A 115,348-nucleotide genomic window follows, 5' to 3' on the forward strand; every position below is an offset into this window, starting at 1 on the left:
TGACCCAACTCCGGCAAAAAACACTTTAACCTGCTAGTCGGAGATATCCTTCTAAGAGAGACTCTAGCTCAAAAGAGCTCAACAAATGATTGAAAGACGAGAGAGAGAGAAGAGGTTTGCCCCTACCACACTAGCCAAGATGGCGGTGAAGAAGATTCCAGCTATAGCTTTCTAAAATTGCTATAAGGCCTTAAAAGAGCTGAAACCTGGAAGCCTAAAAGACAGCTCGAACATGAACACATGCTCCAATCAAAATCAAGTCACCCCTGGCCATTTTGCCAGGAGTTTGCTCACAGATCATCTCAAAGGTCCTTGACTGGTGCATGGTTAAAAGCCTGCCTTAAAAGTGGCAAGGCAGACGTGTCTTACACCCCCTCCCCCCCCCCCCCCCCGCCTTCTGGGTTGAGCCAGCTTGCTCCAGAAATGTTTTTCCAGAGATTACTCTCGATAGTCAGATGCCTGCCTTAAAGGCAGCAGGTCTGACTAGCCTTATGCCCCTTTCGGACTCTGCATACACTTTCAAAGGCTGCCCCACCAGATTCAAAAGTGTACATTCCAAAGGATTTTGCCTCGTAATAAAAGGGATGTACGAAACCGATCAAGGCACAAAATCTACACCGGCTCACTCTATGAGCTAGTCCTTCTCCAAGAGACTACATCGTAAAAAGACAGTCCATCCAGTTTCTAATCGACACTGAATGTACTATGAACGTGCTGAGTAAACAAGTGCTCGCACAGCTTGTTTGCTCAGCAAGTGTTCGGGAAGCTTCTTCAAAGCATGAGGGACCTGCTTAAGGAAAGTGACAGTCACGATTTCATAGCCAATAGGACCCAACTACCTTGCTACGCAGTTGTACGTCTCCCCATCTGGCTCCATGATGTAAAGACCAAGGAGGTCTTTGTGGTAAGCCACATTAGCGAGTATGCTATCCCAAAGATGCCCTTAGTAGCGCACCCGTGCGCTATGGAGCTCTAGCAGCTAGTGGTTTCTGTGGATGGTCAGCTCCTGACCTGAATGGATAGACACGGGCAGCTGCTGCTCAGCAAAATGCAGGTAAAGTGCAAATAGAGAGAGATATGTTATTGTAGGCCCAAACAGAGATAGCTGTTCCGCGTCAAGTCACTACACAGAACTACTGCCCATTGAAATTGATAGAAGGTTGCCCAAAAGGTCTCCATTTGTTATGAGCTTAAACCAGCCTTTGGTGAAAAGAAACTTAGTCACGCAGCACCTGAACCAACCTCTACATCTTCATGCCATCATCATGCTCGGCATGTTCACAAAGTGGAGCACCATCAGTTGAATGACGAACCATCCTTTACTGGCTCAAGTATTACATCTTAGAGTGTGAAAATGTCAGAGACAGGAGTGCCAGCTCCACTGGAGGACCAGTTCCTAGCAGCCTGGAGAAACTGTACAAAGCCGGACAAAGCCAAGCAACTAGCAAGACTCCTGATGCACTACCAGAGCACATTTAGCACCGGTGACATAAATGTGGGATAGACCTCCAAGAGGAGCGCTCCATTTCCACTAAATGAAGGAACTCGACCTATTCAGCAGTCTCGGCACCAACCCAAACCGGAGAAGGAAACCGAGGCCGAGCGACAAGTCCAAAACCTGTTCAACAAAAGACTCATCAAGCCAACTGGAGGCGCTTGAAGCTTCTCGGTAGTGTTGGCTTAGAAAAAGGATAGAAAGTGGTGTTTCTGTATCGATTACAGTAGGTTGTATGCCATCACCGAACAAAATGCCTACCTCCTTTCCAGTATTGATGAAAGCCTCAGTACGCTCTCTGGTCGCAAGTTTATTAGCACATAACCTAGTCAGTAGCTATTGGCAGGTGCCTCTAAAAACCGATGCACAAGAGAATTCGGCGTTTGCTTACACTCTGGCAATGGAAGGTTTTGCCGTTCGAACTCACTTCCATACTGGCCACCTTCTGCAGGCTGATGGAGCATGTACTACACGGCTTGCATTAAAAAAACGCTGTTGTTCTAATTAGATGGCATCATCGTCATCCCTTCTGACTTTAATACCCACCTAAGCCGATTGAAGGAAGTGTTCGAGAACTGAAGGGAGCTGGACTGAAGCTAAAATCGTCCAAGTTCGAGCTACTCCAGTCACAGGTGCGTTACTTAAGCCATGTGGTTACTGCTGAAGAGATAGCTACTGACCTAGAGAAAATGAGGGCGATTGGAGAATGGCCAATCTCCAGGGGGCTCAGAGAGTTGCAAGGCTATCTGTGCTCGGTAGGATATTATCGGCTGTATACACCAACCGAGCTTTGCTACCACAGCACGGCCTATGCACCAGCTGACAAGAAAAAAAAAGTGGATGTCGGGCGAGGAGTACTAGACAGCCTTCAAGTAGCTAAAGGAGCACAAGTCCTGGCGCCGTGCTGTCACAAGTACAGGATAGGACCAAGAGAGTCATCACTTTCTTAAGAAAGAGATTATAGCACTTACACCCATCAAGGCACCTGCCGAGGGATTAGCTCAACTGCTAAAAGGTCCTACCGCCAATGAGCCCTCAATTCTCAGCAGGAAGAGAAAGTCCCCAGCTATGAGATTATAGCCGCCCTAGCAAGAGATGGCTTTTAGGACAGCCAACTTGATATGGCCTCAGGGCTCACTGTAGAAGACCGGGCATTTGCGGAGACTGAGGTCAGACGCTTAGAGTATGGTGCGTGACAGCACAAGCTCTGATTTCAGTTGTTCTCTTCTCCTGAAGCTGAGTAGACAGCCCCCAAAGGTCTTCACTGGTGGAGAGTATGGCGAATGATGCTCAAGGTCTGGGCCGGCTGCCAAGCCAATATCGAGGTGGCCGACATCACAACCGGGCCGAGATTCGGTCAGCAGAAGACGAGGCCATCAGCCAGACTTCTCATCGGTTGCAGGTCGGCTGCCGAGGCAGACGTGCTAGCGATGAGGCGGAGCCAAGTAAGACGAAATGATATAAAAAGAGTGCCTGAAGTGATGAGCAAGGATCTCTGGCAGCCCCTTGCATGCTGTTCATTGTACACACACACTTTGAATTGCCTGTATGCTTATATACATTGCGAAAAATACAGAATATGTCTGTATATTTCTTATTGGAGCAGTAAATGGAACATGGCAGTTACCTTAGCAGTTAGCAGTTGAGCTGTGCACAAGCGTTTCTGAGAGCTCCTGCGAATTAAGCATTTGCCAGCAAAGAGCTTATATTTCTATATACGCAACACACAATACACATACTCGACCGCTGATATATACCCTATCAAGGCGTTTACAGAATACAGTATTTACCAACTACAGAACACAAGAGAAAGAATTCAAGCACAGGACTGCAATAGGGGGGCGTAATTGGTGTTAACTGTGAAACCCCCCTGAAATTGGTAAGTCTTCCATTACATTTCTGATCAATATGGGACCAAAACGTGGAGAATCTGCTTCACACTCTGGAGACCTCTGGTGAAATCACTCTTGCTTCTATTGATCTAAAACTAACTCAGCTGATATCGGATGTCACCAAAATACACAAACGTTTGGACTTAATTGAGAACAAGCAAGCAGAATATGAATTGTCGCTAGAAAATTTTCAAGAAGAGATCAACGATGTCAAATCTAAAGTTAGTGAACTCGAATCAACTAAAACAAAAATGCAACAATCAACTACACATAATAATTTGCTAATGCGTGTTGAAGCTAATGAACATCTCAACAGAGCTAAAGCCATAGAGCTAAACGGAATTTCATTTAAAAGTGGCGAGAACTTAATGGAAGGTTTTTCAAAACTTTTGAAGGTAGCAAAACTTGATGACATCAACCCTACACGAGATATTGACAATATTTATAGGATTAGACAGACTCCCAGAATTCTTGTTAAATTCATCCAGACAACTAAACGAGACAATTTTTTTCAATTATACAGAAAAAATATTATTGATACTTCACTCTTAGGATTTCAAGAGAAAAACAGAATCTACATCAACAAAGTTTTAAGTAGAGAACAAAACGAACTATTCTGGAAAGCTCGAAAATTTAAAACAAACAAAAACTTCTGGTGTATTTGGACTTTCAATCAAAGAATTTACCTACGTAAAACTCCTGAATCAGATGCTGTTCAGATAAGAACCCAAAGTGACTTGGATGATTTGGAAGCTTCGCAGTAATCATGATTTGTTTTTATTACTGGTGCTTATATGTATTTATGGCAGAGTTTTGTGTAGACTGTGTACCACAATCTGTATTTTCTTTCAACCAGCTTCGGTTACCCACTAATAGTTTTCATGTCTTGAACTTTAATTGTCAGAGTTTAAAGAATAAATTTACCGACTTTGAATATTTTCTTTCAACAGTTAACACTAGTTTTGATGTGATATGTGTTACTGAAACTTGGTTCTATGAGAATGAAGCTTCAAATTTTACATTGCAGAATTACTTTTTCTCAGGTACACAGCGACACTCCAGGGGCGGTGGTGCTGCGGCTTATGTGCGGTGTGGCATGGCTGTTGAGACGGTGAATATCACAATGAGAGGGGCAGATGTACACGCTTTTAGACTAGTTGGTAGCGCTTCAGTTCATTCCCTTACGGTAATTATAATTTATCGTAGGCCTAGTTCCGACCTTGATTTATTTCTAAATGACATTGACAAGTTTCTTGCAACTACCTCAGAGTCTAAGTACCTCATTTTAGGTGATATCAATATTGATTATCTAGATAAAAAGCAAGTAAAAACTATAAAAACATAATTTCCTTATATAATTTTGAAAACACTATTACAATTCCAACAAGACTATCAAAGCAAAAGCATTCCTGTTTAGATCATATTTTAACAAACACAAAGGAATACAACATATTTTCAGGAACTATTAAATGTGATTTAAGTGATCATCTACCTACTTTTTACATACACGTAAGTACAAAAAACTCTAATTTTAACAATCAAATCAGTAACCTTTCAACCACAAATAAACAATATATTCATTACAATAGATTAGCACAATATATAACAAATACAAATTGGGATAATATTTTTATTTCTGAATTTCTCAACACAAATTACACCCTTTTTATTAAAACACTTCAAAATCTGATAGCAAAATGCACTCTTGAGAGGTCTGGGTCCTTCGGGAACAAGAGATTCAAATATACCAAACCTTGGCTGACCAATGCTGAATAAAATTAAAAAGAAATACAATATTTACCGCCAGTTATCTAAGTCTCCTCTTAATACGAAATTAAAACTTAAGTACAACAAATTCAAGAATCAACTGTCAACCGAATTGAAGAATGCAAAATTTTCTTATTTCAAGGACAGTTTTAACAATTGCTCCAATGCTTCAGAAACTTGGAAAGTAATTAACACACAAATATTGAACAAATCAACATCAAAAATTTGCAGAGTGCCAACCCAACTTGAAGCTATTTCCAACGCTTCCAATTTAATATGTTCAGATATAGAAATAGCTAATGAACTAAATACATATTTTACTAACATTGGACCCTCACTAGCAAAAAAGCTTCCCACTGAAATTTTGAGCTACAGACTACCCGATTACAGTCCAAGCTTTGAATTACATCCAGTTACCAGCCAAAAGATTATAGACACAATAAATTCTTTAAGCGAAAAGAAAGCTGCTGGCTTAGATGGTATTACAAGCAAAGTTATTAAACGCAATGCTAATTCTTTAAGCTGTATACTCTCCAGCATCATAAACAAAAGCATAACTACACAAATTATTCCAGATGGTATGAAAATTGCAAGAATTAACCCTCTGTATAAAAAAAGAAACATAAATAAATGTGAAAATTATAGGCCTATCTCAGTTCTTTCGATATTTAGCAAAATCACAGAAAAACTTATAAATTTCCAAATCATGGACTATCTTGAACGCAATAACATTCTAGACTCTAATCAATTTGGTTTTAGAAAAGGTATTGGAACAAGAGATGCAATTATTTCCTTTACAAACAAAACATTCCAAGCTTTTAACAAGGGAAATTGTGTTCTTGGTATATTTATAGATTTCAGCAAAGCATTTGATACCATTGACCATGATATATTGTTATTAAAATTGAAGTCTATTGGTTTCAAATCAACAGCTATTAAATGGATAGAAAACTACTTAAAAGATCGGAGTCAAAGAACAAAAATAAATACTACCCTTTCAGCACCACAAACTATAAAATGTAGTGTTCCTCAAGGATCTGTATTGGGTTCAACTTTGTTCCTAATATATATTAATGACTTAGCATGTCAATTAAAAGTACTTTCACCAATATTGTATGCAGATGATACTAATCTTTTTTTTTAATCCAAAGACCTTCACAAGCAAATGCATTCGATAAATGAAGACCTAAAAATCCTTCAGAGTTGGTGCAACCAAAATAAACTAACAATTAATTTCAACAAAACTTGCTACATTTTATTAAAAAACCCACAGAACTCGTACCACTTTAATGAACATTCCCTACTAATTAATTAATGGTCATGCAATAAATAAATCTGACAATATAAAATTTTTAGGAGTACTTATTGACCCTCAGCTGAATTGGAGCAATCATATATCCAAACTGTTAAAATACTTTAGACCTTATGCTGGGTTGTTTTTTCGATTGTCTCAGTACCTCTCTAAGGATGTTTTGCTAATTCTGTACAATTCCTTCATCAATTCGAAACTCTCGTATTGTGTTGAGGCATGGGGAAATGCTCCAGACTGCTACTTAAACAAAATTAAAGTTTTTCAAAACCGTTTACTCAGAATAATTAGCAAGAAAGCTTATGACTTTTCAGCTAATCCGCTATTCAATCTAAATAGAATTTTAACTATTAAAAAGTTATACAAATACAAATTACTGATAAAAGCACACAACACATTTTACGAAACAAACAATAACAGGACGATAACACATTTAACTTCTCGTCAAACACACATAAACCTAAAAATACTATTGTTTAAATCAAAAGCTGGTCAATGTTGTTTGGATTATCAAGAGTCATTGCTATGGAATCTACTACCGGTTACACTACGTAAAATTGTAAATGCTAATTCTTTTAAAAATGAACTGAAGCGCTACCTCAGACAACCAGACGACTAAACCAACTAGACATACTTCTGCTGACTCTACTTTCAGGTTCCGCGCCTTGATTAGCCTTGCTATTGCGCACAGGGACCTCATCATCACCTTCCTTGGAGTGACATTTTTTTCTATTTCTCTTGTCTTTTTATACTGTTAGAAACACTCTTCATGTTATTTTTTGTGGTTATATTATAGATGAAAATAAACAAACAAACAAACAAAACCTTTATAACAGTTGATTGGTTAATTGACATCACCCCTGATTAATGCCTAACACTGACTGCTAAATACCTTTGTGTTTGTTCACAATTTTAAATTCCATGACCTTCACACTAGCTGGCATAACTGATACAGCTACCTAATCAGTCAGCTAGCTCTAAATAGTGTAACCAAGCGTCAAACGGTATGTTTGCTCATAAACAGAGAATTTTATAAAATGACTGTGAAAGTGAAATTTGTCTATAAAAGTGCGGTGTCTAGAGATCACTCCTACAAGACATTATGCATATAAGAGGTGACTATGAAAGTGAAACCTGTCTATAGATTTGCTACAAAAAAAGCTTACTAAAACATTCTTTTTGGTTTCATATTAAATTCTTCTATTAGTTAGAGCGCAATAATTTAAACACAGCACTATAAAAGATAAACTTGGGCAAAAACTTTAATAGATTTTATCATAAAGTATCAGGATTTTTTATTATTTGAGATTGCTTTTGATGTTTGAGATGATCTGACTGGCAAGAAGTTTTAAGATTAAAATCGACAAAACTTGATCGGGGTTTAAAGAGTCAGATCAGATGGAAGTGTGACTATGGCATCCGTAAATTATTGCAAAGAGACGAACCAAATGAAAACCCGTAAATCTGCTACTTGAATGCAACAGCTGATATCAACTACAGCAATGATAGCAACTAGTGACATCATTTTGCACAAATTTTTGTTCTGAGCGTTTTAACTGTAATGAAGTTTTATCAATTTTAATCTTGAAATATCCTGGAAGTCAGATCACCTCAAACATCAAAGGCAACTGCAAATGATAGAAAAATACCGATATTTTCTGATAAAATTTCTTAAAATTTTGTGTAAGTTCACCTTTGACTGGAGGTGTTATACATGTATCTATTCAAACGCTCTCCTCAAGAATATTACTAGACCGTAAGTTTGTGGCAGCTATTTGCAATTGGCTAGTTTGAGTATATACAACAACATACTTCAAACCCATATCTTTTACTGACGCATAACGGGTGAAAGCTTCACCAAGAAAAGCCCTGCACTTCTCCCGCTCATTAGGCATGCAGTCCGGTGCTTTGTAACTTCTCAGGTGCTCGTGTAAATGTACTGATTGTACCAAATTTTTTTTAGTGCACTACATTAATAATTTAAACTTAGCACTTAATTTGCAATTATGTAAAACTTTTTATCGGTGTTGGTAATCATCAACCAAATGATTTTTTTGGCCAAAACAAAAAATAAATCAATAAAAATTAAAAGAAGACAGAAATCAAGAATTATTGAGTGAGTTGAAGACAAGTGTTTTAAAGTTGGTAATCAAGTATTATTGCGGAAGGGCCGGGATAGTGAATTGTAGGTAGTAGAAAATTTGTGTCAACATCTGATATAGCGCTGTTCTACCTTTTTATGCAGTCATATATAGTTAGCCTAATTCAACTCAATATCTACACACTCAGATTAGCTTGTACGTACTTGAGATAATTTATTATTTAGTATCCTCAACTATGCCACTTACACGGAACAAACTTCCAGGTTGATCTTAGAGCAACCAGTCATATGTTTTATGTACATGTAGAAGTCAATTGTCCATAGTCATAAACCATTGGGTTAAACAACAGAAAGAGCATGTGTGAAAGTCTGTTACTGTTTACTGTTGCTTATATATCATAAACCTCTATTTGAAGACCACCTTTATTTAAACGCCACCTCTATTTAACCACCACTTTGACATTCTTTGATCTTTACGAACCATTTTCGATTCCAAAAAGTGGTACTAATAATTTTATAATAATTACAACAATTCTTACAACTATTATGATAATACCAATAATGTTACATCAATAACAATTGATTCTTTCGTTGTTGCTGTAGTTGTTGCCATGATTTTAGTAACGGTGCAAATAAGCCGGTTGATTGTCACAATCATCAAAACTATCCTTTAGTTTGAAGTCACGAAGGTCTAAACCATTCAGATTCGTTCATAATGGAGTTTATAATCTTACCTGAAGACTTTAAAGCGTTTTGATGAGTGGTGAGAACACTTTTCAGAAACACTATCCAAAACAATAGCAGTTAATAATAACGCTTGTTGATATGTCTGTATTGCACTTAGTAGCAACGATCCAATGTAGTTATTTGAAGGCTTATTTATGTTTTGTAACAATATTTAACAATGTTGCATAAAAGCTCATTGCATTCATTGGCATGTTTGCTACAGTTTTTAGCCAAAATGGGCTTTTTGGCGCAATAGAAGATGAGTTATGAGTGTTGATACATTGTAAGCTGAGTTAGCATAATCACAAAGATGCCATCAAATAGTATGCTATAAATATACAAATTAATAAATTGTATAATAATAATAATAATTTATCAACGCATCACTTGCTAATCATGCTCGGATTGATTACTCTTGATGATCTCTCACAGTGCACAAGCAAGGCAAGTGTATGAGTTATCATATACATAATTTACCAAATGTATTTGGTGAACCATAAAGACAATTTTAGTGTGGTTTATCTGACACTGGTTGACAGTGCATATAGTTAACATGGTTGTTAGGTGATTGAAGACTCGGAGAGAATTTGTTGATTAATACTAAAGGTATATTGAGGTTTCACTTTAGTAGTAGAATGATTACCCTACAGTTATACATGTGTAAAACTTAAACAAGTACATGTATAAGTTTTTAATATTATATCCTTTCTGAAGAGCTTACCGTAAAACCTCTAATTGAACGCTATGGCGCTCTCTTTTTCAACCCTTCCTCTGAAGTGGCAGTCAATTGGAGGCGGTGTTCAAATAGTGGCTGGCGGTCTAGTGTATTTTTCAAATAGCTCGTCAGACCTTTCGGAAGATAAGTTTAGCCCGATTACGGAAGGGGCGAAGCAAATATTGCCTATATTTTGCCCTCTTTTTCTGGTGGACCAATATTAAACATTTTGAATGCAATAAATATGCTAACTTACCTTTAACTTTTCAAAGATATCTTAATAAATATGCATCAAGAAACCGATAAATACCTCTACCAGTTGATATCTATTGCTTACAGTTGATCTGCAATTATATTATAGCCTGTGACCTTCTTTGCAATTTGTTGGCATTTTATTCTAAAGTTGAAGACATATATTTATTTTATATCTATTTTTAACAATCTTGCATTAAAGCTCATTGCACTCACTGATATGTTTGCTACATTTTGCAGTCAAAACTAGCTTTTTATGTGCAATAGAAGTGGAGTTATGAGCATCGATACTTTGTAATCTGTTTTAAGATAGCCGCAAAATGCTATTAAATAACATGCTATAAATCTGCATATTTATAAGTTATACAATAATAATTTATCACATGATACAAATATATATTCATGAACAAGTGACATAAACAAACCACACTTATATTACATGCAGAAACAAAGATTAACGTTTTTAAAAAGAAAAAATATTTCTATCATTTGCTCGAATAACTGCGTTCTGATTATTGCTTTCGATGGAACTAACATCTTTTAGTTGTCCAATACCTTCCACAATATTTTCTGACTTCCATTCTTCTTCTACACCGCTGAACCAGTCAATATTAGCGTCCAAACATTTTTTTCGGCAGAGCAAACTTTCACATGCTGCATTTAGCACTGATGCAGTGCTAAGTTTCCTCGCTAAACGTATAACCTTTATTTCAGAACTTGCGAACCGGTTTTCATATGCATGTCCTTTACAGTATTAAGGACCGCGTTAAACAAAGAGCTACTATTAGCCTGAGATAGTTAATAATTATTTCTATGGCGTTGCTTTCCTAGTTCCATCTACTATCGTAAATTTAAGCCATTTTTTTATATATATGTAGGTCACTTCGAAGTAGAAAGACCGCGTTAAACAGAGAGCTACTACTAGCCTGAGACCATTATTGGTTATTGCTACGGTGTTGCTTTCAAAGTTTTAACAAAGAAAAACGAAAAGCTTAGGAATTGGACAACGAGAGAATTAACTGCTATTGATATAAACGATTCATTATTAATATGATTTTGTGGACACTTTTCAAATATCTTAATTTAACTTAATCGAATAATGTCAAAGTGGCGGTCAAATGGAGGTGGCGTTCAATTAGAGGTTTTACGGTATCTTTTATAAATTTTAGATCTGCTCACTAAGGGGTTATCTGTTCATGTTAAGACTAGTCTCGTTTAATGTTTTGTTGATGATCTGGTTTATTATACCATTTTGCTGCCGAAGCTGGTTAGCCTGAGAACATTGTTTTACACAAAATTTTACGTAATAATAATAGTTAGATAATGCAAATGACATACTATAAAAACTTGGGCAGTTAACATATATTAGCAAAGTAGAAAAAAATGAACAAGAATGATTTGCTTAATAATGAGAGTTAGAAAAATATTTTGGTGAATTACAAGAGCTTAAACTTAAAAAATGTGTTTCTTCAAGATGTCACCCCAGTAAAGAGGGGCAGGAGGTTTGAACGACTGTTGGTCACAAGTACTGAGCATAGTTTGATGTGCTGTCGCAACTGATATGAAAGTCTGTGTAAAAAAATACTTTTGAAACAGCATCAAGAGAGCGGAAGGAGGCATGAAAGATTTTTAGTCACGAGTAATGAACACTATTTAACGCAACTGATGTGGGACCCTTCTAAAATACTTTTGCAAAAGCATCAAGTAAATTGGAAAGTCCGAATGGTACTTTTGCCCCTACAGGAGTCACTATGGGATGAAGGAGATGGAAAATTGGCTAGCAGTTAAATAAAGGGTCAATTTGATCTTTAGCAAAATTAAGAATAACAACCAACATCGTAATAAATTTCATCTCAGTGAAAATGGTGATAGCACTGCCATTGTGGTTTGACTAGTAGTTGTCTTCTCTTTTTCTGTGTTTGTTAAAAGAGCAGATGAATGCTGTGCAAAAGTACATGAAAGTGAAAGTTAATAGAACTTAATAATTCATTTTTACTAGTTTTTTTTGGTAAGGAGATGTTGTGCTTGTCGATGCCAATGGCTGTGGTACAGAAGGCTGTAGTAATATGTATCATAAGCAAATTACCTGTGTACCGGTATCGTAGTAAAAGTCGGAGCTTATCGGAAAGACAAGGACTGGCCGGCTAGAGAGAGGGGTACTAACTGCTAAAGCGTGATCAGAATCTCAATCCAGTTTGTGTTTGTAGTCTACTTGTTTATTGCCGCTTCCACTGCGGCTGTCTTTGGCGGTCTCACGAGAGCAGAGCGCAATTACGAGCATTAAAATGTCACATGCACTTAATTAATACCATTACAAAGGCAAGTGTGGATGATACTGAATGACTTTTTGATCTCATAAAAAGGCTAGATTTTTAAGGATCTCTAGAGTGGCATATTTGTGAAAACCAATATCTACATGTATATTGTTTCTAAAAAAGTCAAACCAATACAACCGGCTATATAGTCAAGTCAAGCACTTGACACAGAAGTTAGGGCTATCTTCTCATGGTACAATAAATCTGACTTGAGTGTGAGTAGGCATAGTTATGCATAAATCTAATTCGTTATGCATACATCTAATTAAGACTTATCTTATCTGGGGTAGACATGTCTTAATTAAATTTAGGCCTGGTCAAAAAGGTTACTGTTGACATCAATCAGCATGTCATTCTGATGTCAGTTGTATAAAATATGTCCATGATTCCAGCCTAATATACAGTTACTACTTGTTTTCAGTATCAACATTATTCTAATAATAGATGCTGCCAATAAATCTCCGATTTCTAAAAAGTTCTATAAATCTCTCGCGAATAAAAATACAAAATATATTCATTTTATAAAAGTCTTGTTACGAACAGCGAGTTTTATTTTAATCAGAAGTTATTTTTTCATGAAAAGATTTATAGCCATTCATCAGGCTGTTCAGTCAGTAGCAGGAGTCCAAATGCAATGTCAATTATTGTTATGCAGTCGACCATTTACTCAGCAGACTAAAGGAACTTAATGCTCTGTGCATCAGTTTTTGTTGTTCAGGAACTCTGTAAAATATTCTTTAAGATATCTTGACATTTTACATGAAAATAAACCTATTACAAAGTTAATTATGGGTGTGTTTTTATCACACCTAGTTCATTGTACCTAATTGCTAAGGAGTATGTTTAATGCTTGCCACTGTCTATTGATATAAACATTATTTTATCACTATAGCAGAAGCTCAAGTGTCTGCACTGCTTAATAAATTATGCTTGTCGCTTTGTCTTCATCCAATTTGTTTAGATCTACGAAAAACTGCAAAATATTACAGTTCAGTAATTGTTTCAGTAATATTGCTTTAAGTAGATTACGGACACTAATAGTTTAGGATTGTTACTGTTTCTCACATGATTGTTCTTGTTTAGTCACACCTCGTGTTACTAAACAGCAAGTTTTATTTTAATATTACTTTGTGAAATCTTTCCACATCTTTCTTCTTTTGGAATGTTTGTCTCATCATACGAAAACTGTCTGCAACGTAATATGGTAAATAATAGATGGTAGGACACAACTACGAAAATTCGTGAGAATTAACACATTCATATCGCAATGTTTGTTAAATATGAGTAGTATATAGAGAGCAGATCTACACACAAAAGTGACGGATCCAGCGGGGGGATAGAAAAAGGGGGTTGTGAATTAAATTGGCTAGGGGTGTAGATTGAATCGTGTGGAGTTGAATGAGATGTTGGGGTTTGGGGGGGAAATTGTGGTGTAGAGTAGGGGGTTGAATTCGAGGGGTTACGGATCCGCTCCTGGCGTAATCGGCGGATTATCTGTGGCTGAGTCATCCGATTAGCGGGGGATGAGTCATCCGATTAAACGCGGATTATCGCGGGATTAGTCGGGGGAATCGTCGCGGATTAGTCGGGCGAATCGTCGCCGATTATCGGTGGAATAGTGGGGGTGAATATCTGGGACATCGAGGGCTGGATGGTTTTCTGGAGTGGATCTCGCGGATTATCGAGGAGAGTGAGAGATTACCTACCGGATGAGTGAGGGGGTTAATATCTGGGACACCGAGGGGTTGATTTTCCGGAGATTGTTATATATTTGGTTGAATGAGAGATAAGTTTTTATTATAAAATATAAACTATAAATGTTACAAAAAATTCAAAATCATTCTGTCATTCGTTTTAAAAAGGAAAGTTTTGGAATACATCTTTCATCAATTTCTGTGTCACATCGAAGAACTAAATTAAGAGTTGATTTTCCCAAAGAATTGAGAAACTGAACAGGAAGTAACAAATCTAATCCTTCATTATTTCCAATATTATCATATATGAAGGTATCTTTAGGTGTAGTAGAATTTGAAATAGGTTGAAGATTACAGATAAAGTCAATATCTTGAAAATTCGATCCTGGAGGACATTGCAACATTGAAAGAGTAGAGTTATATCCACATAATTCTCCTCTGTAGAATAATTTGAAATCAATTAGAATATCGATTGTGGAATTTTGAACTGAATATTCACATTCAGAATATGTTAGAACTTGCTCCGATGAAGCTGACACTATAGGATTAAGGTATAGGTTTTTTCCATCTGTTTCATCTTCATTTAGTAGTTCTTTACACGCAAATCTGTGATTGCCTGGTAATGGATAACCACAATGAAAGTAGTCCAATGGAAATATTCTTCCGCATGTTTCATTATTCTTGTGATATAAAGTAGTTTCTTCGAATGGAAGTAGTAATGAAACTTCAAATTCATTGAGTGTTCTGCTTAAGCAGTTATTCGCATCGGTAACATATTGAATTCTTTGATTTCCATTTATTATTCCCGTAAAGCGTAAAATGAGAAATATTATAATGTGCAAATTCATTATAGTCATAGTGTCTTTTTAAAATACTACTCTCTTGACTGAAGTAGGCAAAGAAAATGCATAAAAAAGTATGTCAATATAATATATATAGTTCATTCTTCAAAATTATCTTGAAATACTATACAAAAAAAGTTATTCAATTCTATTTGATGAGTCAATCCTTCTTGGATATAAAGTGATTAAATATAAAGAATTATGCAAAGTCTAACTGTGATGATTATCAATTCTTCCCATTGATATGTAGGAGTTCACTGAAGTAACGATTTGTAGCATGTTGATCATTGGCTTCTCCTCTCAAATATGGATAAAGTCTTGTTTCGGTTAATGTTATGTTTGAAGGTGTGTTCCAATCAAGTGAGGATAATAATGATAGTTGGACTTTGTCACTCCTTGGTCCGATTTGAGCAGATTCCAAACACGTTCCAATATCGAGTTCGGCAAAAGTCTCATGAAGTTCTTGTCGAGTCAATCCTTCATTTCCATATCGTATTTGCATTATTCTAATACAATATTGACATCCTCGAGCTCCCTCGAAGCATCCACACCGACTTTCTAAATATGTTACGAAACAATCATAGATATAGAATCCGATAACATAGTAAAAAGTTTCTTCAGTAACTCTTCTGATGAATTTTTTTGTGTTTTTCTTTACAACCACTCTTGATAATTGTCCATCCTTAAGATGAGCTGGAATAAACTCCTCTAGAAATATAACCGACATTGTTTCTGTTTTCTTCGTTTTTTTTTTGGTTCCTTCACCAACAGAGCTAAATTGAAGAATGATGGAGAAATCTAGAGGAGTAGACTTAATATCATTCCGAATCTTTTTTTTTTTTCATTTTCATCCAACAGATTTTTCATCTATAATTACATCATCAATTTCATGCTCGATTTCCTCTTCCACTCTTTCTCCGATTAATGGAAATTGTGCTATATGAATGAGTCTTCTGAAGAGCAGTTGTTTCGTTTCATCACGTTGAGTAGGATGAGTCATGTAGTGCCGAATTCTATTCCAAAACACGGTTTCAAAAATCGTTTCTTCCATCGTTTTAAAATCGGTCGCGATAAATCTGTTAATCCATTCTAAATCAACCTCTTTTCCAATTTTACCTTCTCGAATGGTAGCTTCAAGATCAACCCATTCAAAGGTCATCTTCAAATCTGAGGGTGTTATCGATATTTCTTTTACACATAATGTTGATTCCAAACATTCCCTGCATTCCAACGCACTGCAGACACAGTTGGACTTTAATCTTTTCAATGACACAACTTTTCTAAAAGCAGCTGTTCCTAGAATGTAGTATAAACATTCCTCGGTAAGATGTGTACGAATTTGTTCATTTTTGTCAAGATGAACCAAGATGTTATCTGGGATTATTTCTGCAACCTCGAATGGAACAAAATCTTTAATCAGAATGTTTTGAGTCATGTTACTATGAGAAAGTCTACATTCGAAATGATTTTACATTGGATAGTATATTGAATTTATATGAGCTTAGTTATATATTATTGATATTGTATATACGAAAAGAAGAGCCAATGAAGAAAATAAAATTTTATAGTAATAATACATCGAGGAGCAAAACTCTACTATCATATATACTTAACAACAAATTCACTTCTAAAAATTATGCTAAAATATATTCTGTGCTCACTCCATCGTTACATACTCTTCTTTTTGAATAAAAATATGTTAATCCAGTTCTAAGTTGAGTGTATGAGAACACTCTATTGTCTTTTTTTACAAAACCTTTGTTTACCCCTTCCTTAGGAGATCTTGAATGTAATACTTTTAAAAAAGTGTCTTTTGTAAAACTATTCATAGTTTTACTTAATCCTTTATTGCTATGCTTTGTAGAATGAGTTTCATCATTCCAGCAAAAGTAAGTCTTAGAATTTAAGGCTACTATTCCATGACCTGAAAATTCTACTTTGAATAAGCCAGGAGTCCTTATATCATATTGATATACTTCTTTGCAACAATTTTGTAATTCCCACAACTTTGTAGGAACAGATTTACAGAGTTGGAAATCATCCGCGTGTCGATCGCAATACATCCTAGGAAACCATTTTCCATATTCTTTGTAGTATATATCAGCGATCTCTTTTTTAACGATATTATCCATAGGTGCTGAAAGAGCCATGTAGGCACTATCTGTATCCATCGCCACATACTGGAAGTCCTTTCTGTCGAAGTATCTAAAATAAAAAATTTCAATCCTTAATTCTTGTTATCTTAGTATTATAATACTCCCATTTCAAAAATTATCATTCAAATGTTTACCATTATACATATTTTTTCTAAAAGATACAAATGAGATTACTTACCTATCCATGAAGTCATAGTAGAACTCCAACATCCGAAGTTTAGCCAGTTGTAATATGGAGAATCCGATATGTACAGGTATATCCATTTTCATCTGAATAAATATATATACAGTCCTATTAGATTCCTTTACATATATTAGCTCAAGTAAATTTTTCATTATGATTCAATTATATCAATAAGATAATAAATATATACTACTAACCGAAGACTTGTGTTGAGTCAACTCATAGAAGCTATCATCGATTTCCTCCAAAGATTCAAATCTGTGTGATCGTATTCTCAAGGATGCTTCATAATCTCCTTGAATATACTTGACATTTCGATGTTTTAATTTCTCAGTGATTGTTTTCCCGTACGATGAATTTCCAATGAGTTTATTGGTTGTGGCTATCAACTCTTGGTCAGGATCTTTGTCACCAGCTCTTCTAGCATTTGAGACAGATTCTCCAAATGACTGGAAAACTCTTCTAGGGGTGTATTCTATGACTTGATATATTTTGATTATAATCAATCCATGATTAAGATACCATTTTGCTAAAGTGGAGAGTAGTAAAATTTTTTCTCCAAACATACTCCCCACCAAAGTTCGTTGTTCTTGAGGTAGCATTCCTTCCTTTTCAGCAAATTCTTTCATACTTTCACTAAGATGATTTCTATTCAAAGATGTATTCTTGAAAATGGGGCTCATTTCTGAAAACTTTTCGTATAAGTTTTCAGGAACAGATATATCGCATTCAATGAATCCATATATCTCCCCTTTTATAATCTGCTGAATAATCTCATCCTCGGTGGCAAAGGAATTGGAAGGATAAAACTCTTCGTTGAAGATACTAATAAAGTTCTTAATCTCGGTGTTATCCTCAATCATCTTGTTCCATTCACACTCCCAGATTCTTACTAAACGATATCCAAGTTCTTTAACATATTCTTCCTTCTTTATCGTTTCCTCCAGAACTTCACTCATGGGTCGATTCTTATATGGATGTATACTTATTCCTTTGGTCTTGTTACAGTTATGTCCATGCCAGAAACATCCATGAAATTGAAACACTGTATTCGATTCTTCACAATATCCATCAACAGGAAGATTATGTTGTCCAATTCTAAATTCTTTATCGTTGTTTTCATGTAAGATTTGAATATTGTCCTTCCAAGTCAAAAATTGTAACCATCCATGAGCAGCCATGCTATTTTTTCGAGAATGAGTGTATGCAAATCCATTTTCGAATCGTCTTATTCTAGGGTTTCCAGTAGGCATTTCTTGCATCATACTCCACAAATATAATGCATTTGCATCAACTCCTAGAATAAGTTCACAAAGTTTGGATTCCTTTCCAAACTTTCTTTCTCGAATCAGTGTTTTCTTCGACTCATGAAGTCTGTGAAAAACAATGCTAGGTCCACCTACGATATTGTCCTTGATAGTAAAGTAAATATCTTTATCACTTTCCTTGATCAGACAGACAGATTGACAAGCTTTGAAATGATGTGATGAGATTGTCTGATGATGAGAACTCATAGGATGAGGAGGCGAATCTGAAAGTTTCAACATCCATTTTACTGCCAATCCAGGAAGTGAAATGGCATCTTTCAACATATCGATTCCCATGGTTCTGTAAACTTCTTTTTGTTCTTCTACAGCTTCAACAAATGGTACTACATCGAGATTGTTGTACCATACTAGAAAATCCTTTAACTTTTTCATCTTCTCTTGTTTCCAAATGTTTAAACAGATTTCATAATCAGCATCCGAAATATGTTCATCTCTCAAAGAACTGTAAAAGCATTCTTTAGCTGGTAGAAACGGTTGTTTCAACTTCTCAAGATCATCCATATATTCATAAGGATAGAATCCTTTTTGTTGAGAGCATTTGAAAGCTTTGAGATACTTTGCATAGGAAAATCCTGGAGCAATGAAGTTGGAAATATCCAAGAATTTGAATCTTCTTGATTGAATACAGCTCATCTTGTTTGTTCTTTTCACTACAAAATCAAAATCTTCGTCTTCTGTGTCTTGAAGACATCGAAGTAGAGGTCCTTTCATCACATTCAGGTCGTAGTTTTGTGAATTAAATCCTAGAATCGGAATACATGAGATGAATTTGTCGAAACGATTAAATAAATGACAAAATTCCTCTCTTGAATGGTATACTCGAGGATTGGAAAATTTGCAGGATTTAAATCTTTCTTCAACTTTTCCTTGCTTTTCAGCTTTTGCCTTCATCAACTGTCTAATGTAGTAAAGTTTTTTTTCAAGGATATCCCGGGCTTCATCAGCAATTTGGGAAATATACTGAACAAAAGAAGATATACAAGAATCAGTATCTCCCTCACTTACAAAACACTTTGGATCCTTAAATCCGGGTACATTTGAACAAACTGATATACTCATCAATTCGTGTCTCGATGTGAATGTAACCGAATTGGAATTTGGTGGAAGGTCGGATTTTGGAAGATAACACTCGATATCATAGGTGATTAAAAAGGGATAATAAGTATCTTCCTCAGCCACGGATATTCCTATCTCTCGTTTCAGTTGTTCGAAAATTGTAGGTGTTGCCTTAAACTTTCCTCCTTCGAAGATGAAGTTTGTTACTACTTCTTGACTACATTTATGTCTATTGAAATTTCCTCTTTTTGTAAAGCTCACTTCACAGGAAGGACAACTAAACCCTTTAGTATAAGCATTAACATCCTTGATGAAACTGAAATGAGAGTTCTGCAAATCGAGGAAGAGTTCCTTTCCCTCTTTTTGGGACGATGTCCAGATGACTGTTGAGGTTTCATCAGCATTCAGAGAAAATACGGTTATACGGAGGTCAAAACATTTCTCAAGAGAAATTAAGTCTCCTAACTCAATTCCAGGAAAATTATTCATCAGATCTTTGTAGGATGAGGAAGAAGAAATGTGATTCGAGTACTTTTGAAATAGCACCTTCACAAGTTGCTGTTTTGGTCTTTGTCTGGTGCAACTACATCGGTTTGAACACTTACACATTACCTTCAATGCTAAACATCTAAAGAAACAGAGATTGTCTGTGTAAGGAGTGCAGCTACGAGGAATGTTATGCATAGTGATTACATGTCGATTGTTAAGAATGTGAGTCGGAAGATCTGAAGCCAATCCTATTTGCCCCATTCCAATCAATTTATAGAAATAGAATGAAATATTGGTAATTACATTCAATTTCCAAGCTGTATTCGGGCGTTCTCGAATCGCTATAGCAGCAAGATCTTGTCTTGTCAATTCTTCAAAGAAATTCTGTAGTTCCTGTCTTGTTGTAATCAGTTTTGCTTTTTTGAAAATTGTAGCATTATTCGATGAAGCATGAAAATATTTTAATTCTCCTGAAGTTTTATGTTCAAGAATGCATCCCACACTACAATTTAACTTAGCTCTTGTTTGTAACCCATTCCAAGTTGTCAACATCTCGTTCCATATTCTTTCCGAATGGTTTGGAGTTGGAAGTTCTGCTTGAGGAATATTTCCATTCCATAAATTTACGTTTAACGTTTCAACAACTCTTCCTCGTCGTCTTTTTGTTTTCATAGCATTCCAATATCTTCTTATTAACTCATCCCATTCCTCATCATCATTAACAGGAATGATATCCTGATTATCTTGTTCTCTTTCATTTTCGATAAGAACGATGGGCTCGACTCTATCATTAATACCAACTAAATTGTCATCATCAGCGTCCACTTCATTTTCATTTCTTTCGATTTGATTTGTAGGTTGATCAGATAAATAACTATTTTCTTCGATTTCATTTGTATTTTCTTCTTCTGATACATCTGATTCATCGGTTTCATCATCAGCAAGATTACGAGTAATAGGAGTTACTGTTATCTCAGATCGAGTAGGATCTCCTCTTCCAATTTGAGTTGAAGCAGAACGAAATGAAGAATGATGCGAATCATTCTTTACTTTTTTGAAAATGAAAGGGTGATCGGAAACTTGTATAATAATTGAGCTATCATCATCATCATCATATTTGCGATATTGTTCCAAAGAATCATTAGTTGATGATGTAAACGATTCTGAACTTTCATTCGATTGGAGATGAATGTGCTTGACATGTCTTTTGAGGATTGATTTTTTGTTAAATGAAGTCGAACATTCTATGCAGATATATTTATTAGCTGAAACGGATGATGCACTTCTTTCCCTACTTCTGCTTCTTTCTCTATTATCAATTGAAATGGAAGGAGTAGAATTTTCCAAAGAAATTAAATTATGCTCTCGTGAAAGTTTGAACATCTTTGAGGAAGAATTCCAACTGTCAAGATTTAAAAAACTCATTTTACTATTCTCTCTACATTTATTCATTCATTAAAAAATTTTTCCACCAATTATTGTAAATCAACTTACCTCATCAGATTTGCTCCACTCTCCTTCTGAATGGGGAGTTGCCAGATACATTTCCTCGATGTAATCAAATTTCGGAGATATATAATCCATTGAAACAGAGATAATCCAAAGTTCTGAGAGAAGATTATACATAGATATCCAAATTGTAGAATTAATCCAAACTTTTGTGAGAAATATAATCCAGTTAGTTCGGAGAAATATAATCCAGTGAAACAGAGATAATCCAAAATTCTGAGAGAAGATTATACGTAGATATCCAAATTGTAGAATTAATCCAAACTTTTGTGAGATATATAATCCAGTTAGGTATAGAAATAGTTCGAAAAAAACTCTCGATAATGGTGAGTCCATCAAACTTGGCTGTATTTATACTAGTCAAGTTCAAGGAGGTGGAACCTGCACAAAAGCTATAAATCACTTCTAATCCAACTTGTCTCACTCAACTTTCGCGAAATTGGATTTCGCGAAAGTGAATTTCGCGAAATTGGATTTCGCGAAATTACACATTATATATATTATATAGTCAACTTTCGCGAAATTGAATTTCGCGAAAGTGAATTTCGCGAAATTCCATTTCGCGAAATTACACATTATATATATTATATAGTCAACTTTCGCGAAATTGAATTTCGCGAAATTACATATTATATATATTATATAGTCAACTTTCGCGAAATTGAATTTCGCGAAAGTGAATTTCGCGAAATTGGATTTCGCGAAATTACACATTATATATATTATATAGTCAACTTTCGCGAAATTGAATTTCGCGAAAGTGAATTTCGCGAAATTGGATTTCGCGAAATTACACATTATATATATTATATAGTCAACTTTCGCGAAATTGAGTTTCGCGAAAGTGAATTTCGCGAAATTGGATTTCGCGGAATTATACATTATATATATTATATAGTCAACTTTCGCGAAATTGAATTTCGCGAAAGTGAATTTCGCGAAATTCCATTTCGCGAAATTACACATTATATATATTATATAGTCATCTTTCGCGAAATTGAATTTCGCGAAATTGGATTTCGCGAAATTACACATTATATATATTATATAGTCAACTTTCGCGAAATTGAATCTCGCGATTTTCAATTTCGCGAAAAGTCTTCTGATATTATGGATGATGCAACTAAATTTATCAAAACTCATTAATCATTTGATGAGGAGAATTGTATATAACCAGCAGAATTTTACTAAAACGATATCAGTTGTTCATTCAAACTCGGAGAATTAACACACTACACAACTATGGAGGATAATACTCAATCTGGAGTGATAAAACCTGGATCGAATAGTTCAGTGAAGATGTCGAAAAAGAAAATGTCACCTGTAACTCTTTCTAACACGACTCCTCCTACGAAGAAGAAGAAATCCAACCAAATCGAAACGAATTTGGAGCAAAGGGTAAAAGATGTGGCAGACAAGTTAAGATCATTAAGTAAGGCTACTTTAATGGAAGCAAAATCACTGCAGAGAATGTCAGATCTTTCAATAGGATTGATTATGGAGGTGACAAAAACGGAAGAAGCTCATTCGATCCATGGAGCGTGCTGTATCATTCACTTCAACTATGTGGAAAATGGGATTAGTAAATCTACTGCTGTATTTGCTCCACAACGATTTCTGGATGGATCGCTGTCTTATCCAAGTATTATGGTATATCTTGGATTAAAACCTAAGAGTAATGGACAGGGAAGTTACCATGACTTAAGAAGAGTAACAGAAGGAACCTCAACTCCCTCGGACATGAAACGTACTCTAGCCAATCTGAGATCGAAGAGACTTGAAAAACTTATACAACATTTCGAGATTCGTCATCTCAAGGAGTTCAAAGCACCATCTATTTTCCACTATCACAATGTTGGAGCAAGTGAATACAAAGATGGTGAAGGCAATGTGGATGTGGTACCAACTGTAGCATTTTCAACCAAAGTTGATGGAGAGGAAGTTCAAGGAACTTTAACGATGCCTTCGAGATGTGCCCTTTCGTTGAAAGAAAATTATCCGGGTATCATTATATACAAGGGGCTAGTAACATCTCACAATACTCGCGAATACTACGATGTAGTAGTCATGGGACATGAAGAAGCAAGCAGATTTTACGAGAGTTCGGTACAATGCAAAAAGGATCCTGCTATCTCACTTATTTCCGATGACGATGAGTGATTGATGAACAACTCGATACAAACTTCGTTTTAAAGAATGTACATGAACATTTTCTTATATATATTCAATGTTTCATTTATACTATATTATCTTTATTCTGACTTATCTACTTGTACACTTCGTTTTAAAGAATGTACATGAACATTTTCTTATATATATTCAATGTTTCATTTATACTATATTATCTTTATTGTGACTTATCTACTTGTACATTTCATATATTTCAAGTTAAACATAAACTATTTTATTTTTATTGAAACGAAATGATGATGGAAATAATGAATAATACATATAAATATATCTTTTAAAGTGAATAATTTTGTAATAAAACTGATCTTTCATTCAACATATATAAAAAAACCGAAAATAAAAATCCTTAAAATTCTTAACCATTCAAGAGCTTCAACATTACAAAAACATCAAATCTTCAAAAAAAATAACTTTGTACATAAACACTTTCTCATATATATTCAACGTTCTCAAATATATAACAATCTCCGGAAAATCAACCCCTCGGTGTCCCAGATATTAACCCCCTCACTCATCCGGTAGGTAATCTCTCGCTCTCCTCGATAATCCGCGAGATCCACTCCAGAAAACCATCCAGCCCTCGATGTCCCAGATATTCACCCCCACTATTCCACCGATAATCGGCGACGATTCGCCCGACTAATCCGCGACGATTCCCCCGACTAATCCCGCGATAATCCGCGTTTAATCGGATGACTCTTCCCCCGCTAATCGGATGACTCAGCCACAGATAATCCGCCGATTACGCCAGGAGCGGATCCGTAACCCCTCGAATTCAACCCCCTACTCTACACCACAATTTCCCCCCAAACCCCAACATCTCATTCAACTCCACACGATTCAATCTACACCCCTAGCCAATTTAATTCACAACCCCCTTTTTCTATCCCCCCGCTGGATCCGTCACTTTTGTGTGTAGATCTGCTCTCTATATACTACTAATATGTAATCAAATAGCGGAACTTTGGGTTACGTTGACCCTGTTGTACGATTCTTATGCCTTACGAAGTGGAACACAATGATTTTTCATTCTCATCATCTGAATCCTATTTCGCCATACGAATTTAACGAAAAGTTGCTCGATATTCAAATTTAGCTGTCGGTGTGCTTGTTACGTCGAAATAACAAACATGCTGATATTCTGTTTGTCAAAAACCTCACAACCCCTGAAAGAAATACAATGACCGATTTCTCTCAGTTCGGCATTTGTCGGGTGACAGAAAGTTGGTACGTAATATCTCCTCGCAAATTAGTTGTAAAGTTGGAGTTGCAATCTCTTAGAAGAAAGAATTAGAGGTTAGACAACTTCTGTTAATCTGCTAGCGAATATACACTTCATCACGAGAGCAGCATTGTTTGGGCTTTTTACCGAATTAGGTTGCAAAAAGATTTTAATGAGGTCAGCTAAAATTTATTGTGGAAATAGCCAGAAACCCATAGGTGATGGAATGTTAGCGATGAAAAAGTTGAAGTTCAGTAAAATAGTTGAAAATGATGTACATACATGTACTAAAACTCACTTTTAAGTGTGTATGCATGTGTGTGTGGGGTATGGATATGTGCATGGGGTGGGTGTGTGTGTGTGTGTGTATGTGTGTGTGTGCGTGCGTGCGTGCGTGCGTGCGTGCGTGTGTGTGTGTGTGTGTGTGTGTGTGTGTGTGTGCGTGCGCACGTGTGTGTACATTTGTGTGGGGTAAGGGTGTAGGGTGTGTGTGTGCGTATGTGTGTGTATGTGTGTGTGGGGTAAGTGTGTAGGGTGTGTGTGTGTGTGTGTGTGTGTGTGGGGGGGTGCAAGTGAGGGGGTGTGTGGGAGGGGTGTGTGTGGGGTGGTGTGGGTGGTGTTGGTGGTGCGTGGGTTTGTTTAGTTAGCTGAATTCATTTTAAGTTGCTAATTTTTAATATGTACAGTAATTATATGAAATTTTGATGATTTTTACCGTGGTATGTTTGCATTACTTATTTACTATAGGTTTCTACATGTATAACCCTTTATACGACATTTTTGCTATACGATGTCAACTCTGAAATGGATTAAAATCATATAGCGAGGGTGCACTGTAGTTCAATAGTTTGCAGGAATTAAATTATTGACAACCTGAGAAGCAATAGTCATATTTTCTGGTGGTACGATCACACTGTATCAACCAAAGTCCTTTTCGCGATTATTCATCGACTACGTGCACCATAAGCCGATGATATCAACAAGGCGACGGGGTATGTTGAGAAACATTGCAGCTGCCAAACTTTCTTGACATTTCGCCGAGCATTCACAACAATGTGTGCAATGTGTGCTACTTCAGTGATGGTGATTGACTGGGACGGATTGCTTAATATAATATATTTCCCCGTCATGATAGTTGCTGCGGGACTAGTATTTCATCATTTCAGTGATAGCATTCTGTAGTGAGAACAATATGTGGTGGACTATTTGCTGATGTAAACCGAATAGGTTTATGATAGTGTGAACAATTGTTATCACAAGCGATCACTGATGCATCATGAGGTTACTGCTGGTATAATGTAAACCAACCTTTAGAATTTTTCCACGCTTCAAGTGTTCTGAAATTCATGATAGTTTTGGTTTATTTTAAGCAAATTTACAAATCTATGTAATTGTTTATCTGAAATAGGCGTCACTCTATATTTTCAAATACAAAATGTTATTTCAAAGAAAATACTATGCTAGAGCATGTACATGTAGATTACAGTAATGGTTTATTCTACGCAAATCTAATTAAGGCAGAAATCTATTACATATGCAACAAATAGTATGCATAGTATATAAAATGACAGAATAAAAATAACTATAATATCTATCAAAATGTTAAATTGTTGGCATATCAAGCAGTAGAGACTAAACATTATTTAAAATATAACAGAAATGTAGTGTAAAGAATACTCATGAAACATGCCACAAGTAAACCAACAGTTTGAACTCATGATCCAACTGAGTCTCCAGATGAGCTCTCATATAGAGAGCTTATAAATCTCTACCATTTTGTTGCCAGATGTTGTTACTACCAAAGTGTCTGCTTCACAATGGATACGCTTACTGCCTTGCTTCAGCCAAAATAACTCATGAACCACAACTCCTAAAATGAGCATGACTAGCTGCCAGGGATTATACGTATTTGCAATAGAATTTACTTAAATGGAATCTATGGAAAAAGCATGTGACTTTATTTGCTTCCTTTGTGTAAGCAAATAGAGCCGGTGGCCTTTAAGAGAAAACAATAAAGTTTAATGTACATATACAGTACATGTATGAGGCCATATAAGACATTCCCTTAATACTTACACCAAGTGCATGATTTACAGTTGTCATATTTACAGGTTTATAGAAACTGAGGCTAACTAACCTGTTTCTAAGTTAAGTACTCTCAGCTTCCATCCACTATCAGCTAAAAGAGCATGTCCTCTTCCATAGCCTGTGATGGCTGGTAGCTCCGTCTCCTTCTTCCTCCACATGACTTCTTTGGTATTTAGGTCTATCTTAATGAGATCTTTGAAAATTGAATCAAACGCAACTATAGAAGTGTTATCTGCAGCCATGAGAATTCGTAATGATGATTTCATAGAGTCTAAGACATTTTTTACGCAGACTCCATTAAGTGTGTAGAGAGCTGGTGTAGACTGAAAACTTGTCTGATCAGTAAGAAGAAGCTGATCAGACACAAGTGTCAGCGAGCTGTATGAACCTTTGACAGCAGACGGCCAGCTAGACATCAGCTTGCCAGACAAATCATACAACTTGACATTTCGTGTCACTGTATGACCAGAATAACTTCTGATGTTAGTAGGAGTCGAAGTCAAAACATAAATTGTCTCCTTATAAATTGCAACAGATAACACTGAGTATTGCAACTGAATGAGGGTATTGACAGTTTGAAAGTTGTCTACCCTTAAAACGGAATTATCCATTTGTACATAAATGTTTCCTTTGTGCTGTTCGATGCTTTTACCAAAACCCTTTAGACAGACGGTCTTTGGAGGAGACAGAGATTTAGGGTATGTAGGGGTTGTCATCAACTTCTCACTTTCGATTGCGATAGAGCTGAAAGTTATTATGATTTCAGCATTTCTATTTTTATCTATAAAAAAAAAGTGTTGCGATACGAGTGTCATGCAAGTGCCAAGTATTATTGGTACTTTGCCAACAAACATTATGCTTTTTAGCTAAAGCTTTATACAAGCTAATATTATATAGTACTGTCTCATTATAGCTATTAATAATGCTTGTAGCTTTTTACAAAGCTTTTCTATGACCAAACATATAAATACTTGGGTTTTCTGTTATCAAATCAGTTGTCTCTGGAGTGTGCAATAAACCATTCCTCTAATTTAATACTCTATTTAATTGCTTCTGTGCAGAAACATAACAGAAGCTAATTGGCGACAAGGATTTCTCTTTTGAACAGTTACAAAGAGTTTTGTTCAGATTTTATCATTGATAAAATCGGTACAAAGAGTTCTAGTTTATTACAAGAGTAACTGTCCAAAATTGCACCACTACAATGGCAGAAGTAGCAGACCTGATCAAGCTAATGCAGGAGCAACAAGAGGAATACAGACGTCAGCAAGATGAAAGAATGGAGGAGAATAAGAAACTGATGGAGCTACTACTACAAAACCTACAACGGAAACAAGAAACAGCTGCAACCGCTGTTCCAGCCTTCCCAGGTTTTGACCCAACAGCAGAGCTACTAACAGATTACATAGACAGATTCAACACATTCATTGCAGCAAATTCTATTCATCAAGACAAGATTGCTGGCACTTTTCTCACCAACCAACAGCCTACACTCTACAAGCAGCTTAGTAATATGGCAGCTCAGCTTTCAACACCCAAGCAGATCAACGACCTCGACATGGATGAAATACTGGAATTTCTCAAAGACCAGTATGACCCTAAGCGCTTCATTGTTAGAGAGCGTTACAAGTATTGGAGTGACATGCAGAGGAAACCTGGAGAAACTATTCAAGAGTTAGCTGCCAGAATTCGTCAAGATGCAACTACATGTGCCTTCATAGACATTACAGATCCATTAGATGAGGCTCTCAGAACAAGATTTATCTGCTCTGTAAACAATGAAGCAGTTCTCAAATCTCTCTTCAAGGTCAAGGACAATGAACTCAACTTCAACAAAGCTATACAGGTAGCACAGGAAACAGAAGAAGCAGCTAAAGTTGCCAAAGAGACAGTTTATGGAAACTCGTCTAAAGTCAACAAGGTTGCTCAACAGAAATCAAGATACAAACCAATCCAGAAAAACAACTCTACACCTGACAAGCAGAAGGAAGGAAAGCTATGCTACAGATGTGACCGAACTAACCATACAGCGGATGACTGCAGATTCAAAGCAGCCACCTGCAACTTTTGTTCTAAACAAGGTCACATAGAAAGAGCATGCAAGAAAAAGAAATCATCTGCAGCAGAAAAACCAGTAAAGATGATAGAATGCACATCAACCAAGATGGTGAAACTTGCTGAAAACATCAAACTGGAGGGAGACAACTTCACACTTGAACTGGACACTGGAGCATGTGACAACTTCATCTGTAAATCAATATGGAAGAAGCTAGGAAAGCCAAACCTAAAACCTACTACAGTTAACTACAAATCAGCCTCAGGACATCTCATAGAGACGCTTGGCAGATGTGAGCTAACTGCCCAATTGGATGCACAGAAAGAAGTCAGACTACCATTTGTGATTAGTGCTGTACAAGATCTCAACCTACTAGGAAGAACTGCTATACAGCAACTAGGCATCTCTATTGATGACAAGCTACAACAGAACCTTGTATCAACAATCACAGAGAACCAGCCAGATGGGAGGTTACAAATCAAGTGTAAGGAGATGTGCAAAGAATTTCCAGAAATATTCAAAGACGAGCTAGGATGTCTCAAGAACTTTGAACTAGAGATAAACTTCAAACCTTCAACAAAGCCAGTCTTCTGCCGACCCAGACCAGTTCCTATTGCCTTGACAGAAGAGCTCAACCAAGCATACGAAGCAGGTGTAGCTAAAGGCATATGGGAACCAACTCAATTCAACCAGTATGGAACACCAGTTGTACCTGTACGCAAATCTACAACAGGTCAAGCTGCAGGGAAGATCAGAGTATGTGGAGACTACTCCAAGACTATCAATAATCAGCTAGAAACACATAGGAAACCCATCCCACTACCAGAAGATCTAATCAGAAAACTAGGTGGAGGCTATTGCTACACAAAGATTGATTTAGCAGATGCCTACAATCAAATATTGTTGGCACCAGAAAGTAAACGACGACTAGCACTATCAACACACTGAGGAGTACTACTACAGAAGAGGTTGCCCTTTGGCATAAGCTCAGCACCAGGGTATTTTCAAGAAATCATGGAGCAACTGACACAAGACCTCCCAGGAGTAGCAGTATACCTAGATGATATACTAGTGAGTGGAGCCAATGCAGAGAGCCATCTACAAAACTTACGTCGACTTCTTCAAAGATTAGAAGAAAGAGGGCTCAGATGTAGAAAAGACAAGTGCTGTTTTGCTCAACCTACAGTAGAGTATCTGGGACACAAACTCACTTCAAAGGGAATCACTAAAGGAAAGAAGGCAGATGCAGTACAACAGATGCCAGTCCCAACAGACTTAACTCAGCTAAGATCTTTCTTAGGAGCTACACAATTCTACAGCAAGTTCATACCCAATCTGTCACAACTCACAGGACCATTGCACAAACTGACACGCAAAGGAGAGACCTGGAAGTGGGGCACTGAACAAGAAAAGAGCTTCAACAAACTGAAAGATATGCTATCAACTGATAGTGTCTTAGCACACTTCAACCCAGATCTTGACATTGGAATCTCATGTGATGCTTCAGAAACTGGACTGGGAGCTGTACTATTTCATCGTTATCCTGATGGAAGTGAGAGACCAATAGCGAATGTTTCAAAAACACTGACCAGCACACAGAGGAAATATGGACAAATACAAAAAGAAGCTCTCTCAATCATATTTGCTCTAAAGAAGTATCACCAGTACCTGTATGGTCGACGGTTTATCTTGGTAACTGACCACAGACCTCTTCTCACACTTCTAGGACCTACCAAAGGAGTTCCAGCTCTAGCAGCCAACAGACTAGCAAGATGGGCACTGGTACTAAATCAGTATGACTACACCATAGAATACAGATCTACCCAGCATCATCAAAATGCAGATGTCCTCTCAAGACTGCCAGTTGGACCTGATAAAGAGTTTGATGCAAGAGAAGATGAGGATGATGTTGATACAGTATGCACTATTCACACTATTGGACAACAGCTCAACTCTACAGACTACAATGTTCTAGCAAAGGAGACAAAGAAAGACCCAACACTAGCCACAGTAATGCGCTACACAGCAGAAGGATGGCCTGGTAACAAAGAGATGAAGGAGACTCAGCTGTCACTCTTCCACAAGATCTCAGATTCACTTTCTATCACTGAAGGTTGTCTTCTATATGGCAACAGAGTAGTCATTCCTGTCAAGTTACAACAGGAAGTATTAAAGATCCTTCACCTTGGACACTTTGGAATGGAAAGAATGAAGAAGCTAGCTCGAACTGCTGTCTATTGGCCTCGCATTGACTCTGATATAGAGGAGACAAGCCGACAGTGCACTGCCTGTGCTGAACACCAGAAGCTTCCACAGAAGTATCCTATACATCCCTGGATGCTACCTGAGAAGCCATGGAGTCGTCTTCACTTAGATCATGCAGTGAACTTCATGGGCAGCCAATGGCTAGTGATGATAGATGCCTACTCAAAGTATCCATGCATACACAGGACGTCATCTACTTCTACCAGAGCTACCACAGACATCTTAGAGGAGATATTCGCACACTTTGGATACCCTCACACCATAGTCACTGACAATGCTACCAGCTTCACCTCAGGAGAGTTTCAGCAGTGGTGTCAAGAGAGAAGCATTGTTCACCTCACTGGAGCACCCTACCATCCAGCTACAAATGGCGCAGCTGAAAGACTAGTACAATCCTTCAAACAAGCCATGAAGAAATCGTCACTCTCACCTAAATCTGCACTACAACAGTTCCTGATGCACTATAGAAGGACACCACTTCCTACAGGATACTCTCCCAGTCAGCTGCTGAATGGAAGACAGATGAGATGCAAGATTGACACCCTATTGCCATCACCCGCACACATAGCACAGTTTCATCAATCCAGAGAAGTCAACCGATCGGCAGAAAAGACAGTTAGCAAGATACACAGCTACAATCTTGGAGCACCATGCTATGCCTTGTATCATGGACCTAGACGCAACAGACAACCTAGATGGGTTCCAGCCATTGTTACTAAGATATATGGAACTCGTAGTCTCAATGTCAAAGTGGTACCAAAGGGACCTACTTGGAGAAGACATGTTGAACAACTCAGACCAAGATACTCAACAGAAGAAGATCAAGACCCTGGAGATAAACCTGATATAGCAGAGGAGACAAAACTGCAACTACCAGCCCCTACAACTGTAACAGAGCAACCTCCGTCTAGAAGAAGACCACGCAACCCTCGTCTACCTGATGGAGATGAGTATAGCAGAGACAAACCCCGAAGGTCTAAGAGAACCAGAAAGAACCTTTAGCTTAGTGAGGAGGTGTCATGCAAGTGCCAAGTATTATTGGTACTTTGCCAACAAACATTATGCTTTTTAGCTAAAGCTTTATACAAGCTAATATTATATAGTACTGTCTCATTATAGCTATTAATAATGCTTGTAGCTTTTTACAAAGCTTTTCTATGACCAAACATATAAATACTTGGGTTTTCTGTTATCAAATCAGTTGTCTCTGGAGTGTGCAATAAACCATTCCTCTAATTTAATACTCTATTTAATTGCTTCTGTGCAGAAACATAACAACGAGGTACTGCAAAACAAGAATATTATAAACGGAAATTTCTAAACAAAAACAACCTTTTTTTTCTATCTCCTGGATATTAGACAACTTGAGAGAAGGGAGTCGTTCTCTCCTAAGCCTCTCCGTTGTTTTATACAGCTCATCATAAGCTCTTACCATATCAACCTACATGTATATAAAGAAGGCTCCTTTTACATCACTTAAAATGGTGGCTCATGATAGATTGGTTATTATATGCACAGTATATTAGTGTACATGCTATTATAACTGGTATAGTCATTATATATGTCAGTGTACATGTTATTATAACTGGTAGTCATTACATATGTCAGTGTATATGTTACTATGACTGGTAGTCATTATATATGTCAGTGTATATGTTATTATAACTGGTAGGTATTATATATGTCAGTGCATATGTTATTATAAAAGGTAGTCATTATATATGTTAGTGTATATGTTATTATAACTGGTAGTCATTATATATGTCAGTGTATATGTTTTTATAATTGGTAGTTATTATATATGTCAGTATATATGTTTTTATAACTGGTAGTCATTATGTATGTCAGTGTAGATGTTATTATAACTTGTAGTCAATATATCGTGAAACCTTTATTTGAATACCATGGCGCTCTATTTTTCCACCATTCCTAGAACTGGTGCTTTATTGTAGTTTAAATAAAGCTTGGCCTCTATTTTGCCAACAGCTCATCAGAATTTCGGAAAGCTAAATTTAATCTTTTTATGGTCAAAATTTTTCACTCTTTTGGGAGTGAAAAATAATAACTCTTTTGGATGCAAGAAATCTGCTAACTCACCTGTAGCTCGTCATAGATCTGTTGATAAATATGCATTTAGAAGCTGAGAAATATCGCTACCAGTTCATATTATTGCTTGCATTTACCTTACGAGATATACAATTATAGCTGGCGCCTTGTGTTGCAGTTTGTTGGAACTTTCAGCTTCTTATTTTTTAGAAGGCATATTTTTATTTCATAACTATATTTAACAATATTGCATAAAAACTTATTGCACTCGTTGATACGGTCACAGTTCCAGCCACAAATGGCGTTTTATGTGAAATAGAAGAAAAGTTATTGTAAGTGTCAATCAATGAAAAGTCGAGGTTAGATAGCCGCAATGATATGATGCTATCAAATAGTACGCTTTAAGTCTGCATAATTTCTAAGTTGTATAGTAATAATCCATCAGATGCTACAAATATATATTCAAAAATAAGTGACATGAACAAACAATATTTATAATACATGTGGAAACAAAAACTAACATTTTTTAAACAAAAATATTAGCATCGTTTGGTAATATTTTGCAGTCGATTTTTGATTGTTGCTTCCATTTAGAACCATTTCATCTTCTTCTGGTTGTCCAATACCTTTCACATTGTCTTTTAATCACAACTCTTTTACTGTACAGCTGACCTAGCCAATATTATCGTTCAAACAATTTTTTAACAGAGCAAAGCTATTATGCATTGTCATTTAGAATTTACTTTTTGCACAAATAGAGAAATACATGTGTAACTTTGCACATCCGGCTAAGCAGTTTTAGCCTCAAAATAGTAGTAGATTCCATCGTAATTTCTAAATCGTTTTTCATACACGAGGTATCACGACCTAAACAAAGAACTACTATTAGCCTTATACAGTTATTACGTAATTATTGTTATCATGATGCTTTTAAATTTTTAATAAAAAAACTGCAAAGCTTTCAAGTTAGAAAATGGACTTCGATATGACCAGAACCAATGAAAGAATTAATTGTCATATATTAGTGATATTGACTGAGTTAGTATGATTTTGTGGACACTATTCTACCTACCATTTGCTATTGTGGGTTGGTAAAGATCAAAAAATGTCAAAGTAGCAGTCAAATGGAGGCGGGGTTCAATAAAAAGGGTGGCGTTCTATTTTCCAACCATGTTACTACAGTGGCGGTCAAATAGAGGTGCCATTCAACTAAAAGTGGCATTCAAATACAGGTTTTATGGTAATGTAAAATCAGGTTTGGACTAAAAGTAAAGAATAAATATCAGTAAATTAACCTCGTGGCTGTATTTGCACTTTGCCTCCAATCTGTGTCTTGTGTTTCTCACAGAATTCCATTTGCTCATCACTGTTCCTTCCATGTATTCAGCCAACTTTGTCTTAGTACGCTGCCTGTCTGCCAAGAACTCTCTTTCTAGTTCATCGTATTTCTGTTTTATTGCTGCTAGCTATCAATAGACACTCTCATAATGTTAGTTATACTATATGGCTCAGATCTAGGTCAATACTCACATTCAGTGCTATCTAATGTTGAACTCCTTGAGAGATTTTGCTAGTATATCATGTACTTTGGCAATCAGTCAGAGATGATTACAATCAAAAGGCTGTGGGAACTTTAAAAGTCAAGATTTAAACAGATGCTCAAAATTTAAATCTGAAAGAGAGGGACATGTATGGTTTACTACCCCCTGTTAGCACCTTAGCATCAGACTACAGCTACAATACTTCATTTACTTACCATATGTTCATGCATATAAGCCTATTCTAGAATGTAAAGATTTTTTACCAAATTAAGGGGTCTGGCTTATACGAGTCATTGAGTGAATGAAATGCATAATGTCATTTGATTTACTTTGATCGAAAGTAAATGAAACGATGTTATGCTAACCTAATTTTAACAGCTACAACTCAAACCTTTATTAACTCAATTTTCTTAATAAAAGTAAAACAACAATGATGGTTACCACTACCATTAACCCTTTCATACAAAATAATGTTTTTTTTATGGAGACAATTAAATATTCGGTAAACCAAATGTTTGACATTAACACATATAAGTTGCCACAATATTTGACTAAATTAACTAGCATAAAATTTTCCATCATCTGGTACAATAAAAAGGCCACAAATATAATGCAGGATCAGTTCAGACATGTTGGTTCTCTTCAACTTGTCAACCGGGGTTGACAAGTTGATCATGTTCCGAGTCGGACAAGTTACCACTATTACTATAGGTTACGATGTGATATTTACTGTTGAAAATAAATACTCACCGTCACTGCCATTATTTCCCAATAAATAATCATTGATCTACAACTTGTAAAACCTGCACAGCTGTAATGCTTCTGATCATCGCAAAGAAGTAGCTATAGAAACAGGCTTTTGCAAAGTGAAACCAAGGTTGCTGTATATTACAAACAGATTTTTATTGGCTTAACGCAAACTGATGGTTGTTTCCTTTCAATTAAACAATGACACTATAGGCTAATTATACAACTATTCATCAATCAGAAAGATTTTAGTCTAAACTTGCTAAAGCTGCTCCATTTCCGCTACCTTTTGCTCTGATCGGCATGTACAACAATGTCAACATATTACAATTCAAAGGATCGGCTTATATGTGAGTTTATATATATTTCCTGATTTCTGATAGGGCTTTTTTAGAGTCGGTTTACATGCGAGATAGGCTTATATGCAGAGATATACAATAAATGTTATCAACGTGATGCGAACTGTTAGATTGTATTTACTACCTGTACATTATTATTAATATTGTATTTATTACCTGTATATTATTATTAGTATTGTATTTACTATCTGTACATTATTATTAGTATTGTATTTACTACTTGTACATTATTATTAGTATTGTATTTACTACCTGCACATTATTATTCTACTATTGTATTTACACCTGTACATTATTATTAGTATTATATTTACTACCTGTACATTATTATTAGTATTGTATTTATTACTTGCACATTATTATTAGTATTGTATTTAATACCTGTACATTATTATTAGTATTGTATTTACTACCTGTACATTATTATTAGTATTGCATTAGTTACCTGTGCATCTCTAGTAGCGTTTAGAGACTTCAGCATTTTCACAGTTTCAGTATCGAAGTTTGAGATGCACTTAGAGATGAGTTTGAAAAGTTTCTCCAAATCAACTTCTCTTTCCATAATATTTTCAAACTTGTTTGAGTTCTCTAGATAAGTTACTAATTCATCTAGTGGCAGCAGTTGATGACTTTTCTCTGTAAATAAAATAAGTATTTTGTAGCCAACATCTTAAACTGTAATTTCTCAAAGAAAAAATTAGTGTAATTGATTTTTTCATTTTTACGTTTTCTTTGTACATGTATATGTACAAAGACAATGTACCTGTACATTACAATGTACATTACAGTACATGTACAATGTACATGTATTGTACATGTATTGTACATGTACAGTACATGTACAATACATGTACATGATGCAAATAGTCAGGCAGTTGTCATAACTCTATCTCACTAACCACGCTCATTCTTGCATACGTGTGCCTTTTTATTATTTTCTTATGAAAGCATTTAAAAGCTTGTATAACTTTTTGCTTTTGGCAAGATTTAGAGATCGGTCTTATAAAACATATGTTTAGATATCAATGTTTAGATATAAGGTTAGAGATCAATTTTGTGATACATATAAGGTCAGAAATCAATATTGTTAAACACGTAAGGTTAGTGATCAATGTTATTAGACATAAGGTTAGAGATCAATGCTGTGAGACATATAACGTTGGAGATCAATGCTGTGAGAGATATACGTTTAGGTATCAATGTTGTGAGACAAGGTCAGAGATCAGTGTTGTGAGACATAAAAGGCAACGGCACATATTCATTTACTTTTGATTATAATGTTTCTTTTGGTTAGTCATGCTGAAGTCTCTCAGAAAACAATATTGTAGTGTTAACTTACCACCTTGACATTTTGTCAATCTGGAGAAGCAACGATTACAAATAACCATAAGGCAAACTTTACATCCCAAACTGTAAGGATGTTCTTCATGTTTGTCACATGTTTTTATATCAATCTTCCGTTTCTGTAATTTGTATTCTTTGATGTCTATGGATGTGTGGTCAATGTGAATATCATCATGTGTCTGTAAAATGAACTAGTCGAAAGTGCACAAAGAAGGAGTTGTCTTATCTTGACGAAATAGAGGTCCATGCATGCTACTCACTTACCCCCTTATGTTTAACACAGTATTTCTTTCTGCAGTCTGTACAGTACATATCAGCTGTTAGCGCTTCTTGCTCTTTGCTGACACACACATCACACCAGACCTTGTCTTCAGTTGAGTAGTAAGGAAGGTTAGCAGCTGGTATCTCATACACCTCTCTAAATAGACAGACAGTTTACATTACAAATTCATTTAGAGAAGTGCATAAAAGTACATATTTTCTTATATGTTAGGGTTCTCATAAGTTGAGTTATGACTACAGACTTATGGCTGAGTAAAAAACACAACTTTAAAGTTGATGAGAAACATAATTTTACACACCTGCATTCTTCTATTGGACACTGTATGAGATGGTTTATAGCATAGAAGTCAGAGAGACACTCCAGACAGTGGACGTGTTTACATGGAAGAATCTTTGGTTCTTCCATCCCCTTACCTTCTCTCATACAGAATCCACATTTGACTTCTGCCTCAGAGTCCGCCATCGTTTTGCACCTTTCTTAAATCTGATATAAACAAAGTATCGTTAGATGAACAATTTACTCATAGGCACACCAAACACCATTTCTTTAGCAAACTGCAGTAAGACAAGCAACCTTTAAGGAAATGTGAATGGAGTATTTTCAAAGATGTGAAAAAAACAATAAGTATTGCATCGTAACCCAAATATGTGTGCTTCAATTCTACCATTACTTATTGACATTATGCTGTACTTGTTGTCTTATTATTCTGTAGTTTAAAAATATGTGAACAATTTTCTCGACTTACTGAAATGCTCAAGCGTGTGAAAATTCAATACCAACATACCGTAAAACCTCTAATAGAACGCTGCCTCTATTAGAACGCCACTTCTATTTGACTGTCATTACGAGATAAGGGTTTAAAAATAGAGCTTCACCCTCTATTTGAACCGCTCCCCCCGCCCCATCTATTTGACCGCCACTTTGACTTTTTTGATCTTTGAGAACCCATAATATCAAGTGATCAGTAAAAGTGCTCACAAAATCATATTAATAATGAATCATTTACATTACTAACAATTATTTCTCTCGTTGTCCAACTCCAAAACTTTTCGTTATTTTTTCGTTAAAATTTTCAAAGTAATACCATAGAAGTAATCAATAATGGTCTCAAGCTAATAGTTGTTCCTTGTTTAACGCAGTCTTAATCCTCCGAAGAACATGCATATGAAAACGGTTTGCAAGTTTTGCAAGGTTTGCAAAGGTTACGTTTAGTGAGCAAACTTTTACACATTGTATTTGTGCTAAATGCAGCGCGTAAAAGTTTTGCTGTGCCAAAAAACTGTTTGGACGAAGATATCAATTAGTTCAGCAGTGCAGAAAAAAATTTTGAGACCAGAAGATATTGTAGAAAGTATTGGACAACTAGAAAATTTTTGTTCCATTGTAAGCAACAATCAGAACGTAGCTATTCAAGCAAACGATGGAAATATTTTTATTTTAAAAACGTAAATTTTTGTTTCTACATGTTATATAAGTATGATCCGCTTATGTCACTTGTTCATGAATATATATTTGTATCATCTGATAGATTATCACTACATGTATATAACTTATAAATATGCAGATTTATAGCATGTCATTTAATAGCATCCTCGTGACTATCTTAACACTGCTTACAATAAATCAATGCTCACAACTCAACTTTGATTTCACATAAAAAGCCAGTTTTGGCTGCAAACTGTAGCAAACATATCAGAGTGCAACGAGCTTTTATGCAAAATTGTTGAAAATAGATATAAGTAAATATATGTCTTCAAACTCAGAATGAAATAAAAATTTTAAACGCAAACAAGTTGCAAAAATGGACACAGGCTATATCATCGCAGGTCAATTGCAAGCAATAGATGTCAACTGGTAAAGATATTTCGTGGTTTCTCGATGCATATTTATTAAGAAATCTCTGACAAGTTGGAGATAAGTCAGCAGATTTTTTGCATCCAAAAGGTTTAATACCGCTCTACTGGAATAACAGAGCAAAATACAGGCGACATCCGATTCGCCCGTAATAAGGCTAAATTTATTTTCCTAAAATTTTGATGAGCCATTTGAAAAATACATCGCCAGCCTCTATTTGAACCTCGCCTCCAATTGACCACCACCGTAGAGAAAAGGTTGAAAAATAGAGCGCCAGCCTCTACTTGAACCCCGCCTCCAATTGACCACCACCGTAGAGAAAGGGTTGAAAATAAAGCGCCAAGGCATTCAGTTAGCAGTTTTCCGGTATATAAATCTCAATCTCTTTTGTCATTCATTCGTTGGTCTGTCGATTGTATGTTCAGTTATAGCAATAGATGTTTAGCAACAAAAATTCCAGTTTGCACTGGATTTGAACTCAGAACCTCCAGGTCTCTAGACAGGCACACTAAACAGCTAGACTACATCTCCAACTAGCAGTATCAATGAATAATTGTGAACATATTCATTACATCAGTTGAAATACGCACAATAAACTTTGTGTGATGCGTAATATCACATGAGCTGGCTTCACTGCTCACAGCTTAACAGCTTTTATTATAGTAAGTTTATCAATATATGCAAGCTTATGCTACTAACTGAAGTTACTCAAATTAACCAATGTGCCAATTTTGTCATTGGTAAATTAGTCAATTTACCCAATAGCAACTACATTACCTGCCACAGTTTATAAGCTGTTTTTAATACATGTGCAACGCCCGCAATTCACCTAGTTAAACACTAAAGCACAACAGATCACACTCACCTAGCAGTTCAAAACAGCTCTAAAACATTTACCTGTATTATACGGTGATGCTCTGATGTTTTGGGTGGGAAAAACTTAAATTAAGTACTTTATGCTATTGAACAAGACTTTAGTACAAACCAGCTTATGTAAAGCTGTTGACAGTCTGTGTAAGCTGACACAAGAAGCAATATCTAGCTACGCCTTTCTTTCTTTTGTTTATAGGGATACTTACTCAAACACATCAATACTAATCAATACACTTCATACCCAGTGAATGGCTACTATTATATAGTAGAAAATCTCTTTATTGATTTCTAGTCTTTTCGTGCTCTGCGCGTGATTATATATTTGGCATCGCGAAAAGACTGAAGAAAGACTTCATTGTGAAACATCTGACGCAGGCTGTCATTGCTTAATATTGATTTTTTCAGCTGACTGTTGAGTTATACTGTGGTGTTGATATCTGTAATTTGTTATGGCTAGATATCAATAAAATATAAAAGTTCTATAAGACAGTATTCGAGGTTTAATTTCACATGTGTTCAGTTGCATAACGATTTGAACTGAACAAGAAGTTGATTATAATGATTATGATTGTCACAATAAATGTGATTAGCCGTGACCAAAATTATTAGCAAGTAAAAAATAAAATAAGAATAGGACATATATATATATAAATGTGTGAGATAGAATACAGTGTTACGAAAGATGTTCGAGGCCAGAGCTGGCTGCCTAGCTGACATTGAGGTAACCGACATCACGACGACACGACCACTGGTAGGACTTCCGGTCGGCTGAAGTTCGATGGCCGATTCAGACATGCTATGAATAGGGGTGGAGCCAATCAAGAGGAAAGGATATAAGAGGAGTGTATGCAGCAACGATGAGCAGAAGTCTCTGGCAGTCTTTTGCATGTTGTTTATTTGAACAGCATGCGTCATTTCATTATACCGATGGCTGGAGTCGAAATAACAGTGATTTATCAAGATATGACAACTCCTAATTGCTGTATTCATGTACTTGTGGGCTATAGCTATTAAGGCTAGAGGTGGAACGAGACATTTTTTTTAAGCTCGAGATGAGACTCGAGACACTGTCTTGTAAAAATTCGAGACTCGAGACACAAGACAGTAAAATAATGAGCATTTGGTGATGATTTCACTACACAAGTACTAGCTACTTGGTATATATAAAATTAATAAAACTATTATTAGATTGAATTTTCACCTGGTGTAAACGATTTAAATACAACATTTTAATAGTGATATGCATGTAGTTTTTGTAAACAAAAGTGTCACAAACAGCTTTAAAATACCGAAGTTATATATTCTAAGAATTTTGAGCTTGATTGGTCATAATTATTATAAACATATTGCTTTGTAAATGTATATTTTTATCATCTATTGAATAGGTCTTACTTTTTAATGTAATGTGTTATGAAACCGATAGTCGTCGCTCTACAAAGAAATACCGCAACTAAAATAACACACGATAACACTTTCATTCTTATCGTTTCATTAATGTTAAATTTTGTTTGTGTATTAACTGTAGTATGTGAATTATATTTAAATTGTACTCATGAAATTATATTAATTACTGTATACATGCACATGTATATTCTTATATTGAGCGAACAAAACGTCATTGTTAACCGAACACGGACTATGGTCGACACGGCCTTTCGTTCGTTTCTCTGTGTCCGGGCAAGTTTTACCGGCGATTGGTAGTATATACGTAAAGAGGCCCGAATTTTATGAAGGGCAGTTGGTGTTTAGACACGATGCGATAAAATACAGACATTTTACCCGCAAAAGTCTTATTTATTAAATTGGATTATCCGAAGAGTAATTAGATACGACCCGGTATCTGTTTCAAGGACACAGAACCGAACTAAAATATATTAACAGGGCCGTTGTCCGGACTACATGATTAGACTCAGTGGCCAACATAATCAATAGCAACAGGTAGTAACGGACCGGGTATAACTTTAAAGGCAATTGCCCGCAATCCATTACAATATATGGAGTTGTTGCTACCGCAAGAAGCCATGTTTTAACAACCGTGCGCAGGCGCTTTAGTTCTATTTCCTGTCTCGAGTTTGGCAATAGTTAAGTCGAGACCGATACGAGACGAGACAGGTCGATACTCGAGACGTCTCGTTCCACCTCTAATTAAGGCAACACATTTAACAACAGGAATGGGCCATGATGAGTTGAACTTAATATTTATAGAAGTACCTTCTTTCACATAATTTAGCTGTTGACATCTGAGGGTGCAGCAACGGTCTTGGAGTTATCTTTACTTGAGTTGACAGCTCTTTAATTTTTCTATTCATATGAGGCTTTCTCAGTTTATAAGCAACAAAATGGATTTGTTTGACTGTTAAGCCTTAACTTTTTGAGCTTTAGCTTGGTAAATCTGTTTTCCTACATCTGTTTGTTTTGATCTACATGTACATAAAATGGTTAATAGGTACACAGTACAGATTAATCTGGGTTCTGAACCATCTTCTAAGCAGAAGGTGAACAGTATACGATAGGCATTGCATCAAAAACATCTGAAGGGCTGGATTGGATTAAAGAGCAGATTATTGTCGGGTGTTTCCTTATGATTGAACAAGTTATGTGGCAGCCCAACTTATGCATGGATGTTGATATAGTACTCCTATCACAAGAATAATTCTCAGATTTTAGCATCATTCTTGGGATTCCGCACAAGTGAACATGATTTTATCCCCTGGTACTAGAAATGAGGGTTTTGAGAAAAATAGTTTTTCTTAGTTTCATTTTTCATCTTTTCTTGAATATAAAGAAAAGATATTACAACCATCGTAGCAGCTTCAACAATCCATCAAAACAAACTTCAACAGAACTAAGTAATTATATATGGCAGCTTAAAGATCGATCCATCCCGTACGACATCAAGTGTAGAGTATTGAAAAAAGCGAGTAGTTACAATAAGACCAGTAAACGCTGTAATTTGTGTATTTGGGGGAAGTTCTTCATTCTATACAAACCTAAGCTTGCAACTCAAGCTTAGGTTTGTATAGAGCTTTAGGTTTTGCCAAGCTTAGACTCAAGAAACGAGCTTGTGTCAAAGTGCAGACATTCAAATAAGCACTTAATTTGCAATGCTGTGTCATGAACCAATTAAATTGTTGTATTATATGTAGCTAGCCTTTATCATTAAGCTACTCGATTTGTTCTTACATACAGTCATATGAGCTTCAGATCATTTTAATTTTACCTGATGAATGGTAACAACCATGAAACTGTAAGTTGTAAAATGTTTTAAAAATTTTTAGTTCTTAATATAGTTTATATAAATGCTCTATTTTAATATTGAGCACTCTCTTCTAGTGAACTGCAACCTTCTTCTTCATCAGTATATATATATATATATAATTTTGGTACTCAATTTGTTGAACACAAAAGAATTCCGATTGAAAAAAAGTAAATATATATATATATATTTACTTTTTTTCAACCGGAATTCTTTTGTGTTCAACAAATTGAGTACCAAAATTTCTTCAGTGTTGCTGTAACACTCTTTCACAAAGTCTGAAAATTTTTTATCCAATCTACTGTTGAATTTGAAGGTCTATAAACGAAAGACATTATATAAGGTCTCAAGATAAATGGAATGACTTTAATGGAAAGACTATCAGCATCAATTTCATTAATAGCAAATTCCAAACGCTTGAAATTAATGGAGTGGTGAATATAGCATAACAAGCCACCACCCTGATTATAGTTCTTATCATTTTTTATCATATTGTAATCAGAAATTTTAAAGTAACCATCACCAGTATTGCTAGCAGTCCTGGGGAAATGCTCCATTTTGTTATTTAAAACAATACGAATATCACAAAAACGTCTAATGTGCATAATATTTAATAAACCACCACTAACTTCATCTCGGTCCCTGTTTGTTCAGCTAGCTGTGTTGCCTGTTGATAAACTTTATCAGCATAAAATTCTCTTGATAGCTCATTAAAAATTTTATTCAAGCGATGACGAAACCAAGAAAGATTAACACGATAACACCAGATTTTTAGAAACCAATCTACCTCTACCATTATTTTATACTGCTTCAGGTCAAAAAACAATAGAATACAGAGTAACATCGCAATGGAACAGTCTTCCAATAGACTTACGCAAAACCTCTGCTTTTCCCAGTTTTAGAGTTGATATGAATAGCTATTTGTTAAACCTAGATTCCTAGAGGGAAGACCTGCTGTTTAAGTTTGCTAATTTCTGTGGGCCCAGCGCCTCGACTAGCCGCAGTGCTACTGCGCATGTGGGCCTCATCAGGCCTTAACAATAGGAACTAAGCTTCATTTTTTGTTCAACCTAATCAATATTATTACTAAATCTTTATTTTGGCTTAATGTTATATTTCTACTAACTGATGAAATAAAACACACACACCCACACACACCCACCTATGCACACACACACCTACACACCCCCACACACACCCACCTATGCACACACACACCTACACACACCCACACACACCCACACACACTCACACACACCCAAGCTCCAAGCTTGGGTGACACTCAAGCACTCCAGCTCCAAGAAATGTCTAAAAAAAACAGTTAATTTTAAATTTATACTTGGAAATCAAACACTTGACTTCATCCATTTTCGAAGATGAACCTCTTATATTCAAATGGGTGATGGAAAATTCTTTAGAGAGATCCATCAGTTAAAAGGTTCAGCATGACATAAACAATAGGTTGATGGTATACTTATTCCATGTGAGATGGCATTTTGGTAGAATAGGGATGAGGAAAACTTAATCTTCAAGGACTTCAATCTTTTACCATTTTTGAACAATCCTACTGTAAAAGCATCAGGGTCAGTATCTTTGATATCTTGATTAATTTTATTGTCATCTACATTGAGCGGTAAACCTTTAACAATAACTACATTCTCTTCAAGAGAATCTGGATCAATGGACAGTCTGCGGGATGATCCATCAAACAGATCAGATTTCCAGCAATCTGTAACTCTTTTATCGGTGTCCCGTGATCGGAACTGAATCATAATCCTAGGATTGTTTGATTTGAAGTTGTAACGAGTAACGATTTCAATGATGGTTGGCCCGTACTGACTGTTTATAGCTTTTCGTACGTTTCTTGGTTAAATGATTTATGGAGAGAAGAGTTTGGTCGAATTAAAACCACCATGTTGTTGTTTCCAACAAAAGCAGTTTTCTGTTGTTTAGATTGAGCTGGTTGCTTAACAGCTGTTGCTGGAATACGCTGATCAACATCCATTAAGGTGAGATTTGAAATTGAAGGCATATTTTGTTTGTTGCATGATTTACTTTCTGGGTTTGAACACAGTGTAGCATTGGTTGATTGTTTCCTTGGTGGTTCATCTTAGAAATGAAGATTTCATTTTGTTGTCTCAGCATAAGAACTCTGTTGTTCCTTGAGCTCATCAGATAATGATTTTTACATAGCTAGTAGTTTGTTATCAAACTGATTTGATGACCATGATGAGTACTTGATGAATTCAGCCTTTAGATTCTGTGGAAGTAGATGTTGATAGTAACTTGTCAATTTTGGTTTCTAACTCTGCAACTCTGGTGATTAAGAATTCTACTATAATAGTACTCAATTTTGAGCAGTTATTACATGTTTCTGTAGCTTTTTCTAAAGTGGTGTATGAAGCACTAGTTGAGGCTTCACGATTTATTGCAGACAGACACAAGGGTGCTGATTGAATATATGATAAAGAATTGGATGAAGACAGCGTTGAAAGCTCATCAATGCACTTTGTTTGTATTTACCCAATAAGAGGCTTCTTTTAATCTTCTGTGAAGGTGGTTAATATCTGTTCATAGTGGGAAAAGAAGATGTTGAGATATGTAAGCATGTTCACAAGTATTCTACTCGTAGTGATGTAAAAATTTACAATATACAAGGCTGAAACACTGAGTGCACAACGAGACCAGAATGGTCTATATTATCCTTGATCAATTCAACTTCATAGTTGGATGATTGGTAAATCACGAAACTACGTTTGAAAACCTCATAACCGGCAGCAGTACAATTTATTACTATCTGTGGGTTTTCAGGCTTACCCAGGCTTGAATAGTTTAAGTTTTTTCGGTGTGATTTATTTTCTTGTGAAGATATTTGACCCTGGAAAAGATGTCTGGCAGCTGAATGGAATTTATTGCTCTACTTGTTTCTTTTGCAAAAGTCTGATTGTCCAATTCGTTTATTTGCTCCTCTTTATTGGTGTCAGAAGATGGTTTTTCCTCTTTTTTGATTCATTATCCATTGCTTTACAGAATGTTTTTAAATGATAAAATGATTATTTTATCTTCTGAGTCATATATTTTTCAAAATCTAAATGGCAGTATAGCAAAGAGAAATTTAAAAAGCAGGATATTGTGTAACATTCAATATCAATCCAGTGACATATGAATAAACCTATCTAAAGCATAACATCATAACATACTTATCTATTTAATATGATTTGACTGATTATATATATAAGTTATAGTTATATATATAACTATAACATATATATAGAAAAATACTCTATATTAAGATAGCAGAGCAAGTGGTGAGTCATCGAATATTCAGGTACAACTTATATGATAATATAAAAATATATAAATGGACAAACTCTGTCAAACAGAGGTGCAAAAATATTGCTCATTTATTGTTTTAATAGTTGTAACCAGCTGTAGAAGCTGGAGTTATCTTTCTGCGATAACACAAGTCTTAATCAATATATTAATCTAATATCAATATATTAATCAATACATTATCAATTGATCAATTCCTTTGGCTTCTGGTTATGAGTTCTTGACAGCTTTTACTTGCGCACAGACGTAGGGCGGCGGTGAAACAGCAATAGGTGGACCATGGGTACGAGGAATCTGGGGCAACTGAATCGTTGTGTGCAGAGGCACACACGGGCTAAAACTTAGCTTATAAATTGTCACTATTGCACGATGTCGACTTGCTACAGCCAAAGTGTCTCCCTCACGGTGGATACGCTTACTGCCTTGCTTCAGCCCACCAAACTCATGAACCACAACTCCTAAAATGAGCATGACTAGCTGTCAGGGGATTATATTTGCAATCAAATGCAATCGATGGAAATAACAAGTGACTTTATTTGATTTTTAGAAGAAAAGAATAACATTACACAAACCTACTTATATTAGGGCCAGGTTTGCTTATTGAGATCTAAAGATAGATATTAACCACTTTCCTGAAAACTTATACCAAGCATATGGTTTACAGTTGTCATATTCACAGGTTTATAGAAACTGAGGCTAACTAACCTGTCTCTAAATTGATTACTCTCAGCTCCCCTCCACTATCAGCTAAGAGAGCATGTCCTCTTCCATAGCATGTGATAGCTGGTTGCTCTTTCTCCTTCCTCCTCCACATGACTTTTTCAGTATTTATGTCTATCCTGATGAGGTCATTGAAACTTGAATCAAACGCAATTATAGAAGTCTTATCTGCAGCAGTGAGAACTCGTAATGATGATCTCATAGAGCTGAAGACATCTTTTATTCGAACTCCATTAAGTGTGTAGAGGGCTGGTACAGCCTTGAAATTCGTCCCGTCAGCAAGAAGAAGCTGATCAGAGACAAGTGTCAGTGAACTGTACAAACTGTTGACAGCAGATGGCCAGTTAGACATCAGCTTGCCAGACAAATCATACAACTGGACAATCCGTGTCTCTATAAGATCAGAATGTCGTCGTCCAATGTTAGCAAAGGTCGAGGTCAAAACATAAATAGTCTCTTTATGAATTGCGACAGATAACACTGAGTATTGAGGACGAATTAAGGTATTGACACTCTGTAAGTTGTCTACCTTCACAATATAATTATTCGTCTTTACATAAATATTTCCTTTGTGCTGATAGACCCTTTGAGCACGGCCCTGTAGGTTGATCGTCTTTAGAAGAGACAGGGATTTTGGGTATGTAGGAGTTCTCACCAACTTCTCACTTTCGATTGCGATAGAGCTGAAAGTTATAAAGACTTCAGCATCTCTATTTTTATCTATAAAAATAAAACAAAAACTCTGGTAATATAAGGTACTGTAAAACAAGAACATAATTATAGTAAACAATGTTTCAACAAACTACCTTTTTTTTCTATCTCCTGGATATCAGGCAATTTCAGAGCTGGGAGTTGTTCTCTCCAAAGACTCCCCATTTTGTCATACAGCTCATCGTATGCTCTTATTATATCAACCTACATATATATAAAGAATATTCCTTCTACATCAATTAGATTAGTGGTTTATGATACATTAGTTATTACATGTATATATACCAGGCCTGTATTCACTGGTTGCAAGTTGGGGCGCCTAATGTTAGGCGACTAGTTATAAACACCTAGGGTGTGGAGGGGCGATGTAAGTCCCCAACAGGTTTCTCTCATGTAGGGCCTCCAGCCGGGCCTCTCATGTGAAGTTTAAAAAATTTATCGGAAAGTATCAACATTTTTCTATTTTTTGAGATTTGTTTTGTTTTAGGTGATGTGACTGACAAGACGTTTCTAAATTACAATAGGCAAAACTTGATCACAGTTGAAACGCTCAGAAAAAGGCATCTTTTTCTTTTGAGCGTTTTAACAAAGATCAATTTTGCGGATTTTATTTCAAGTTCATTCGGAGGTTTTTACGCTTTCGATGGGACATGGCCAAGCGGATGTTTGGTAAAACTTGATCTTTTGCAAACCATTATACAAGTCGTTAACAAGAATATTTTGCCGCTGATGATGATAATAATGACGCCTAAGAACTACTAAAAGTTGATGTTTGTCTCTATGGCTTGGAATGAAGTGATATTCTACAGCGATAAAAACCGTGTCCATGGCCGTTGGGCAAATAACATTCCGAATAAATGATGTTGAGGTCGAGTTATCTGAAGCAATTTATCATTGCGTTGGAACTGACCAAACAAATCCATTCGAGTTAACCTTGTGTTTGAGATGAATTGTTACATTTTATCCGAGGGCGAGTTATCCGAGTTGGACTGTACTTGGCCGTGAAAAATTCCCAAAAAGTTGGGGCGGCTCAGCCGGCCAGCCGCCCCAGAAAATACGGGCCTGATATATACAGTATATTAGTGTATATAGTGTTACTAGCTGTGCTTCCCGGCATTGCCCGGGTACTAAAAATCAGCTTATAAACAATGAGAAGTAATGAGAGTTGCCTGCCACTTGCTATTAGCCTGGCAAATTACCCTAAATTGTTTTGGATGAGGATTCTCCTTTAAAGATGTGAAGTAAACGTGCCATTGCTGTTTATAATTGCTTTTTCCTACGATTTTTGATGTAGCTGATCTGTTGCATTTTTAGCTGTTTCATTATCAATTTTTGCATTTTTAGTTGTGTATCTTAACCTTTAATGTTTATGATGTTATAAGAGCCAAATTACTTACAATTGTTTACAAAGTAAACAATTTGTACACTGACAAAGTGTACAAATTGTTTACTTTTGTTTTCTATTTCCATCATCATAAATAGAAAACCTTCCATGAAGATTAAACACGATCTCTATCTACCGTTTTCCATAATTACCCGCTTTTATTTATAGTATGCGGTATAAAGTAAAGCTTATGGTGTAAAATGTTGAAAAAATACTTTACCGAAGTTGTTTTCTTGCCTTGGAACGGATTACATAATTTACATAATTTTATTTTAATGGGAAAAATTGTTTCAGATTTAGAACAACTCAGTTTTCGAACAACCTTCTTACAAGTCGCTGAAAGTTATGAAATTTTAAACTTACAGTGGTTTGAAAACCTTTACAGTTGTTTTATTTATTTTTAATTTAGTTGTCCTGCACAAAACCTTTTCCTGATGATATGAAGTTTGAAAAATACAGTTGTTTGAAAAAGTTTAAAAACCTGTACAGTTGTTTTATTTTCTCTCTTCATTTATTTCAATTAAAGAAAACACTTTTTTTGTGTTATGTAGTTTGAAAGTTAGAGTGGCAAATGTTGTTACATGTTAAATTAAAATAAATTATACTTAATTATAGTAAACTAAAATTACATAAAAATAAAATATACTTTTTATTACCTTATTTAATAAATAATTTTTCATTTTAATCATAGCTAAACAGATTATATTTAGCTATTACTTGCTAACTATTTCACATTTACATTTAAACACATTTACAGTTTTATTTTTCTTTCTAAATTATTTCAACAAAACACTTCTTTCATGGTATGAAATTTAAAAGTTGTAGTTGTTTGAAAAGGCTTGAAAACCTTTAGTTGTTTTCTTTTTCCTCTTCAATCATTTGAACAGCTTAAAAATATTTTCTCATGATATGAAGTTTAAAAGGAAGAGTGGGAAACTTTGTATACGGTATGCAATATGAGAATAAATTTTCTATCCAAACACTTTTTCATTACTCTGGCAACGCCGGGCAGTACACCTAGTTATTATATATGTCAGTGCGTGTGCTATTATAATTGTTAGTCATCGTATATGTCAGTGTATATGTTATTATAACTGGTAGTTATTATATATGACAGTGTATATGTTATTATAACTGGTAGTCCTTATATATGTCAGTGTATATGTCATTATAACTGATAGTCATTATATATGTCAGTGTATATGTTATTATAACTGGTAGTTATTATATATGTCAGTGTATATGTTATTATAACAGGTAGTCCTTATATATGTCAGTGTATATGTCATTATAACTGGTAGTCATTATATATGCCAGTGTATATGTTATTATAACTGGTAGTCATTATATATGTCAGTGTATATGTTATTATACCTGGTAGTCATTATAAATATCAGTAGATATGTAGCAGGTAGTCATTATATATGTCAGTGTACATGTTATTATAACTCGGAGTTATTATATATGTCAATGTATATGTTATTATAACAGGTAGTCATTATCTATGTCAGCGTACATGTTATTATAACTGGTAGTCAATATATATGTCAGTATATATGTTATTATAACTGGTAGTCATTATATATGTCAGCATACATGTTATTATAACTGGTAGTCAATATATACGTCAGTATATATGTTATTATAACTGGTAGTCATTATATATGTCAGTGTATATGTTATTATAACTGGTAGTTATTATATATGTCAGTGTATAGGTTATTATAACTGGTAGTCATTATATATGTCAGTATAGATATTATTGTAACTAGCAGTCACTATATATGTCAGTGTGTATGCTATTATAACGGGTAGTCATTATATATTTATATATGTCAGTGTATATGTTATTATCACCGGTAGTTATTATATATGTCACTGTGTATGTTATTATAACTGGTAGTCACTGAAGGGAGCCAGCTACTAATTTCCATATTAATTTTAGATTCTTTGTCAGATTTAGGTCAAAAAGTTAAGTGCAAATATCAGTGAATTAACCTTGTGGCTGTATTTGCACTTTGCTTCTAATCTGTATCTTGTGTTTGTCGCAGAGTTCCATTTGCTCATCACTGTTCCTTCCATGTATTCGGCCAACCTTGTCTTGGTACGCTGTCTGCTTGCCATGGACTCTCTTTCTAGTTCATCATATTTCTGTTTTATTTCCGCCAACTATTGAGAGACACTCAAAAATCTTAGTTATACTACATAGTTCATATCTAAGTAAATATTCACATCCAGCGCTATCTAATCTTGAATACCTAGATTGTATTTACTACCTGTGCATTATTATTAGTATTGTATTTACTACCTGTACATTATTATTAGTATTGTATTTACTACCTGTACATTATTATTAGTATTGTATTTACTACCTGTACATTATTATTAGTATTGTATTTACTACCTGTACATTATTATTAGTATTGTATTTACTACCTGTACATTATTATTAGTATTGTATTTACTACCTGTACATTATTATTAGTATTGTATTTACTACCTGTACATTATTATTAGTATTGTATTTACTACCTGTACATTATTATTAGTATTGTATTTACTACCTGTACATTATTATTAGTATTGTATTTACTACCTGTACATTATTATTAGTATTGTATTTACTACCTGTACATTATTATTAGTATTGTATTTACTACCTGTATATTATTATTAGTATTGTATTTACTACCTGTATATTATTATTAGTATTGTCTTTACTGCCTGTACATTATTATTAGTATTGTATTTACTACCTGTATATTATTATTAGTATTGTATTTACTACCTGCACAATATTATTAGTATTGTATTTACTACCTGTATATTATTGTTAGTATTGTATTTACCACCTGTATATTATTATTAGTATTGTATTTACTACCTGTATATTATTATTAGTATTGTATTTACCACCTGTATATTATTATTAGTATTGTATTTACTACCTGTACATTATTATTAGTATTGTATTTACTACCTGTACATTATTATTAGTATTGTATTTACTACCTGTATATTATTATTAGTATTGTATTTACTACCTGTACATTATTATTAGTAATGTATTTACTACCTGTACATTATTATTAGTATTGTATTTACTACCTGTACATTATTATTAGTATTGTATTTACTACCTGTATATTATTATTAGTATTGTATTTACTACCTGTACATTATTATTAGTATTGTATTTACTACCTGTATATTATTATTAGTATTGTATTTACTACCTGTATATTATTATTAGTATTGTCTTTACTACCTGTACATTATTATTAGTATTGTATTTACTACCTGTATATTATTATTAGTATTGTATTTACTACCTGTATATTATTATTAGTATTGTATTTACTACCTGTACATTATTATTAGTATTGTATTTACTACCTGTATATTATTATTAGTATTGTATTTACTACCTGCACAATATTATTAGTATTGTATTTACTACCTGTATATTATTATTAGTATTGTCTTTACTACCTGTATATTATTATTAGTATTGTATTTACTACCTGTATATTATTATTAGTATTGTCGTTACTACCTGTACATTATTATTAGTATTGTATTTACTACCTGTACATTATTATTAGTATTGTATTTACTACCCGTACATTATTATTAGTATTGTATTTACTACCTGTATATTATTATTAGTATTGTATTTACTACCTGTATATTATTATTAGTATTGTCTTTACTACCTGTACATTATTATTAGTATTGTATTTACCACCTGTATATTATTATTAGTATTGTATTTACTACCTGTATATTATTATTAGTATTGTCTTTACTACCTGTACATTATTATTAGTATTGTATTTACTACCTGTACATTATTATTAGTATTGTATTTACTACCTGTACATTATTATTAGTATTGTATTTACTACCTGTACATTATTATTAGTATTGTATTTACTACCTGTATATTATTATTAGTATTGTATTTACTACCTGTACATTATTATTAGTATTGTATTTACTACCTGTATATTATTATTAGTATTGTATTTACTACCTGTATATTATTATTAGTATTGTCTTTACTACCTGTGCATTATTATTAGTATTGTATTTACTACCTGCACAATATTATTAGTATTGTATTTACTACCTGTATATTATTATTAGTATTGTATTTACCACCTGTATATTATTATTAGTATTGTATTTACTACCTGTATATTATTATTAGTATTGTATTTACTACCTGTATATTATTATTAGTATTGTATTTACTACCTGTACATTATTATTAGTATTGTATTTACTACCTGTATATTATTATTAGTATTGTATTTACTACCTGTACATTATTATTAGTATTGTATCTACTACCTGTACATTATTATTAGTATTGTATTTACTACCTGTACATTATTATTAGTATTGTATTTACTACCTGTACATTATTATTAGTATTGTATTTACTACCTGTATATTATTATTAGTATTGTATTTACTACCTGTACATTATTATTAGTATTGTATTTACTACCTGTATATTATTATTAGTATTGTATTTACTACCTGTATATTATTATTAGTATTGTCTTTACTACCTGTACATTATTATTAGTATTGTATTTACTACCTGTATATTATTATTAGTATTGTATTTACTACCTGTATATTATTATTAGTATTGTATTTACTACCTGTACATTATTATTAGTATTGTATTTACTACCTGTATATTATTATTAGTATTGTATTTACTACCTGCACAATATTATTAGTATTGTATTTACTACCTGTAAATTATTAATAGTATTGTATTTACTACCTAAATATTATTATTAGTATTGTATTTACTACCTGTATATTATTATTAGTATTGTCTTTACTACCTGTATATTATTATTAGTATTGTATTTACTACCTGTACATTATTATTAGTATTGTAGTTACTACCTGTAAATTATTATTAGTATTGTATTTACTACCTGTATATTATTATTAGTATTGTCTTTACTACCTGTACATTATTATTAGTATTGTATTTACTACCTGTATATTATTATTAGTACTGTATTTACTACCTGTACATTATTATTAGTATTGTAGTTACTACCTGTAAATTATTATTAGTATTGTATTTACTACCTGTATATTATTATTAGTATTGTATTTACTACCTGTACATTATTATTAGTATTGTATTTACTACCTGTATATTATTATTAGTATTGTATTTACTACCTGTACATTATTATTAGTATTGTATTTACTACCTGTACATTATTATTAGTATTGTATTTACTACCTGTATATTATTATTAGTATTGTATTTACTACCTGTACATTATTATTAGTATTGTATTTACTACCTGTATATTATTATTAGTATTGTATTTACTACCTGTATATTATTATTAGTATTGTCTTTACTACCTGTACATTATTATTAGTATTGTATTTACTACCTGTATATTATTATTAGTATTGTATTTACTACCTGTATATTATTATTAGTATTGTATTTACTACCTGTACATTATTATTAGTATTGTATTTACTACCTGTATATTATTATTAGTATTGTATTTACTACCTGCACAATATTATTAGTATTGTATTTACTACCTGTAAATTATTAATAGTATTGTATTTACTACCTAAATATTATTATTAGTATTGTATTTACTACCTGTATATTATTATTAGTATTGTCTTTACTACCTGTATATTATTATTAGTATTGTATTTACTACCTGTAAATTATTATTAGTATTATATTTTTTACCTGTACATTATTGTTAGTATTGTATTTACTACCTGTAAATTATTAATAGTATTGTATTTACTACCTGTACATTATTATTAGTATTATATTTTTTACCTGTACATTATTGTTAGTATTGTATTTACTACCTGTAAATTATTAATAGTATTGTATTTACTACCTAAATATTATTATTAGTATTGTATTTACTACCTGTATATTATTATTAGTATTGTCTTTACTACCTGTATATTATTATTAGTATTGTATTTACTACCTGTACATTATTATTAGTATTGTAGTTACTACCTGTAAATTATTATTAGTATTGTATTTACTACCTGTATATTATTATTAGTATTGTCTTTACTACCTGTACATTATTATTAGTATTGTATTTACTACCTGTATATTATTATTAGTACTGTATTTACTACCTGTACATTATTATTAGTATTGTAGTTACTACCTGTAAATTATTATTAGTATTGTATTTACTACCTAAATATTATTATTAGTATTGTATTTACTACCTGTATATTATTATTAGTATTGTCTTTACTACCTGTATATTATTATTAGTATTGTATTTACTACCTGTACATTATTATTAGTATTGTATTTACTACCTGTAAATTATTAATAGTATTGTATTTACTACCTAAATATTATTATTAGTATTGTATTTACTACCTGTATATTATTATTAGTATTGTATTTACTACCTGTATATTATTATTAGTATTGTATTTACTACCTGTATATTATTATTAGTATTGTATTTACTACCTGTATATTATTATTAGTATTGTATTTACTACCTGTATATTATTATTAGTATTGTCTTTACTACCTGTATAGTATTATTAGTATTGTATTTACTAGTTGCACAATATTATTAGTATTGTATTTACTACCTGTATATTATTATTAGTATTGTATTTACTACCTGTATATTATTATTAGTATCGTATTTACTACCTGTACATTATTATTAGTATTGTATTTACTACCTGTAAATTATTATTAGTATTGTATTTACTACCTGTAAATTATTAATAGTATTGTCTTTACGACCTGTACATTATTATTAGTATTGTATTTACTACCTGTATATTATTATTAGTATTGTATTTACTACCTGTATATTATTATTAGTATTGTATTTACTACCTGTAAATTATTATTAGTATTATATTTTTTACCTGTACATTATTGTTAGTATTGCATTTACCACCTGTATATTATTATTAGTATTGTCTTTACTACCTGTATATTATTATTAGTATTGTATTTACTACCTGTAAATTATTATTAGTATTATATTTTTTACCTGTACATTATTGTTAGTATTGTATTTACTACCTGTAAATTATTAATAGTATTGTATTTACTACCTAAATATTATTATTAGTATTGTATTTACTACCTGTATATTATTATTAGTATTGTATTTACTACCAGTATATTATTATTAGTATTGTATTTACTACCTGTACATTATTATTAGTATTGTATTTATTACTTGTACATTATTATTAGTATTGTATTTACTAGTTGCACAATATTATTAGTATTGTATTTACTACCTGTATATTATTATTAGTATTGTATTTACCACCTGTATATTATTAGTATTGTATTTACTACCTGTATATTATTATTAGTATTGTATTTACTACCTGTATATTATTAGTATTGTAATTACTACCTGTATATTATTATTAGTATTGCATTTACTACCTGTACATTATTATTAGTATTGTATTTACCACCTGTAAATTATTATTAGTATTGTATTTACTACCTGTATATTATTATTAGTATTGTATTTACTACCTGTACATTATAATTAGTATTGTATTTACTACCTGTACATTATTATTAGTATTGTATTTACTAGTTGCACAATATTAATAGTATTGTATTTACTACCTGTATATTATTATTAGTATTGTATTTACTACCTGTATATTATTATTAGTATTGTATTTACTACCTGTACATTATTATTAGTATTGTATTTACTAGTTGCACAATATTATTAGTATTGTATTTACTACCTGTACAATATTATTAGTATTGTATTTATTACTTGTACATTATTATTAGTATTGTATTTACTAGTTGCACAATATTATTAGTATTGTATTTACTACCTGTACAATATTATTAGTATTGTATTTACTACCTGTATATTATTATTAGTATTGTATTTACCACCTGTATATTATTATTAGTATGTATTAACTACCTGTATATTATTATTAGTATTGTATTTACTACCTGTACATTATTATTAGTATTGTATTTACTACCTGTATATTATTATTAGTATTGCATTTACTACCTGTATATTATTATTAGTATTGTATTTACTACCTGTATATTATTAGTATTGCATTTACTACCTGTACATTATTATTAGTATTGTATTTACCACCTGTAAATTATTATTAGTATTGTATTTATTACTTGTACATTATTATTAGTATTGTATTTACTAGTTGCACAATATTAATAGTATTGTATTTACCACCTGTAAATTATTATTAGTATTGTATTTATTACTTGTACATTATTATTAGTATTGTATTTACTAGTTGCACAATATTAATAGTATTGTATTTACTACCTGTATATTATTATTAGTATTGTATTTACTACCTGTATATTATTAATAGTATTGTATTTACTACCTAAATATTATTATTAGTATTGTATTTACTACCTGTATATTATTATTAGTATTGTATTTACTACCTGTATATTATTATTAGTATTGTATTTACTACCTGTATATTATTATTAGTATTGTATTTACTACCTGTATATTATTATTAGTATTGTATTTACTACCTGTATATTATTAGTATTGCATTTACTACCTGTACATTATTATTAGTATTGTATTTACCACCTGTAAATTATTATTAGTATTGTATTTATTACTTGTACATTATTATTAGTATTGTATTTACTAGTTGCACAATATTAATAGTATTGTATTTACCACCTGTAAATTATTATTAGTATTGTATTTATTACTTGTACATTATTATTAGTATTGTATTTACTAGTTGCACAATATTAATAGTATTGTATTTACTACCTGTATATTATTATTAGTATTGTATTTACTACCTGTATATTATTATTAGTATTGTCTTTACTACCTGTACATTATTATTAGTATTGTATTTACTACCTGTATATTATTATTAGTATTGTATTTACTACCTGTATATTATTATTAGTATTGTCTTTACTACCTGTACATTATTATTAGTATTGTATTTACTACCTGTATATTATTATTAGTATTGTATTTACTACCTGTACATTATTATTAGTATTGTAGTTACTACCTGTAAATTATTATTAGTATTGTATTTACTACCTGTACATTATTATTAGTATTGTATTTACTACCTGTATATTATTATTAGTATTGTATTTACTACCTGTACATTATTATTAGTATTGTATTTACCACCTGTATATTATTATTAGTATTGTATTTACTACCTGTATATTATTATTAGTATTGTCTTTACTACCTGTACATTATTATTAGTATTGTATTTACTACCTGTATATTATTATTAGTATTGTATTTACTACCTGTGCATCTCTAGTAGCATGTAGAGACTGCAGCATCTTCACAGTTTCAGTATCAAAGTCTGAGATGCTCTTTGAGATGAGTTTAAAAAATTTCTCCAAGTCAACTTCTCTTTCCAAAATATTTGTAAATCTGTTCTCTAGAGAGGCTACTAATTCATCTAATGGCAGCAGTTGATGACTTTCCTCTGTAAGTACAAGAATAATTACTTTGTAGCCAACATCTCAAACTGAAACTATTTGGTGCTTTCATCTTTACATTTTTTCTGTACACGTATATTCGTGTGATCAAGTACCTCGCATGATTATATCTTAAAGGTTGACTCGCAACAAAATTCACATTACAGTTATTTGGTATCAAAAGATTCACCATGTTTTACTCTGTTGTGTAGTAAGTGCCAAATATGTGGAAATGTGATTACAAGCTCTTCAAAGCTCAAAAACGAAAAGCCGCCGTAGATTCGAATCTCTTTATTTGGATGACGTAGGCACGAAATTTGGTTATCGTTTTGTCACGTATGTTCTCACGTGAATTGTAAGGCCAATACAAAGCTCAATATAAAACTTATCGTAGTACTAGTTTATGACAAACACTTCGGGTTTTATCGAAGACCCTGTATTAAATATAGATGCTCGCTACTTTACAGTTTTGTTTCGGCCTGGTCTAATCGGCAAGCCGCAATCTGATCATGTGACCCAATACTTCGCAAATCATCTTTGCAGCACTTTTCGATTATCACAGGTGACCAACAGGCTCGTCATGATTATCAGACAATGATATGTACTTCTTCGAGGTAAGGTTAAAAAGTTACATGGATTTTTACGGTAAGTTATAAGATATCAGTGCTAAAAGTGACAGCATTACAACAGCATTACAATGACGATAAAACAGACGCGTAAGAACAATAGACATGGTTTTATCGATTGCGTGAAGTATATTTGTGAAACTATTTCGACGAGTAAGTTGCATGAAAGTGTAAACAGAAACCATCTCACACAAATGCGTCACATTTGAGTCATTTTGGAAAGAGACTTTGGAGAAACTGTTTGTTTTTGAGTTTTTAGGAGCTTGTAATCACATTTCCACATATTTGGCACCTATAACACAACAGAGTAAGACATGGTGAATCTTATGATACCAAATAACTGTAATGTGAACTTTTTCCCAAGTCAACCTTTAATAATCAATCTCATATGTATAATCACACAGCAATTCCCCATCTTACTACAAATGTATCAAAAAGGATGGACCTCATTTTGCTTTCAGACAAACAACTTATTAGAGACCAATATTGTGAGTAGTAGAAAGTTAGACATCAATGTTGTAGCTATTGAAGGTTAGAGATTAATGTTGTAAGACGTATATTGTTACAGCTCAATGCTGTGAGACATGTGAGGTTAGAGATGAATGATGTGAGACATTGAAGGTTAGAGATCAATGTAGTGAGACATGTGAGGTTAGAGATCATTGATGTGAGAAATGTAAGATTAGAGATCAATGTTGTGAGACAGAAGGCATCCGATTCGCATTCATTGAGTGCTGATTATCATGTTTGTATTATTGGTTTTTTCGTGACGTCATTCTATCGCTGTCGGCCATCTTTGTAGAAAACTTTTATCGTTAAAAACTCGAAGCTTCTGCAATGAATTTTTGAAAATGATGTTTTTGTTTGCAATTTTTTTCTTATATTATCAAAACAACACCAAAAATACTATTAAACAAGAGAATAACAATCGTCTTCTCCAAATATTTTTCGCTAACGAGCGCATGTGCAAACGGCTTGATGACATCAAAAAAAAATGATGGATTGAATAGTCATACTGAAGTCTCTCAGATGCTTTAAAGGGGGTGTTACATTCTAAAGTCTGATCATTTTACTAAAGTAGTTACCAGGAAAACAACGTTATTTGAATTAAGAGTTATCGTCCTATGAAACTAATAGCAGTAGACTACTACGACTTAAACCTCTTCTTATAGAAATTCCACATATCGTAAAGCGTCACGTCGATGGAAGTTCTCAAATTCGATTTGAATAACAAGAGTGCAAAGTTGGCCTTGAAAAAATAATTTCTATTTTACAACACTTGGGAGAGAAAACGGCGTACTTGGGTATCTCTATTATAATTATATCTTACAACTCGGGCACTCTAATGCCGGGGTGGTAGGAGGGGTGGTGAATCGTCAGGTGTGCCGAGAAATCACAAAGAGTAAGTAGTCGCCCAATTATTCAACAATAGGTGCCTAACGGCAGTTGACTGGTGCATTTGTTAGAGTATTGTCTATATTATATTATGTTCTATAATATTCCATATTATATTTTAACCTCTAACCCTGGCTTTGAACAGTGAGGTGAACACACAGACACCACTTTTATCATAGTAAAGATATTTTGGTTTTACTATATTATAGACATACAAAATATTTTTTCTTTGTTTTCTTTGCAGCATAAATCTTGCTGTGTAAAAAATAGTGAAAAAGATTGATTTGAATTCACATTGAAGGTGCGCGACACCCTAAGTTAATAGTTGCCATAATCATCTACAATAATAACCAAGTGAAAGTGATAAAAGAAATTGTTGATGCAAACCAATAATACCACAGTCGCTGTACAGTCATTAAATTAAAAAGTTAAGTTTAGTTTTTCATTTTTGAAGGGCCAAATGGGCCAGTCTAGCCATAGCAAATAGGCCAGTCTAGCCATAGCAAATAGGCCAGTCTAGCCATAGCAATAGGCCAGTCTGGCCATAGCAAATGGGCCAGTCTAGCCATAGCAAATAGGCCAGTCTAACCATAGCAAACAGGCCAGTCTAGCCATAGCAAATAGGCCAGTCTAGCCATAACAAATAGGCCAGTCTAGCCATAGCAAATAGGCCAGTATAGCCATAGCAATAGGTCAGTCTAGCCATAGCAAATAGGCCAGTCTAGCCATAGCAATAGGTCAGTCTAGCCATAGCAAATAGGCCAGTCTAACCATAGCAAACAGGCCAATCTAGCCATAGCAAACAGGCCAGTCTAGCCATAGCAAATAGGCCAGTCTAGCCATAGCAAATAGGCCAGTCTAGCCATAGCAATAGGCCAGTCTGGCCATAGCAAATGGGCCAGTCTAGCCATAGCAAATAGGCCAGTCTAACCATAGCAAACAGGCCAGTCTAGCCATAGCAAATAGGCCAGTCTAACCATAGCAAACAGGCCAGTCTAGCCATAGCAAATAGGCCAGTCTAGCCATAACAAATAGGCCAGTCTAGCCATAGCAAATAGGCCAGTCTAGCCATATCAATAGGTCAGTCTAGCCATAGCAAATAGGCCAATCTAGCCATAGCAAATGGGTCAGTCTAGTCTTAGCAAATAGGCCAGTCTAGCCATAACAAATAGGCCAGTCTAGCCATAGCAATAGGCCAGTCTAGCCATAGCAAGCAAAATTTCAGTATTAAAGAAGAAGTTACACAAGGTTTTTGTCTACTGAATGGGTATTCTTTCTGATAAACATTAGTAGACTTCATCAGAATGTATCGGTATTTTTTCTATAATTTGTGATCGTTTTTGATGTTCGAGGTGATCTGATTGCCAGATGTTTCTAAATTAAAATTGATAACAATTGATCACGGGTAAAACGTCAAAAAGTAAAACAAGTGTAAAATGACATCACTAGTTGTTATTGTTGCTGTAGTTGTTATGAGCATTCAAGTTTATGCGTTCTCCTTTACTCTATTTCAGGTTCTCTACTTTGACAGCTTTTTTGCAATTATAGACGCTATAATCGCACTTTCGTTTGTAATAATTTCGTTTGATCCGAGCATTTTCACTCTGATCAGGTTTTATCGATTTTCATTTGAAACATCCTGGCTGTCAGATCACTTCAAACATCAAAAACAATCACAAATGATAGAAAAATACCGATACTTTTTGATAAAATCTACCAATATTTTGTGTACGTCTATCTTTAACTTACCGCCTTGACATTTTGTCAATCCAGAGAAGCAACGACTACAGAAAACCATAAGACAGACTTTACATCCCGAACTGTAAGGCTGTTGCTCATGTCTGTCACATGTTCTTATATCTATCTTCTGTTTCTGTGGTTTGTACTCTTTGATGTCTATATATTTGTGGTCCATGAGAATATCATCATGTGTCTGTAAAATAAACAACCAAAAGTTGAAAGCACACAGAGGGGGGAGTCGTCTCATCTTGGAATAGATGTTTATGCATGCGGAGATAGCACAAAGAGCAGCCTGCACATAGAGCTGCTCAAAACTGCATAAAGAGCAGCGGTGGCCTAGTGGTCGAGAACTCCCAACTTACAAACAACAGTTTAGGGTTTGACTTCCCAAAAGGTCACTGGTGGTGACAGGCATGGCATCCAAACTTGAATTGTTCTCTGCAACTGAACATGTCTCCAGTCAACTAGGCTTCCTTGCCACTGGTTTCAGACATGTCCAGCCAAGATCACATAATCGAGATTGCAGAGTCATTGTTTGTGCAACCACGCTCTTATAAACATGCACAGCATCTGCTTGCAATAAGCTAACCAGACATTCTACAAAGTAAACATTATGGCTGATCTTCGAAGAACTGCTTTTACTCAAATACACACACTACGCATACACGCCGCACACACACACATCACATGCAAACACACGCCGTGCGCACACACCGCATACACAGCGAGCACGCACACACCGCATCACGTCCAGACAAAATCCGCTCTTACCTCTTTGTGTTTAACACAGTATTTCATTTTGCAGTCTGTGCAGTAGATATCAGCTGGTTGTAGATCTATCTCTTTGCTGAGGCACACATCACACCATTCCGTGTTGTCTTCAGTTACATAGGAAGGAAGGTTTGCTGCTGGTATTTCATACACCTCTCTAAATAGACAGAGACTTGATATTATTAGTTCATTGAAAAAACGCATAAGAGTACATATTTGAGGATGGTTGGAAAACCTAATTTTAAGGTTGATGAGAAGCATCATTTTACACACCTGCATCTTTCTATTGGACACTGTATGAGCTGGTTTATGAGATAGAAGTCGGAAAGACACTCCAGGCAATGGACGTGTTTACATGGAAGGATCTTTGGTTCTTCCATTCCCTTACCTTCTCTCATACAGAATCCACATTTGTTTTCTGCCTCAGAGTCCGCCATCGTTTTGCACCTTTATTATAGCTGACAAAAACCAAGTATTGTTAGATGAACACCTCAGAGGCACACCAAACACATTGATCTCTAGCAAACCACAAAAATGACAAGCAACCTAAAAGGGAAATGTAAATGGAGTCTTCTATAACTATGAAATACATGTAAGAAAACAAGAAGTGTTGCATCTTAATTTAAGATCTACTGTTAATATGCTCCTATAATCATCTTGAAATAAGGTAAAACCTCCATTTGAATGTCATGGCGCTCTATTTCTCAATCCTTTTCCTACAGTGACAAATAATGGAGGTGGCGTTCAAATAGAGGCTGGCGTTGTATTTTTCAAATAGCTTGTCAGAATTTTTGGGAAGCTAAATTTAAATCTTTACCGGGCGAAGCAAATGTCGCCTATATTTTGTACTCTCCTTCGGGCGGAGCGACATCAACCTTTTTGGATGCAATTGTGAAGAATTTTGGCCGGCTTTTACTCAGGCACGATCTAACTTGTAATAAATGTTACATGAATGTGAGAAAATGATTGTGGTTTTTCATTTGTTTTTATTCTGAAGGAAATTCCATTAGTCGTGGAGCTTGCGACTACTGCTCTGCTCTCCCATCGAGACAGCGCTCTCTATATATACATGCATTTTACCCGTTCCGGATAATGGAACTAAGTAGGAAATCGTATAAAAGTAAGAATTATAAAATCGCTAACACGTTGGCATGGTTATAATAAACAAACAAATTATAAGCGATATGATACACAATAAAAGAAGCGAACACAACATGCAAAATATGTACGAGTAGTGATGAGAATAATACATTAACAGAAAATCATGGCCCGGCGTCCACCACACAATAAATCTGCGAACTAGCTCCAACTTGTCAAAGATCTTTAAATAAACATGCATTGGGAAGCCGAGAAATATCTCTACAAGGAGATATCAATTGCTTTCTACGAACCTGCGATGATATTATAGCCTACGCCCTGCTTTTTAATTTGCTAGAGCTTTATATTTTTTTATTTCATCTTAAATTTGAAGGTATATCTTCATTTATTTTCAACTATATATCTAACAATGTTGCATAAAAGCTCATTGCATTCATTGATATGTTTACCACAGTTTGCAGCCAAAACTGTTTTTTTATGTGCAATAGAAATGACTTATGAGTGTCGATCAATTGTAAGCCGAGTTACGGTAAACGCAAAGATGCTATCGAATAATATGCTATGAATTTGCAAATTCATAAGTTATATAATGATAATCTAACAAATGCTTCTAATACACTATATATTAAAGAACAAGTGAGATAAATGAACCATACTGATAATACATGCAGAAACAAAAATTGACAACTTGAGACAAAAATATTTGCATCATTCGCGTTCTGATTGTTGCATTCGATAAAACGAATATTTTTTCTGGCTGCTCAATACCTTTTACAATGTTTTCTGACCTTCTGAATGTTTTAAGTTTTTTCTGCACTGCTGAACTAGTCAATATCAGCGACTAAACAATTTCTTAAGCAGAGCAAAACTTTTATTCGCTGCATTTTGCACAAATAATGATCAACTTTTAGCCGGATGGGCATTAAGCACAACTTTTAGCCTAAAACTAGTCGCTCATAAGCCATCGCAAATGTAAACCATTTTTCACATACGAGGTCTGTTAATTAAGTAATGAGACTTTTATTGCAGTGCCAAATATTTACAATTTATTCACAATTTGACTCTATCCCCTTCAAAGTAGTTGCCTTGGCTAGCCACACATCGCATGAATCGGAGTTTCCACTCCTCATAGCAGTGCTGGAACTCAGAAACCGTCAGCGCCTTTAGTTGCTTCGTCACAGCTGCCTTTATGGTGTTCAAGACACCAAAATTCTGTCCTTTGAGGTGTTTCTTGACTTTGGGGAATAGAAAAAGGTCACAGGGACTTAAATCTGGAGAGTATGGAGGATTTGGTACAACTGGTATGCTTTTCTGAGCCAAGAATTCTCTTACAAAGAGTGCGGTGTGGGAAGGCGCATTGTCATGATGCAACATCCAGCTGTCCTTGATGGCTGGCCTTGCACGAGCAACTCGTTTTCGTAACCTTTCCAGGACTGTTTGGTAGAATAGGGCATTGACAGTTTGTCCTTCAGGTACAAACTCTTTATGGATGATACCTTTGCTGTCAAAGAAGCAGATGAGCATGGTCTTCACTCTTGATTTGCTCATTCTTGCTTTTTTGGGTCGAGGTGAGGCTGAAGTGTGCCATTCGAGACTTTGACGTTTTGTTTCAGGATCATACTCAAAAATACATGATTCATCCCCAGTAACAACATTGGAGAAAAAATTTGGGTCAGTGTCAATTCTCTCTAGAAGATCAGAGCAAATGGCTCGTCTGTTCTCTTTCTGTTCGAAAGTCAGATTCTTGGGAACAAACTTTGCCGAAATCTTCTTCATTTCCAGATCAACAGTTAAAATTTGATGGACAGTCACAGGATTTAACTGCAACTGTTCAGCAGTCATCCTGACAATTAAACGGCGGTCTGAACGAACTAAGTCTCTGATTCGCTCAACATTTGCATCATTGTGAACGGATGATGGCCTCCCTGGCCGAGTGTCATCTTTGACAGAGTCCCTGCCTTCAGAAAATGCTTTGAACCACCTAAAAACCTGTGCTCTTGACAGAGCTGTGTCTCCATAAGCTTGTTGAATCTTTGAGTAGGTTTCTGTGGCACTGTGTTGAAGTTTGACACAAAACTTAATTGCACAGCGTTGCTCAACTTTGCTGTCGCTCATTTTTGGAACGCATGTAGCAAATGTCCCTTACAAAAAACTGCTCTCAGAGCCCACCTGTTACACCTATGAGTTTCCTAATTGCACTGCTGATAGATAAGCACCTGCACCATAGTAGTATAGCAGGAGAGTCCCCAGGGAATTCACCATTCTAATGCTATCTGACTTGTCTCATTACTTAATTAACAGACCTCGTATGTCAAAGTAGCAAGACCGTGTTGAACAAGGAACTACTATTAGCCTGATACAGTCACTAATTATTTCTATGATGTGGCTGTCAGAATTTTATCGAAAAAACAAAAGCTTTAAAGTTAGAAAATGAACGTTGATACGAACAGATTCAATGAAAGAATTACTTGTTATTGATGTAACCGAGTCCTTAATAGTACCATTTTATGGATAATTTTTCTGATAACGGGTTCTTATGAGTTCGTAAAGATCAAAAAATATCAAAGAGGCGGCGGCATTCAGATAAGGGAAGCATTCAATTAAAAGTTTTACGGTACGCACTGGTTATAATTAGCTGATGTACGACCTTGCCTATAACTGTCCTACATATTGACTCTTGGTTTAGCCAAATAGGTGTGCTTAAGCTCTATACATGTTTCAACGATGACGTTATGCCCTACTTGCTGTTTTCTTATTCAGTGGTTCAAATACACCTGAACAAGTTATTAAACTTACTGAAATGCTCAACACTTTTATAACCATCAAATACTAAAGCTCAACAGATTACAGTCTCTTAGCAGTTCTATGCAGCTCTAAAAAATGTTCAGGTATTTTACTCTGATAACATTGTGAGTGAAAAAAAGTGAAATTAAGTACTTTATGGAATTGAACAACAATTTAGTACAAACCAGGTTATGTAAAGCTGTTGACAGTCTGTGTGAGCTGCTACAACAAACAATATCTAGCTAAGCTTCTCTCTCAGACCCAACAGACTTTCGTTTATAGACACTTTAGTCAAACTCATCAATACTCATTGAATGCCTGCTATTCTACCAGTAGATATTCTCTTAGTTGATTTTTAGGCTCATGGTATGTTGCATGTGATTATTTAATTGGCATTACGCCCTTGAGGACTTCATTGCGATATATCTGAAGCATGGCATTGATGCTTGAAATACCGTAGATTCCAGCGTGCAAGTCAACTCGGCGTATAAGTCGATGTCTACAGTTTGTTTTACAAATCCTGGTTTTTACATGTCCCTGCTGTATAAGTCAATTCAACTTCTTAGGGTCAAATCGTTTAATAGTTAATAGTTTTGTCAGCATCAGAAGCGGACGATAAGCTGAAGAAATGACATTAAAAACTGCCATCAGCAAAAACGCTAATGTTTTCTGGTGCCGTTGGCAATACGACACTTAAACAAAAGAGCGAGAGAAAGTGGTGCTAATGAAGACCAACGGGCATAGAAACAGCACTTCATCATCGTATTGGCCCGCCTACACAATAGAATAAAACTGCAATCTTTGATAATACATAATTAACAGAGAAGCGAACAGCAAGACACATCCATGTGCAAGAAGGTTGGATGGATGATAGTAGATGTGTAATATGGGTTTAATGAACTTCGGCGTGTGCTTCTCACTAGTACTGCGGATTACCGCTCTTACAAACACTACTATGTGGGACCTGTTACAAGTTGTCTGATCTTACCAAATCTGATTATTTAAATACGGCTGTATTTTAGTCAAAGGCTCAGTAACACTTGTAGTTAATTGCTGTAGGTATAAGAGTAGAACAAGCTGTGTGAAAACCAAAGACTATGTACAGACTAACATGGCAACAATGTATATTTTAACTATTATTTACCACAAAAAATAATTCTATGACAGAAGTGTTGATCCATCACATCAACCATCGCAAACAAATTGCTCTAGTGAATTTTTGCATGCGCTTCTCACTAGTATAACGGATTACTGCGCTTGCAAACACTAACTGCTATGTGGGATCTATTACAAGTTGGTCGATCTTACCAAGTTTGATTATATAAATACTGCTGTATTCGTGTACTACGTATTCTGGTCAATGACTTAGTAACACTTGTGATTCGTTTTTTTAAGAGTCAGCAAGACAAAAATGGTGTTGCTATGCAGCACTAAGCTGCTACGATGGCACACCAACCTTCCCTTTGCCGCCAGCCTTCACCACGAGGGCGATGCACACTCACAGCAGAATACTGTCATGAATCTTACGGCAGTCCCTACTGCTAATCTGTAGGCAAATCAAATAAGCTGCCTCGCTGCTATACAATGGACTCTTAAGCCCGACCACCACACACATATTTCCCGTCAGCAAGGGCATGGCGATTTGTTAAATCAGCTCCCTGGCTTTCCTCGCTGAGGCTTGTCTCAAGCATCAGATTCACGCCTGTTTATATAGCGAGACCTGTTAGTCTCTCAGATTTCCTGTGAAAAGCTAGCTTTTCAGAGCCCTGGCTTTCCATAGAGGCCAGCCCTCGCATTACCGGCTAATCATTAGGCAGCCTCGAATATTTACATAATATCCTACATCTTTTCCAGCATTTTTTAAAGCTCACAAAAAGATGCATTAATCTCGAGTGACCCGCACTCATAGTCATTCAAAAATGCAAGATGCCGTCACACACGCTGCAACCATCTAGACGGTTCAGGCTACTCAGGCAGTCTGTCCGCATCAGCCTCAGGTTCGACTTCCCCAGCTGGCAGCTGAGCTCCGTCGCCTCCCTGTTTCTCTGCTGCATCACCTTTAGCCTCACCTAAAGGCCCAACAGGCAATGCACGGTCAGTAGCCATCTTGACCGGTGGCATATTGACGGCATCAGCTTCCAGGATGTGGCTGCCATCTAAACCCAATGGTCTAGGTAGAATGTCACAGACAAGTCCATGGCTGACATGGCCAGTATTTATGTTGTTGCAAAAGCACCGTCGCCTGACAACCCTCGCATGCCTAGACATGCCATCCACACACACCGTGTGCTTAGAGACTATGCTGGTAACCTGACATAGCATCCACTGTTTTGTGCCACCAGTATTACTGCTCAAAATCATAGTTAGCAGCATTTTATATTAGGCCAATTAGTAATGACAATAACTAAAAATTACATGAACCAAACTAATTATTCCAAAAAACACAATAACCAATGAAAAGTTTTGAATGAAAGTGCCAGATTTAGCATATATGCTATACATCAATTTATGCCTGAAAAGTCATCATGCTTGGATATTACCCACTTCCCAACACATCAAAATGAATCAGAAATATATTCTATTCATAAAAAAGTAAATGTATAAGCAAACTTAAAAGAACTTTTATGTAGAAATAACAACAGGGAAATAACCAAGATACTAGTTGAACATTTTTGGAGCAGCCATTACAGGAAATGGAAATCACATTTCCCCAACTAGTCACATGATAGCAAATCTGCCATTTCATGTAGCATATATGCAACCAATAATATACAGCCCCCCATTGGGGGCTGTATATCATTGATGCAACAATGGGCATGACTTTCAGAACTATGATTTTTTCTAATATATAGAAATCATGACCTGGCAAATTACATGCAGCATATACGTTACAAGGGGTTATATAGGGTTAAAAGCCCTGGCTTTCTATGAAAGCCAACTCCTGCATTACCAGCTAATCACTGGAAAACCTAGAATATTTACATGATATCCCACAGTAAGTACAAGAGAATGAGCTGTGCAAAAACCAAAGATCATATGCAAATCAATACGACTACAATGTATATTTTAACAAATTAATATTTGCTAAAAAACGAAAGATTAATGCTAAATAGGTTAATCCAGTGTCGTATAGTTTCACAGTCCAGTGACCAAAAACCGGAAACAAAAACGTTGAATTCCAAACAAACCCGATCGACATACTGATTGATCTCTAATGGAATATTCATGCCTCGCTTTCAATACCGCTCTTTTTTGCATTTACTTTACGTTTTTACAAAAACGTTATTAGTAGTTTTATGTAAGAATTTTTTTCAAATGGTTCATGTAAGAACAATCAACTTCAAAGCGACTGTTAATGGGAGTAGTTTTTGTTGATTAATGTTGCGGCCTCTCCATTATAACTTACCCTATATAAAAGTAGTAGGCGTGGCCTGTTTGTTTGGAATCGAGCGAGCTCGGGTTTAGTAAAACGCGTGACGCGTGACGAGGCGTGATGGTCAAAAACACTTATAAATAACGTAGAAGCATTCTAGAACACTCATAGATGATATTTTGATGGTTTTCAGTAAGGTCAAAAAATTTTCGTGACAACGCGTGATGGCTAAAATCGTGCAGAATCGTCATAAAATCGTTCCCAATGGCTAACCGGATGCATTCTACGTAATATCTCGACACCAAAAAAATTGTTGAGAAAAAAATTTGATCAAATTGTATTAAAATTGTTTAGAAAGACTTAAAAATTAATTCTACATAGTCAGGAAACATATTTACAGTGCTTAGAAAAAAATTCGACCTGTATTAGCCTGAAAATATTCAACCGTCACGCGTTTTACTACCGTTTTGGTAAAAAAACGGCGACCGTTTAGTACGACGACGGCCACATTATAGTAAAAACGGCAACCGTTTCGCACACGTTTTACTAAACGGGTTGCCGTTTTAGTAAAACGCGTGATGATTTAAAACACTTCAAAATGACATCAAATCTTTCTAAAACACTCCTAGATAATATTTTGATGGTTTTTGGTTGGGTCAAAAATTTGACCAAAAATTGCGTGACAACGCGTGACGGCTAAAATCATGCCAAATCGTCATAAAATCGCTCCCAATAGCTTACTGGATGCGTTTTACGTAATATTTCGACAAACTTTGAAAAACGCGTGATGGTCAAAGTTGGTTTTAAACGACTTTAAAAGACTTACAAATGTATTCTACATCGTCAGGAGTCATATTCACTCATGCTTGACAAAAATATCGACCTGTATTAGCTTGTAAATCGTCACGCGTTATACTATGCGGCTACCGATATAGTAATGTTATGAAATTACATTTTGGCGAGTCCAATGATACTAATTTTTATAGCTTATGTTCCTAGAATTATTTTTTTGTATTGTGTGATTTTTCTTTTGTGATCAGATGGCTAGCTTTACTTTTAAATGAGATAGCTTTTTGTTTTGCGTTTAACTGACTCTCTTTTTGATGATCATTCAGTCAATTCGGACGTGTTTTAAGAAGAGTGTGTTAGAGGTAAATAGAATTCCATCGGAATTGTTAATTTTCCTTGTCGTATTTGTAATTGTAATTGTAAATTGTATTGTATTGTATCGTTGTATTGTATGTTTTGAATCTGGGTTGATTCTACAACTTGTTGTACAACCCAGATAGTATTCATTTGTAATAAAGTAAATACTCACTAGACAAAGGACCCGTGTTTTTGATTTGGAATGATATTTATTTGAGATATATAACCAATTCCATTTCATTGGGGGCTTGTCCGGGATATTTAAATTTAGAGTTGGGATTTAAGATTCTTAACTTTGAGTTTATTTGTCTAGTGAATTTGTCAGTCTGTGTTAGCAGTAGCTAATTGCAATTATGTCAAACCATGATGACTCTGTTGAGGCTGGGTATATTGATGGAGATGACATATTTTATGACAGTAGGGAAGACACTTTCCAATCTACCACTGTAGGTTTACCTACTATACCTTCATTTATTCCACAGAGAACTATTCCTCCTACACCTAGGCCTAGATCTACCGTAGTAGTTGGGTCATCTTATCCTTCTGTCACCCCCAGAGAAACGTTATCTGCTGAGACTGTGATAGATGATGCCTATAATAGGTGCTTTCCCAGCTCAGAGCCACAGATAGGCCTAAACATTTCTCCGGTGCCCACTGCTAGGTCAAAATTAGTGAGGATAAATCAATATCCTGATTCTTTAGGGAAGAGATTGAGTAGGCCTAACCAAACTGTAAATAAGTTTGAAACGACTCCTTGTGTTTCCGACGCCTACGCAAGTACAGGGCTGCCTGTGTTACATAAACCCAGTGCTGCTGAGTCGGCTCCAAAGCCGTTGCATTCTTCAACCTCAGCTCAAATTAATAGTAATACCGAAGATATGTTGCGGACTTTGGTCAACGAGTTTACCCACGCTATAGAGGAAAGGTCAACTTCAAATGTAGTCAAATCAACATTGAAAACCCCTCGCTTTGATGGTACAGGAGATGTACATCTGTTTATACAACAGTATAATGATGTATGCGCATTGAGTGGTTGGGAGGAAAGGGTGGCTTTAGCACAGCTGAGAGGTGCTCTCGATAAAGGAGCAAAAGAAGCCGGCAGAGCTGATAGTGTTAAAGAGGTGTTTCGACGGTTGTTATACATGTTTGGTCTTTTACCAGAGGAAGCACGTGAGAAACTTCATCAAACCCGACGTGAGCCTGGTGAAAGCTATATGAACTTGGGAAACCGGGTAGGAAGACTGGCTCGTCTTAGTTATGGGGGTCTTGGTTCAGAGGTGGAAAGTACTCTTGCTGTGGAAGCGTTTGATCGAGCGCTAGACGACCCAGCATTAAGGCAATATATATCCCTAGCCAAAGTCAATACATTGGATGGAGCTGTTAAAGCTGCAGAGCGCTATGTAATGCTTGCACAAGTACCTCCTAAACCTGCTCCACGACTGGAGCGAAGTGCTAGAGTGGCTGTAGTGGACTCCACACCTGACGAAACTTCAAGATTCAAAGCCGGTTGCCCGAAACCCGACAAATTTGAAACACTGTTAGCTTCATTCTCCCAGAAGTTGGATGCACAGACTAAGCAAATTGAGGAACAGTCACGTCGTCTTGCTCTCTACGAGCAAGGTAACCGACGTCAGACTGACAATTTGTTGAGGCCTAATTCTTCTTCAAATCGTGTTAATGCAGAAAAGAATAGTCGGGCCTGTTACCAGTGTGGCAGTACATCGCATTTTAAGCGAGAGTGTCCACAATTAACCAGTGCTAAATCTAAAAATTCTAGCAATTCGGAAAACTAAGTAGGTCTGCACAGAACACTGCGGAGGCTGGTGGTAGACCGGAATCATATTTCCGCATAAACAGTGGTGGGGAGGAAACAGTAGTCAACATTGATAGCCGAGACGTGGTAAAAGAGCCAGTTGAGGTGCCTGATCACCTACTCACCAACAGGTTACCTGCGTCAACGTACGGTTCTTCAGTTACGACTACTTCGAACCAAACCACTGCTTGCACAATATCGGAAAACTTTTCCGTGAACATGGCATCATGCACACCTGCGTTATATTTGCCTGGAAGAGTTGGGCGTATAGCAGTTCGCTATCTATTGGATAGCGGATGTACCCTCAACATTCTCTCCAAAAGAATATTTAATAAACTTCCTCAGGTTACTAAGAAGAGTATGAAGCCTTTTCATTGCAATACTGGAACCTTGGCAGATGGGTCAGGGTTGCCAATTGAGGGTCAGGTAGAGTTGGATAGTAGACTTAGATCAGAAATGATCAATGTGTCTTGGGTAGTAGCCAACATTGAACCTGACGCCATTTTAGGTATGCCTTTTCTGCTAGGTAATAATTGTCAACTTTTCTGTAGTAATTTCACATTAGTAATGAATGGTAAAACTCTACGATGTTCTGACCGCCATGGAGTGGACTACACTAGCTCTGTGCAGGTAGTGTCTGACGTAGATGTTCCTCCGCAATCTGAAAAACTGTTGGATTGCCAATTATCAAGAGTTATCAATTCTTCTGTTGGAATGGTAGAAATGAGTAGAGCGACAGTTTCCAGAGGTTTAGCTTTGGCTTCTTGTGTTGTAGCATGCACCAAGGGAGATAGGTTTGTGGTCAGATGTTTGAATCCACAAAATAAGACGGTATTCATTCCGTCTGGGTCAATTATTGGTCAATGTTTTAGTGTGGAAAGTGACCAGCTTGTCGAAACGCCAGTCGAGTGTGACACAGGTCAGAATTCAAAGCAAGGGGAATTGCTATCTGATAAACCTGTACCAGAACACTTGGAAAATTTATACAGAGAAGCCAGTAGCATTTGTACACTGACATCACAACAGAAAGTGATTGCCGGCCTACTAGACCGGTTTGGAGATGTTTTCTCTGCCGGAGATCACGATATGGGGTGCACAACTCTGGTTCAACATTCGATTCCTATCGAACCGGGAACTAGACCCATTAAACAGGCACCTCGTCGTCTAGGGGCGGAGAAAGAGGTGGAGGTCGATAAGCAGGTTAAGAAGTTGATCGAGCAAGATCTTATTGAACCAGCACAGGGGGCGTGGAGTTCTCCAGTGGTGCTGGTTAAAAAGAAAGACGGAAGCTGGAGATTTTGTATCGATTATCGACGACTTAATGCCGTCACGGTACATGATGCTTACCCACTTCCCAGAATCGACGAAAGTTTAGAAGCTTTAGCTGATAGTCAATATTTTTCTACTCTTGATTTAATGAGTGGATATTGGCAGGTTCCTTTAGATGAAGACGCGAAGAACAAATCTGCTTTTTGTACTCGGGGAGGGTTATGGCGATGGAAAGTCTTACCATTTGGTTTGACCGCCGCCCCGGCCACTTTCCAACGTACGATGGAGCGGGTTCTCCACGGTCTTCATTGGAAGTCAGTGTTACTCTATCTAGACGATATCATTGTCATTGGTAAAACCTTTGAGCAACAATGTTTGCATCTAGAAGAGGTCCTATCACGTCTTCGCGCTGCCGGGTTAAAGCTCAAACCATCGAAATGTCACATTTTTCAACAAAAAGTGAAATATTTGGGTCATGTGGTTAGTGATGCAGGAGTGTCTACCGACCCGGATAAGATAGCCGCTGTGCAGGAGTGGCCAGTTCCAGAGAACTTGACAGAGCTGCAATCGTTCCTCGGGTTCGTGGGGTACTATCGTCGTTTTGTCGACAACTTTGCATGTAAAGCCCGCCCTTTAACTAAATTAACTGGGAAAAATACACGTTTCCAGTGGTCAGAGGAATGCCAAAAAGCGTTTGATTTTCTTCGACAATCTTTGATGACCGCACCTGTCCTGTCTTATCCTAATCCTCAGTTGGAGTATATCTTAGACACGGATGCCTCTCTAAATGGTGTGGGCGCAGTGTTATCCCAAATTCAAAAGGGTGAGGAAAAAGTGATATCGTATTACAGCAAAGCTCTTTCATCGGCAGAACGCAATTACTGTGTCACACGTCGTGAGCTCCTAGCTATTGTGAAGGCGGTAATCCATTTCAGACCTTATCTATACGGTCGAAGATTTAGAATTCGCACCGATCATGCTTCTCTGCTCTGGCTGTGCCGGAAGACAACTCCTTCAGCACAAGTGGCTAGATGGCTAGAAATTCTAAGTGAATTCAATTTTGGTATAGAGCATAGGCCCGGCGGAGTCCACAGTAATGCAGATGGCCTGTCACGCCGCCCATGCCGCGACTGTTCACAGTGTGACAGAATGGATCGCACTGGTGGGGGCCCTAGTTTACCTGATATTCGTAAAGAACTCTCAGACATGAGAACCCAGGAAGATACGGTTGTCACCGATATTATTGGCGAGCAACTGTATGGTGCTTCTGACTTTGTTAGTCACTATGATAATCCCTCTAATGAGTGCCATAGTGTCTTGCAGGAAAAAGCCAGAGATGGTTCTCTTGTGTGTCCAGTTAATGGAGACAATCTGCAAGACAGCGGGGAAGAACAAGTATCTCTACCGCTACCAACGCCTGATTCTACCGAAACCAACCTTGTACTGAGTGGCGCTCAGAAGGAACAAGGAGAAGTTTCAACGGTATATAAGGCTGTTGATGACCAGGTAGCTATTGATGCATCTATCGTCAATTTGGGAAGTTGGGAACTACGAAAACTCAATTCAATGATGTCATTAATGAGAATTCGAGACGATGGTGTCCTGGTTGTTCGAATTCTCAATGGCCAAAGAACTAAAGAGGTCATTGTCTGTCCTAAGACATTGCGAAAGGATTTAATATGGTCCACCCATACCCTCTCTCATTCCGGTCGGACAAAGACCTTAAAAAGGTTGAGGCTAACCTGGTATTGGCCGGGCATGACCGCTGATGTACGTAGGCTGTTACGTACTTGTGAAATTTGTCAACGTGCTAAGTCCGGGGGCCTTCTTCCCTCTTCCAGGGCTGGGCCACTCTGGGTTGGTCGACCATGGCAAAAAGTTGCTATTGATTTAGTGGGACCGTTGCCAGAAACCTTGAGAGGAAATAAGTGGGTCTTAGTTCTTACCGATCACTTTACTCGGTGGCAAGATGCGTTGCCTCTTTCGGATGCAACCGCACCCGTTGTTGCCGAAGCTTTAGATAGTCGAGTTTTTTGTTATTTTGGTCTCCCTGAAGAACTTCATAGCGATCGTGGTTTGCAGTTTGAAGGTGAACTTATGACCGAACTATGTCGTTTTTGGCGAATAACTAAAACACGTACTACACCGTACCACCCTCAGTCTAATGGAGTGGTGGAACGGGGTAATCGAACTCTTGGTGACTCACTTCGATCCATGCTCCTCAGTTCCGGACAAGAACAGAATAACTGGGATTGTTTGCTACCTCAAATTATGCGAGCTCTGCGAGCTACTCCGCATTCAAAAACTGAGGAAACTAGCAACTTTCTCATGTTTGGACGGGAATGTCGCCTGCCAGATCAGTTGATTGGTGGTACGTATTCATGTGAGCTGAACACAAGGCTAGAGTATGCCCAAAGACTAAAGGAGCGTCTAGAGTCAGCTCATGATCTGTTGAGGTCCCAACAGAGTTTACTCATGAGATGGCCTGACTCTGACGAGGAACCCTTATTTAAACCCGGCGAGTTGGTTTTGGTACAACGCAAGCGAAAGAAAAAAGGAGTTAACCCTAAGCTTCTGCCAAAGTTCGAGGGTCCTTTTTTTATTCGCAAGTCATTTAATAATGGCACCTATAAAATAGACGGCCGAGGAGTAGTCAACGAATGTCGATTGAAATTATTTGTTCCTTGTGCTGACGCGGACGGTCGACAAACTCCTCATTTAGGACAAACCACCCATCAGTCTATTCTAGAGTACACAGATGAACCTGACAACAGGTCTGTTCACTCAGACTTGGCTGGTGATCCTGTTGTTCCAGAACCTGTGTTGCCTACGGGAAGGTTAGGAAGGACTCGACGCCGACCGAGGCATTTATTTGATTACACATTGTATTAGTTTTGAGTAGCGGTGCAAAACTAAACTAAGTAGATTGACTTCTTTGGTAGTGTCAGTTGTGATAATTATGAGCATGTAGATCTAATTCTCTTTTCATATGTAATTGTTAACATAGACTGGTTTATTTCCCTATGCACGAGGTGAAGGACTTTCTGTCTATCATTGCACACACCAGCATGCTGCACCTACAACTACTTATGGCACCAGCAACTCTTCCTTGCTTCCAATTCTGAAGTTGGTTACGTCTCTTACTACAGATGGCGGAATCGGTCCCACTCCAAATTGAAGTAGACGTAGAGGAGGAACAGATTGTGCTGGATAATAATGAAGACGAAAATTTAACGGTATCACCGGAACCTGAAGAACCGGTGGTCAATGTAGAGGAGCCCGAAACTCAGCTTACGACCACGGGCCCCGTCAGAAAGCGACTGCGCACTGTAAAGTTTGTCGATGAACAAACATCCGTGGAAGTCAAGAATGCCCGCCTTCACCTTAATGGATGCAAACTGTGTTCGTTTACCATATCTATCCCTGACAAACTTACGGAGCATATCCGCACCCACTTCACAAGGTTTTTCTGCTCCTGTGGTGTGTCGGAAAATATCAAATCGTTGATCGGCATGCATATTCAACAGCAGAAGAGGAACTTGGCCGCCGATCACCAGGACATAACGAGTTGTTATGAAGTGGACCGAACGCTTTTCCAGAATTTCCTACAGTTTGTGGGGTTACCAGATTCTACAGCGTTTGGAGAACTGGTGCACAGGAAGGATGGTGCTCGCAGCATCAAAGTGGAAACAGTAACTGCCCCAGCCACCACTTCTAATGATGCGTCATCCCTCAGTGTGACTTTCAACAAACGGAATCGGGATGTTCGGCTACTTATGAATGAAGAGGAGTCGACTGCTGCCGCAGCAAGCATTCGTGCTGGTCGGGAACAAAAGCAACAACAATCCCATAAACCATCCTCGGCATGTGTTGCTGCCCTCCGACCTGCCCTGAAACGAACAATGAGCGGTAGTGTTGTTAGACCCTCGACTCCTTTCACAGCGGTTCCCCGACCAACTACGCTAAATACGGCTACTACCAATGTACACTGCAATGCTGAAGTTTTGGTACTTCGAGAGGAGTTAAAGAGGGTTACTGCAGAACGTGATCGCCTCCGCGAAGAGAACATTGCTCTGCGAGTGGAAAACCAAGGCGCTCGACAGACGATTGGAACTGTACAAGAGCACCTTTCCCAAATCCAGCAAATTGGGAGACACCTGGGAATGGCTAGAGATTTGATTCACAAATTTATAGGGAATTAAAGTTGTACGAGTTTCCAATGTTGAATTGGGGTAAAACTTAACAACTTCTCCTATTAATAAGTTTCGACGAATTGTCGAAGAACAAACTTATATGTAATTTCTTTTTGTTGGCAATCGATGCTAAGATCATGTTGATACTGTGTCGCATCTAGGGGCGGAGAATGTTATGAAATTACATTTTGGCGAGTCCAATGATACTAATTTTTATAGCTTATGTTCCTAGAATTATTTTTTTGTATTGTGTGATTTTTCTTTTGTGATCAGATGGCTAGCTTTACTTTTAAATGAGATAGCTTTTTGTTTTGCGTTTAACTGACTCTCTTTTTGATGATCATTCAGTCAATTCGGACGTGTTTTAAGAAGAGTGTGTTAGAGGTAAATAGAATTCCATCGGAATTGTTAATTTTCCTTGTCGTATTTGTAATTGTAATTGTAAATTGTATTGTATTGTATCGTTGTATTGTATGTTTTGAATCTGGGTTGATTCTACAACTTGTTGTACAACCCAGATAGTATTCATTTGTAATAAAGTAAATACTCACTAGACAAAGGACCCGTGTTTTTGATTTGGAATGATATTTATTTGAGATATATAACCAATTCCATTTCAGTAAAACAGCGACCGTTTCGCACACGTTTTACTAAACGGGTTGCCGTTTTAGTAAAACGCGTGATGATTAAAAATACTTCAAAATGACATCAAATCTTTATAAAACATTCCTAGATGATATTTTGATGGTTTTTGGTTGGGTCAAAAAATTTACCAAAAATTGCGTGACAACGCGTGACGGCTAAAATCATGCCAAATCATCGTGAAATCGCTCCTAATGGCTTACTGGATGCGTTTTATGTAATATTTCGACAAACTTTGAAAAACGCGTGATGGTCAAAGTCGGTTTAAAACAACTTTAAAATATTTACAAATGTATTCTATATTGTCAGGAGTCATATTCACGCATGCCTGACAAAAATTTCGACCTGTATTAGCTTGTAAATCGTCACGCGTTATACTATGCGGCTACCGATATAGTAAAACGGCGGCCGTTTTGCACACGTTTTACTAAACGGGTTGCCGTTTTAGTAAAACGCGTGATGATTTAAAATACTTCAAAATGACATCAAATCTTTCTAAAACACTTCTAGATAATATTTTGATGGTTTTTGGCTAGGTCAAAAAATTGACCAAAAATTGCGTGACAACGCGTGACGGCTAAAATCATGCCAAATCGTCGTAAAATCGCTCCCAATAGCTTACTGGATGCGTTTCACGTAATATTTCGACAAACTTTGAAAAACGCGTGATGGTCAGTTGGTTTTAAACGACTTTAAAAGACTTACAAATGTATTCTACATCGTCAGGAGTCATATTCACTCATGCTTGACAAAAATATCGACCTGTATTAGCTTGTAAATCGTCACGCGTTATACTATGCGGCTACCGATATAGTAAAACAGCGACCGTTTCGCACACGTTTTACTAAACGGGTTGCCGTTTTAGTAAAACGCGTGATGATTTAAAATACTTCAAAATGACATCAAATCTTTCTAAAACAGCCTTCAAATAGTTTTACCTTGAAAATAAACTCCCCGGTTTGTTAAGACATTATTTAAAAAACACATAGAATGCCATTGGGAGTAATTTTATGACCTTTGAACTTCACAAACCCTAGAATGGTAATTACGTGACTTTTGCTTTGATAGCGAAACGTAATGTAAGCGCCATATTGGAGAGCTAATTGTGTTCTAGTTTCGTATGTAAACAAACCGTGAAAAATGATATAAACGTACATGTCGAAAATATATTTTCCACCTGGTGGTAATGAAAACTACTCCTACACAGCGTTTAGAATGCCTGAAAGAAGAATTCCTATTGATGACAAATGGAGTGGATTATAATAAATGAGAACTGGAAGTGAAATAGATTTCCGTGGACCACATTATTCATACAAACGGTTGTATTACAGATGCATAAACCCAGCAAATGATATATTCAGGCAAATAACCACTGTTCCATTATATTTAAAATTATATTACATATGCATAAACCATAATGGAGAAACTTAGCACATGAAGTATCTTGATAAAAACAACACATGCTGAAAAAACAGAAACGGTTTTTAAGATGTAAGTGATAATAGCTCATGAATGTATGATATGTAGAATCTGTAAAAATGGAATAAACTACTGCAACAACTACACGAAAATTAAAAACAGTTGTAATAGAGGATAATCGAAAGAATGCAAACAAGGATATGCAGGGATTAGTGTAATTATATGATTAAACCTATAAGTAAGCCTTACAGAAACTGTGTGAATTGAGAGATGAGATTGAGAGGTGAGATTTGGATACCACCGGAGATTGAGCCAGTGTCAGAGTGTCTTACAACTAAATCATATTATAAATAGGAGTACAACAACATCTACAGATGAATATTATAGTAATTACATTATTACTGCCCTTTAAAAAGTACTACTTTAGTATTTTATGCCGCAAAGATGCACCTTGCAGTTTGAATGTACGATTTTAGCATAATTATGCTGTCTGAGATCATAGAAAGACTGAATAAAGTTTTTCATCAATGAAGCGTTGTTTGGTATGCCATCTGCTGTGTCCATAAGGTGTTTCCCAAGGCATAACACATCACTAGATCCTACACTACTGGTAACATACACCACGCAATGGAGTGGATCTGGCTTTGCATTAATTCGAAAGTATCGCTCTGTAACTAGCAGGATTGTGATGACACCGTCTGATGGACACGCCAATCCTCCATTGTTTTGTAGCTCGGGTAGAGTATAGAGATGTCGGTAATGGATACTTGACTTAGTCGTAACCAGGGACTGACGGCCAATGTTACATGACCGCACTTTGTATCCAGCTATATTGAATGTACTGTTACCTATAACAGAAATTAGACATCTGTAATCATTGTGAGCTCCAAAAACTGATTAACTTCTGGAGTAGCCTGTATGATGAGAATCTCGTCTCGAGCACTAACATTACCTGTCTTACCAGCATCTGATTTTGCGCCACATTTGCTGATAAGTTTGCGAAAGGTAGCCTTAAACTGAGTAACAGTAGGATTCTTATTCCAACCACCCAAACAAAAGCATCAATTAACATAATAACAATTACATATAATCAACCAAAATGAATGTCTTATTCATATAAAAGCTAATACCCTTAAAAGTTGTCTTGGAACAGAATTCAGATTACAGTTATTTGGTATCAAAAGATTCACTATGTCTTACTCTGCTGTGTTGTAAGCGTAAGGTGCTAAAAATGTAGAAATGTGATTACAAGCTCTTAAAAGTTAAACAGTTAATCGTCGCCATCACGAGACCGCCGTAGATTAGAACCTCTTTCCAAAACGTCTCAAATGGGACGTAGTTGTACAATATGGCTTCTGTTTACACTTTCACACAATCTCATTTGTCGAAATATTTCCACTAATTATACACTTCACGCATTAAATAAAACCATGTCCATTGTTCTTAAGCCTCTATTTCATCACCATTGTAATGCTGTCACTTTGAGCACTGCTATCTCAAAACCTACCGCAAAAGTTTGTTTAATCATTTCACCTTAGCTCGAAGGAGTGCATATCATCCTCTGATAAACATGAGGATCCTGTTTGTCATCTGTGATAGACAAAAAATTCTGCAGGAATTATTCGCACTGTTTGGCAGAAAGCACGGGTCACATGATCAGATTCTGACTAGACGATTAGACCAAGCCGAAACAAAAGTGTTAAGTAGCGAGCATTTATATTTCACACGTGCTTTTCTGTAGAACCCAAAGTAATAGTCATAAACTAGTGCTACGAGACATTTTAGATTGAGCCTTTTATTGACCTTTCAATTTCCGTGAAAACAGCGTGACAAAACGATAACCAAATGTAATGCCTATGTCGGAGAAATAAACAGATTTCAATCTACGGCGGTTTCATGATGGCTGTGATAAGCTTTTTATTTTTTAGCTTTAAAAAGAGCTTGTAATGAGATTTGCACATATTTTGCACCTACAACACGGCAGGGTAAGACATGGTGAATCTTTTGATACCAAATAACTGTAATGTGAATTTTGTTGCAAGTTGACCTTTAAGATACAACAATACAGCTAATAGAATAAGCTAAAATAAAATAGGTCAAAATGCTACCATATCGCTATGTAAAATGAAAATGTGACAATTTTCACTGGAAGTGATTCACACACATCTTAGGCATAAAGCTTTATGGAAATTTCTTAATCAAGCATAGATAAAAAATCGATTGCATCTATTAGATTATTTCAATAGAAATAACAACAAACAAATTGCAGAAATAATGCAAAGAAGTACTAACCATTGACACAGATGCATTACGAGAAAGATTGACATCAACATCTTCTGCTAAGCTTCAGACATATTCATAAGCACTTGCTGTGGCAGCTTTCGCCGTTTCGTGCTGTTTGAGGTTTCTGAAAGAAATTTAGATATATCTACTTTAAGTGGATATATCTCTACTCCTAAATATTAATATAATAAAAATTTCAAATTTAAATTATAATAAAACCTTCCTTCTGAAGGAAGAAAAATTCACTCACTAGCTTATAAATTTATGTAATCACCAACAACATACAGTCAAACTTGTACAGTCAGCAGTGACACTGATCGCCTACCACTCACCGAGAGACTAGGGTAGTAGAACAAACTAATGGCAGTACTAACTAGTAGTAACTACGTAAATAACTAGTAGAACTAGTAGTAGCACAACTAGTAGTAGTAGTATACTTTAGCAATACTAATAGAACTGGTAGTAAAAGTGACTCACTTATGAAATGTCATGCCATTTCCTTTGAAAGTCCATTCCTGCGTTTTTTACAGTTGATGAAATAGCAATAGCACTGCGCACCTACACCCATCTGTCTCTTACATAAATGAGTAATAGCAATCTCGGTAGTCTGTTCCTTTCATTTAGCGATGTATTCGTGATCTGCCAAAGCTGTTAAATATGTAATTAGATTTCTTTTTCACATTGAACACAATGATACTTTTTCAAAAGCAAATTTGACATGGCGACTGCAGGATGTCCGCACTCGCGAATCACCTTCGCCTTTTCCAGGGTTTTCAGTTCAATGTTTATGACAATCACGCACCTTTTTCACGCATCACGTGTTTTACTAGACCCGCGTAATTGCTACATGTGTGTCTATGCAGACAGAGGAAAGATAATATATACGTATACAGATATATTCAGTTTCAAGCCAACTTCTGTAGTCATATCATTTCAGCAAAATACTCCATTGTTAAATTCTATTTGAAATTTGACATAAGTACTTGTATTGGTAAGTAAAAATAACTATAAATATCAATATATCTATAAGATAAATGTAGTACAATCGTGGTAACATATCAGGGGCGGATCTACTGTGGTGCATATGGTGCAAATGCACCACCATAAATATGGCAAAAAATTTAAAAAAAAGATTTAAAATCCATCAAGATGAAGTAAATTCTACTCGACAAGGATAGACAACTCCCAACTCAAAAGCGAGTTCACACAAACTTGATGAGTCAATAAACAGATTTGCGGGTGAGCCGATAAACAGACTCGAGAGTGAGCCGATAAGCAGACTCGAGAGTGAGCCGATAAACAGACTCGCGGGTGAGCCGATAAACAGACTCGATGGTGAGCCGATAAACAGACTCGATGGTGAGCCGATAAACAGACTCGCGGGTGAGCCGATAAACAGACTCGAGAGGGAGCCGATAAACAGACTCGATGGTGAGCCGATAAACAGACTCGATGGTGAGCCGATAAACAGACTCGATGGTGAGCCGATAAACAGACTCGATGGTGAGCCGATAAACAGACTCGAGAGTGAGCCGATAAACAGACTCGTGGGTGAGCCGATAAGCAGACTTGTGGGTGAGCTGATGAACAGACTCGATGGTGTCTTTTCTCAACTATTACACCCTAGCAAGCCAAGCGCAATAATTCTTGATGTTCGGTCAATAGCACTTATAGTGAATGCAGCTATGATACGCTGGCTAATATCACAATGCTAAAGTCAGAAACAGTGACAAGAATGTTATACCTATTTGCTTTTCAAACTCAAGCAGAGCTTATTTGTAAAGAACGCAGTATCTTTATTGGTGTTATATCTCTCAGTACCAAGCAGTAACACACCAACAATGATCAAACCGGCAGGTTATATAGCAATCCCAAGAAAAATCCACAATTGATTGGCTGCACAGTAATCAGGTCAACCAATTCCACAATAACATATTTCGAATACAAAAACGATAACATTTGTCACTAACTAATCACGCAATACGAGTATTAATAATTTTTTTAGTGTTTGTATAGTAGCATGCAACTCTTAGAACAATATGGTAATAAATGGTTAACATAAAAAAATTGCTAGTATCACACATACATATACTCTACATTGAACAAGTGTTAAGCGTGCGCCTTATAAATGACTATTCAAATTTGTCTGAATTGCGATGAACGTAATATAGATCCGTTGAGTTAGCAATTTGAAGCTGCCGGATTATAGGCTTAGAAAAGACGTCATCAACTCTTACGCATTCTGACGTCTACAAATACGGGTACACACTGATTGACAGCTCATTCGCTTTTACAAGCATGAAGTGGGGTCCAAGACCATTCGCCCATCGGTAGATCCTATCGGGGACGACAGTGACCCTCTCGGGCTACTGGACTCACCAGTCAAAATCGATTTTTGAGTGCCAGTAGTCTCACCAACCACCTCAGCCCTTTTCAGGGCTATCATTTTCGTTTTAAGGGTTTTGTTCTGCGACGACAATGGTGGAAACTCGGTGTCGTACTTGTCGTCCACTTTTTTTATTACAAAGAATTGAGTAAATTAAAATTCATTTCACTGAGAACTTGCTTTGAGAGGAAATGAACAAAAACGGCCTAGTAGAGCTTGTTATAACGAATCAGTTTTAATAACATTGACCTGAATTTGTTTAGCTTATAAACAAATGAGAGTGGTCCCAATAAACATCCCCAATTGAGCCACAACTTTTTCGAAAGAAGCACTACAAGCAATTCTAAAAGCAAAATGTCTCAAAAGAAAGGTCAAGAACGAACTTTGGATCATTTCTTTCAACGACAAAACATCAACTCAAAAAAGTATGCCCTAATATGTTTGTTTTATAATAGCATCGTTATGTAGCTAATACTACGAAACATTTTTTGTGGTAGTTTGCAGAAATTATGGCTAATTTCTGCACAGCCAAACCAAATGGCTGTTGAGGTTTTGTGATTGATTTTGTCTTGGTTTTATTTTACTGCATAAATGTCTGTTAACTTTCTGTTTACATGTAATCTTGATATACATAGTATAATAAACATTATAAACACCAATTTAAATAATCATATCTAATGTCAATTTTTACCTCTAAACTTGTTGTTTGCTGCAAATAAATGATTACACTTTTTTGGGCTCAAACACACCTCTCCTTCATTCTAAGATGCCTAAATTTCAAAAAGTTCCGCTAGTGCGAGGCCAGGTAAGGGGGTCGCCCCGCGCACCCCCTCCCACTCTAGATATATTAAACAAGTTTTGCACCACACACTTTTTTCCTAGATTCGCCCCTGCATATAATACTATTTACTAAACAGATTGGCTGAAACTTCAGTGTTTATTCTTTTGAGTCTGTTTTTACAGAATTTACAAATGAACAACATTGTACATTTTGTTGTCATGGTTCTTGAACTTATTTCAATATTATAGACTCGAAGATGTCTAGACCAAAACAGCAACCTTTTAAGCTTGGTGATTACATCTTGCCAACGCTTAAAAGAAAACCTGTAAAGAGGAAGAGTTCAGTTAATAATGCTCCTGAAAAGCCTAAGAAAGAAATGTTTGAGAATCCAGGAATAGTAAGTAAATTAAGCGAAGTGTAACACGCATATAGATTTCAATTTCCATAGAGTGATAAGTTAGCGTATATAACACAGGGGTCCTTTAGTGGGATATTGCCAAAGCCGGGTCATAGGCCACACACACACAAAAAAACAACAAACGTGCACGTAGTTATGAGCAAAAACCAAAGTATGCATCCAAATATTTCACCAATCCGATGAACAGCCCACACAAAAACTAAACCAATCGACAGGACCACCCATCATGTCAAAATATTCCAAGTTTTAAGTCATGTCTTGCACAACTCACCTTATGGTTTCTCAAAAGTGGTCTGTAAGTCCCTATCAATTTGAGACTGTCCGATTGCTGTTTTCCAAATGGTCACTCCTAGCCTAGCGTCCTGCTTCAACACCTCAGTAACAATGGGGGCATCGCTAAGTGCTCCCGAACTTTTCCCCGATAGTTACTGCTAGATCATGCCAGATCGTCATCCTCCCAATGGCTTACCAGATAGATTTTAAGTTATATCTTAACAAACCAGCTATTTTGTTTCCAAGTTTAATTTATTTTCAAGCTAATACAGAGAGAAATTTTTCTCAAGCAAGCATGACTATTTTAGCTCCTAATACTTTTACTACCCATTTTGACCCTCACGCATTTATCTAGTTTGAGATATTTCTCACTCGCAAAAATGAGTTAGGGTCAGAATTGGTCAAAAATGTATTAAAACTAGCTGAAATCGTCAGAAGTCATATTCACACATGCTTTAAAGAAAACTTCCCTTTAAAATAAGCATGTCTCCTCTCTCATTTAAAAAAATCACTGGTTTGTTAAGACATTACTTAAAATGCATCTGGTAAGCCATTGGGAAGAATTTTATGATTATCTGGCATGATTTTAGCCATCATGCAACCGCGTCACACATTTTACTAAACCTTATGTTACACCATGAACTAAAAACATTTATGCTAACCTAATAGAAATGATTTATTAATAGAAAGGAGTTTTTTGTTTTGCAGACTGCATACTCACTTCATCAGGATGATATCTGGAGACCACCTCTAACACTCACACCCATTCTATCTGTAAGTACAAAAAACTTTTGGTTATCTACTGTACACGAGTAACATATAGTGCATTAACAATTATACACCATTTGCCTCAGTATCACCTAATGCACATTTTTTGGTTCATACTACACGAAGACCAAGAGCTATTGGCTAGGTTACAGTCTAATAACTTTTTAATTTTCTTGCATCTGACACACTCTACTAATGCATACATTATTTTACATAGGGACCCAAGAAAGTACAGAGACGAACTCAAAAACTTTTCCCAAATGATGTTGTTGAAGGGATGGTAAGCACAAAATATTCAATATTTACTAGTGACTCAATCTTCTATTGTAAGGTATTTTAAAGCGTGTTCATATTGTAGCCCCTTCTTTTTTAAGAGAGGGCAACAACTAGCCTGACTTGACAAATCTTGTTTTGTGGAGTTACTCTCCTGAGAAGCATATCTTGCAAAACAACAGCTGGTTCAAAGACGGACAAGGCCCTGCATGCAACTTTATCTGTTAGTTGGAGTTGCCTTTTCTTGAAAAGTAGGACCAATTTTTGCCATAAAAAGCCATTGTTACCACTACTATTGGTTATGTAGCTATCTTCCATAGTAAAATAATACGAAATTGTTCCATAGGTTACAGGTTGACTTGCAACAAAATTCAAATTAGAGTTATTTCGTATCAACAGATACACCATGTTTTACTCTGCTGTGTCGTAGGTGCAAAGTACGTGGAAATGTGATAACAAGCTCTTTAAAGCTCAAAAACAAAAAGTTCATCGTCGCCATCACGAAATTGCCGTTGATCAAAATAAATTTTTTTTCTCTGACATAGTCGATCCATTTGGTTATTGTTTTGACACGTCATATTCTTACATGAATTGAAAGGCCAATAAAGGCCTTGATATAAAACGTCTAACACTAGTTTATGTCAAATAGTTCGAGTTCTACCGGAAAGCCTGCATCAAATATAAATGCTCTCTACCTTACAGTTCATTTGAGCCTAGTCTAATTAACTAGTCGTAATTGGATCATGTGACCCATACTTTCTGCCAAATCGCGCAAACAATTAATGCAGCACTTTTCGACTATTGCAGGTGACCAACAGGCTCCTCATGTTCATTAGAGGATGAAATGCACTCCTTTGAGATAAAGTAAAAATGTAGAACTTGTTTTGGCGGTAGGCTTTGAGATACCAGTGCTAAAATGACAGCATTACGATTATGACGAAATACACGCGTAAGGATAATAGACATGGTTTTATCGAATGCGTTAAGTATATTTATGAAAATATTTTTACGAATTAGGTTGCATGAAAGTGTAAACAGAAGCCATCTTGTTAAACTACGTCCCATTTGAGCCGATTTTGAAAGATATTCTAATCTATGGCAGCTTCGTGACGGCTGCGATTAACTGTTTGTTTTTGATGTTTTAAGAGCTTGTAATCAGTTTTGCACATATTTTGCACCTACAACATAGCAGAGTAAGACATGGTGAACCTTTTGATACCAAATAGCTGTAATGTGAATTATGTTGCAAGCTAACCTTTCAATAAGATCCATTAACCTTTAAAGTTGTCAATATTAGGAACGCTATTTTCTTGACTTTCAGGTAGATTCTATCGAAATGTATGTTTCCTTTTTCTGACAGGCACTTGTCAGAAGTCCACAAGATGGACACTGTATCCTGCACAGTGTTATCACTCATTTAGGAGGCTGTGTGGGATACTACACCAAGATGATGAGAGAGGAATTGGCATCAGGTTGGGCAGCTATTTATAGGTCATTTCTGCCAAATATTCATTCTTTGCCAGAGGCATTGGAGCAAATACAAAGGTATGAAAATATGAGAGACTTCTCTCAAGATATTGTGGATTTGGCCTTTTATTTACTAAGCAACAGCTTGAAGATAGTTATTGTTATTCATGATCAACAGTACAAATCACCGGTTGTTACAAAGCCGGACAATTGGCAGTGTATCGGCTCTCTCAAGGTAATCAATTTATGCCGGCAAACGCCATTGCACTACGACGCCCTTGTTGCTAATGCTCTTTTACCATTGGTTAAAAATATAAAACAAGTAGATCATGTAGGTATGACCTATGCAGCCGACCTCAGTTTGACCGAGGCGTTCAAACCCACTAAATTTGATTTATTTGAAAATTTAAATTGCACAGATCATTGTTTTTCAACAATAAAAGTTCTGCCTAAAGAAACCTTTGGTTTTGATTTGTTGTCGATGGTAGCCGAACAAGAGTTAGCTCGTCACAAAGCAACACTAGAGGCCTCTGATGTTAAAACAAGCGATTATACTTTTCCACCTAATTTTTCAACTAATAAAAATATTGCCAATGTTAAAAATGAAACTATTAATATGGAAAATGAATATTCTTTTGAGCCCAAGTCACAAGAAATAATTTATGATAAGGAAACCCATGATAAGTCTAGTGATCAATTTGTGAAGGTAGATGATGAAGTGCAAGGCAAGTCATTAATTAATGATTGTACTTTTTCAAAGCAGAATAAAAACAAAGTAAATAGTTCACCACCACAAATAAGCAATGAAATTTTTAATAACTCAAATAGTGAAGATGACGATGTGCTCGAGCGATCACACGTTAGAATGCCCAGTGGTGAAAGATCTTTTACAATAAATAATTTTGACAGCTCAAGTATCGATAATATAGACGTACTTGGGCAATCACCTTGCAGAGTGCCTAGTAGTGATATATCTTTAACAACAAGCCCTGATAATTACAATTCTGATGTTTCAACAGAAATAGAATCTGTTTTACATGAAGAATTTAAAGTTTTTTCATATTCTTTGTTAGAAAGGTCTGAAATTTTAGATATTCTATTAGAAACCAATTCAGATATCTCGAATGTTTGTAAAGTAATACCTTATAAACCTAAAATAACAGAGAGATACATCAATTTTGTAGTTGATTGTCGAGGTTTAAAATTCAGAAAAGACTTGCAGTGTGATGGGCTGGGAGTCTATAAAAACAATTCAAATCGGGATATTTATTTAAACAAGAAAAAAAAGCAAACGCAATCAAAAACCAAATCTGAGTATAAAATAACCACTACGTATTTTACAAATGTTCATAATCCAGAAATCACAAAAAAAATTTCCAGTGCAAAACGTAAAAATACATTTACAATTTTTTCTGTCATTACATATACGCGCAACTCTGAAAATAATACTGAGCAATTTATTTTTAAAAATAAATGTCATGGGAATAGCCAAAAAAACTCTAACAAATCTTACAGTAAAACAAAGCCATCTGTTATCGCAAAGATGAAAGATAAATTGCCCACCCAAAAACCACAGTATGCAATGCATGAAATGGTTAAGGAAAGTGGGGGTTTAATGAATTTAAAATCTAGTGGTGACATACCCCGTAATCTGTCACAATTCTATAATGCCAATAAAGACGAGCGTTATGATGATGATATTAAAGAATTGCTAAAACTTGCTCGCAAACAGAATTCTGGTATTTTATTTGTTGGAGAACATCCTCGGTTAATTATAGTTTTGGGTTATGAGTGGCAACTAGATCTAATGGCTATGGTCTCTAAAAAAAATGTATTATCCTCTATTGTCGGGATCGACACAACATTTAACTGCACCGAGTATTTGGTCACGCCCTTAGTTTTTAAACATCCTTTAATAATGAATTGTCAGGGAAAGTCACCCCATGTTTTGGGACCAATTTTGGTGTCTAACACACAAGACACCATAGCTTTTGAAATTTTTGCTGCCGTTTTAGCATTGTTTAAATCAGATTTAAGAAACTGCAAAATTGTTCTTGGGAGTGATGGCCAGATGGCAATGTATAACGGCTTTAAAAATATTTTTCCAAACACAAAACTAATTCTGTGTTCAAAACATGTCAAGGATAATTTATCTCGTCAGTTAACTAAAATGTGTAGTACCAAAAATTCTAGCATTATACTAAAAACAATATTATTTGACACAGATTGTCTTATTAATCAAGAAGATGAAAGTTTTGATTTAACACTTGATCGATTAAAAGAATCATGGGAGGAGCTTGCTCCAGGGTTTTACTTATGGTTCAAAAAGTCACAATATAATCGTTTTAAAACTGGAGTAATTTATCCAAGACGAGTTGAAGCTGAACTAAGGGACGATAAACAGTATTTCAATAATCCAAACGAGGCAATTAACAAAATTTTAAAAACTGGTATGAATCGTAAAACCAATATAATCAAGTTTTGTAAACATGTAGCAAAACAAGTTAATTTACAAAAAGATAACATTGAGCTTAGCATAATTTCAACAGGCCCATATCAGTTGAAACCCATTCATAAAAAAAAATTTCATGTTGATCCAGATGATTGGGCAAAGCTGCCATTAAAGATTAAACAACAAAAACTTAACTCCTTTTGGAATGGTCCAATGCTATGCAAACAGAAGCAAGAAAGTAGGAAAGAAATAATTGGGAATCGGGCAGCTCGAAGCAAAAAACCATGCCAAAAGGAGAGAATAAGACTGAATAGAAACAAATGTTTAAGTAAAGTACATAGAAATTCAAATTATATGTACTTACGATATACAACAACCATTACCAAATCCTATGTAACTTGTGCGCATTGTAAAAAACAAATAGTTAAAACTAAAAAAGTTCCCCATAACATTGTTGGTACATTGTTAAAAGGAACCCCAAAAGATGGAAAAATTTTATATCATTACATGTATGCACATGTGCACTGCATGAAAAGATGTTATGAATTTTACAAACGGAAATTGCATCTTTGTCCAGAAATTGAGACCAGCCTCAACGAGTATCAGCAAGATATGATAAGTGGTTTCTAACACCTGTTTTCCTTGTTGTATTTTAAAAGATTTTCAGGCAAAGGTTTAAATGTTTATTGCAATCTTATTTGCTAGTCAGTACTCAACAAAACCAAATTTTGTAATTTTTGAACCCTTTTTTTAGTTACAAAAAAAAAGAAAATTTTAACAAGCAATAAATTTTTCTCTTTTTTACTATACAATATGGTTTTTAACTTTGGTTTGTGTTTGTTTTGGGTTTTTTATGTTGTTTTTTGGTAAATGCCTTTACTGTTTTAGTCTGGATGACATCGCAAGTTTAAGCATTCTTAATAGGCTAATATAAGTAAACTAAGGTTTTGTTTGTTTTGTACACAACTATTCTTAATACGATATGCCTATTTTATGTTGTTTTTTAGTAAATCCCTTTACTATTTTAGTCTGGATGACATCGCAAGTTTAAGCATTCTTAATAGGCTAATATAAGTAAACTAAGGTTTTGTTTGTTTTGTACACAACTATTCTTAATACGATATGCCTATATTATGTTGTTTTTGGTAAATCCCTTTACTATTTTAGTCTGGATGACATCGCAAGTTTAAGCATTCTTAATAGGCTAATATAAGTAAACTAAGGTTTTGTTTGTTTTGTACACAACTATTCTTAATACGATATGCCTATATTATGTTGTTTTTTAGTAAATGCCTTTACTATTTTAGTCTGGATGACATCGCAAGTTTAAGTATTCTTAATAGGCTAATATAAGTAAACTAAGGTTTTGTTTGTTTTGTACACAACTATTCTTAATACGATATGCCTATATTATGTTGTTTTTTAGTAAATCCCTTTACTATTTTAGTCTGGATGACATCGCAAGTTTAAGTATTATTAATAGGCTAATATAAGTAAACTAAGGTTTTGTTTGTTTTGTACACAACTATTCTTAATACGATATGCCTATATTATGTTGTTTTTTAGTAAATTCCTTTACTATTTTAGTCTGGATGACATCGCAAGTTTAAGCATTTTTGAAGTTTTTTTCAAGCACGTGTTAATATTCATAAACATGCTCTCACCAAATATCCCACAAGGGAAAAGCCCTGTCTGCAGTCTGCCACATGGTTTTATAGTTCCGCAGCAGTCCACATGGTCAACACCTATATATCCACATACTCGCGGTGTTACCCCTCTGTGCCAGACTGTCATGCATAACCTAAGGTCCTGCAATACAAACGGGCACGAGGCAGACGCACGCATATACAACAAATATGACTCATGACGATTTCTAATAAATTTTAAATTTTTTGTCAGTTTTCAACTAGTTTTGATACATTCGGACCAATTTTTACCCTCACATGTTTCCTAGTTTGTTGACATATTTAAAATGTGTCTGCTGTTAGATGTAATTTGCAAGGGCAGAAAATATTTATTTCTCCACGAGAGCCGATACACAGCCAGGGCGTCTTTTATAAAACACAAGGAAATTCAATATATAAGCATAGAGCGAACAGCGAATAGTTTCACTGCTTGCTAATGCCATTACATGCTTGCTTTCCGTTACAGATCGGTGTCAAAACCATTCTACATTTAGCGCAACCAACTTTCTAACTATGTATTTTATACAGCAGCTTGCCATTTTACTTTTAATATTGCATTCCTCCTATTGCAGGGGAGAGATATAAACATATAACCTTTTCCTTTCATTATTGTTGTTTGTTGTACATAATAACACCCAGTACATTACAGCTACCATTGCAGTTCTCCTATTGCACTGCACTGCTATTTGACTGCTAATATTGCATTTCTCAACCAGCAGTACCCTTTCATTTTTCCATCATCACTTTGGTTGTGGGCTGTATGACAAGGGAATTTCTAGTTTTATAGATTGTTGTCAAATAACCAGCGATAGCGTTTGGCCACGACTAACTGCCTTGATTTCCATGATTCTGGCAGTGTTGGACAGTTTGGTGAGACTTGGTATAGTTTTAATCAAATTTCATCTAACATTTTAGCCTGTAACAAATATTTCCTTATATTGACTGCAATTTATTGCCATGCTCTATTTTCTCACATTCAGCCAATTCAGCACAATGGTACGTATTTTAAGTAACTGCTGTGCGTGTGGTAGATAGCGGCATACGGTATCACTAGTAAGTAGTAATGCACGTGATTCATCTGTTTCAATAATAGATTTCTGCTACCATCACAACTAATACTAGTATGAGTTGTACCTTACTGCACCCTGAAATGTATGATATGGCTAACATATCACCAAACAGCTAACACTTTCTCTTCTGCTTGTCTGGTTGAAGAAATACTAACGGAATGATGCTACCAAAAATGCTAACCAAATACTAACAGTTGTGACATGTTTGTCATTTAACCTTTTATCCACCTTAAACATCAATGATATTTTCTTCTCGCAGCTGAATGCCTGGTCATGCCTGCAGGTCTCTCCATAGTTTCTCTGTCGGAGATCATATGTTTAGACACAAGAAGGAGAAGCACAGGACAGAGTGAAAGCTGAGTAATTGAATTTTATAGGTTGTTCTAAAGAAGCTCCATGTATATTCCTTAATGGTCATTCTCATTTCTATTTCTAGTCCATCATACCAGTCATTCGGAGGTTGACCAACTCAAACGCAAGGTTATTGACCTTCAAAAAAGACTAAATCGGGTAATTATACATACTGCCATTTTTTTTGTAAAGAATAACATTTTTACCCATTTTGGTACAATTGTTACAGTGGGTTGTGTTTTCGCACATTAAATCATGGATTAAATCACATTAAATATTTCTGTAATATGCATATTAAAATACTTACGTTTGCTTGGGTTGTGTTTAGAATTTTTTTGTTTTAGGCCAAAAACAAAAGAGAAAAGGGCGGATGAGGCCTAGCTTAGACAGCGCAAGATAAGGATGCGGTTTTTGCCATGGCAGCAGGGTGCCATGCACTGACACCGTCAAACTGCCAACATCAGCTAGCGCATCGTCTTGCGAATAAGTTTGTCACGGTACATATGCACTTCATGTGTAGAAAAGCCACTGAAGTACTGAAGAATGATTCGCCTGTGAGCTTTGGGAATGCTTCAATGTGAGATATTGTGTACAGAGTTGGCGGCATCAATTAACTCTTAGCTTAAAGCGTCTGTTGAGGTCTGAGAAGCAGAGCTGAAGTGCGCCTTCTAAGTGGAATTTTCTTTTCATTACTCCCTCTATGTTTAAATTTTTCTTTGATTAATATCATTCATCTTGACACATTGTCAAAATATTAGTAGTATCCAATTGCTCACCTGAAACCAGTGTTGCGAATGCAGCGTAAACCTTTTTAACACCATTCAACGTTTTACTGCAATATTGTTTAGTTTTTGTTGTTTGTTACTGCTACATAAATTTTATTTTATTTAATCATGTGCAGATAATCATAATATCTGTAACTGCTGACCTCAGCCTAGTTTTACATATTTATTGCGATACTGTATACAATATCTTTTGCATATTACATGTTTTGAATGAAAATTATCCACATACAGTATTCAAATTAATATTGTCAACAGCCACTATGTTGTTACATCAGTTTAGCAGCAGCACCTAAGGCTTTAACACAAACATCACAACATACAATTCTTCTAGAAACAGAAACCAGAAACTGGTTACAAATACAAAACCTATCAGAACTTGAGCTATATGCCAATTTAGGTGAGAAGTGCTTTAATTTTAGCTTCATAACGGTTATATATTTAAAGTAAAACATTTTTTATAAGCTTCTTGTAGGATATTCTCTCCTTTTTCAATTGGTGTATAATATAACAATCAATTTAAGAGCAACCACAAATAGGAGTAAATTATGTTGGCTGATGTTGCGGCCTCTCCATTATACAAGTAACTTCTATAAAATAAAAAGGGCGTTGCCTGTTTGTTTGCAAACGAGCGAGCTCCCGTAAACAATCATTACGGGACTCTGTATATAGGTTTGGGTTTACGATTATATCATTTAGGAACTTGACTGAAGTAGCAATCTGACTAATTACTTCTGGTTTGTTGAGATCTTACTTAAAACGCATCTGGTAAGCCATTGTGAGCGATTTCACAACGATTTGGCATGATTTTAGCCGTCACGCATTGTCACGCAATTTTGGGTAAATTTTTTGACCCAACCAAAAACCATCAAAATATCATCTAGGAGTGTTTTAGAAAGATTTGATGTCATTTTGAAGTATTTTAAATCATCACGCGTTTTACTAAAACGGCAACCCGTTTAGTAAAACGTGTGCGAAACGGCCGCCGTTTTACTATATCGGTAGCCGCATAGTATAACGCGTGACGATTTACAAGCTAATACAGGTCGAAATTTTTGTCAAGCATGAGTGAATATGACTCCTGACGATATAGAATACATTTGTAAATATTTTAAAGTTGTTTTAAACCGACTTTGACCATCACGCGTTTTTCAAAGTTTGTCGAAATATTACGTAAAACGCATCCAGTAAGCCATTAGGAGCGATTTCACGATGATTTGGCATGATTTTAACCGTCACGCGTTGTCACGCAATTTTTGGTAAATTTTTTGACCCAACCAAAAACCATCAAAATATCATCTAGGAATGTTTTATAAAGATTTGATGTCATTTTGAAGTGTTTTAAATCATCACGCGTTTTACTAAAACGGCAACCCGTTTAGTAAAACGTGTGCGAAACGGTTGCCGTTTTTACTATAACGTGACCGTCGTCGTACTAAACGGTCGCCGTTTTTTACCAAAACGGTAGTAAAACGCGTGACGGTTGAATATTTTCAGGCTAATACAGGTCGAATTTTTTTCTAAGCACTGTAAATATGTCTCCTGACTATGTAGAATCAATTTTTAAGTGTTTCTAAACAATTTTAATACATTTTGATCAAATGTTTTTCTCAAAAATTTTTTTGGTCAGTCGAGATATTACGTAGAATGCATCCGGTTAGCCATTGGGAACGATTTTATGATGATTCTGCACGATTTTAGCCATCACGCGTTGTCACGAAAAATTTTTGACCCTACTGAAAACCATCAAAATATCATCTATGAGTGTTCTAGAATGCTTCTACGTTATTTAGAAGTGTTTTTGACCATCACGCCTCGTCACGCGTTTTACTAAACCCGGAGCGAGCTCCTGTATTCGCTTCTGTAGGTCGCGGGACTCTGTGAAACTATACGACACTGGATTAATCCAACTGCCAACGGTCACAAATAATTAAAATCGGTATATGAAAAAGATTGGGAAAACTGGTGTAACAGTTTACACGTATTCAAACATTTCTGTATAGCAATGTCAACTCTTACGCAAACTAGCGGCTACTGCCTTAATATTAAACGAATGTTGAGTTACTTGTCTCGAAAGTTTTCACTCTCCTTTCATGCCTTCGATTTTCTTAACGAAGAAGTAAAGCAAGCAAGTTTTAATGGTGACAGGTCTATGTTCTGCACGCCCTATGTTCCGCAAGGCCCTATGTTCCGCAAGGCCCTATGTTCCGCACTTTTCCGCAAAATCGGATGAAATTTCTAAAAAGGACAGACAACTTCTAAAGCAAATGCAATTATTGCTGTTTAAATAAAACCGTCGTTGCGAAATCACGCCGTTGGGAAAACACAAACCGCTCTGCTGAACTTGAAAGAAAATGAAAAGATCTGACGAATGAACGTTCACTAAAAGTTAGTAGTGATAATACACGAATTATTAAATTAGAATACGCAAAAAAACCATCTTTTTCAGTCATATCTTTATCTTAAAGTAATATAGATAAATTTAAAGGCTTTTTCATTCTTCTATTTAATTAAATACAAGTGTTCATGTAAGCCTACATTTCTAATTATAAAAAGCCATAAACTCTGTATATATCACTCCATAACAATATTAACATAATCATGTAAGCCTATGTTACGTACTCTGTAATATTATACCATTTTTCTACTAGGCGTAATATTTTCACCATATGATATTGTATGCCAAAAAAACTGGTGCTCTACACTGTAGTAAGATTGATTTAGCACGGCCACTAGACTAGATGCGTTCGATAGATTTTCTTATTAAGTCATTAACAATCTCGTGTTGTCCAGCCCGGAAGCAAGCGTGAATGTTATATTTTTCCACATAACCTAATATATAATCCTACTGCGATAATGTGGATACAATACACGTGTATATGTGAACGAGGGAAGACAACTACTACAACATCTCCCTTAATACAAAATAAGAAGTAGGTAAGGCATATGTTGATTGGGCATACAGAAGGAAGGCATTACAAACTATGTCGAACGGAGCAAACATGTAAGCCGTAAACTGAGAATAACAAGAGTGAGTATAATATGTACAAGATCTAGCAACGAATAAATTATCGGCTGCTTACAGATCCATGCGCTTTACAGGTCTACGTATGCGAGTGCTGCGGCGTAGTACTGGTGGGCTGGTTGTCAGAAATTGACATAGGTTGTCGTACTGCTGCAGTGTTGGATCCGGCCTCACGCTCGACTAGTGGGAGAGTGCTCGGTTCGACAGTGTCCTGATTGTTCGGTGACAATCGGCAGAGGGCTTGACGGTTGCGACGTACGCTGCCGTTGGTGCCTTGAGTGTGTACTTCATGCGAGCGTCCTGGAAGGTTTTTGGTAACAACACCTTCTCTGTCGAGATCCCTAATGTACACGTCATCACCTCGCGATAACAGAGATAACTCTTTCGCTCTGTGGCGGCTGTCGAAGTTTCTCTTCATTTGTAATCCTGCTCTTTCGGCCTGACTATCTCCATGTCAGGAAAATTCGGTGGAGTGTCTTTGGATCAACGGGTATGTCCGATCTTAAACGGCGTCCCATAAGTAGTTCGGCAGGAGAATAACCGTTATGTATGGGCGTGTTCCTATACGCTAGTAGCCCTCTATACGGGTCGGATGATTTGTGTAGCAGATTTTTAACTGTGCGCACGGCACGCTCTGCTTCTCCGTTAGCTTGTGGAAATCTCGGTGAGCTGGTTATGCTGACGAAATTGTATTCTTCAGCAAACTTCTTGAACTGTTGGCTAGCGTACTGTAGACCATTGTCAGATATGACAGACTGTGGAATACCGTGACGAGCGAATAGGGACTTCAGTGCGTTGATCACGGAGTCGCTATCGATTGGATCTAGCTTTATCACTTCTATGTACCTAGAATAATAGTCTATAACTAGTACATAGTTTTTGCTTTGCCAATGAAACATGTCGGTGGCTATACGCTGCCATGGGCGGTCGGGGAAGATTGACGGTTGCAACGTTTCAGTCTTTTTGCTAGAGTATGTTTGGCATGTTCTACATGACTTTATCATTTCGGAAATCTCGGAAGAAATGCCTGGCCACCAGACTGACTGGTGGGCTCTCTCTCTGCATTTTGTGATGCCCTGATGGCCACAATGCAATCTAGAACGAATGTCTGTGCGCATCGGAAGAGGTATTACCAAACGGTCCATATACATGAGAACATTGTCCACCAGACTCAGATCTCCATGAACTTGCCAATATGGTTTCAGGTTCGTCTGCAAGTCTGATAAGTAAAATGGCCAACCATGTCGCACGTATTGCCTGATTTGCCTACATGTTGTATCCTCCAGCTGTGCGTGTTCAATCTCGTTAAGCCTGCGGTCCGTCGCTGGTAGTTGCGATAGAGACGATATAGTGTCCACCTCAATTTCATCGGTGAGCTTTTTGTCCTCGACGTCTGGTCTATCTACTGGTCGACGTGAAAGCAGATCTGCCACATAATTCGACTTTTCCGGTACGTGTTTAGTCACAAAAGTGTACTTCATTGCACGTAACCTTTGTTTTTGAATGCGAATCGTAAGACCGTTTACCGCCTTCGAATTAAATATGGACACTAGCGGCTTGTGATCAGTTTCGACTGTCACGTCCTGATGGCCAAGAATGTACCTATCGAACTTAGCACATGGCCACGCTATACCTAGTGCCTCTTTCTCTATAGGTGACCAACGCTGTTCGGTTTCGGTTGGAGATCGGGATTTACATGCTACTAGCCTTCGGGAGCCATCGGATTGCACTTGTAGCAAAACTGCTCCTAGACCCTGATTGGAAGCGTCACACATTATGATTATTGGTTTGTCGATGCTGTACCATGCTAAACACGGAGCCTTCGACAATTCACACTTAATGTCAGACACGGCTTGCTTTTGGGCAACATCCTAGACCCAATGTGGCGACTTGAGGACAGCACGAAGTGGTATCGTCAATTCAGTGATACGCGGCGAGAACTTTCCCAACTGATTCACGGTACCTAAGAGTGATTGTAGTTCAGCTATATTTGTCGGGTCAGCAAGATTTTGAATATCTCTGATACGATCGGGATCGGGTCTCACGCCTTCTGCATCTACCAAATGACCTAAAAATTTTGTGAAGCGTTGGCTGAAGCAACATTTCTCCGCATTAAGTGTCATGCCGGCCGCCCTCAGGCGTTGGAGCACTTTGCGGACACGGTCATCATGCTCCTGTTCGCTGACAGAGCTGTATACTAATAAGTCGTTCATGTGACAGACGACACCGTCAAGACCTTCGAGAATGTTATATATACACCGTTGAAAGATGTCGCCGGCGCTGACTAGTCCGAATGGAACCCTATTGTAGCAGTAATGCCCAAAAGGAGTCGCGAATGTCGTGAGTAGCCGAGATTCGTCAGATAGCGGAATTTGATAATAGCCTGAGTTTGCATCAAGCTTGCTCATAAACTTTGCACCTGATATCTTAGCAAGCGAGCTATCGACTGACGTACTTGGATATGTGTCACGCCGTACGGCCTTGTTTAAATTTGTAAGGTCGGCACAAATTCGGATCTGATTCTGGTCTGCCTTCGGAACCTGGACCATGCCCGCACACCAGTCTGTAGGTACGGTCACCTTTGAAATGACCTCCTTTCATTCCATATCGTCCAGCTGCTTCTTTACGATCCGCAAACGGGGCATCAATACTTTGTACGGGATATGCAACGCTACTGGTTTCGCATCGTCTCGTATCTGTATCGTATATGGATCTGCGAGCTTGCCTAAACCACAAAAAACATCAGGGTATTCAGATTTAAAATCATGTTTCCCTACAACATCACCAGAAACAGTGTTAACATTGAAAACATGGTTTACATCACGAGTAACCAATCCTAAAGAAATACAGGCATCCTTGCTTAACAGGTTAGTGTTCTGATCAAAAACTATACAAACTTTCTCAACAATGTGTCGGTTGTCAATGCGCATCTTAACATTGGCATAGCCTAGTACAGGTAAGTGAGTGTTACCGGGTCCAACAAGTTGCTTGTCGGGTTTAGACAGTTTATGAATGTTACCTCCGAAAGAATCTACACTGCATACAGATACAGCAGCACATGTATTGAGTTTGAACACATTTACAACCTCGGGACAGTTGTTGAAAGTGATATTTATTCTCACCGACCAGCTGCGATTGTCTACTTTGACCGGCTTGACCTCACCTAGGAAATGTGATGTCAAGATATTTTCGGTTACTTGAACTTCTGAAACCTTAGATAATTGTCTGCATACCGATTTCCAATGTCCGATCTTCCGGCATTGGTTACATACAGATTTGATAGCTGGGCATGATGATTTCGGGTGGAAGCCTTTTCCACACCTGTGACAGGCTTTCGGTTTACTGGCTGAATTAGGGTTATAACTAGCGGCACCAGCCGTTATGGGCCTAGCATTCTTGGTGGTCGCTTTCATAGATCTACAGTTTTTCAAATGTAGCTGTCTACTGATGCCGACGAACCTTCAATGCCAGGTCTCACTACCGTCTGCGCCTGCTTTACTGATTCATAACTTCTGCAAATGTCTACAACAGTGTTGAGAGTCAAATCTAATTCTGATTGTAGTTTGTTGCTCAGCGAATCCTCAGTAACGCCAACAACCAATCTATCGCGGATGAGTTCTTCTCTCAATGCACCGTAGTTGCAATACTCAGCTTGTCTATAAAGTTTATTGATAAATACGTCCATGCCATCGTTGCCTTGAGCAAGCTTGTTGAATTTCGGCGTTCTACTATCGTATTAGTACGAACACCAAAATATGTATCGAAAGCATTAATTAGATTGTCGTGTGTATCCTCCAGGATAGCTTTGGCTAAAATGATATCTTCTGCTTGAGGGCCTAACATGTAAACAAGGATGTTAATCTGTTCTCTGTCCCTTTGCTCACATAATCTACTTGCCTTCCGATACCTGAGCCATCTGGCTTTCCACCTAGTCTATTGTCCTGGGTCATTGAAGTCAAATTCGTCCGGTGGATTCAATCTTGGAATTGAGTAATGTTTATGTACCACAGGAGCGGCATCTTCTTCCTCGCTATGCTCACTGTCTCCCATAACATTGCTGAAAACCTCCTCTCGCTGCCACCATGTAGTAAGATTGATTTAGCACGGCCACTAGACTAGATGCGTTCGATAGATTTTCCTATTAAGTCATTAACAATCTCGTGTTGTTCTGCCCAGAAGCAAGCGTGAATGTTATACTTTTCTACATAACCTAATATATAATCCTACTGCGATAATGCGGATACAATACACGTGTATATGTGAACGAGGGAAGACAACTACTACATACACTAAATGATATGGTAAATAAACAATCATGAAGCTATGTTCCTCACTCAATTATAATACTGTATAAATATAATCATGAGGTTTATATTCCTCAATCAACTGTATTATAAATATAATCATTAAGGCCAAAGTTCCTCATTTGATTATATTATAAATATAGTAATAAGGGCCTATACTCTTAACTCTATTATATTATAAATATAATCATGAGGGCCTATGTTCATCACCCTAATATATTATAAATATAATCGTGATGGCCTATGGTCTACACTCTGTTATAAAGTTAATTCTGATGGCCTGTGTCCCTCATTCTATTAACATAAAAATAAAAACCATGAAAGGCCTATGTTCCTCACTATATTTTATTACTAGAAATTCCACTGTCATACAGCCCACGACCAGAGTGATATTGGAAAAAGAAAGGGTACTGATGGTTGAGAAATGCAATATTAGCAGTCAAATAGGATTACTGCAATGGTAACTGTAATGTACTGGGTGTGGGTGTTATTATATACAACAAATAGCAATAATGAAAGGAAAAGATTATATGTTTATATCTCTCCTGCAAAAAGAGAAATGCAATATTGGCCAATATTAGAAGTAAAATGCACTGATATTATTAGAATAACCAATATTATTTATATAGTAATAATATAAAACCAAAGCACAATTTTTTTTACGTTTCAAAACGGCATAGCTAACAATATCACGAAGTTGTGATATTTATATAAATTTTTAGAAAATCTGTACTACGTAGTCATTGTTCTGTAGTCATCCAAACTTATAATTCATTATTGTAATAATCTCATAAAAAACGTTAAAAAAATATCACCGTCATTTGCTTTACTGACACTGCGTTGGACATTGAAGTAAACGCTCGTAGCCAGATGAACAACACTCTTGTACAAGGTGGTGGCTCTGAAAAGGGCCCTTTGGGAGAAAATCAGCTCGGAACTATAGGCTATAGTTCGAGTCGATCACGAGGGTCAGGTCAGATCGCGAAGACTACTCGCTTTGGAGGAGCATTCTGTGCGGTAGAGCACCGTGGTTGCGGCTGATGTGTGTTAGAACTAGCTTACGGTATTTATGGGTAATAAGCGGGCGTATCGGAGAGAGGACTTGTAAAGCGGAGGTAATAGACACTCGTTTTGTTTGTTTTGCGCTAACTTTTGTGGTAAGATTTGACTGGATCTTATCGTTTTGTTGTCTTATCCATGTGTGTAACCAATTACAGTCAGTGAAATTGACCTATATTATTTTAACCAATTATCTTAGTTTTTGCCATTTTTGTGTGTATATAAGAACATGCAATCGTGTTGTTAGAGCGGTCTGCTCGTGTTGTGCTTTGTGCTGATATTTGTGAATAAACTTTTACACTTTCTCAAAGTGTGTTAATTGATTCATAGCAGACTATCTAGTAGGGAGCACTAGCTTTATTTGTTCTGTCTTCTCCTCATAAGCCGTGGCTTAAGACTGCGTTTCATAGCTGCAGCCACACAAGGCTTCGAGGGACGACAGACAGATTTGGCGAGTCTGTAACGCTGTGCGTAGGCACGTGGTATTAGACAGTGAACCACAGCTGCATCCACGCTAGTGCACCACCTCAGCCAGACAAGTGTTCTGCCAACTAATAGGAACTAGACGTGTAATGATAGTTGGATAATTTCATGCCTGAAGCCGGGTAACCCTAACTTCCAAGAGTTTTGTTCAGTGAGTTACAGTGTTGGGGTATACCGGTAACCAGGTTACGAGGCCAGTATTCGGTCTGATCCTACGAGGCCAGTATTCGGTCTGATCCTACTAGGCCAGTATTCGGTCTGATCCTACGAGGCCAGTATTCGGTCTGATCCTACGAGGCCAGTATTCGGTCTGATCCTACGAGGCCAGTATTCGGTCTGATCCTACGAGGCCAGTATTCGGTCTGATCCTACGAGGCCAGTATTCGGTCTGATCCTACGAGGCCAGTATTCGGTCTGATCCTACGAGGCCAGTATTCGGTCTGATCCTACGAGGCCAGTATTCGGTCTGATCCTACGAGGCCAGTATTCGGTCTGATCCTACGAGGCCAGTATTCGGTCTGATCCTACGAGGCCAGTATTCGGTCTGATCCTACGAGGCCAGTATTCGGTCTGATCCTACGAGGCCAGTATTCGGCCTGATCCTACGAGGCCAGTATTCGGTCTGATCCTACGAGGCCAGTATTCGGTCTGATCCTACGAGGCCAGTCTTCGGTCTAATCCTACGAGGCCAGTATTCGGTCTGATTCTACGGGCCTGTGTTCGGTCCAAATTCGTCAGGGCCAGTCTTCGGTCCAGCTTAGTCAGACTTAGGGTAGCTCCCGTATAATCTCGACGGTCGGGTGTGGCATCATTAGCGAGTACTACTTTATTGGTGGCAGCAGTGGGATCTTGCTGGAGAAAGACCAGAGAACCCACATAAAACAGGAGGATGTCGACACCCCACGCCTCACCAATATCATCGCGAACCAGGGCAGCTATTGGAAATAGCTCGATTACAAGACAGATGGGAACCATAGCAGCTGATGTGAATCATATGGCGGAATAAACTGTACACCTAATGAAGGCATCAAAAAGGGCGAATCTACCTACACCTACGTTTGATGGGACCTCCGATGTCGATACATTTATACACCAGTTCACGCGAGTTGCGCAGTTAATGCAGTGGGAGGAGCCAGAAGCTGCTATTAGATTTCAGATGGCGATATCGGGGCCTGCTCAAAAGGGACTAACAGCAACATCCTTCGAGGGGATGTGTACTCAGTTAACCTCCCGCTACCGTTTGAGTGAAGATAGCGCGGTGAGGCTATTGAAATCATTGAAGTGGAAGGCGAATGACAATGTTCATGAATTTGCTGCTTATGTGCGCAAATTGGTAGATAAAGCTTTTCCGGAGCTGGATAATACACAGCAAGAGAAAAGAGCCATTAAGGAACTTACCAATGCGTTGCCATCGGGATGTCAGCCGCTTTCATGGGAGCTGCGACATCGTACTCCTGATAGTTATGAAGAGGTGGTTGAGCTTGTACAGTCATTTGGGGAGCTAAATTTTGGAGGACCCAATCGCATAAACCAGGTCGAGACAGATGAAGTGAGCTGCCTGCGGAAGGAAGTTGCAGCTCAGGCCGCCTTAATTGAGCAAATGGTAGCTTCGCAGGCGCAAATGCAAAAGCAGCTGAGCGCTGCCTTAACACAGATACAGCCCAGGCGTACACCAATTACATGCTACCGTTGCCAAAAGACTGGGCATATGGCCAGGAGTTGTCCGACCATGCCTAGACCGGCCCCAAAGCTGCAAGCGGAAAATGGCAATGTTCAGCAGGGTCAAGCCTGAGCCCTGCTGAACAGGACCCTATCCGGCAAACAATTGTATTTAACATTGGAGGGCACACATCTGCTCTATTTGTTCCTACCAGGTTTGAGAACAAAACTATGCCCATGCTACTCGACAGTGGTTGTACACAATCCGTCATTCCAACCACGGTGCTGGAGACCTTGCCACGAAGTTGTTACACACCGGTATCGCCCACCCGAGGTCGCGGGGTGCTCGCTAATGGGGAGGAGATCCGGTTAGATGGGGTCACAACACTAACCTTTAAGCTGGGTCGTCTACAAGTAAGTGCACCATTCTGGGTGGCAGACATCAACAACCACGCCTTATTGGGGCTCAACTTTTTCCAAGAGCATGACAGCTCAATCGACTTTAAAACTTGCCAGTTCCAATGCGATGGTATCAAAGTCAGCTGTTGCTCAAAAGAGGGAGAACCCTTACAGGTCGGGGTGCAAGCCAGACACGCAAGCAGGATTCCTCCGCAAACCGAACTGGTCATACAGGCCCGACTAAATTGTGTCTGGGTACATGGGGCTGGGTGTATTGAAACCACTCAAGCAGCCCCAGGAGTGGTAGTGGCTAGCTCGTTGCACCGCCCTAATGGGCAGCTCTTACCCATACGGGTGATGAACTATAGCGATCATCCAGTGACCATTCCTGCGGGCAAACGGATTGCGGTTTGTACAGCAGTACAAGCAATAGAAAGCCTAGACATGGCCACCCCAGCCATACCAGACAAAAACTGGGAGGATATCGTCTGCAGATGGTGTGAAGGTCTGGATCAAGAAGGATCCGTAAAAGCAAGGAATCTGCTCAGCAAACATCACGCAGTATTTAGCAGAGAGAAATTTGATCTGGGTCGAACAGATGTTGTACAACATGACATAAATCTCAACACTGGAGCTAGGCCGATCAAACAAAGACCGTATAGACATGGGCCCGTGCAAGAGGAAGAGATTGAAAAGCAAGTCGAAGAACTAAAAGCACATGGCCTGGTCAAGGAAGGTCATGGTGCATGGAGCTCTCCCGTGGTGCTGGTAAAAAAAAAGAGATGGCAGTTGGCGTTTTTGCGTCGACTATCGTAAGCTAAATGAGGTCACACAAAAAGATGCTTACCCCCTCCCGCGTATAGACGACAGTCTGGATGCTCTCGGCGGGAGCCGCTTGTTTAGCACCTTGGACTTGACATCCGGATATTGGCAGGTGGGGCTAGCTAAGGGAGCTCGAGAGAAGGCAGCCTTCGCCGCACGTTCTGGTTTGTGGGAATGGCAAGTCCTCCCCTTTGGTCTAACCTCAGCTCCATCGACATTTGAAAGACTAATGGAACGAGTACTGCGAGGGCTACACTGGCGAACTCTGCTTATATATCTGGATGATATAATCGTGTTTTCCAAAGATTTGGACAGCCATCTCAGTAGGTTGGAAGAAGTATTCACCCGACTGAAGGCTGCGGGGCTGAAATTGAAGCCGAGCAAATGTACGCTTTTTGCAAAACAAGTAAACTACCTGGGACATGTTGTCAGTGCAGATGGGGTGGCAACAGACCAAGAGAAGGTTGCAGCTGTTAGAAATTGGCCAGTACCGCAGCACAAGACTGATGTGCGGGCTTTCCTGGGAACTTGCGGGTACTATCGTCGGTTTATTGCCGGGTTATCCGAACTCCAAAGGCCACTCAGTCAACTTTGTAAACGGGAGGCAAAGTTCCGTTGGGATGAAAATTGTCAAAGAGCATTTGATATACTCAAAGAGAAGCTGACATCAGCTCCTATTTTAGCTTACCCAGATTACACTTTGTCCTTCATTTTGGACACAGATGCCAGTCAGGTGGGAACTGGAGCTGTTCTCTCCCAAAAGCAAAAGGAAGGTGAGAAGGTTGTCGCCTACTACTCCAAAATGTTTTCCCCGGAAGAAATGAACTATTGTGTCACCCGCAAGGAGCTTCTGGCCATAGTCAAGGCAGTAAACCATTTCCGGCCACAACTATACGGCAGGAAGTTTGAGGTACGGACGGACCATGCCTCACTTCTCTGGCTTTTACGAACCACTGTTCCAACTGGTCAACTTGCACGTCGGATGGAAACACTGTCAGAATTCGACTTTACATTGGCTCATCGTTCCGGTCGCAAGCACAACAACGCTGATGGATTGAGTTGACAAGAGTGTCAAGACTGCAAGCAATGTGCTAGGTTGACAGGGGAGATTAAGTTGAGTACCTTAGACAACCCAGAGATTCAAGAGTCAAAAATAACCTCCGAACAATTGGCTGACCCACACATTGGACCAGTCCTACAGGCCGTGAAATCAGCAGGTGCTATTGATGAAAAGCATGCATCGGCAGAAACTCTCAAATTGTGGTCAAGAAAAGAATTTTTGGAGATAGGCCCAAACGGGGCTCTCTGGATCCAATTGCCAAATGGGCGCCACAGAAGTTACCAAACTGTGTGCCCTCAGGAACGGCGGTTGCCAATCATGACTGAAAATCATAACCAGGCACACCTGGGAGTCAACAAAACCCTACTAGCTATTCGTCGACAATGGTATTGGCCTGGTATGACTGGAGACATCCGAAGATTCGTGGCGGCATGTACAGCGTGTCAACAAGCCAAGGTAGCTCGCCATCGCCACTTCCACCCCAAGAATCATCTAACGGCAGGCCGGCCTTGGCAAGTGGTTGCTGTAGATTTGTGCAGACCGCTCCCTGAGACAGAAGCAGGAAATACGCAAATATTAGTGCTGGCAGACCATTTTACCAGATGGTATGATGCCATTCCGATTAAAGATGGCAAAGCTTCCACCGTGGCTAAAATACTGGATGAACGGGTGTTCTCATATTTCGGCATTCCTGAAACATTACACAGCGACCAGGGTGCGCAATTTCAGTCCCAGCTGCTAGCGGAATGCTGCAAGCTCTGGAACTGTAAGAAAACCAAGACGGCACCTTATCACCCACAAGGGAACTCGGTGGTAGAAAGATTAAACCGAACGGTAGGGAATTCCTGCGTGCCCTATTGCGTGATTCAGAGCATCGAGAATGGGATGAGCTTTTGCCACAAATTATGAGAACCCTACGTGCCACGCCCCACCGGATGACAGAAGAAACACCTAATTATTTGATGCTCGGAAGAGAAACGCGACTACCACCTGATCTACTCCATGAAGGACGGGAGGAATCCGTGCTGCAGGAAGATTATGCCCAGCAACTCCAGGAGCGTTTACAAATAGCTGGAGAAAAACTACGAAGGGAACAGCTAATACCTCGAGTCTCAGATAGTGAAGAACCATCAAAATATATGGTTGGGGATAAGGTGTGGTTGAAGTCCTTCTATAAACCTACTGGGAGGGGCCACAAACTTCAGCCCAAATACATTGGTCCATATCACATTACGGCAGTGCTTCCATATCAGAGTTACGAAATGAGCCAAAATGGCAAGCTATCCGTTCAACACGAAGGACGTATCCGGCTATGGCAGGGAGGGGAACAATCACAAATGGAGGAAACTCCAGCTCAATCAGATACAAATGAAGACACCCAAGAAAGCCATGACATAGGCCGCCAGGTCGCAAGTGCCGTTTAGAGACAGCAGGTGTGGAAGTCACCCCGAGGAAAGAGGAAGTCTCATCGACCCAGATACCTAGATGAGTTCCACTTGGACCTGTGTAAGGCTCAGGAGATGTTTCCGGTCGACAAAGAAGTAGCTATTCTGGGACAGAATTCAGTTCTTGTCGGGGGTAGTGAAGTAAACGCTCGTAGCCAGATGAACAACACTCTTGTACAAGGTGGTGGCCCTGAAAAGGGCCCTTTGGGAGAAAATCAGCTCGGAACTATAGGCTATAGTCCGAGTCGATCACGAGGGTCAGGTCAGATCGCGAAGACTACTCGCTTTGGAGGAGCATTATGTGCGGTAGAGCGCCGTGGCTGCGGCTGATGTGTGTTAGAACTAGCTTACGGTATTTATGGGTAATAAGCGGGCGTATCGGAGAGAGGACTTGTAAAGCGGAGGTAATAGACACTCGTTTTGTTTGTTTTGCGCTAACTTTTGTGGTAAGATTTGACTGGATCTTATCGTTTTGCTGTCTTATCCATGTGTGTAACCAATTACAGTCAGTGAAATTGACCTATATTATTTTAACCAATTATCTTAGTTTTTGCCATTTTTGTGTGTATATAAGAACATGCAATCGTGTTGTTAGAGCGGTCTGCTCATGTTGTGCTTTGTGCTGATATTTGTGAATAAACTTTTACACTTTCTCAAAGTGTGTTAATTGATTCATAGCAGACTATCTAGTAGGGAGCACTAGCTTTATTTGTTCTGTCTTCTCCTCATAAGCTGTGGCTTAAGACTGCGTTTCATAGCTGCAGCCACACAAGGCTTCGAGGGACGACAGACAGATTTGGCGAGTCTGTAACGCTGTGCGTAGGCACGTGGTATTAGACAGTGAACCACAGCTGCATCCACGCTAGTGCACCACCTCAGCCAGACAAGTGTTCTGCCAACTAATAGGAACTAGACGTGTAATGATAGTTGGATAATTTCATGCCTGAAGCCGGGTAACCCTAACTTCCAAGAGTTTTGTTCAGTGAGTTACAGTGTTGGGGTATACCGGTAACCAGGTTACGAGGCCAGTATTCGGTCTGATCCTACGAGGCCAGTATTCGGTCTGATCCTACGAGGCCAGTATTCGGTCTGATCCTACGAGGCCAGTATTCGGCCTGATCCTACGAGGCCAGTATTCGGTCTGATCCTACGAGGCCAGTATTCGGCCTGATCCTACGAGGCCAGTATTCGGTCTGATCCTACGAGGCCAGTATTCGGTCTGATCCTACGAGGCCAGTATTCGGTCTGATCTTACGAGGCCAGTATTCGGTCTGATCCTACAAGGCCAGTATTCGGTCTGATCCTACGAGGCCAGTATTCGGTCTGATCCTACGAGGCCAGTATTCGGTCTGATCCTACGAGGTCAGTATTCGGCCTGATCCTACGAGGCCAGTATTCGGTCTGATCCTACGAGGCCAGTATTCGGTCTGATCCTACGAGGCCAGTCTTCGGTCTAATCCTACGAGGCCAGTATTCGGTCTGATTCTACGGGCCTGTGTTCGGTCCAAATTCGTCAGGGCCAGTCTTCGGTCCAGCTTAGTCAGACTTAGGGTAGCTCCCGTATAATCTCGACGGTCGGGTGTGGCATCATTAGCGAGTACTACTTTAACATCAGTTAGAATGCGAAAGTATTCAAATATGTCGGCAAATGAAATTGAAAAGGAAAAAATTGAAATCGGCAAAAATGAAACGATTTCTGTACTCCTATGTTAATTGCCGAAACCTTCGGCAATTCGACAATGCTATAGACTGGTGAAAAGTGCACGTTTTTTTTTTCGTGAAACGCGCAAGACTTTATCGTTCTATTCTCTGTCGTCCGGCGTTTCAGTTTCCGGTCTTAACTTTTATTAATCCAAGCTTTTCAAGCGTTTTGTGGCGACTTTCGTCCAAAAAAATCTGTCTATTGGTGTAGAATCCGATCAGATGGGTTAGTTTTAGGAATCTGCGGTAACCTTTCAAAGGCTTAGTAACATATTTAAATAGGTTTATATGCATTTTGTATCATTATTATACTTAAACGACTTTACTGAAAAATAGTTAAATTTGTTGATAGGATTTCGTTGCAAGGGTTTGGTGACAGCCGTTAACGGATAATCTTTCGGGAGTTGTGTGCACATGTGCATTTATCATAATTCTCCCAATCAATCGTTTCACTCTTGGCACTCTTGTTTGGTCGTGGGATAAATATAATTATGTTATATTATAAATATTTTATTAGTTAGATTATTTATATTATTAGCTATGTATAGTTATGTATATTATAAATATAATATGTTTCTCATTTTATTATAATATAAATATAATCATGAGGTTTTTTGTTCGTCACTCTATTTTATTATAAATATAACAATGTTATATTATATATATTTTATTAGTCAAATTATTTATATTATTATCTGTATATAGTTATGTATATTATAATATAATATGTTCCTCAGTTTATTATAATATAAATACAATCATGAGGGTCTCTGTTCCTCACTCTATCATGTTATAAATATAGTAATGAAAGCCTATGTTCCTCGCTCAATTACAATATAAATACAATAATGAGAAACTATGTTCCTCGCTCTATTTTATTGTAATTATAGCAATGTTATATTTTTAATATTTTATTACCTAATTTAGTTATATTATTACTAGTTACGTATATAGTTACTCACTCGTAACTATATATAGTTATGTATATTATAAATATAATGTCCCTCATTTTATTATAATATAAATATAATCATGAAGGTCTCTGTTTCTCACTCTATTTTATTATAAATATAATAATGAGGGCCTATATCCCTCACTCAATTATAATATAATTATCATCATGAGGGCTTATGTTCCTCACTCGATATTGTACAATGTACTCGCTTGAGCCTATGTTCCTCACTCAAGATATTACGATATAGGTACTCACTAGGGCCTATATTCCTCACTTCATAACAAACATACTAAACTCGCTTGTTTCTATGTTCCTCACTCGAGATTGCGATATACTCAAAGGGCCTATATTCCGCACTTCATATTGTGCAATATACTCAAAGGGCCTATATTCCTCACTTCATAATGAGCATATTATACTCACTTGGGTCTATGTTCCTCACTCGAGATTGCGCAATATACTCAAAGGGCCTATATTCCCCACTTCATAATAAGCATAATATACTCACTTGGGTCTATGTTCCTCACTCGGGATTGCACAATATACTCAAAGGGCCTATACAAGTATTCCTCACTTCATAATGAGCATGTTATACTCACTTGGGTCTATAATGTTACTCACTCGAAATTGCGCAATATAATCAAAGGGCCTATATTCCTCACCTCATAATGAGCATATTATACTCACTTGGGTCTATGTTCCTCACTTGAGATTGCGCAATATACTCAAAGGGCCTATATTCCTCACTTCATAATGAGCATATTATACTCACTTGGGTCTATGTTCCTCACTCGAGATTGCGATATACTCAAAGGGCCTATATTCCTCACTTCATATTGCGCAATATACTCAAAGGGCCTTTATTCCTCACTTCATAATGAGCATATTATACTCACTTGGGTCTATGTTCCTCACTCGAGATTGCGCAATATAATCAAAGGGGCTATATAGTGCACGTAGGTCGGGGTATAGAAACCATTGTAATTATACAATGGAAAAATGCAAGGTAAAAATCGTTCAAAATTTTATAAAAATGCGGTACATATTGAAAATTAATAACAAAATAGTATGTTAATTTATATTTTAGTATGTATTTTGAATTAGTTTACTAAATTTCAACTTATTATCACGAAATTTTATCCTTCATAAGTTGCTGTCTTCACTTTCATTATAAAATTTAGCGTGTCTGGTTGAAACCTTTTTCCAACCAGAATTCAATAAGAAAGGCCGAGCGATGCAGTTATCGAAAGCGGCCTCTCACACGGACGAGTATAACTGGAGTGGTTCAGAACCTGGTCACGTGACGTGGGAATTTTCGGTCACAATGCTAACATCTTAAGACCATCTAAAATTCATCAGCAGAAATACACAAAGCAAAAATTAGAAAGCCAAGGCGGCAATGAAACTATATTCTATCACAGCAATATTGCAATAACCCACTACTAATAACCCAATACTGTTAAAAAATATAAGATAAGATATTATGCAAAAATGTGCATAAATAGTTGCAAAATCTTGCATAAGATTATTGT

General features: G+C 36.6%; 1 protein-coding gene and 1 long non-coding RNA gene across 2 annotated transcripts; both read right to left on the reverse strand.

Moving 5' to 3' along the window:
* Positions 1–47,468: 47,468 nt before the first annotated feature.
* LOC137391211 (uncharacterized) lies at positions 47,469–99,043 on the reverse strand. Its single transcript, XM_068077611.1, has 9 exons — positions 98,970–99,043; positions 64,452–64,636; positions 64,179–64,335; positions 63,417–63,600; positions 59,470–59,654; positions 52,101–52,271; positions 48,814–48,922; positions 47,993–48,727; positions 47,469–47,745 (listed from the first exon to the last, which is right to left on the reverse strand). Exons 2-9 carry the CDS (start codon positions 64,613–64,615, stop codon positions 47,498–47,500), a joined length of 1,953 nt encoding a protein of 650 aa, XP_067933712.1. The 5' UTR covers positions 64,616–64,636; positions 98,970–99,043; the 3' UTR covers positions 47,469–47,497.
* Positions 81,921–84,917, reverse strand: LOC137391698 (uncharacterized). Its single transcript, XR_010978154.1, has 3 exons — positions 84,676–84,917; positions 84,208–84,322; positions 81,921–82,763 (listed from the first exon to the last, which is right to left on the reverse strand). It is a non-coding gene; the product is annotated as an uncharacterized lncRNA (long non-coding RNA).
* Positions 99,044–115,348: the final 16,305 nt, after the last annotated feature.

This window comes from Watersipora subatra, chromosome 3 (assembly GCF_963576615.1).
Source record: "Watersipora subatra chromosome 3, tzWatSuba1.1, whole genome shotgun sequence".
In the NCBI taxonomy this organism is placed as follows: Eukaryota; Metazoa; Bryozoa; class Gymnolaemata; order Cheilostomatida; family Watersiporidae; genus Watersipora; species Watersipora subatra.

Bases quoted from the DNA above. Each gene is read 5' to 3' on its own strand.
- LOC137391211 (XM_068077611.1), bottom strand. From the start codon at position 64,615: ATGGCGGACTCTGAGGCAGAAAACAAATGTGGATTCTGTATGAGAGAA. The intron at 48,923-52,100 runs GTTAATTCACTG...ATATATATGTAG, and splicing joins AGTGCAAATACAGCCACAAG to GTTGATATAATAAGAGCATA. The intron at 47,746-47,992 runs GTTAGTTAGCCT...TGCTCATTTTAG, and splicing joins AGTAATCAATTTAGAGACAG to GAGTTGTGGTTCATGAGTTT.